The sequence below is a fragment of the Mercenaria mercenaria genome, chromosome 11 (genome assembly GCF_021730395.1).
Source record: "Mercenaria mercenaria strain notata chromosome 11, MADL_Memer_1, whole genome shotgun sequence".
In the NCBI taxonomy this organism is placed as follows: Eukaryota; Metazoa; Mollusca; class Bivalvia; order Venerida; family Veneridae; genus Mercenaria; species Mercenaria mercenaria.
Window position 1 is genome coordinate 71948558 of NC_069371.1, and position 135388 is coordinate 72083945.

Consider the following 135388-nt stretch of genomic DNA (forward strand, 5'->3'; position numbering starts at 1 on the left):
ACCTTAAAACAACTTGATTCGGTGGCCCTTTGTTCAGGCCTCGAAAAAGTACTTGACCTAATTTTAAAAGTAAACAAAATAGCTCTTTAGTTGAGAGGAGAACCTAGCTTTGTTCATGTGAAATTTCAGCTATTTGATATATCTATTTCCAGAGTTATCTTGAAAAATATTACAAAAGTGTCCGGTTGTAGGACGCTAGCCTGTACATTTACATTTACAGTTTTCATGGGAGTTTAAGGTTTAGGCAAAGCCTCTTGTGTCGCATGTCTCATAGTTACATTCCTGTGGTGGTCTAATCTTTTTTTTAAAGTTTCAACTGTCTGAGCACTTACAACCCTTTCGGGCAATCCATTCCATGCATTTACTATTCTGACGGAGAAAAAAAATTTCCGAGGAAGGAGTCCTTAACAGTTAGTTTATAGGGGATGAAAATCCCCGACATGGTAACGTCCGTATATAGTTATTCGTCTTTGTTGTCTGCATATACTGAGGCAATTTTTACGTTGTTTTGCGGTTCCGGTTTATGTACACGCCGCAGACTGGTTGTCTGCATGAACATCCGAGCACCCCAAATCAGTCACAGAAATTCGTAAACCGCGCCGACATACTTCTTTTACTTCCTTTTTCATAATGAAAACTGTACATGCAACTGAAAAACACTTTTAAAACAACAAGGAAGTGTAAAGGTCGTCAAGTTTCTGCGAGGAGTGCAAACAAACAAAAAAATTCCTAAAGCCAGTGCGAGAACGCGGTGAATGACGTCACCGTTTCGGCTTCCCATAAATTTTGCAAAGTATGATATTCTCTGTAAGCACTAAATGTAAACTAAAGAGCGAGGTTTCACTTTCTTTTGAGTGTTAAATATTTCTTTGTAAGTTGATATATAAAAGATCCCCATAGTAGGCGGTGCCTTAATTCATATTAGAGCTCGAGTGAATGTCCCATAGTAGATGAAATATACTGCACACCTGTATTTTTGCGGCAATTAACAATTTTCAGTGATGTTGTAATAAATTCTGAAATCAGTTTCTTTCAGTGAATAGGGAACAAATTTTGCTGTTTCAAAGCTTGCAAAATTTTCGTGAGCAAGTCGAAAGAAAGTCAGAACTCCATAGCAGGCTTCACAATGTAACTTCAATACCGCAAGATTAGTGATACCGCGAGAATAGTGATGTCCAGTAGTCGAACTAATCCGACGTATACAGTTTGTTTTATATTGTGACGGTCAAACTGTAACGTCGCGGTGGCTGCAAAAGTCAGAAATTAAAAAGCAGCCACTCAGCGACAGTAAGCTTGTCTATGATGTCCAGTATATCTGATAACTTGAAAAACTTGTCAGGATAAGAATTACACAGTCATTTCCTTTGTTAAATTTCAAGACAGTTACAATATAATTTATTCAATACAGACACACTACACTAGTTTTTAAAATTGTGTAAGCTGATTAATGTAAATTGTTTTACCAACATTTCATAAAGTTTCTATTTTTCCGTAGTTGCAAATGGTGTATGTAATTATAAGGGACGTTACTCAGGATTGACTGACTAAAACAGTGACTAAAACCCCATTACCGTGATCGGGGACTCCGGGTGTTACGGGATCGTATCCTAGTCATAGCTTATATTCCGTCTAACAGCTGGTATAAAATTTATTCACATGCTGCCGTTGTGACATATTTTTATGTTTTACACTATAATTGATTATCTTTTCCATACAAAGAAATTAGAAAATAGGACATAGAAATTAGAAATTGGGACAAAGAATATTAGAATATTAATTTACCATTGTATCAATGTATTAAAATTTACTTGCAAGAATAAGTCATTTACATGAACGGATTTTTTTACTTAAATGCCCTTCCATACACTTGGACAGGCCCACAAATTGATGTAAATGTGCCATTTGTGACTAGCTAAACATCGTTTCATCTGTTGTCCTGCTTTGCGTGTGCTTGCTTTTTCTTTCTTTAAAGATTTAGCTAGTTTACTGTGTATATTTTATTATATGTACAAGGTGTTTCATAATATCTGTCCTCAAAAGAAGTTGCTGTAGAATCATCAATTTTCTCTGTGTAATAGATATCAGACCATCAGTTTATAGGGCTATTTTCCTCGCCGAGTAAATGTCATTTTTATGCTAGATAGAAGCTTTATTTGTCTTGATCGTACAGAGGACTGACTGGATGATTTTTATGGTGGCTGATTTCTGTCATTTTAATTTGTAAATGTGTCTTTCGTCCGATATTTTGGTAGAACTAAGATAGTTCTTGAAAAACGTGAAATTAGATATACATATTTCGATTTATGGAAGACCGTGCACGCCATGAATGCTATAATGTAAGGCTATGGGAAAACAATTGGTGGTCTCTAACCTATAGTCATAATCATTTAGCGCCATCGCGAAGTTTCAACAATACTGGCTGATACTCGGATCACTCTTCTTTCAGTTCATGAAATCGAGAAAAAATGTATCTTTCGGACACGCTGTTGTCTACTTTATTTAGTCAAAGAAAACACATACATAAAAGCTTAGATTGCTATAGCACTGAACAGCATTCAACGTAAGTCGGTTGCCTTAATCAACGAAATAAAATCATACAAAAACGATGAAACAACATTTTTCATTTGCATGTGTTTGTACATTGTTTTTGGCATGTCACCTCTAAATTTTTATATCATCGAATTCATGCCCGTAAGAAAATATCGTTTTCGCCGAAATCACGAAAATTTTGTGTCCACGAAATCAAATGATTGTATAATATTACAAGTGCTGTCTCATTCTCTTTCGATATCTAGCCTAGCAGATTCAATCCATAATTATCTCGGTCTATGGGTACGGTTTTACTGGTTGCGGGTTTATCCCGCTACCAAAGTTAAGTGTATTTCTGACAATCATGTAGCATCTTTATTTGATTCCAGATCACATCCAAAGGAATTTGTTCATGTGCTACACAAAGTAGTCCCATTCATGAACAATGCGGATGAATTATCAATGATCAAGCAGTTCGTATTCATCCTCTATCCATTCACACCGGCCATTTAGTTTATATAAGATCTGTCAATGATTAGGTATTTCAGCCCATGGTTACATCACTGACTTCCAGCTGTTCATGTAAGGTCAGGCAGAGTTTATCTTAGATATGAGACACATTAGTATCTTTTATTTATTCGCTATTTTGTGATATTCTAAATTCATTTTGTGATATTCTTGATATCGTTAATTTTTGTATTTTAAATTCCTTAAAATGATTTAATTACACAAAAATGTATATCATAAAATGATTAAAGGATATCACTTTATAGAATATTGGATATCTTTAAACACGAATATTAATTCGATTTAATAATATTCCAGATTGTTTAAGGATAGCACATAATACTTTTGACGATATCAATAGATTTTTAAAGGATGCATAAAATATGTTTGATTTTATGACATCCTAAATTCGGTTGATAGATATCAATAATTCATACACAATCGCATTATTGTACGATTTTGACTTAGATCTAGTTAATCTTGAAATCCATTTTGAGATATCCGAAAACAGATTTTATTACAAATGAATTTGTGGTATCCATAAATGAATTATAGATATACATAAATTAAGTTGTAATATCCGTAAATGAATTTAGGATATCACAAGATTGTAATTTTAAAAATAATAAAAATAGTCTTTGACCGTACAGTTGAGGTTTGGAAGCTGATGTTTAATTTCGTCATATTGGTCGCGTGGCGAAAAGACGAAATGGCACTAAACAGCCACCATAGTTTTGCTTTAGTAAAATATAATTACACTAAATGCATAAGAAAAATGGAAAGGGTTTGCGGGGAAAAGTTTTAGACAAGAAATCAAAAGAATGCATACAACAGATCTAGCTAGACTTATGTTAGTCTCAGTTTAATTACCTCATATGCCAGTCAATAGGCCTAGTGAAGATGTTCTCTGAACTACTTTTAATATTTCCTCGCTAGCTCTACTTGTGTTCTATGATATGTCTTTATTGTAAAATAAACGTAGCTCATGGAAAGAGAACTTATAACTTGTCTGTGACTGTTTATAATATATAATAATTTATCATATTGAATATGATAGATCTATCGTATATATATAATATACAATTGACGTCATAAGTCTATATGACGTCACATTCCAAATATAATAATAATGGCTGCGCCCATGGCGAAAAAGTAAACAAAAACTTTTTCAAAAGTTTCGAAGAAAAGCAGAGATGTCTTCTAAGAATTTCAGATTCGTTTTTATCATAATTTCTCTATACTTTCAAAAATGCGCATGTAAAACAATACTGGATGAATACTTTTTACAAGAAGGCAGTTTAGGCCACTGTGGTCAGAACATTGTGAATACGCCAAGTGTTATCTTTCGGTCCCATGTCGGTGCAGGACTTTTTGGTGGTCTAAACAGTTATAAGGCGGATCAGCAGTGTGCTGTGACTTTTCAGACAGAAAATGGTAACGTTACTCATGTTCAAGTAACATTGTTTGTTTGTTTTGTTGGGATTAACTTCGACAGTTATAGATCATATATGCTGATGGTGATATTCCAGCCTTGATGGTAAAAAAAAAACCCAGGCGCCCCTCCGTGCATTATTTCATCCCTAGCGGGCAACTGGGAAGAACCACAGACTTTCCGTAAGCCAGCTAGATGGCTTCTTGACACGAAGAATTCAACGCCCCGAGTGAGGCTCGAACCAACATAAGTGATTCGAAGACACCCACCCCGTCCAGTAAATGAAAACAAATAAAAAATATTATAGATCTATAACTCCTAAATTCTAAATACTATATGATATCGTATACCTGCAGAATAATGTATAATTCTGTATTTACAATTCCATTTTTCTGTTTAGTTTTCTTTTATTTTTACCTGATATAATTTCGGTAAAATATGGTAGGCCTATAAAATTTCTACACATAGCCGGCCTTTGTATTTTATTGAAATAAGATAAAAGTTTCTTCCAGCTTTATTCTGTGTTTTGGTAAAGTATAAGGTAAATTTTGAAGAAAAAAATATACAACGGAGATGTTTAGATATATTCCGTATACAACCATGGCCTTGGCGGAAATTATTTGGAACAAACAACACAAGTTAGTTCACGCCCATTGATGTACGGTGGACATTCTAGACTCTTGCCGCAGACGGCGTCCACAAAATACAGCATGGCCTCGTCGTCGTTTGTCTTGCCTCCCACAATGGTTTCCGGTCTCCTGTCCAAACAGATAAACTCCGAATCGTGACTCTGTCCCACAAAGCCGCTGACTAAATACCCGCTGTATTCCTTGGTCCAGCCACTGTAACAGTCCATTCTGCCCGGTATCATGATACTCGAGCTTCTCCGAGTGTGACACACGGCACACGGAGCATCATCATTGTATACGTCATACCCGAAGAAATTACTTGCCCCATTTCCACGGTGATTCCAGAATTGATACTCTACCCCAGCGATTTTACCAAGGCTTTCTATAGATTCCTCGTAATGGTCCCACTGGGGCTCGCTGGTAAGGCACAGATAATTAGAGCCCGTACCGACTTGAGTGTAGGATGATGAAGTCCCCATATAGCCTGCAAATATATTTTTTTTATTTTGTTTGTGAATGTAAAAAACACACCCATTTGATATATACAGGAAAGTAACTCTATGTTACCAAGCAAAGGAGCTACGTTGTACCATTTTTCATGTCTTTGGTTTGACACAGCTGGGGATGGAACCAACGACCTCTCATTCTTGAAGCGGACACTCTACAACTAGGCTATCGAGGCGGTTAAAAATAGAATTTCTCTTCGTGCTTTTGAGTTTAAAATGCTTTAAAGCAGTTCTTGAACTTATTCCACTCATTTTGAAATATCCAGTCGAACAAATAGTGCAAGGTGCATCTAGCCATTAAGGTAAATATAGGTTTGTATAGGTTTGAGCTATACCTGAATACACCCTTTCGGTCCCGTTTCCTGGACATGTTGTGCGGCCCCATCTTATGTAGGACGATCCAGAATCTGAAATAAATCGTGATAAACATATTTTACATATCAAAATTCTTTGTGAAACAGTCACTTCACACTAATTTAAAGAAGCAATCTGACTTGGTTTGTTGTGCTCAAACATTCTAGTCTACACGGATCTTACCCACTGACTTCTCGTTCATTCTTAGCTTATTGTGCTCATACAGTGTAGTCTTGACTGACATTACCCACTAATTTTTCGTTCAGTCTTTGCCTACCGTGCTCATACTTACAGTAATAATTATTACCGTTTACTTTCTCCACCGTGACTTTGATTGCTGCGCTAAAATATTTTACACTGATCTTACCCGCCGATATTTCGTTTAGTATTGAATTAGTGAGCTCATTATTTACATTGTTCTGATCCTGTCGGTCGTCTTTAAGATTGATCTTATATGCAGATTTCTTATTATTTCCTGATTTGTTTTCTTATGTTATAGAGGAATCTTACCCGCAAAATTATTTACGTTTAACTTTTTTTCACTACCATAATCTTACCTGACGATTTCTCGTTCAGTTGTGCCGTTAAATTCTGTATCTGATCTTTTTGGAGTTGCAATTCCTGTCTCAGCTTGGCGAATTCTTGCGCAATATCTAACTCACTATGAAGAACGAGGCGTTTCTCAGAAGTTTCACTTTTGTCGTCTGCTTGAATGCAGTGATCACAAATAAGTAGATAAAGGAAAATGAAAAACATGGTTACAATTTAATCACAAACTGTTGATTGAGCTAAATATGATATACGTAAATAGATATATATATATGAACAAAGACAATTTGAAACATACTTTATGAAGTGATAAGACTTTTAACATTGTACGCTACGACCCTCTTAGAACATTGATTAGATGACATAGAGAAAAATAATATGGAGGCTTCGAGGGGACAAGTGTGCGTTTTTATTATCTCGACATTGTCATAATTAACTCGTGGCCGCGTTTACTTTCCCGTGTAAAAGAGATAGTAGCTCGTGGCCACGGGATTATTAACTCTTGCTCACGACAAAGTATCTCTTGGCCACGCGATAGTATCTCGTTTCCACAAGTATTTCGTTCCCAAGTAATAATTAACTTGTTCTATTTAATGGTGACGTTATAATTATAGCGCACAATTGTCTTGTCACCTCGGAGCTTCTGTAAAACAGTATTGTGTCTTGTGCTGTCATGGCATAATCGTCATGGCCCTGTCGCACTATTTCACAATTGTGGTATCGTACCTTTACCATCGTGCTGTCGTGACGCCGTGTTGTAAAGCGGAAGTGTTGTCAAAGCTGTAAGAATCACCGTAAAATATATTCACAGCTGAAATAACCATAGCGAGCTGATATATCGTAGCTAAAATGATGATATGGCTGTGAATTTCTTATAATTATTGTTTGCTCTTTGCTTCCTGAAATATCTGTAACATACAATCATAGGACTATCAGAGACACACACACGTCTGTCACAGGCAATCACAGGACTATCGGAGATACGCACATGTCTATCACAGGCATAGCTAAAATGATAATATGGCTGTGAATATCTTTTAAATATTTTTTAGACACTCTCTCACAGGCAATCACAGCACTATCAGAGACACTCACATGTCTATCACAGGCAATCACAGGACTATCGGAAACACTCACATGTCTATCACAGGCAATCACAGGACTATCGGAAACACTCACATGTCTATCACAGGCAATCACAACACTATCAGAGGTACTCACATGTCTATAACAGGCAATCACAGGACTATCAGAGACACTCGCATGTCTGTCACAGGTAATCACAGTATTTTCAGAGACACTTACGGATTTATCATAGGCAATCACAGGACTATCAGAGTGTATTCAGAGACATTCACGGGTCTATCAGAGGCAACCACAGGACTATCAAAGGCAACACAGGTCCATGACAGACAATCACAGGACTATCAGGGACATTCACATGTCTATCAAAGGAAATCACGGGACTATAAAAGACAACCGTAGGTTTATCATAGGCGGTCTATCACAAACAGTCACAGGTCTGTCAAAGAGAAACATTATTTCTATTTGTTTTCTTTTAATAATGTCAAATCTAATATTTTCAGGTCATAAAATTCTCATGCAATTTACATTCTTTGACCTGCAACAACCGGATGGCAGCACGTGTAAGGACAAGATAGTTGTGACGGAGTTAGGCACCGGTATGTATCTATGATTTTATTTTCATTTTCGCTGATGTGATCTCCTTAATTGACGTTCCTGAATAGAACGTAAGACACGGTTTTTAGCAGCTATATATAAATAAATAATATTTAGTAGGAGAAACCTGGCAAAATCTTACGTTTTATTATGCCCTATTTTTTTTTTTTTTTTTTTTTTTTTTGAATGTTCAAACATCACACTGACAATTTCGTCAACAAGGTCAAATGAGCGACGTTCCACCTTTCCGTTATAATGAAAGATCTATGGTGTCCTAAGTTAGGGCATGTTTACAGGTATGAACGAGTACCTGCGTAGAACCCACCGACCTTGCATGTATTAATTATCCAGTTTATGTTACTTTTTAAAATAGTTTTATCTCATGTTTCAGGAAGCACACAAGTCACAGAATTTTGCACTAAACAAGGTAAATATTTTTTCTAACGTCTTAAGTGATTCGCATAGCTCATTGGTATTATTTTGAAGGGCAGTGTCACTACTTGGAGGACAGTAATACAAAACACTTTGCATGTACGTATTTGTAAATAATGAGATTTTACTGAGATGCATTGATAATGATGCTATACCTGTCCAGTGATCAAATGGATGCCGTGTTGGGTCAGAGCTTACGCTGGGGTAAGGGTCCAGCTTTGAATTCAAACTCATAGGCCGTTTTCCGTGTATGATACTTAACTAATTTATGCATTATACATGTGATTCTAAACTTACTTTGCACTAACAATCATTCTAAACCAGTGAATGCCCTTAGGCTAGTTTTCCCAATTTATGTCAAAATGGCAAAACAGCTTCTTAAAGACCACTTGTATAATTCTGCTGGGCCCAAAATAATTTTTTCCTGTAATTCCGTTGCACGTTTGATGTTACATAAAAGCAACAGATATAAAACGTTATTGTCTCTTTTCTTTGGTCAATCAGTTCCGGACAAGATGTTTTACAATTTCTTTTCAGTCTTCACTTCAGTTACAGAAAAAATAGAAGTGAAATTCATCTCAGACGCTCTCGTTGAGAAGAAAGGGTTTGTAGCCACACTCGCCGGTTTTCACGAGGGCACGTGCTCGAGCACAGAATACAAGTGTGATACGACAAGGTAAGGAGAATCTGTTACTTTAATGATAAATTCAACGATATAAAGAAAAAGGTTTTCCTCATATAGTTAAGAGATGCCATGTTGAAAACATCATCAGGTGACACAATGTCTGCTATACTTGTAAATGGTTTTTGTTTTAATGTCCCTTTCTTGTTTAAATATTATTTTATAGTTGTTCGCTATCTTCTTTTTTTTTGTCTACAACAAATTGCTTTCCGCCATTTCAATCAAGTGTGCCCGCGAATCTGCAAAATCCAAAAATACATTAACTCCAGAAAAAATTAACTCATAGAGACAATTAGTTTTAACTTGTGGTCATTTTGTAACACACACAGCCTTTACCCTGCTAATTTTTTTAAAATGGACTGGCCCATCATTCAGTTTAATTTGACACAATTGATTGAAAGTCCATTGTATTTTTTTTTTCAGATGTATTTCTGCTGATCTGAAATGTGAAGGACATGAACATTGCATAGATGGGGCTGATGAAAGCAAAGAACTTGTAAATATATACTTTGATTATTTCTATTCATGTCGTAGGAAGCAGATATATACCTCAACGGTCAGTATTTGTTATATGTTTCAATAAGTCTAAGGATGCTTTTTAGTCGTGCATATTTATAAAACGGGTATATTCTAAACCCCATCGACTGATTTTACGGACAAATGAAGCCAACGCTACATTTAACCTTAATGACTTCTTTGAAATATCATTCTGTCTTATGTCACTACGCAGAAGCGGAAACCTGTGCTGCTAGTTAAATAAAATGTACCTTTGCTGAAAATAAGCAAGCTTTAACGAATAGAAATGTGACATTTGAAGTGTATCAAAGGTCAAGGTCTTCTTCTTCTTCGTTCGCGACATACCGAAGGTCAAGGTCACAGTGGCACTTTATATGGTTTCCGATTAATAGCTGTAGAATGCATGTCCCTACAGTGGTCAAACTACATAGGTAGATTACCTGTGTCTTTTAGATGACCCTAATTATTTTGGGATCATTAGGCTATAGCATATTTGAGACAGAAAATAACACATACAGTAACCTCCGACAGGCAATCATTTGGGACGTATGTGTTTTACAAACGGCTCTTGTTTTATCAGAGTCTGTGTCATTTTCGTAATTGGAAATGTGTTATAAACCAGACAAGTTGGGCATAGCGCAAAACTGGTTTGGTAGGTTAAAGGTCATGATTCGAGTCCAATGGTCAAGTCTGACGTCATATTTCGTATTCGGAACATAATAGGCATTGGCTTCAAAATTGGCATATAGATAGATTGAAATGAGACGATGCGTAGAGAGAATGAATCAGGCTGGTAGATCAAAGGGTAAGGTAACAAACCTAGGTAAGAGGTCAAATCTGTCCGTCATATCTCGTGTCCGAAGCATAACTTGAAAACTTTTCAAGATATTGACTTAAAACCTTGATTATACGCAGGTAGGTGGTTATGAGACGTTGGACGGAGTGTAACAACCCACACATAACTCTCCACATAACCCTCATCTACCCTCACATCACCCCGCCCCTACCCTACGCCCTTCACGCACCATTTTTCATCACTCGTGTTTCCGTTTCTTTAGTATCACGACAACGTCGCAGAACAAAAAAAAAACACACCACCCGATCCCTACCCCAATTCTACACACTGCCATATCATCTCCCGCCTCTACACAGACATACACAAACACACACACACACGCACACGCACACGCACACGCACACGCCCAACATTTGTTTTTCTTTAAATTTTACTTCCTTGTGCATGGTAATAAAGTACACTCAAATTCACTGTGAACATTTATTTGATGAATGATATTTCCCAGTATCAGTTTAACTGATTGATCAAATAAGTTCCAAGCTCATGATCTGACTTAGCTTGGATGAACGGCTACGTCCTCGTGGTGGTGCTCGACCTCACTTGTTCTAAAACGTATATTATTGCCACGCTTTGTGGAGCTCATGTTAAATTATCCAAACTAATAAACACAATTTTGAAAATTGCCAGGGTCAGCCTAACTGCAAGTCAGAACTCGGGACCTTGGCAAGCTTTTGATGATGTTACATGTAAAAGTCTGGCTACTATTTTCAGGCTGGCTGTTCAACTCTTGATGAGATAGTCAATACAGAGACGTCACTTGGGAAGTACACTGTTCTTGCTATAGCAGTTGTCGTCGGCGGCGTCATCCTCACAATATTTGTCACTGTTATCTTTTGGAAATATCTGAAAACGGATGGACAATGCTGCCAGTGTTCCAACGATGACGTGGAGAGCAATATAGATTCACCGTTACCGACAGACAAACGTAAACACAGAGTTGGAGGTCCTGGTAATACCGCGAAAAAGACGCCGGCGAACTTGCCGTCGGGTTCCTCGGGAAGTGGTCATAAGGTAGTTCGTAAGATTAAAGTAAAGGGAAAAGCTAACCCTGATAATGAATGGTGAGACATATTTTGAGGTGTTTATTTCAAGGAGACAGACTTTACTCGCGAAGTTGAAAGACATTTGTAAGATAAATGTGTGCAAATAAGAATACAGAGTATTTTGTTGTGTCTACATGTATTAAAAATGCCAATAAAGATTTGCCCACGTTCATGGTGCATTTTATCTATAGATACAAGTAATGCATACTTTCAGAAACGGATGCATTGCGTATAGGTAATTTCTTTTGTATAAATTGTTTATAGTCATAATAACAGTTTAGAATAAATATGGTAGCGTTTTTGATGGTGTAAGGTACATGCTCGTCCGCACTCCGAGAAATCGAAATTATTTACAGAGTATCGTGTCAATGTTTTGATTTCCTGAAGTAAAACTGAATCATCAAAGTAACAGTTATTAGGAACATGTTATTCACCTGAACGCTGATGTTTATGACCGCTTGGCCCTCCTGTATATACCAACCGCTTGTTTACTGAGAGATAAAAAATTAATGTCCTGAAATGTTATCTGACAAAGAAACACTTTTTAAAGTAGATGCCGTGACTGTCTTAAGCAAGAAGGTGCCCCATGTTTTGCGCATGATAATAACTGTCTCTGGCACATCACAGCTAAAGGGTAACGTTACTAAATGGCAAGACAAGCCAACAAAACTGTACATAGGTGCATCTGTGCTTGTAGTGCTAATAACAAAAATATAGATTTTGATGGAAAGCTGATATGTATTTCATTTTCATTATTTTGAACAGACAACACAAGTTAGTTCGCGACCGTGGATGTAAGGTGGACACTCTAGACTCTTCCCACAGACGGCTTCCACAAAAAATAGTCTGGCCTCATCGTCATCCGTTTTCCCACCAACCACTGTTTCCGGTCTCCGGTCTAGACAAATAAACTCCGAATCGTGACTCTGTCCTACCCATCCACTCACTAGATACCCGTTGTATTCCTTTGTCCAGCCACTATAACAGTCCATTCTTCCCGGTATCATGATACTCGAGCTTCTCCGAGTGTGGCACACGGCGCACGGAGCATTATCATTGTATACATTATACCCAAAGAAATTGCTCGCGCCATTTCCACGGTGATTCACGAACTGATATTCTACCCCAGCGATTTTACCCAGGCTTTCTATAGAGTCCTCGTAATGGTCCCACTGCGGCTTCTCAGAAAGGCAAAGGTAGTTAGAGCCAGTACCAACTTTAAAATCGTTTGAAGCCGTGCCCATGTAACCTACAATATAAACGTACATCTTCAACTGAAACACGTACATTGTCGATAGATCGTTTAGGTTTTGTTTCCATAGATATCATCTCATTTTACTTTAATTTTAAGATACACTTTCCTACAACATTTTTAAACTAACCTCAACACAATAAATTCTTTTAATTATGCCGGATGCTAAGATTTTCGTATACTGGTATCATTAAGGCATACAATTTTAATAGTTGTCTGCACACATGACAGCATGTATTATGTTTAACATTATGGTTATATTGTAGCAAAAATATCTATATAATCACTACATGAAACAATATGTGTCAGTTCGTATATACAATCTACCATTTATACAAACGTTTTCCTTTTCTGTTTTATCTTCATTTCTTTTACCAAAATCATGTAAATGAATCCTTAAAAAAAAAAACGACCTGCAATCTTTTATTCAAGACAAGTAACCTGAATAAACTATGTCAGTTCCATTTCCTGGACAGGTGGTGCGGCCCCATCTTACGTAGGATGACCCAGAACCTAAAATACAAAATAAAATTTGGTGAGTATCTCTTGTCTCCTTTGAAAGTCTTTTCTTATATTAAAAGTGATTTTGTCAGCGGCAAATTCCCGCACAGTCGTTTTATTGGAGTCATGGCCATTGATTTGTCAAACTTGATGATGTTTCGGCCACTTCTAACAGCATTTGGAAGGTTTCCACCAAACTTTAGAGGAGCCAAGCTTGTTATGCAATGATTAGCATGTTTTGCCTCAGTGATGTTCAGCGGAGTTACGGCCCTTGATTTGTCGTATTTTACAGTGGTTACACTACTTGCGGTATACTATATGACTGAATCTCACCAGTGATTAGTGTATGTATCATCGGCATGTCCCGGTTCAATGATTTTCAAATTCTATGATGTTTGTTCTACTTCTATACAACAAGTTGAAATTCAGTCAGATTTTACAGGAGTGATCAATGCAAAGCCTATAGGTGTGTATCATTGAAATGTTATGGTTGTAGTTAATGGACCTTCATTTGTGGCATTTTACTATGTCTGCGTGTTAATTGGAGGGAGACTACGTTTTTCGTAAAAGAAAACATCTTTAGTTTTGTATTTCTGTGTTACCTAAGCTACTTTAGTTTTGTTGCATTTTTAATACAAAATTGAATGCTTTTACCTGAAACTGTTTGGAATTAAGTCTTCTAAACTTATGTCGTGTTACCTTATGTATTTCTCAATCCTTGTTAAATTTTGAACCTGAAGTTGTATAGAAACAAGCTTTCTTGACGTATATTTCGTAACATATTGTATTGCAATAATTACCTGATGCTATTTGAAGTTTAGTGATTTTAACGTGTCTTGTTACTTTTTGTATGGCAGTGCTCCTACCAGAACTTGTATGGTTTTAAGTTATCTACACTAATGTCTTGATAGATCATGTTCTGCTACGCTCTTACCCGAAGTTGTCTTGTCTGTAATTCAGTATCCTTAAAGTGTACATTGTTAGATTTTGCACTGCTATGCTCTTACATGCAGATGCCTGGAATTCAGTGACCTTAAATTAAGCCTTGTTAGATATTGTACTGCTATGCTGTTACCTGCAGATGTCTGGAATTCAGTGACCTAAAATTATGCCTTGTTAGATTGTGTACTGCTATGCTCTCACCTAAAGATGCCTGGAATTAAGGTACCTGAAACCCAGTATGTGTTGTTAGATTCTTAACCACTATACTCTTACCTGAAGCTGCTTCAAGTTTAGCTATCTGTGTATCTTTCTCGTTCAGTCGTGACGTTAGATTCTGGATTTCGTCCTTGTATTGCTTAAGCTCTTGTCTAAGAGTAGCGACTTCATGCGCTAAATCCAGCTCACTATGCAGAACCAGACGTTTGGTGTCAGAATTTAACCCATCATCAGCGTTAACTAAGAAACAACAAACTGACACAAAACTAAATATTGAAAACATTGTACAGCTGCTGTAAAGAACTTTAAGATGGGAAAGTAAACTTATAGTGTTGACTTATGTAATTTTCATTCACTGATAAGACTGGTGCCGCTTAGCAGGATATAAAATGTACTCCGAGAACCTATAGTGATAGACCTATGCCTGTATAACTTTATCGTGCCATTAAACGAAGGTCAGACTGCTTTGTTTCATAAAAAGCCACTAAAGACTATTGCCACATACTAGGAACCAACCAAATCTCTACAATTCTACACTACACACTGGTGTGTGGAGTGTAGATGGTGCATTACAAAGAAAAGCAAATGACAGTTATAACAAAAAAATTAATGAAACAAGCATATATACTAAGGTATAAGATTCTTTGACTAGTTGTAGATGCAAGAGGGAATATCCGGCTTGTGTGTACCTTTTTACGCGGTATGAAGGCTCCATCGAGTTTCTGTGTAAACAGTTGCCCTAAAGCGAGATATTCCCATCTGCAACTACAGCAAATGTTAAAACCTTTGTCTTTCAAATGATAGTAAAAATAAGATAAAAATGACTTATTTTGTAGCGCTGCTTTACTACAAATAGCGTATTTAAACAACGTTCTGGATATTTTTCCATAAACAGGAAATACGTCAAGGCATTACAAAGGGAAGTAAAAGCATAAGACTTCCGGTTTTGTTGTTTTGTCATCTGCGGTGAAACGTTATCACCGAGAAATATGAAATATAAGGAAGAGGAAATATCAAATTATGTTCAATTGTACACAAGCGACATAGAACAATTTACGATCGTACGGTGGACATTCTTAACTTTTCCCGCAAATTGATTCCACGAAGTAGATGATACTGTCATAGCCGTTCATTACCACAGTCTCCATTCGCCCGTCCGAAGAAACGTACTCCGTAGATATTGTCATATATGAATTATGTCAGTAGCCGTAACATTTTACAAATACATCGGTCTTAGGCAGTTCAATCAATTTTCATTTCAGTTATTTGCAGAACCCAAGTAGAGGCTATATAACGTTCACTAGCAGCATCTAGCCGAACCTACTGAAACTTCATGAAAAATTAAAAAAAAAAAAGAACTATATATATATATAATAATTTTATACTTTATTTTAACAGTTTTCTTTTTGCTTTATATTTCATATCTCAGTTGTCAGAATTAAATTGTAAGATAATTACTTAGAACAAACTACGCATGACAGTTCTCTGTTATGAACATACGGTGGACATTCCAAACTTTTCCCGCAAAATGCTTCGACAAAATAAAGCATATTGTCGTTGTCGCTGCTTCCAATGTGTGACACTGTCTCCGGTCGCCTGTCTAAACACACGTACTCCGTCGAATCATCATAAACAGGATGAGAGCCGACAAGATAGCCACTGTACTCCTTTGTCCACCCTGGATAACAGTCCTTCCGGCCGGGAATCATAAGATTAGTACTTCTCTGAGTGCGGCAAACCGAGCAAGGTGCCTCACTTTCTAGGATATTGGATCCGAATATGGCCTGGATGTCATGGTCGTGCGAGGCGCGGAACTCGTACTCAACACCTGTTACACGAATGTCGTTGTTTATTGTTTCGGAAAAGTAGTCCCATGTGGGTTGACCAGCAAGACACAAGTAGTTCGAACCTGATCCAGTACCGTCACGGAGAACGCCGTAACTCCCTGCCATGTAACCTATATTGGGAAAAAAGTAACATATTGTTTATTGGCGGCATACAATGTACGTATAAATATACTGTCTTATTTCAATGATCAGCCAATACAGTTGAGTATGTCTGTAAAAACCACATCTTGAAAATGAAAAACGTGGTAGTTTCTCAACCCAGGTAAATTTACACCCTATCAGCAGGTTATATATTAAAGGTATTTATTCAGAGGTGGTCGTCGGCAAAGGTTTGTATTATGCATTGCCATTCGGTTAAGTTAATCCTACGATATAGCAAAAATTCGAACATGAAAAATATGCACATTTCCATTAAACACGGAAAATTGACGTCACGTCGATATATTATTTGGCGTCATACAGAAGCCGATAAAGAGTGGTTCCACATTTGATATACTACTTTATATCAATAATATACATCAACACATCAATATTTTTTACAGTAAAACAATGTACCAACCAGAATAAACTAGTGTTGTTCCGTTTGTGGGACAAGTTGTTCGTCCCCATCTAGTATAAAGCGAACCTGAAAATATACAAATACAGATAAATCTCCCTGGATTCTGAAGTCAGCAACCGTAATATTTGATGGGCTTGATTCATACAAAAACGTGCTATCGCCGGTATACCGAATGCGCCGTGATATTTCTATCGGGTTATTTGGCATGTCCAGCATTGCACCCGACTGATACGCACACAACTAGCCCTACTGAAACGAGTACAAATCAGGCGAAATCGGAGTACACAATCTACTGAACTTTAAAAGTACGATTATAAAAGTATGAGAACATTTTGATTTATTGGTATTCCTAGCTTAAAGGTTTTGATATCTTTTATCAAGCTGTGTAAAGTTTCATGTTTTCGTCGTTTTGGATCTATCTTACATTAACGAGACAAGTCAAGCTACACGTGTTTATGTTTGGGCATCTGTACATGTTTCTAGTGCACCCTACACTCCTTTGCACCCATCTTGTGTTTCCAATCCTTGCGATTCTTGGAGAATTTGCAAGACACATGACACATAGATAGCATTAATTCCTTGTATTTATATTTTTACCGTCTCTCTCTCTCTCTCTCTCTCTCTCTCTCTCTCTCTCTCTCTCTCTCTCTCTTCGTCTGCGATTCAAATACTGTTCCTGACTTTTATTTAGAGTCCAGTGAAATCACACAGTTTCATTTTGTTTACCTATTTTTGTACCTGTTTGTAAACACGAAAATAAACGTTTTATTTCTTCTATACCAAATATAGAATTGACGTTAATATTTAAGTACGTTATTTTTGTATCTGCTACGATCTTACCTGAAGCTGCTTGGATTTTAGCGATCTGTGTATCTTTCTCGTTCAGTCTTGATGTTAATTTCTGCATTTCCTCCTTGTATTGCGCAAGTTCTTGTCTGAGAGTAGCAAATTCATTTGCTATATCTAATTCACTATGCAGAACCAGACGTTTGTTGTCAGTTTCAGATTGATCAGCATCAATATGCCGCAAGTCGCAACATATTAATGCAAAAATAAATAAAGAAATCATTGCACTAGTCCTATTACTGTACAAAAACAGAAATCAAACAACAGCAAACAGGGAGTGTTGACTTATTTTCATGTGACTCACTGATAAGAATGGTGTCCCTGAAATTGAAAAAAAATGTACTCGGAGACCTATGAAATGGCAAACAAACTTACAAAATAATATGATGTGAACCTTTTATACAAACTGCTATATAAATTACATCGCATCATGAATAAATAACATTATTTCTTTCATTATGATTCAGTAAACGAAAAAAAACTTGTAAATCACTATCCGTCCGAACAGGAGTTCAAACGTTTACTGTGGACAAGACCCCTTTATCAACAAGCAAGTTGTAAAAGACTTTCACTGTTCAATCTGCATGGGCGTAGGAAGGAGTTGGAGCTGGAACCGCGAAGGGTATGGCTCCGGGAGGAGAACGTCCGCCTCTCGTTTCGTTGGAACGTGCAGGGGTTTATTAGGGGATGAATTAGGTTAATAATTACTGCATTTCATTTAACTTCCCAAAAATATTATTCATCTCAGTCTTGTCTATAACATGGCTTTCAATATAATATTATAATGCATTTATCAGTTCTATTTTCATCAGCAAAATACTGTAACAGCAAAACAGTGTCCCTTATCGGGCTGCTAGATAATACTTTAGCTTGTCAAATATATGTGAGTGTGTGCTAGAGATTACATTAGAGATAAGACAATTTTACTTCAATGTAGCAGACGATTCCAAACGCTTGGTTCTACACAGTGACACAGACATCGCACAGAAGATCGGGTCGATGGAAAAGCAAATCGCTGATCTTACTGCTACTGTTGCAATTCAGAAGGCGGACATACAATCTCTGAAATCGTCTGCTGGTAACCTAGCTTTTAATTTTTGTTGGATTAAATGCATTACGTATATCAATCCGGAAGCCAGGTATTTTTGCAAAGTTTCATAATAATTCCGATCTCTCTCCGAATGGAATGCATAATCTCTTGGGGAAACGGTAGATGATCTATCAAGTTATTTATATTCCAAAGGGGGCCGAGACACTACTTTTGTACCTTTTTTGTCTCTTTGTTACATGTACTTGAAGCAATAAGGTACATGTATTTGTATAATAAGCAGATTAACTCTCATTCTCTGTAGCAAAGTCGATCATTTAAAAATACTTAATATATTGCAGTCACAGAATATACATAATTATGTGTATGTTCGCTTATTTATAGCCGCCATCAGTAACCCATATGGGCGACTCCTCCAGAAGACTGTGGAGAACAGCGCAAGATACAGAAGACGCTCCAATTACAGAAGCTTCTCTGGTTCTTTAGCGTGCCGGGTGTAAAGCACCGATAAACAAGACTCCTATCCCAATGTTAGTAATTTTTAGTTTAAGGAGCGGGAGACCGAACTCGTGACCACTGGTTTTGTAGTCAAACAGTGTTACCACTGGACCACTGCGTCCGCTCTTGAATATACATGTACTAAATATTGATATTTTATTCGAAGGTAAAGGATCTACGTACACACGTTGGGGTCGCACAGTTTGTCCCGGAAATGGAACTAGCCTTGTCTACTCTGGTAAAATTTTAACAATTGCTACAAGTTTGTATTCCAAAAAGATGAAATAACTAAGAAAAATGTATCTTATATAATTATACTTTTTTGTCATTAAGCCCTTGATAACAAAATGTTTTTACTTTCAAACTGTTGACTGACTTTTACATAGTGGTACCGATTAAGCCTAATTTGAAACAAACGTTTTCACAATTTTAATTGTACAGTTTCGTAGCTTAAAGTTATGGATTCTGTTTTCTAAATACCCTACAGGTTTTATGGCTGGCACATACCATGATGCTTCTAAAAACGGGTTCGGTTCAGGTGCCAACTATCTTTGCTTAGCCGACCGGCCAACGTGGGACCATTATTCCACTACTGGGAACAACAAAATTCGTATCACTGGCGTAGAATACGAATTTTCGGGATATTCAATTAACGAACTAACCGACTTTTTTGGTACCAATATCCAGAATAACGAAGCCCCATGCGCCGTGTGCCACAGTTCAAGATCATCCAGTCTGATGATACCTGGACGAACTGACTGCTACTCTGGATGGACCGAAGAATACAACGGTTTTCTTGTAGGTGCTTACCCACATTTTAATGACGCTACAGAATTTGTGTGTCTTGACCGAAGGCCAGAATCCATTGTCAACAGCGGATTTAACGATAATGAAAACGTCCTATATTTCGTAGAAGCAAACTGTGCCAAGGGACTTGAATGCTCACCGTATGTCAATGATCGAGAACTAGCATGCGTTGTCTGCTCTGCTTAATATTAATATCATATCTTTAAATTGAAATAAATGGAAGATATTATAGGGTTTTTTATCTAAAAGAATATAGTGTTTTGTGCTGCATCTTTCCTAATTACTAGTAATTCAAGTACTGTATGTGTTTTGGAATGTAAAATAATGATTCATCTGATCTGCGAACTGATTCAAGGTTATTTCTTTGAGATTAAACAATTTACAAATGTGAATGCGGAGTATTTAGTCGTATGGTTGTACAATTTCTTCTAAAGCACCACTGAGTTCTTATGCAATATAACACCAGGCCCCATGTAGTTGCCCGTACAAAGGGATTTGTTGCAAGACAAACTGTTCATGTTTTGCAGTGGTCCGCTTGCTCCAAGATTGTAATCCCATAGAGTATACTTGGGATCTTTTGGGGAGGAACTCCAGAAGAAAAAAAATGTTTTGAACAACCTGCAAGATCATAATATTTGCTTTTGTTAGAATGGAACAACTACTTTATCAAACTCTGGCCTGTATGGGATTGCTTTTTACGAACTTTATAAAATACATGGCAATGATTTATTTTGAGAATACTTCATGGCTGGTGCTCGGCTCTTTTACAGCTAGACTTTGATTGAGTCTGACGGAGCAACTTTCTGCATTGAGTACATATTTAAAGTTTCCATATATAGTTTACACGATCATTTTAGTCTTTACTTACCATGCGTTTTGCTTTCACTACATGTATAAATGATTCACTTTTATTTACACTGTCCTGTTGCTTTGGAAAATGCAGGGGTTTATTAGGGGGTGAATTAGGTAAATAATTACTGCATTTCATTTAACTCCCAAAGGATGTTATTGATCTCAGTCTTCTCTTTAACATAGCCTTCAATATAATATTATAAATGCATTCATCAGTTCTATTTTCATTACTAAAATACGGTAACAGCAAAGCAGTGTCACTTATCGGGCTGCTAGATAATACTTGAGCTTGTCAAACTGATGTGAGTGCGTACTAGAGATTACATTAGAGATAAGACAATTTTACTTTACTGAAGATACATAAACATCCATAATTTCAACGGAGCAAAATGGTTCTTATGAGATTGTTTTTATTCTTGCTGATGTTCATTCTCAACAATGTAGCAGACGATTTCAACGCTTGGTTCTACACAGTGACACAGACATCGCACAGAAGATCGGGTCGATGGAAAAGCAAATCGCTGATCTTACTGCTACTGTTGCAGTTCTGAAGTCGTCCACAGGTAAACTTGCTTTTAAGATTTGTTGGAGTTAATGCATTACGTATATCATTCTGGAAACCAAATGTCATCGCATAGTTTCTTAATAATTGCTATTTTCTCTCCGAATGGAATGCATAAACTCTTGGTAAAACAGCAGCTGATCGTTTCTGCCAGTATTTGTATTCCGAAAGCAGTCGGTAGTCTATGTTTTCGCATGAATGGCTTAACATTCATTACATTCTGTACCTATCATCTCTCTGTCGGATATACTTTACTACGTATTTATATTCTAATTCGAAGGTAAAGGATCTACATACACACGTTGGGGTCGAACAGTTTGTCCCGGGAATGGAACTGGCCTTGTCTATTCTGGTAAAGTTTTAGCTTTTGCAATAAGTTTGTATTCCAAAAAGATAAAATAATTATCTATTAAAATTATAACTTTTATCTTTACACCCTTATCTCAAAAATGCTGACTGACTTTTAAAGACTCGAACCGATTAAGCCTGATTTGTAACAATAGCTTTTATAATACATGTAATATTCCTTTTATTATTATCTTATAGTTTCCTAGCTTAAAATCATGGATTCTCTTTTCTGAACAACCAACAGGCTTTATGGCTGGCACATACCATGACAGTGCTAAGCATGGGTACGGTTCAGGTGCAAACTATCTTTGCTTAGCTGACCGACCAACGTGGGGCCATTATGCCACTGCTGGAAACAACGATATCCGTATTGCCGGTGTGGAATACGAATTTTCAGGATATTCAATAAACGAAGTAGCCGACTTTTTTGGTACCAATATCCGCCATAACGAAGCCCCATGTGCTGTGTGTCACAGTTCAAGAACATCCAATCTGATGATACCTGGGCGTACTGATTGCTATCCTGGATGGACAAAAGAATACAACGGTTTTCTTGTAGGTGCTTACCCAGGTTATAATGACGCTACAGAATTTGTGTGTCTGGACCGAAGGCCTGAATCCGTTGTCAACAGCGGAATTGGCGATGGTGAAAACTTGTTATATTTCGTAGAGGCAAACTGCGGCAAGTCACTTGAATGTCCACCTTATGTTCATGACCGGGAACTAGCGTGTGTTGTGTGCTCTGCTTAATATCAGCTTTAAACCTAAAATAAAAATGAGATACGTGTACGCTTACTTTTCTATGATTTAAATTCTTTACCTTTTACATAACATCATTCTGTCCTATATACCAGTCATTACCATCATTTATAGGCATCGCACGCTTTTACAGGATAATTGAATATAAACACTTCCAAAAGAGACATAAGTATATGGGGAAAAAAGAACTGTTCCTATCCCTATGAAAAGCATTGACTTTCGTCGGTCGCTTATATTTTATATATGCTCCAATATTGGTTTTCTAACAGGCCGCACATTTTCTCAGTATTCCAGAAAGTGTTTTGCGACACACCTCTGACTTATGAACTTTTGCAAAGTATAAAGGGTCTCAACTGATTATACGGTACTGACAAACTACAATCAACACAAACAGGTGGCATTATCTATAATCTGCCAAAACTTATCAAATCAGTCAAATATAAGTGATTAAACAATTGAAATCGAATTTTACTTACTTCTGGTGCATATGAATTTATACAGTTGCAGCCATGAAGGGAGATAACCAAAAATTATGGATTCAACAAAACTTTCTACCGTCGATATTCAAACCTTGCAAATATTGGAGGAAAACAGTTATCAAAAACAGAATTATTAATAAAGGCATTATGAACCGTTAATACATAGTTAATAACATTTAATGCGTATCAATTCAATTTCACCTTCTAATTTTAAGCAAGAATTACGTTACATTAAATAAAACAATGGTAATTATATGTTGTAAATATACTCTCATAATGTACACATACATTGGTCGATTGTGGAGGAATCAAATTCATTACAGGTATTATAACGTCAGATATTCCAGCAGAGCATTTATGGTATTAGCAACTTAAATATTCTGACTGATATTTATTTCTGTTTAGCTTTTTGTCAGACAAAGAATTGTGACCTATCTTCAACGCTGTTTTCTTATCTATACCTGTACGGTAAGTATTTAAATGTAACGTTTGTGCTCTCTAAAGTCATTTATTTTCTATTTATGAGTTTTAATGTTTGAAATGGCACTTAAATGTACAGTGTTTTTGGTATTGTTTTTGTACAATGTGTTGGTGGCTGACTGCAAAAAACGACTCGTACTTGAGGAAATGGACATTGAGCAAGAAATTATCAACTTGAAGACGTCAATGGCTCAGAAAGACGCAGAAATAGCTGCTCTACAAAAACAGAATGCAGATCTGCAGTTACAAATGGGTAAGAGTGTTCTTCAATTGTAGTCTTGATTAACGTTAAATTTAAATGTTATAGACATGCTGTCATTCATGACAGCGACTATTTGCGGACGACTATTTGCAGACGACTCGGATTATTATTGTCCCCAGCACCAAATCCAGCTGTAATAGTTAAGATTGAAAAAGCACATATTAATATAAACATTTAAGCATTTTTGCATAAAACTGCTGTTCGTGTCACTGTTCGCGGTTGTTTTAACGGGAGAGTAAACGTGGTTAACAGAAAGATTCTCGCGCTATCGCGCTGTTCAAATTTCCATTTTGTGGTAAAGAATAAAGGGCCAAAAACATATAATTCAAAAAGGAAATTTACGTCAACGTGATAAAACAAGGCATACATTCCCGTACATTTCACGGAATTTCATTTTACGTCGAGGGATAACCATATTCATTTAGTAGTTTTTACATGTTTTATGCTAAAATAGCGTTTATTTCGGGTTATAACATCTTCAGAATACCGCGGGGTACGTTTGTACACTCGCCCTACCGTGCTCGGGCACCAACCAATCCATTGGGATTCTGCAGAAAAATGCATGCGTTACCCCTACAACGTAACTCGCCGTTGTAATGTTCATCTCGTTGGTCTGCTGTATGGTGTAGCTCACATGTTGTCTCGTTTACCTAAAACTGTTACGTGTTTTAATAAAAGAAAAATCAATTTTTATTTTGAAATCTATTTTATGTTTTAGGTTCACTGTACACGAGATGGGGACGGACATCGTGTCCTGGAAATGGTACAACACTCGCGTATTCTGGTAAATATCGTTTGATATTGTAGTATTTACAGAAGCTGTGTAGTGTTTTAATCTCGTGTCTTCGAGATACTAACTATTTCGATTAAAAAAGTATCTCTTTCCCGGATAATTAATTCATGGCAATGAAATACTATCTCACGATATAAGTATATAGCGCATACTTATCACCCCAGAGCTTCCGTACGTGCTATTTAGCTTTGGAATTGTTGAATTTAGGTTTTATGAATAAATCATTTGTTGCGTGTCTTTTAAACATTTATTCTCATTGCGTTTCTTGTGTAGAAGTTAGGAGGATAAGTATTTTCTCAACCGTTTGCAAACATGTTCAGCATTAATGTGTTAAGCACAAAAACAATACATACGATATGGCTAAGATGTGTAAGAAATTATTCTTTCGGTGTCACTGTAACTTGAAAATGTCGTCTAATACTTCAGGTTACATGGCCGGCACTTACCACGACACGGTTGGCCACGGGCCTGGACCAGGATCTAACTACTTGTGCCTCGCTGATCAACCCACCTGGGACTACTATTCTGATACTGCAAACAACATTATTCATATCACTGGTGTGGAGTACGAGTTCCACGCCACTAATCCGCATGACATACAATCAATTTTTGGATCTGACATCCAGGACAGCGACGCTCCATGTTCTGTGTGCCGCACTCAAAGAAACACCAATGTTATGATTCCAGGCCGTAAGGACTGTTACCCAGGGTGGACAAAGGAGTACAGCGGTTATTTGGTAGGAGGTAGCCCAAACTACGACGATTCTACCGAGTATATCTGTCTGGACAGGCGACCGGAGACAGTTGTACACAGTGGAATCAGTTACAATGATAATATGCTCTATTTCGTGGAAGCATTCTGCGGGAAAAGTTTAGAGTGTCCACCGTATGAGCATAATAGAGAACTCGCTTGTGTTGTTTGTTCCATGTAAACAATCTAGAAATTGAATAAATTATGTGTCAATTGGGAATTTGTTTTTATAACGTGATAGATTTTATATAAGTGGCATTCTTGTTAGCGTAGTAGAAATTTGTTTTCTCTCCAAGTAATGATATCCCCTATGTTTTAAGACAGGCAATAATAAATGCCGAAAAGGTATATGAAGGAAACATCCGACTGGTAACTGTGATTACTTACTGGGTATCATTAGAATTGATTTAGCATCAGACTGTTTCCAATACAGGTATTTATCGTACCTCCTTGGTCAGTTAACGTCCCGTGAAATTCGTGTACATTATGATTTTCATACACTGTAGTATTTCCATATTAAGTATTGACAAAAGTTACTTCCCTTGTTACTTTATGATGTTGGTTGTTCAGAGTTTGAAAAATAACCAATCTACTAGTATATCAGAAACGTAAAAAACTTATTACTTACTGTTTTTTATCAACACAAAAGGAAGTCGTTAAGATGAATTAGTTATACAGTGTGTAGGTTATCTTAATTAAATATGGAATATGTACTACCAGAGAATTCAATGTGGGGATTTCGGTTTGTCCCATATGATATTAACTGGCAGTATATATTCCATATTAAATAAGCGAAACACTGTGTAACTAATAGTTTTTGCCCTAGAAATTTAATATAGTCGGACAATATGATGCCAATATTTGTTGCTATGTGATCTGGACCGAGAAACTCAAACCCTGTATACTGACTAAACGTTAAAATTCTCCGCTGTACATAGTAGAACTGACACTAAATATTTCGAAAATCATAAACCCTATCGTTATAATCCATTTTGTTTTAATTTGATTAAAATATGATGCAGAGACAAAGAAAAAAGTGAACCACTTGATATTGTTTAGAACATCCACGTCCTGGTGTGCCAAATATCGATAAAATTCTTTCTAAAAATACTTGAATGGCTGATTTATTTGAATTATTTTGTTGAGTTTAACGTCGCATAGGCCATATGGCGACTTTCCAACTTTGATGGTGGAGGAAGACCCCAGGTGCTCCTCCTTGCATTATTTCATCGCGAGCGGGCACCTGAGTAGAACAACCCACCTTCCGTAAGCCAGCTGGATAGCTTCCTCACATGAAGAGTTCAACGCCTCGAGCAAGGCTCGAACCCACATCGGTGAGGGGCAAGTGATTCGAAGTCAGCGACCTTAACCACTCGGCCGCGCAGGCCCCTTTAATGACTGAACTTCGTTTCTTGTATTGTTATGATTCTCGAATCCGAAAAAAAAACAATACAAGAAAAAAACAACAACAGGAAAATACATCACAGATAATAAAACTTTAACGACATTTTCAAAAAATAATATTGCGCACGTTCATAAATATAAAATAATAAATCATTATATAAATATTTCCACTTGTACTATATTTCGATACATAACTAGTAACCTATTAGCATTGCGTGCAAAAAAAAATTGAAGGGTAGAAAAGTAAGAAACTGCGAGTGAATCAGTAACATTCCAGAAATAAAAAGATAAAAGAAACCGGCTTTACAGGATGGTTTGAGATATCAGACGAATCCCAGATCTTGAGCATTAAGATTTATTTTGATATGCTCTGAGCAGAGAACAAAAAGTGCAAATGGGTGTACTAAATAAATCGTTACATAATTCAATATAAATACGGTAAAATTATGTTTCTGTACAGATTTACTTCTTATTATCATGTCTTCACATAGAACAAACGACACAAGCCAGTTCTCTGTTGTTAACATATGGCGGGCACTCTAGACTTTTTCCACAGTATGCTTCGACGAAATACAGCATATTGTCATCGTCGCTGTCTCCACTGTGAACAACGGTCTCGGGTCGCCGGTCCAGACATACATATTCTGCGGCGTCGTCATACCCCGAGTAAGCGCCGACCAGATATCCGTTGTACTCCTTGGTCCATCCGGGATAACAGTCTGTGCGGCCGGGGATCATGACGTTAGTGCTTCTTGGGGCCCGACAAACTGCACAGGGAGCTTCGCTGTCGTGGACATCAGATCCAAAGAATTCTTGGAGGTCATGAGCGTGCTGTGTATGCATCCAGAACTCGTATTGGACGCCAGTGATTCGAATCACGTTATTTACAGTTTCTGAATAATGGTCCCATGTTGGCTGGTCAGAGAGACACAGGTAGTTTGCTCCCGAACCTTTATGCTGGCTGTCATCATGGTAGGTCCCCGCCATAAACCCTACAAAAATGATACAGTTATTCCATTAACTGAAGGCACAAACAACATGTGAAAGAAATCAACATAATCATATGTCTAGTTCAAGAGAACATTAAATTTTTTATACAAAAAAAACAAAGGTATAAAGTTAAAGAATGTGTGCTGTCGGGGGCACAACTAATCCATCGATTGTTTGATCTATCGCATTGATATATTCACGATCTATCGATAATTTGACCAATCGCGTTGATATATTCACGATCCATCGATAGTTTGACCTACAAGTTTTAGCTCCTCTGATTTTTTTAAAAAGAAATATGATAAGTTATTGTCATCGCTTGATCGGCGTCGGCGTTGCCTGATTAAGTTTTATGTTTAGGTCAGCTTTTCTCCTAAAATATCAAAGCTATTGCTTTCAAACTTGCAACACTTGTTCACCATCATTAGCTAGCTCTGTACAGCAAGAAACATAACTCCATCCTGCTTTTTGCAAGAATTATGGCCCCTTTTGGACTTAGAAAATATCAGATTTCTTGCTTACGTTTTATGTTTAGGTCAACACTCCTCCTAAACTGCTCAAGCTATTGCTTTGAAACTTGCAACACTTGTTCATCATCGAAAGCTGACTCTAAACAGCAAGATACATAACTCAATCATGCTTTTTGCAAGAATTATGGCCCCTTTTAAGAAAATATCAGATTTCTTGGTTGTTTTGCGTTTAGGTCAACTTTTCTCCTTTACGGTCAAAGCTATTTGTTTAAAACTTGGAGTATTTAGTCGCCATTACAAGCTGACACTGCACAGCAAGTCCCATAACAGTTACTCTACATTGCTTTTTGCAAGCATTATTGCCCCTTTTGGACTTAGAAAATCATGGCTAGGTCAATATTTCTATTATACAGAGACAAAAAAAATCAGATGAGCGTCTGCACCCGCACGGTGGGGCTCTGTTACATATTCAACAGTCCATCGAAAGTTTTCGATACCGGTAGTTTTATCTATCGTTTTTCATGATACATTCAATAATCCAAAGGTATTTTGATCTATCGTTTATATATACGAATATTCTACAATCCGGCGATATTTTAAACTATCATTTTGATATATTTGTCACTGGGTGAAAAAAAATGTGCAACCAGACCAGGGCTTGAACCTTGGGCCTCGGAATACCGTTCCGATGCTCTACCGACCGAAATACCCGACCGCCTATGCATTTTCTCCCTGATTTAATATTCAAGTCATATACTGTGACATATTCTACAATCAAGCGACAGTTTAATCTATCGTTTTGATATATTCAACAAGATATGTACCTGAATACACCAGTACTGTTCCGTTGCCTGGACATGTTGTGCGACCCCATCTTGTGTATGTCGAACCTTGAAACAAAAATGTAATACTAAACAAATGTATTTCATTGCAGTAACTATTTCACAAAGGCGTTAAACTGACACTATTCATTATTTTAATAGGTTTTTGTCCTTGCAAAATTTTGTACTTCACAAATCCACTTTATTTCATTACTTTCAGTACACGCTGCTTTGAAAATTAAATACAAAGATAATAGTTACACTTTTTAGCTTTATGTTTTTGTTTCTGTTACTTTGTTAGTATTATGATAATTATTATTATATACCCGACTTTTAATAGTAATAAAACTGTATAGGCAAAAATCTTGTAACCGAGGCCAAAAACTGTTACGTGGTCTACAGCACTAGTATATCTATATGCACTTGGGCTACGGGTTAAGTCGTGCTAATAACCGATTTAGACCAACCATTGCCGTTTGATAAGTGTAAAATTTACATATATCTCACAAAACTTGAACTAGTGGAATCTACTAAATTGCAAAACGGTGCCTTTAAAAAGGTTGTTTTTAACAAAACCAGTCTGAAAAAAATAACTTACCTATCTGCTTTTGTAAAGCGGATATTTGTGCGTCTTTCTGTGCCATTGATTGTTTCAGATTGATTATTTCTTGTTCTATATCCATCTCCTCAAGAACGAGGCGTTTTTCAGAATTGGCATGCAATACATTGCACAGAAGTATAAGCACAAATACATAGCCCATCGTAACAGCCATTTCTGGCAATTTAAAGGCAATTTCAAACCACAGTTTTTCTAACTTGTAGAGATATTATTATTTAGTTTAGAAGAAAATGGTTAAAAGCGTATCGTCTTCAGGAAGATAAGGAATGATTAATATGCGTACTTGATCTTATCATATAAAATTTTAGGCTTTCTTTAAAGCTATTATTTACACATTTATTCTTATAGATGTCATATGTGTATTTTCAACTAACATATATGATACCTACGCAGTTTATTGCGAAAGTGCCTCTAGATAGAGAAACGAATTCTGTGGTCGTAATAATAGCAAAATCTATCGTTATACAAGTAAGACTAGTTTGAGCGCACAGCTGATACTGAAGTTACCAGATTCAGAAAAGACATTTATACACTGAGTAGAAGCTACAGATTTATGCTTAGAATTAGAGCAAGGTGTAGAGAAATTACCTGTGACGTATGCTAGTCGGAAACTGCTATGGTAAATAACCAAGACAGTACAATATTAAGCGGCACAAAAAGAGCGTTTGGCTTTAGTTTCGGAAGTATCCATCTGCTTTATGTATTTGTTTGAAAATTATATGACATTGTAAACAATTAATGCGTTTCCCAATATAAACAAACTACCATGTAATAAAAACCGTGAAAACACCTGTTCAGTAGAATACTCTGATTAAATTCGGAATCGAAAATATATGAACATATGTGGCTTCATTCATTCATGAAATGGCACTAACATTATATTAAGCCCACAAAAGCCTAGCCCCTGTAAGCATGTGGCCTATCCCTTTAAAAATCAGTGAATATGGGTATTTTTGTAGTACGCTTAGTACGAAAACTTTCGTCCGTTTTCGTGCATTCTTCTCATCTTGCGCAGAAATGAAATCAATGATTACAGGTGTTGTTGGTTTTTTTTCGGAAATTTTTCTACGCACCCTTTTATTCTCATAAAAGTCAGTAACTTTATTTTACATAGTCATTTATTTGTAAATCACACATTCCTAGATTACAGAGAACACACAACACATGCCAATTCTCTGTTTCCGACGTACGGTGGACATTCCAGGCTCATTCCGCAGAATGTTTCTACGAAATATAACTTATTATCGTTGTAATCACTTCCGCTGTTTGCAACAGTTTCCGGTCGCCGGTCTAGGCACACGTACTCCGTTGAATCATCATAGAGCTGGTAACCGCCGACTAAATATCCACTGTACTCTTTGGTCCATCCTGGGTAGCAGTCTTTCCGGCCGGGAACCATAACACTGGTACTTCTCTTGGACCGACAGACCGAGCAGGGGGCATCGCTGTTTCGTCATGTCGTCATATAGTTCATCTAAAATGAATCCCTTGAAGTTTTAGTCAAAACTGTCTTACATAATTATTTTTCAGTGAATGTACCTGCATACTGATATAATGAATAAGTAATGAATGTAGATGTACATAGTACAAAAAATGTAGTATACATTTGTAAAATGTCTTGACGGTCAATAGCCAGAATTATATTCCCGAGGCCCATCTATTTACCGGCAAGCCCTTCGAGGTATGTTTATCTGTTGGCATCAGACGTCATTTCTTAAAAGGTTTGTTCTTAAGTCTTACCATAGCCCTGCAAAACTGCTGAATGTGCCGTGTTCGGGGTTTGGGGAGGGGTAAAATGGACTGTAAAAATGTTTTATGTCTTAAATTCTGCTTCAAAATGCATGTAAATAGATAGGAAAAAAATCTTGTTAAGAAAATGAGATTCTTATCAATATGTTTATAAAAATATATGTTTCAAAAATATACAGTCATTTTTGTATAGCAATCTCGCATTTGTCTCTTTCCAATGAACTACCGTTTACTTGTCTTTCCATGTACTGGCCCCATTCCAAAACGTAAAAAAAATCCGGAAATTTTTCAGCTCCGACCATATATTGTCTTTATCTTCTGCTTAGTAACCCAAAGGAAATGTCCGCAGGAAACTTTGAGAAGATAGGCAGACGACCAAACATATAGACCGAGCATAAAGCTCAAACTATTGACTGCGGAGTATATTAGTAATTCTGCTTACATAAATCTCTACGTACCTAACTGATTTCGAATGTCTGCAATTTCTGCATCTTTCTGATTGAGCAGAGATTTAAGACCACTAACTTCGTTCTTCAGGTTTATTATCTCCTGTTCAATATCTATCTCTTCTACGAAGCGAGCGTTGCGAGTAGCTTCTAAATGTTTGGCACATCCAAATGTCACAGTCAATAGCACTAATTGTTAATAAATTGTTAATTGCGTTATATCACGATAAGAAAATCACGTGACCTAGTTCAAAAGTGTGTTATCTAATTTTGTTTAAGAAATAATAAATATGTTCCCATATTTTATCAGTTAATAAAATATGGGGAGGAGTTTGGATGCGTAATAATTAAATCACGAGTGCGTAGCACGAGTGATTTAATCATTCGCATCCAAACGACTGCCCATGTTTTATTAATTGATAAAATTATTGGAACATATTTATTATTTCGATTCTAACAACGCAAATAATTCGCATTTTACAGTACTACATTTTCAGCGTAGTATGTCATTCGGGTCATATGCTGTTACAATTTACCCCCTATGGTTAGAACGAGTTGCATAGCCAATGGAACGTATAGATATTTGTTTCTTTTTATCAGAATTTTGAGAAGTACATGTATTTATAATTTAGTAATCTAACAGCTCGCAAACTAATTATGAAGAGAATCATCAAATTAGGCGAGTTGACCCTGTGTTACAAGTTACGAGCTTAACTTTAAATGACGTCACATCATTATGACGTCATACTTTATGTCATACATTTATGACGTCACCGCTGAATCTTAATTAAGCTAATTTAATTCGCTCGTAGAGATCGAAACGTGTTTTACGGTCCTACACATAAGTCAGTATGACTTTTTATCATATTTATGTTTTTGAAATGCTGTTTTCAACCGTTTGGTCCTGAAATAATTTGTATGTAATGGAACTGAAGTAGAATCTCTTATGCCACAATCATAGGGGGTGAAATGTAATAGCCAACCATATTTTATCGTAGATTCATGTATAGGCGATGTATAGGCTATATGTTTATATAACAATTGCTGCAGATCGTGTTAGAATATAGCCTTGAAAAATGTCGCAAAAATGGTACCAACCCTTTTTCCATATATTTGTCAAAAGAATATAAAACAAGATACCATAATATATAATAACACTGCGATTTTGTTGGACTGAGTTTCTCTAGTGTTGCTAAACCGGTTATTTTTCATTCTAACACGATCCGCAGCACTTGCTATATAAACATATAGCGAAATCGCCTATACATGAATCTACGATAAAATATGGTTGGCTGTTACATTTCACCTCCCTATGATTGTAACATAAGAGCTTCTACTTTAGTTCCATTACATACGAATTATTTCAGGGCCAAACGGTTGAAAACAGCATTTCAAAAACATAAATATAATAAAAACTCATACTGACCTATGTGTAGGTCCGTAAAACACGCTCTGATCTCTACGAGCGAATTCAATTAGCTTAATTATGATTCAGCGGTGACGTCATAAATGTATGACATAAAGTATGACGTCATAATGATGTGACGTCATATAAAAGTTAATCTCGTCACTCGTAATACAGGGTCAACTCGCTTATTTTGATGATTCTGTTCATAATTAGTTTGTGAGCTTTTAGATTACTAAATTATATATACTTCTCAAAATTATGAACAGAATCATCAAAATAAGCGAGTTGACCCTGTATTACGAGTGACGAGATTAACTTTTATATGACGTCACATCATTATGACGTCATACTTTATGTCATACATTTATGACGTCACCGCTGAATCATAATTAAGCTAATTGAATTCGCTCGTAGAGACCAGAGCGTGTTTTACGGACCTACACATAGGTCAGTATGAGTTTTTATTATATTTATGTTTTTGAAATGCTGTTTTCAACCGTTTGGCCCTGAAATAATTCGTATGTAATGGAACTAAAGTAGAAGCTCTTATGTTACAATCATAGGGGGGTGAAATGTAACAGCCAACCATATTTCATCGTAGATTCATGTATAGGCGACTTCGCTATATGTTTATACAGCAATTGCTGCGGATCGTGTTAGAATACTAAATAATATATACTTCTCAAAATTCTGATAAAAAATAAACAAACATATATATATTTCATTGGCTATGCAACACTTTCTAACTATAGGAGGTAAATTGTAACAGCATATGACCCGAATGACGTATTACGCTGAAAATGTAGTACTGTAAAATGCGAATTATTTGCGTTGTTAGAATCGAAATAATAAATATGTTCCAATAATTTTATCAATTAATAAAACATGGGCAGTCGTTTGGATGTGAATAATTAAATCACTCGTGCTGCGCACTCGTGATTTAATTATAACGCATCCAAACTCCTCCCCATATTTTATTAACTGATAAAATATAGGAACAGATTTATTATTTCTTAAATAAAATTTTGAGACACCGGTTATGTTTCTTAAAGCCCTGTTCCGCGGCTATTCAAATTCTATCGTGTGTATGTAACCCATGATTATAATAGGTAACAGTTAACGGCCACGCGCACACTTTAGCACGCAAAACCACAGGTATTTTATATAGAATTTTATATAAAATAGATTCTATTTTGACAGGCGTCACTGTTCCTAGTCAGGATTTTCATGCCTTTTCAGTGACAATTTAAGGTTAAAAGGTAGGACTGGAGCAGGTCTTTAAAATTGTTGGAAACTGACACAAGATGTCGGCAGTAGTAAAAGGTCACATTTGTTAATTGCTTCAGTGTTACACCTCAAAACATTTAAGTTTATTAATCAGCACCATCAGTTCCACCTTCATCACCAACGTGTTATTCAATGTCGTCCAAATATGGGTAGTATGGGTTCCAATAAAATTCAGTATTATCAACACTAAACTAATCGCTTTATTTCACACCATAATTAAAAAATCTAGAGCTGTCGCAGGAGTGACGAATTATACCCCCACAATAAGGCCTTGTCACAGAAGTAAGGCAATGTTTAAGTCGAACTTCAGTCGAAATCAATAGCGGTCTTCTGCTGGTCATGATCAACATCCCTATTAAGTTTCGTGATCCTAGGCCCAAGCGTTCTGAAGTTATTGTCCGCAAGCCATTTAACTGTTTCGGGTCACTGTGACCTTGACCTTTGACTTACTGACCTCAAAATCCTTAGGGTCATTTGCTTGTCATGATCAACCTCCTCAGTAAGATTCTTGATCCTAGGCCCAAGCGTTCTCAAGTTATCGTCCGGAAACTGTGTAACTGTTTCGGGTCACTGTAACCTTGAACTTTGACTTACTAACCTCAAAATCTGTAGGGGTCATTTGCTGGTCATGACCAACCTCCTAAAAACTTTCATTATTCTAGGTCCAAGCGTTCTCAAATATTCATTCGGAAACCCTTTAACTGTTCCGGGTCTCTGTGAACTTGACCTTTACCTACTAATCCCAAAGTCGAACATGACCTTATACAGCTACACCTGTGTACCAAAGATTGTTTAAATCGGTCACGCCTTTCGTGAGTTATTGTCCGGAAACCATAAAAACCAACGGACCGACAAACCGATAGACCGATCGACCGACTTTTGTTTGTGGGGGTATAACGACAGAAAGACAAATATTTAAATATATTAAAATGATGACTGGAAACATTTCTAAACATTAGAAGTTCATATCCTTGTATATTATTGTACCAGGATAAAAAAAAATAGTCCCAGAACGATCATCAAACCCTAATCATTGTATATCGTTTCGTTCCCTCATTTATTTAATTAACGCTATTCAAGGGAAGTAATAACGAACGACTGAAATAACTTGTGTAATAATACAGCATTGGGTGATGAGTGTCATTATATTTTTGATTGTCCTTTTTTTAATCTGGATAGAAAGAAATACATTCCAATTCATCACCAGATTTCAAATGATAATAATTTTCAATGTTGTTTCAAAGTTGTGATGAAACCCTTCTCCTGAAGTTGGCATTATTTACAGAAAAAGTTATGTATGTTACTCAGTGAATCTGTTAATCTGGTGCTAGTCAGAAATTATTGATTTACGTCAGATATGCATATATCTTCCGTTAAATACCTACAGTAAGATACAGTATTTTTTACATGTATACGTTTTGTTTTATGTACATGTATTTGCAAGTAAATGTTGCCTTTACAAGGCTGATGCCCATATGGGCCTAGTTCTTGAATAAAAATCTGAAATCTGGAGAAGAGTTGTCCCGTCCAATGTATTTTCTGCGACTGAAATTATTTGCAGATGATACAACTTTAACAAGTTCGAGATGTTCTGTGAAGGAAGTTCATGCAAATCTCCAAACTGACCTTGACAATGTTAACACATGATGCACACAGAAGGCAATGGTATTAAATGTTGCAAGAACTACAGCAATGTTTGTTTCATTAAAAAACGAAATAACGTAACCTAGTGCTAAAAAGCAGGAAATGGGATATTCTGAAAATGAAGCATTGCTATTTTTATTATTATTTTTTTTGCCTGCATTTTGCCATATTTAGACTATTGCTGCACAATTTGGGCAACAACAGCAATGACTTGATCACAGAATTGAAAAAAAAGCTACCAGAACCATTTTAGATAAAAGCTATGATAGTCCATCTGTTGCTTTGGATGAAATGGTGAACGAATGAAATACCAAAAAGCAATACTCGTGTTTAAGTATATAACTGAACAGTCTTTTCCAGCTTACATAAAGGAAAAAAACCAAAGTACAAATCAAAGACATCTGTTAGTTATTCTGACCTAGTTTTTTTCCAAAAACCAGTGAGATACTTATGGAATTTCAAGCTTCATTTGTCAAGCAACAATTCTCCTCAATATCCTAACTCTGTGTAACCAGGTATGTTGGTGCATATATTCAGTTAGAACATGTACAAATAAGTGATTTGAGCCGCACCATGAGAAAACTAACATCGTGCATTTGCGACCAGCATGGATACATACTGTTCGCTTTCAAAGCCTATTGCAATTAGAGAAACCGTTAGCGAACAGCATGGATTGCAAATGCATTATGTTGGTTTTTGTTACTATACGAGTTCATAGTGTTTATTGTTTAAACATTAAATTGCATGTGTTCGGAATAATTAAGTATTCATTAAATGTAAACCTTGTTTATCATTGTTTCGTTTAATGTTTTATCGCCTGTATATTATGTATGTATTCTGAGGCCCACATGGAGGATCGGAAAACCAAATGTGCAGCCTCATTGCATAATACTTTACTTATTTATTTACTTACAATGCATTAACAGTGTTAAGGAGGTAGGTTACCTTTATATTTGTATGTGCGCATGTCCAACCGGAAGCTAACGTGACGATTTACGACGACGTTTACGACAAACTAAATGTGTTTGAATATTCATTCTTCTGAAAACAAATCATAGACCTGTCTTCGATCTGACGCTTTGTGGTTTAATAATGCAGAAATAATGAATAAATTGCCGCAGAAACGCTTCAAAACAATGTTGCCTTAAAATGACGTCATTGACGTCATGACGTTACGTGTCAGTTACCGCGCAAAATTAATAGCTTTTATCTTGAAAGTACGTAATTCTGTGCATTTTCTTCTTTCAAACTATTTTCAAATAACCATTATTTGCTGAAATGTTTTTTATGAGTCTTTTGCTCTGAATAATAATCAATATTTTGCTTCTTTTATGTAGTTATATTGAAATGTTATGCGGAATGTAAGAAAATGGATGATGGTAACCAATGTTATTTGGAATATAGTTGGGTGAGAGGTTACTTGTTACGGCCATTTTCAAATAAAAAATCTAGCAGTTTGATTTGTAATACCTATTTTTCAGGTTCCGTTGATAATTTGTTACTTATATACTAAAACTAAGATCTAAAATTGTTCAAATTTCACTAGAAAATTGTTGTTTCTTTAATTAAATTGATGTTACCATGGAAACGAAGCCCGTGACCTATGTATCTAAATGTAAAATTCAAAAGCGTTGACACTAGTCTATTTAAGAAACACAGCTTCGGCTTTTTATTTTCTTTTCAACAGTATCCATGAGAATAATAGTAGCATGCTGAACGATTTTTCCATGAAAAATGCCAGACGGGGGATACTGCTGTAAATATTCTAAGCTTAGAAATTTGTTTGAATAAATGCAGATAACACGAAAATATAACTTATGTTAGAAATAATATGTTTTAAAGGTACATCAACTAGAAAGATAATCTTATTCAATATTATTTTATAAGAAATTACGACAAAAAGCAAGATATAAGCCATTTTAAACATCTCTGTTGCCATAGTTACTTTAAACTTTAAGAAAAATAGGGTACCATGTATAGTGCTTGGTATTTTGCTAATAATATTTTCCAAATATTCCATATTGGTCATTAACAGAATGGCACTGAAGCCGTCGAAAACCCCTACTTTCATACATAGTTGTTTAAAAATGAGAGAAAATGCGTTACCATGGAAACACGAGCCCCGCGACATATACATTTTAAGCTTATATTAGAAAGCTAACGTGCATACTAGTAAAATTATAGATTATGCTGACTTCTACGGATATCAATGAAACTAAAATACACTGAAAAGTGTTAAATATCCGTATTTTCCTTCTTCTTTCAATATGAAATACCTTTGGAGGGCCATGTTCTTCAAACCTGGATAAAAATTGAAATTGAAGGGACAGAGACAAACGAAACTGAGATTTAAGCAGTTAAAACTTCATATTACACGAAATACAAAAAGATGCTGCGGTTCAACTAATTTGAATTTAGCCTTGTAACAAGGTAACCTACCTCCTTAATTCGAAAAGTACGAACCAGGAGAACCTCTGCTGCTATAAGTAAGGTGAAGTGGACAAAATATGCAAACTTTTAAACTGAGGATGGGTCGGGGATATCAAAAAGAATTAACATAAAATTTATGTTTATTTCCTACGAGAGACAATACGACATAGGAGGTTTTTACACGTGCAACATACTAGACTCTCCTGAGCATCATCATAGAAGTTTTAAGAGTCGATGATTTTACCCCAAAATATCCGTGATATCGCCAACATTCTGTATCCGAGTCACATATAGGTGCATTTAGGTCAACGCCTCTGCAGTCTTGGTATCACCAACCGCTGCCATAGTGTTCAGCACAATTTAATGTTGAATGTATGTCTTGTTCATGGTCATAGGTACTGAATGGGGAAAAATAGTAGCCTAAACCGTTCCCTGAAATAATAATCGGCTTTAGAGAATCAACAATACACAACTGAAAATCGGTATCTCGAATTCCAAAAGATCGAGCGGTTTAGTTTGAGATAATCGAAGTTCGCTTTAAGGTAGTTCTGCACGTTTGGATCGAATTTTTTTCTACAATGTAGAATTTGATTAAACTCTGATTTTTCAAAACTTCAGAATATACCTAGAAAATTCAGCAAATAAAAAGGATAGGGTCGTGTGCTTGATTTTTTGCTAGAGTGATTTGAACAATTTGGACCTCACGCATTTTTTTATACTGGAAGTCTATGGGAAAATAGCAACATTCATAACATTTTCGCGAAAATAAAATTTTCCACAATGTAGATTTTAATGATACTTCTCACAATCGTAAATAAACATATGGCCTATAATATAGTGAAATAAAATGTATAGGTCCGCGTGCTTATTTCTGAGATATTTGGCCATGATTAAAGTGAACCGCCTATTTGAAGCTAATTTTAAGACATTATTTTGAATTATTTTACGTGTCAGATGTTTTAATATCATATTTTTACTTTAGAAAGATAGTAACTGTTACAATTTAATAAATTTATTCAAAGGTTGCCATTAATTCATAAACTGATTTTCATTTCCGTACGCCGAATCCAGGCTTTATTCTACGTTTTCCGGATAAATGACGTTACGCTATCACTTCCGGTTTATCAAACGTGCAGAACTACCTTAAAGCAGCATGCCCCCAGAAGTATATATTTTGTTTTTAGATATCTTGAAATAAAAACTATATTTCTTAAGAAGGCTTTAAAACTTAATTACTAATAAACTTTATGTTACGGAAACACATGAACATTTGCTGCTTTTTCTACTTTTTTACGATGAAAATCGAAAAGCGTTTGTCAGGTTTCTTCTCTAGGTAACTGACTGTCTCGATTATAGATATCTATATTTCGAAGTCATTATTCACTACTTCAGCTATAGTACGACGACGAGCTATAGTACGACGACAAGAAAACGTCTTTATTGTCGCGGCGGTCCGAGGTTAGATTCCCGACGCGATCATCCTTTTTTTTTTTTTTTTTTTTTTTTTTTTTTTGATATGAATTTTTTTTTAAATATTTTAGAAACAAAAATTCATCTTCTGATGTTCATAACATGACCAAACTTCAATTTGAAAGAAAGATTATTTTAGCCAAATCTGGAGGCCAGTGTCTTTAAATTGTTTTTTTTTTTTTTTTTTTTTTTGTGCACCTGTTTTCGGGACGGGATTTGAAAATACTAGTATCGTCGAGATAGCCGGAATTTTGAGATAAGAGAGCTCGAAATATCGAGTTTCAACTGTATTTACAACTTTTAGTCATTAGTCGTATACGGTGAATACAAATCGAGGGGTGTGAGCGAGACTGTAACAAGTGTTCCTTTATATAATATGCTCATACAACGCTATCGCTGTGACCTCTCAAATTGCAGACAGTTGATCAAAATAAAGTAAATTTGGGTACCTCAACGTCGTTTGTTCGTGCGTCCGAGTGTGCACAAAACAAAAACTTACTGATAAATATAGATATTACGTAACATATTCAAAACAGGTTAATTTAATTCCATTATTCTGGAACGTAGTATTCACTGACAAGATGATGTACATGTACAAGCTTTGTAGTTTTTTTTGTTTTTTTTTTCACAGAGATATGACGAGTTTATTGTAACTCTGGATGAAAAAAAACTATGTAAAATGTGCTTTTTATGGTTATCTTATGTTAAACAATACTGACCAGCTGTTCGCTTGTATCTGAAAATACGTAGCCATAATCTGCATGTCAGATGTTCGGTTTGCCAGTTCATAGATGTTTTCTAAACCTAAATGAAGAATACAACTGGTCTTGTATATGATTCATAAATTGCTAAATCCATTTAGCAAGTTTAATCAAGACATAAAAGGCGTATGCAATGTACTACGAATGGATGACAATGAGAGAAATGGTAACAGATCAAGAAGGATAATTACGAACTGGTAATTTGTAAATTATAAACATAGTTGTCTCCCATTCATTTACCGGGTATCATATTTGAAATGATGAAAAATTACAGCACATAGTAATAGTTCATCAACAAAGTTATGTGTATAAACTGTACTATATGCATTTATTCAAAATAGTACATGTGTATTGAAACATAGTATAGATATGTATTTCCATTTAAATATGAATTTTTACAGGTGACTTTTACAACGAGCCGTTTAAATAATTATTTGTAGCTCTACATAATTTTTGTTACTTAGTCGATTTAAAAACATTTCATGAGAAATTTCTCCTTCTAAAGTAGAAATCTTAAGATAAAAATATTCTATCGACAAATGGGCATTAGATACGATTTGTTTTGTTTTGCGCATTTAAATCATATTCTCTGTAATGTTCTAATTATATACATGTATAAACATTCGGACCCTTAAAGGGATTTGTATGTTAGATGACTGTCTAAGACAGGCTTGCTTTATACTACAGAAAATGGGGCCGGTAGGGTGGGGGCATTTTTGAGAGTGTATGGTGGCAGCATATGGTTTGTACCCCCCCCCCCCACCCCCCCACCCCCTCGAAAAAATGGCAGAAAAATTGTTATTTCTCAGAAAAGATATAGATAAGGAAAGAAGTCAATTTGGGAGAACGTATAGATGCACTGATATGGATCTGATGTGACGTCTGTTTTTCTTTTTTTTTGTTTGTTTTTTTTTCATTTTGTTTTGTCTGAAAATCTGGGTAGGTTTAGCAGGCCGCCCCCACTCCCACCCCACTCCCACCCCCACCCCCGCCACGTCCGCCCCTTTTTCCAACCTCCTCCTAACTTTGAGTTCGCCCCTACGCCACTATTTACAGTATGATACAGGCATGTATACATTCTTAAATCAGGCACGCTATACGCTAGTGCGATACAGGAAACAGGAGTCACTTTTCACGAATACAGATAAGTGATCATTACCAGCACACAAATACATACAATGTTGGACAGGAAGCAGCAAGTAAAACGTTGTAGTCATGTTTCAGTACTTACCTAACCAGTATTCTCCCGAGGCATTCCCAAACCCTTTCGTGTAACTGTCAAAGCTCTGGTTAAAATTTTCTGATCCGTCGAATCTATGTTGAAAGACCTGTAAACAGTCTTAACTTCAGCATTTAGTTACAAAGGGGGATGAGGGTGGAGGGAGAGGGGAGCAAAACGTAGAAACTTGCCACTGCTTTCAGACACTGGTCTTCCAACTTAGTTCTATCATCTTTAAAAAAAAAACTATAATCATCTGATACAGAACTATAGATGTTTTGAAAAAAAAACTATTGTTTCTTTAGTGTTAATACGCTAGGTTTCGAAGTAAGGATACATATCAAGCAATCATATGATAATCAAATCAGTTTCATATGTGGCGATATTGCCAGTATAAGATACTTTGCTAAACCTAATATTATATGTTACTTTATCCATGGCTAAGCAGACACCTGCATTTAGCAACAATTTACCTTAGAAAAATGGACATTTGAGCCGCGCCATGAGAAAACTAACATAGTGGCTTTGCGGCCAGCATGGATCCAGACCAGCCTGCGCATCCGCGCAGTCATGTCAGGATCCATGCTGTTCGCTTTCAAAGCCTATTGCAGTTAGAGAAACCGTTAGCGAACAACATGGATCCTGACCAGACATCGCGGATGCGCAGGCTGGTCTGGATCCATGCTGGTCGCAAAGTCACTATGTTGGTTTTCTCGTGACGGGGCTCATTTTATTCTAATTGTAATTTATCTTAAGCAACCACATGTCTCAATCTCCCTGATTAGTTGCTTGATTTATACAGGTTTGACTGTATCATACTTACTGTCCAACCACCGCCGTCAATATCCATCTCACAAAACACTTCCAAATACTGATGTGTTCTCCATAGATGTATTCCATACACACCGGATGTGTTTCCAAGGTTCATGTTCAGGATATCGTAACAGTCAGTGGGAAAAACTACAGATTCGTATAAAAAAAAATAAAGACATTTTTGTCGGAAATGCTTTAAAATGCATTAGTTTCTCAACATTATAATAACACGTGCATTCTTGCGTTTTCAAATTTATAAAACAAGTAAAAATCTCTGTTACATACGCATAGCTGTTACATTTTCTACGTTCGAGTAATCATAAATATATGTTATCATCAAGGAAACGTCAATAAACTTATTGTATCTGACACTGAAGACGACGATAGAAAAGTATAAAAGACCGCAAATCATTTTAATCACAAAAAAGTTGATGTGACGCTTTATTACCGGCCGCAGGTATATTGGAATGCAACAAGTAGTAAAGCACATGGAGACTGGGCGATTTCACTTGATATTTTACCGATTTGCGATTGGCTTATCGCATTTATGGAACGCCCTTATTGCAATAAAGCTGACACTCTGTATGATATATATAGAGAATGTCTTGTGACCTGAATTCCTTATTTATTATTTCATATAACTTATTAAAACTTTCAGTGGTGATCAATATTGATACCTAGTTGTGCATAAGGGATTTTTAAGATTCCTCTTTGTTTAATTTCATTGATTATGGTCTTGAGTTTGTTTTTTGTTTTTGTTTTTTTTTGTTTGTTTTTTTGCTCTATATGTCAATTAAGTCCAAGTGAAGGCATGAATCACATTTGTAATAGTTCTAGTAAAGTATTTCAATAGTCAAGAAATGTGGCCTGTTGAGCTAAAAGTTATGCCATACATGGAAGGGAAATATATTGTTATTTTTGCTCAGAACAATAACTTTCGGAATTAAGAAATATATATTTCATAGGTCTACTTGTACAACATGTAGAATGGAGTTATTTTTCCTATGTAAAGCGTAATGGTATGATAAAAAAAACAAGTACGATATTCACTCATAAGTTACTTTTTAGCCTGGTATAACTTCTGGCCGCAGGAAATCTTTCGACTTGTTTACATTTTGTTTTTGAATTAACAAGAAGTCGTCGAATTCGATTGAACGAACGGCTGTTATTGACAATTCGAATAAATTACAATATAGTATATAGAGGTTATTACTGTTTGATATAACAAATAGTTATACATCTTATAAATTTGCTTCCGTAACCTGATACAGCTCTAATTACATATGTTTCCACCATTAATATCACTTGAGCCGCGCCATGGGAAAACCAACATGTGGCTTTGCGACCAACATGGATCCAGACCAGCCTGCGCATCCGCGCAGTCTGATCAGAATCCATGCTGTTCGGAGTGTTCGCTAACGGTTTCTCTAATTGTTGTAGGCTTTGAAACAGAACAGCATGGATCCTGACCAGACTGCGCGGATGCGCAGACTTGTCTGGATCCATGCTGGTCGCAAAGCCACTATGTTGGTTTTCTCATGGCACGGCTCATTTTTTCTTTGCTTAGATACTTGACTGCTGATAGCACTTACACATGTTGCAATTTTTCCCTTCATATCCCGAATCACATACACATACATAACCATTATTTTGGTTAAAGCATGTCCCATGTTCACAAGGTTGTGCGTCACAAGGTGATGCTAAAGAAAAGATGTCAGTCTATATACATTCGCATTCATTATTTTAGTCAAAACATGTCCCGTATTCACAACGTTGTGCGTCGCAGTGCGATGCTGCTAGAAAAGATGACGGAGCATATACATTCGTATTCATTATTTTAGTTAAAGCATACTCCATGTTCACAAAGTTGTGCGTTAAAAAGTGTTGTTGCTAGAAAAGATGAACGTATATGTGTATGATATTCAAAGTTCATTAAGCTGGTGATGCATTTATGCATTATGCCAATTGTCAGAAATGATAAACCACACATATTTTTTTAAATGCAGCAACATTTCGAGGGAAATAATTACTTCACAAGTAAAGTAGATTTGTTATTCCAGCCCTTTTCGACGGGTAGGTATTACAATATGAGTTTTGTTTAAAAGAAAACAACGAAATATACCTAAGCTTTCGAATCCCAAGGAAGATTTTCTACCTGGCAATTGCAAATGCATTGGAAAGCTGAGAACCAGCTACTAGTATTGCAACATATTAACCCAAAGATACTCTTCTAAATCAAGGTTGTTTTCTTTTTGCGTAACTGCTTGACGGTATTCCAGGATTTGACTTCGCAGATATTTCAATCTTAGTTATGTTGACCATAAGCATGATAAACGGTCTGCTGAAAGATTACATTGCTGATATTTATTTGAACGTTGAAGGTAATTAATGAATCAAAACATGAACAAAGTTCCAATAGACACAACCACGTTAAACGAATGCAGACCCTTACTATGAAATCTTAAAGTATCGTGACAATATACACAACATATATAGACAAAGTAAACAATACGTTTGTAGACAACACGAAAAACAACAATAAATGTCAGAACACATTTGGGTACCGCCTAAGAACGGCCAGCGGCAAAAACAACACTCGTGAGTTTGAAGTTGGCATACAATATTTTCCGGTCAGTATAATCGTGTTATAGGTTCATGTGATCTTACGTGCGATAGTATGTGTCCCATTGCAGCCCTTGTTACAAAGATCCCCGTCACAACATCCTCCGCAGACGACATCTTTAATTGTACGGACATAAATACTAGGTTGATCACGAGCATCTTTCAAATCGCGACCCACTATTGACGCACTGCTAACACCAGTAGATGTACAAGTCTGAAATATAAGCACACCGGTTCATTTTCCGGTTAAATACATTTGCATAGTTTACATAAATAACGCCAAAATGATAAAATGTATTTTGGATCTTTCAGGGCAGTGTATCTGCAATGAAAACACATGCAGTACTTACTTAAAAATTGGTATCAGTCGACATCATGTTTGAGCATCAATTCCTCATCCTTATTTTTCATTCGATATTATATTGTCAGTTTGTAATAAAAAGACCTACTAATATCAAAAGATGTTTGTTTAGTTTGTTCAAAAGATGGTTGTTATGCTAAGCATGAAACTGACTGATCGATGTATGTTGCTATCTATCTATTCTCTAATTTTACCAACAATATAAAAAAAATGTTGTTACTACATATATTAATACGTATGATATATAACTTACTGTGACGTGGCCATTTCAAGTAAATACAAAAAGCATAGACATCTACCTGCGCGTGTATATATAATAAATTCTTACGTGTCTGTTGGAGCATCTGCCTGAATAAACAAAGTCCCCGAACTCCTTCCGAACGGTATCAACAATTTCTGTATTTATATTTAAGTGTTCCGGTTGCACATGCGCACATTAAAATTTTGTGGTATACTACATCCTTACTAACCAGATTAGCCCGATTGATACTTTATAAATGGTATCAGTAATAGGAAGACCAAGATGAAGCAAAGCACATGCCCTGTAATGTTTTTACTGCACTGAACAAAACAGTTAACCTGACACTTGTTATTTTGCCAATATCTTAAAACATGACCGGAAGTACTTTTTTGAAAATTAGGGTGCGCTTAGAAAAATTAGTCGCGTGTAACATCTCAAAGTTTCAACAAAGCATATAATTTATTCAGTCAAAAGTACACTAACATGGCTGGAATTTAAAACTAGCGATAAATGTTATCATTAAAAACAAAACAAGTTGTCGCTTTCTTAAAATTCAACTTTCCCGTTATTTTTGTGACTTTTAAAAATGGGATTGGTAGTAAAATGAATAGAATATATCTTTGCGTGATAGAATGTTTTTGAAAATTTGAACTTTTATTTACAAGATCTTGACCAAAATATATGTATAATTTAGAAAAAAAGTACAATCAGTATTTTGTTTTAATATTGGCAAAAGATTAAATGACTAGTAGGTTGTTTTGTTCAGTTTATTTCATAATTTGGGGCAAATGTGATTAATAACTCCACTTACTTCTCCCTGTTCGCAGAATTCTACCGTGCCGCACGAGTTAACGTCTACTTGAACTGGACAGTGGTAGCCTACTGGACCCCGAAGTGGTGGATAACCTATAACAATATATAATTACTCACTGAATGCATACCCAAATGTTGGTTTTATTTATCAAATAGTCAAAGCTTCTGAGTGTTTTGTTTTTCGCCTGATTTATCACGGTTTAGAGTTCAGAAGCGCTGTAATTGAACCACGAGGACGTGGTTACGAGTGGTTAAATATTCAAGCATTTGAACGATGAAAGTGAGAATAGAAATATCTGGCCCGAGGTAGCTGTTATGGCGTTAACAAGGCTCTGCTAAGCCAGTTATTTCCATCCGCATCATCAACTAGTGATATATTCTTTTTTCTTGCAGGCCGTATTCTTTAATTAATAGAACTGAAGTAAAAGAATGCTTTTCTTTTGAACATTAATTATAATTTAACCTATTTCTCCGCATCCAGCGGCGTTACACAGATTTGAATCACAACACTCGTGACAACTTCCAGTGTTTGAACCCCGGCTAGTCGCATTCAGGCATTTCTGAAACGAAAATCAAGATAGATAATACAGATCCGAAAACATATACATTTGTACTAGCAAACAAAATTAATTAGAAATTGACCCAGTTATTACAAGAACAAAGAAATATTTGAAAGTTTGTATTGATCAAGCAACCATGGCCTTTGCGTGGTTTATCGTCTGATTGACCACGGTTCAGAGTTTGGATTCGTAGGAAGTAGCTACCTGTACGCAGAAACGCAGTTGCGTACTAATCGTTTGAAATGATGAAAAATAGAAGGTCCAAAAATGGAATAAAAATGATTGAGGGGGGGGGGGGTAGCTAGTAGATGTAAATTACTTCTCTTTTTTAATCCAAACATAATGTCAATGTCTCGAAATGGCAAAGGAACAAATGGAAAGACGTAATTAGTTGAAACCATTATGTGAAACGCGATGGGCTGCACGTTCTGAAGCATTATACACGTTCAAATCGGCATTTTCTATAGCCTACTCAACTTCCGGACAGTTGGTCGCAGAACATGGGGATTCAAAGGTTAGAACGTATCAATGCACCATTGAGAAGTTTGACTTAATTGCGATATTAGTTACAACTGAACATGTTCTATCAGGCCTTGTCGGTCTATGTAATCTTGTATCTGGCAGAGACTAGTCGATGAAAAACACGCTGGGTTGGAAATAATAAGGCCTCGTCCAACATCACCCAAACTCAACGTTTATACAATTCTGAACGTGTTTGCTTCCATGCCAGTGTCAACTGCTACAGCTGAGCGATCATTTAGAACCATGTGTCGGGTGAGACCTACCTAAGGAGCGCTATGATAACTAAGAGGCTTTCTGGTTTAGGGCTCCTGAACATGTTTTCGTTGTTGTTGGATTTAACGTTGCACCGATACATGGCAGGTCATATGGCGGCTTTCCAGCTTTTTAATGGTGGCCGGAGGAAGACCCCAGGTGCCCCTCTGTGCATTATTTCATCTCAAGCGGCACCTGGGTAGAACTGCCGACCTTCCGTAAGCTAGCTGGATGACTTCCTCCTGAACATTTACAGAGAAAAATAACTATGTTCAAAGACAGTACTTGACATATTTTCCCAGAAAAAAGATAGGAAACGGAATTTCATAATCAATGAAAATATGTAGAGTATTTACTTTGAATATGGTTTTACCATTTACGCCTTTTTCAAAACTAAACCTTAATGTCAGTACTGTACACTATATATAAATAAAAATGCAAATTGATTTTAGTTAAACTTGAAAATTAATTAAGATGTATGACTCAATATTACATAAATCCGACTCATGATAAACGGTTTAAAATCAATTTTAAACGCGCCATTGGCCTTCCTCATTTTAAAATTTTTCCAGGGGGGCATGCCCCCGGACCCCCCTAGAACGTTCACACCTTCGGTGCTCAAACCGCTTTGCGTACACGTTATTTTACCCTAGCTACGCCACTGGGAACTGAAGCACGGGGGCGTAAGCACGACTGGTTTTAAATCCAAGCATCTGAACGAAAAACTGTGGTAAATCAAAAAGGACTTAATTATTTTCATTCTTTCAAGCTCATTGAAATATAATGATATAAAATAATTATGCTGAAATATATTCATCCGAGTAGTAATAAACTTGACGTCATACGGCAATTTTACGTCATAACTGACGCCATAATGTCCTCGCAACGGCTCGCGCGTCAACCATTGTTTGAAGCAGGATATCAGAGCTTGATTTCCTTCTTTGTTTGACTGATAAAACAAATCTAATCCTGTAAGAATGTACATTTTACCTCCATCCCTTCAATTCACGCATGCATACACGCATGGCACGCACACATGCACGTACGCACGCAGCTTCTAGCATCAGCATGAGCGGAATAGTTGAACAGTAACATTTAGTGGATCCGTTCCTATGATCCAAGAGGACCATAAATAACAAAACACTAAATCCAGCTACTCGGTGACTTTGTATGCACGGTCGACACTTGATTCTTAAAGACTGCTGTTGTGGAAGTTTTTCAGATCTTATGAAGCATAGAACACGACCCAGCAGAATTTATTATATTATATTTATATTTTACTTAGACAATTTTCTAGTAGAGAGAAACTTACACTCGTGTGCACTCAGCCAACATTGTACGCAGACTGGCCAAACACATTGGTCACCCTTTCCACTGCACATACCTAAAACAAAAAACTTGTACGTTATGTAATAAATGCTTTTATTTGGTAACGATTAAAATATAAAGCCGTGTGAGGTTAGTCGTAGTCTTATCTTTCTACCTACTCTTTATTGACGCGCTAAAATTTGAAAGTCCTTTTCGGTACTGCCCTTCATAGTATTTTTCTCTTGTTAAAAAACGACTGATCCGGTGAAGAAAGTAGTTTTATACAAGAATACAAATCTAGTCCCAGTTTGGAACGGTAACGCTTTTGTTAGTCTTACAAGAACAGACCAGTATCAGGGAATCTAAATTATAGAGAAGTATTCAATAAAAAAAACTTTCATTAAGGTAGTGGACATGTTATGACAGTCGGCACTTTCCGTTCGATTCCGTACTCTACGTATACGAATGAGGCATGTTCCGCTTGCTATGAAAAAACGCCAATGTCCTGTTATAGCTGAATAATTTCGAAAAAGCATACGAAGAAATACGTTATCGCACGGAAACTGTCGAGTTTCATTACGGGTGAATTACTTTAACTGATCGCTTATGCAATTTCACTGCATGTTTGTTAATATAGTCAAACTTAAATACCTCATTATCAAAACAATCAGCAACATATCTACAATGTCTTGGATGCGAAACCCCGTCACATTGCAAACAAGAAAGGGCATTACCTGGAAATAAATATGACATATTGTAAACATTTTACATCATGGTATAAAAATTGCATATAGCGTGTGTCAACAACTTCGTCATATTATTTTTAATTAAGGTAGTGGGCCCGTAATGACAATCGACAATTTCCGTTTGTTTACGTAATCTCCGTATGCGATTTCGGCATTCTCCGGTTGTTTTGAAAAGTAATTTCTGCTACGGCCGAAGGATGCCGAAATCGCGTGATGAGGATACGTAACGACACGGAAATAGCCGAGCGTCATTCCGAGTCCATTTGCTCATTACCTTAAGAGACACCTTCATGCATGTCAGCAGTTTGCAAACAAAAAATACATATATATGACGAGAAGAAAAACGGAAGTACTCCTCAACAAAATAAATGTTAAATGTGCAGACATGCGTAATTTATAAGTTGATACAATAGCTATGAAATGTTACTTGCCTGAGAGGAACAGCAAAAAGATGATGGCAAAACCAAAAATCATTTTCTGAAAATAAAAGAAAATAAAATAAATTTTAAAGATAGCATATCATTTGCTTATGTTGTATTAAATGTATGCCTGATATAGAATCAGAATCAGTCACCTACTATTAGATTACTGGTTTAATTATGTCGTACATTCCCTCATTAAAGTGGAATTATACGCATATTTCAAGTAAACATCTAGCTGAAATAGATGTCTGTGTAAAAAGGCTGGAGGAAGTTATAGCTTTTAACCAAATATACCAAACTTTTCCTGTTACCAGTACGAAATAGTAACTTTCCAAATATGACTTTTCTTATTTTGACAGGGGCAGTCTTTGTAAGAAAAGTCAAATTGCATGCAGGAGTTGCTTCCCTTCAACTTCAGAAATCTCTACCTGTAGGTAAGGGAAATCACTGCCTAGAAGATTGAAGAAAATAACTATTATTCTATTAATCCGATTCCTTTATTTCTAAAGCACCATCTTCAGATACTTATGCAGCATTATCGTTAATTTAACACATTTAAATGCACAGCAACCGAAAATTGCTTTTATAAAACATTCACCAAAACACACTATGTGCAGTAGATGCGCATAATGCCACTTTAACGCCACGGGAGCTTTACATTTTTCAAATGGCGGGCATTTATTAAGGCCCTCAAAGAACTAACAAAAAACTATAAATCCAATCTCCAATGAATGAATGTTTAACAACTAGAGATGTTTTTGAGAAAAGCGCATGTCTCCCAAAACTGCCTAATAATCTAAATAGTAAGTCAGTCTATATTTTATTTTATTGACAAATTGTACAAGTTTGGTGAAGATCGGATGAGAAATGTTCGACTTAGAGCGCGGACAAGCTTTGTGACAGACACACACACACACACACAGACAGACACACACATAGACATTAGAAAATCAATATGTGTCCCACGCCACTGTGCGGTGGGAGACATAATTATAGCAGTACCATAATTTTGGTAATCAATGATACCCTAAAATAACCTTTTTTTTCATTTTAGGGGATGCGTTATTTGGTGGGAGAGTGTTTATTAGGGAAAACCATTTCACCGTGAAACGATGCACTTTGCCATCCATATAGGCTATAGGTCTAAAATTTTATACTTTAAACATTTGTGAATACGAGCCAATACTGGTCTTATCTTACTTTTAAAAGTATTGAACTGAAATCGTAATTACGCATGTAAATAGATCCCTGTTAATCTTGGCCACAGTTTCCAGCAAATTGTTAGATTTATGTTAAACCTACATCTTCAAAAATCTTAAATAACTTACCTCAGGCGCCCCTTAAATAATGATACCAATTTGAATTTATTAATGTATATGTATTTGGTAGAATTGGACCTTATCTTTAAAATTATCCCGTTCATAGCAATACCAAATTAATAACACTAGCAGTACTTCACGGCTACTAAACCCTAGCGCCACCACCGAGAAGTAGTGGTAAGGAATAAAACAGATAACGCAAACCATACGCTCAGCGCCACCACTACTGAATTGCGCCGCCATTTTTAAAAAATACTGGCATATTTCTTCTAACTTAAAGGGAGATTTCATTAATTCTAATGTTTGTCAGTTTAAGTGTTATTCGCATATAGACTATTTGTACGCGCGATAATGTTCTTATAGTGTCTCTATGCATCGAAATCTAGTTGGAATACATACAGATATCAACATGTAAACGCGTGAATCAGGAGAAAAGCTCTTGACACCACAATTTACATAATATTTGAACGAATTTACGGTCGACATGTCGTAAACGTGTTCTTACAAGGCACTTCATGTTCCGATTTTTGAAATATGTTCTACAAATGAAAATACAGAATAAAATGTTAATTTTACTCACCTGTTTACACTCTGGACCGGTGATAGCTGCACCACAGAAGTGTCGACAGTTAATTTCTTTATCACCACTTGGTGGTGGCGCTAGGGTTTACTAGCCGTGTATTGTAAAAGGCTCAAAAATGAACACATTTTTAATCATGTGATCTGAGCGGGAATGTCAGCGTTGTTTGATCACGTTGGCGAGCAATGCCCGTCGTCTGTTCACATTTAGCTTGTGTATGCAATTCAAGCTGCATTTTTACGTGATCTTTTTGAATTTTGATCAGAATGATTGCCTTGATAAAATCTAGCTCGCTAGGTCAAATCAAAGAAAAACCTTGTGTAAGCAATAGGAGCTGCATTTTACACTGGATCTTCATGACATTTATTCAAAATGTTTGTCTTGGTAAAATCTAGGTCAAGTTTTAATATGGGTTATCTGGGATTAAAAACCAGGTCAACTGTTCGAATAAAAGAAAAAAAAACATTTTGTATGCAAAAGGGGCTGCATTTTTCAATTAACTTCGTGTAATTCGATCAAAATGTTTATCATGATAAAATGTAGGTGAAGTTCGAATATGGGTCATCTATGGTAAAAGACTAGGTCACGCGGTCAAATCAAGGAAAATCTATGTGTGTGCATATGCAATAGGGGTTGCATTTTTCACTTGATGTTCCTGAAATCTTATCAGAATGATTGTTTTGATGAATTTTAGGTCAGGTCTGATTAGTATTTATCTTGGGTTAAAAATAAGTCAATTAAAAAAAAGCTTTGTGTATGCAATAGGAGCTGCAGTTTTTCATTAGATACTCATGAAACTTGAACAAAATGTTTTTCTTGCTTATGGGTTATCTTGGGTTAAAATCTAGGTCACTGAGTTTAATAAAAAAAAACCTGGTTTATGCAATAGGTGGTACACTTTTCGTTAAATTTTCGTGGAGTTTAATCAGAATGTTTTTCTTGATAAAATTTAGGTCAAGTTTGACTATTGGTTATCTGTGGTCAAAAACTAGGTCACCCAGTTAAATCAAAGACAAACTCTATGTGTGCAATAGGGGCTGTATTCTTCACTTGGTAATCGTGAAATGTGATCAAAATGATCAGCTTGATCAAATCTAGGTCAAATTTGAATATAGGTCATCTGGGATCAAAAACTAGGCCACTCAGTCAAGTCAAAGAAAAACAAGGTGTGTACAAAAGGGGCTGCCTTTTTCACTGGATTTTCATGAAATTTAATCAGGACAATTGCCACGATGAAGTCAGGGTGAAGTCTGATTATGGGTCAACTGAGGTCAAAAACTAGGTCACTCAGTCAAATCAAAGAAAAACATGGTGTATGCAATAGGGCTGTATTTCACAAAAGACATTTATGAAATTTGATCAGATTGTTTGTCTTAATGTAATCTAGGTCAAGCTTGAATATAGGTCATCTGGGTTGAAAAACTAGGATATCCGGTCAAATCAAAGAAATATTTTGGCGTATGCAATATGGGATGCATTTTTTTTCAATGGAAATTCATGAAATTTGATAAGAATGATTTGGATGATTGTCATATGAATATATTAGCCCTAATGTTTTTCAGGTTCCTATGTCAAGGTCACTCAGGTCTTAACATTGAAAACAGTTTCTGTAGTATTTGTTGTGAAGCCTGTAACTTACACCCTTCAAACTTGGCGGGGTGATTAGCCAATTGGAGTAGACGACCCCTATTGCTTTTACGATCAATAGGTTAAAGGTTAAGGATGCGGCAGCCGGAATGATTCCTCTCTGTTTCTTTCTTTAAAAAATACAGAAAAAATAGAGAACAGTTTCTTCAGTCACACTTTTAGCAAGATCATTCCAGGTGTTCCTCAGGTAAGCGGCATAGTACCATTTGGTTCTCTTCTTCCGTTTTGGGGACCTTATATGTTTATGATTTGCCATGGAACGCGGATATGTTAAAAGGTGAGCTGTTAGAACACCCCCTTTCAGACCTTACACCGCCCAAATGTGGCGCAATTATTAAAAACAACACAAAACAATTATATAATAACGTCATATTTTCATTTAAAGAATTCGGTTTTCTTAACACATGTAGTTTTGTACATAATGATAGTGATTGTCTTGGCCTATAAGTTATAACGCAAAGAAAAGAAAAGAGAGGTAATATCGTGCAAGTTTAATATTTTGTAAAGATCCGCAGAAAAAAAGACGTAAGGAGCAAGTAGTTTGAAGTAAGAGATCTTGACCACTTGGCCACGGAGGACACAAAGGCCCCTGTTTCATACACTAGAAGTTTTATTTTACATTTGTAGCATTATGTACTGAAGTTGGTGTTTAACTAAATTTCAAATTTTGTGGTTTCTTTTGTGGCCGATAACGTCCATTTTAAGGCCGTGAGACATTTTACCGTCAGTTGATAATATGTCGCGGGCAACTTTCAAATCCGCGTGAATTTATGTCGAAATGAAATTGTATAAAATATCGCGGCCAAGAGAAACTCTCGAGGTTTTCTGTCACGCATCTGCCGTAGAACGTAGCAAATTACAGACGAAACCGCGACTTTTTGGGTCTACACAGTAGAATGAGCTATGCTTGCGTACCTTATAAAAAGTTGAGTTTAAACATTTAAGCCTCGAGTTTTTATGCCTAGAAACGTCTTTCATAAAAAAACATTTATTTATTTATTTATTCAATATGACCCATCTGTAGTTTATCTGCATCCGCTAAAGTAAAAACTTTAAAAATAAAATAATAAAAAAAAGAGAAATCTTTCTGATGTCATGTAATAATTTATGTATTCGGACCTCGGACACATTGGTTTGATTATAACTGACTAGTAAGCCGTTCAGTAGGTGTGCACTACTATTCATAAATGTAATTATATGCCATAGAATACATATCACAAAACAATTAAATTACAAATGACAGAAGTGAAGAAATGAAAAGAATATGTTTCGTATCAAAAGTCCAAGAGATTTGCAGCAGACGTATGACGCTTCACTTAAAAAAATAAAAAGATGGTGCCTTTTGTGGCCGAAAGTATAATTTTGAAAGCTGGTCATCCAAGCCTCTTTTGTTATCAGTTATGAAAGAACTGGGTAAGACAATGAATGACCGCTTCTGGATGTTTCTTTCTTGCCTTTTGATGTCCATTTAGGACATTCTCGATTGGACATTCGCAATCTGCACTACACTCTCTATGAAGTAGACAAAGGTTAGTTCAATGTAGTATCTTGTCCCTATGAAAGGTTATCTGGTTTGGTCTGATAAGGTCAAAAGCCACCCGGCCATTTTGTCTTTGCGGTTATTGTCAGCCACTCGAGTGACCGCTTTAAATGCTGTGTTTATATGGCTATTATAGCCAACTGAGTAGTAACGAAACTCGAAAACACTCAACAGGTTAGCATGCAACAGTTCGTTAAGGTATGATAACGTTTCGATGTCTGGTGACCCCATGCTTTTTTTTTTTTTGGTATCAACTGAAAGGGTAATGTTCGCTGAACAAGAATTAGTTAATAAGATGATCATAATAATAAATATAATGATAAATCCTACACTGTATGCAGTATCATTGAATACTATCAAGTAAAAAATCTATAATATATTTTTGTCATGTAATTATATTTTTCTATTCAGTAGACAATACACTTTCAAATGAAACCAAAATTATATGAGCATACCAGGCATCAATATTTGATATTTTCATAGCACTATTATATAGAACTCGCTTATTTGTGGACCGGATACCTTCAATTCTGGAAGCAGTCCATTTTATGCAGGGAATATTTAGGGGAATCTTTACAGGATGGTCAACCACGAAAACACGTGCGTGGCCGATAATGGCACACGCGAGTTTGTTAACCATTTTAAACGTGTGCAGTAAAATGATTTTGCAAGTTCCTGCAAAAGACAAGAAACTGAAAATTAACAGAGAAGAGACCCATATATGTAAATATTTGCGGAATTTCGACTTGTTCTCTGCAAACTTAGGCTGGACATATTTGACTGCAAAACACTTTAAGAAAATAACAGTTTTGACACCAAAAGGTGTCTTTTTTACTTACGTTAGATTTTGATAAGGGAAGCAGTTTGCCCAACGTGCATTGCGGTTAGCTGAGCATACCTTTTTCCTGTGTATTTCACTTGATACTATCTAACAAAAATAGCTTTAATATGCACTCTAAATTGAACTTTTACGACAACGTTGGGTTTAATTGGTAAAGAGTAAGAATATTTGTGTGTTATATTTTAGCAGTTGGGAATGTCTCTAGAAATGGTGTTCTGTATTTTGACAATGTCTTTTGTGTTGGGTTTAATGCCGTTTTTCAACAGTATTTCAGTCATGTAACGGTGGGCAGTTAACCTAACCAGTGTTCCTGGGTTCTGTACCAGTACACACCTGTTCTCCGCAAATAACTGCCAACTTCCCCACATGAATCAGAGGTGGAGCACGAATGATTTCAGATACAATGTCGTTTATCAAATCGTAACGGAGAACATACGGGGCGCCCGACGATCGAACTCCCGACCCCGTGATCCGTAGAGAGTAAATAACACAAGTATAAGATTTCGAGGGACATGATTTGTACTCCTGCGATCGCAAAAAAAAAAAATAAAATAAAAAAAAAAAAAAAAACAGATTTTGATCATTTGTATTCGTTTCAACTTATATATTTTGATAAAATGGAAACCGTTTGGGTTCTAACTTTTTGTATATTTTTCTAAATGAAAATAAACGCGACTTCTCATAGATTGTATTCAAAAGGAGTTTGACTCATCAAAGTCAATATATTTGATTTTTCGTCAAATTTTGGGAAAAAAAGATTCAATTTAGCATACACGTAATTATTAAAATAAACATGTTCTAAACATTAATAAAGTTATATCAAAGTCCCATATCTAAAAGCCATACAGCGTTATTGCGCGTGTATCAAAATGTCCCTGTGACATGTGCACGGGCGGTCCAATTAACTCCTGATCTCTGTAAACTTTAAAGAATAAGCGCTGTTGTCAAATACCATTTCTTTTTGTTGGATGAAAGTCAAATAACTTCACATTACATTCCGATAAATAAATATTTGCTCCCTTCATTTTAAATGTAACAAAAGTTGAAGTAACATTTGCATAAAAACTGTATACTTAATCCCTTTATAAGAACACAATAATTAAGGGCTGTTTAATATGAATGCTATAAAGATTACAATGCAAACAATGTAAACAGACCCACGGGGAGGCTGACTTGTGTAAATATAATAAAGTGATTCGGCAACAATAAACAAAAAGTGTTTCAAGCTTAGACTGTGCCTGACTAAACCGGAAGTCACGTGATGTGAAAAAGCGTGCGCTGCGTCTGGTGTAAATAAATAAAACAAATTAAAATCGGACTGAAGTTACATTAACTTATTTTATAGACAGGTCGGAAACTGTAATGTATAGATATGTTAATCTTTTGGGAAGTGTGAAACTATTATACGTGGGGTTTTTTTTGTTTTTTTTTTTTTTGTTTTTTTTTATCTTGATGAACTTTTTATTAGATATGCAAATTTCATTTCGCATTTCTACAGTTCTACAAAACAATCGGATTAAAACCATCTCATTAAAACGCAGCGTATATTAAGACCATGTGCTTCTGTCCGATATTCTCCAAGCTTTTGAAAGCCAGTCATCAGCCTTGTTTCTTTATTTTCCGTCCACAATGACCTTGCTATGGAGGGTGGGGAAGGTGGGATGCGCTGAAATCTTTCTCACAGATACTGACATCAAGTACTGTATAATTATCTTAATCTGTATTAAGGACTGAGAGACCTTTGTCTTATCATGCTATCACTGACCTCTTGTAATCCCAGTCTGTCACGTGACATGTCATATTTGAATTTTCTTTTTAAGGCCAGATAAAAGTCTTGAATGTATGTTACATCATAGGAATTCCTTCACTTAAAACAGAAATAATAGGCGTATTGCACATTTCAACACCTCTGAAGACTTAAACAAACCGAGTCTGCTCAAATTTAGTAGTAATTTGATTGCGATCTGTGCCGCCAAAGGAACTTCTTCTGTTTTTTACTATTTAGCCGTCCTTAAAGAATTTCTTGTAGGCTCTATTGCCATAGTGAGAACATAGAATATTTTCTCTCTGTTATAACAACAAATCTTGACTTAGGAAGATAGGACCGCCTGTTTGACTTGAAGGTATTTTTAATTGATACTGGTATATTCTTTCTTTTTATGAAATATCAAAAATACGAGTACTTTTTAGTTTTGAAAAGGAAGCGTGGCATGCATGTGTGCGTTTTAAAATGAAAATAAACTTTATGAATTTTGTGTAATAACTGATAAACTTGCATAACGTTTTCAGACATGTCTCGGTGCGAACGGACTAGCCACTAGACTGATAATAAAGAAATTATGAATTCATAATTTTAACATGTCCAAAACATTGCGGAATGATACTAATTTCTCTTGGGTAATGATTACATTTTACTCGGAACAGATTAGCCACTAGACTGATAATAAAGAAATTATGAATTCATAATTCTAACATGTCCAAAACATTGCGGAATGATACTGATTTCTCTTGGGTAATGATTACATTTTACTCGGACTTTATCTTAGACTCACTGTGTAAAATCTCAAACTTTAAACTAAAATAAAGGTTTTAAATCAATATAATATTTCAATGAAACTTCAAAGTTTTGTTGTTTGTAGCATCATCTGGGGCATATGCAGTGAAAAATCTTAAAATGGTTTCTAAAATGTGATATTTACTTCTAAAGTCACTATATGTTTATTGTAAATATACTTCGTTATACCCAAGTGGAAACTGGCAGGTACTCGAAAATGCAGCTCTCTGGTTAATCAGTTAGTGCCCCTAATGTACAGTGATGTCATGATAAAATTATGAATTTGTCCCAAAATTTCAACTTTTGTAATTTTTCTCTTATTTTATGTGATAGTGACAAATGCAAATCTATTTTAGAGATTTTCGAAGAGAACTGGTTGTAGGATATAGACTGGCTAAAACTAAAAATTAAAAAAAAAAAAAATAACATGTCATAGTCCAAGAACTAGCCGGTCTACGTTGCGAATTATTAACATGTTAAATTTGATTTTATTTGATTTTTTAACTTGGCTGAATATGGATTGAATAAGCAGAGTTTAATGACTGGATGAAGTAAGAATGAATGCATGGTATAAGAAAACAAAACAAAATTATGCAGTTTTAATTAATTGAATTTCTTAAAAAAACATGTATTAATATTTAACAACCCCATTAGGAAAATATTACAAGAACCGATGGCATCTTTTATCGCCTTAAAAATAAGATAACATTGGAACCGTGGATTTTTACATCTGAAATGGATCAAAATATTTCTCTGGGAATTAATACACCTGGCTATTCCAAAGCCTGTACTAGTGTCACCGTTCTCGTAGATAATAATACACAGTTAACGGGATTCTACTTCAACTTTAAACAGCTTTTAGAGATAACACTATCACGCTATAATAACATTTGATGAAATTATAGTTTATTTTTATTTGTTCGGGCTGTAAAATACTTAAAACTATCTTCGTAAGAAAATAATCTCGAGACTCAACGCGCGACCAGCACGCGACATCGAGAACCGCTTCCTGATTGGCTAAATCGATTATTGGAGGTGGGACAAAGTGACTATTGGATTTTAATTGGCAATTATTCTATTGATACAACTGGATGCTGAATCATTTGACTATTAACACTTAACTTGAACTAATTTGACAATATTTGATTCAATTAAATTGAGTGTGATCACACGGGTACAAAGAAATTCTATTTTATTAAACTGCAAAACGAAAAATTGCCTTAAAACCGACAAAGACGGAAATATTTTTGTCTGTTTCTTTCATCTGGTTTAAGTTTGTTATAAATGCATCTCGAAAATTGTTACAAAGCACTGTCAAATAAAATAGGTGCGAAATCTATACATTAAGTAAAAGCGAACTGTGCAGGGCCAAAAGAATTGTTAAAAGGAACTATGGAAAGTTTTATGTATACATTAGATGACGATGTATTTGACATTGATTACTATGAAAGTTCAGTGGATTACAGCGATGAAATCGCGTCAACAGGATCGAACGAAAGTGACATTGAAAACGTTCCGTTAAATTCCTGCAGCTTCGGGAAAAAATCTGGAAAATTCATCGGAAAGAAAGTTCAGCAAAGAAAAGCGGCGAACATGCGCGAACGTCGCCGAATGAAATCCATAAACGATGCGTTCGATTGCCTAAGAAAATGTATTCCAGTGGCGGAATCTGTGGACAGAAAATTATCAAAAGTGGACACGCTAAAACTGGCCATGAGTTATATCAAATACTTGGCAGACGTTATAAAAACGACTAATGACTTTACCACAAGTGGGCGTATTCATAACCTTGACAGAAAACAAGACAAAGTGATTCTACGATGTCAGTATTCAGGTAGGATTAAAAATAGATGTTTCTTCAAAAGTTTTTTTTTTTTAAATTGCATACAAAATTTATGTACTCAATCAGAAATTTATATATAAAATCAATTTCAGTCAAAAAGTCAGAAAAAAATGGGTTGATAAATCACCTCGTCCCCAATCCTTTCGTTTTCAAGGATTCGTCTAAATCGCCAACACTGAAGAGATTTCAAAACCCATATATAATAAAACACTAAAATGAAAGTGATTTAAAAATGATGGGTTTAGTGTTTGTTTGGGATGAAATAAGGATTTAAACCGTGAAATTTATAACTTAATTTAGTTTTTTACAACAGTCGCCGGATCCGTATGTGTGTCTTTGAAACTACAGTTGTTAATATTATGTTTAGTCATCATTTGTAAAAAAAAAAAACCCCTCTTATTGACATAAATATAGTTATTTTAAGATTTCAGAATTTAATCATAACTTCATCTGGTTTCCATTTTTATTTGAAAGAGAATATAATAAGTATATGTTATATGCTGACTGTCAATTTTAAAGTTAGCGATTACTTCTGAGAAATATGACGTTGTACGTGATGATTCTTTCTAAAACAAGGGGTGTTTTACTATTAGTTTTTATCAAAGGGTCTAAAACATTTGAACTAAAACCTGTTATATTCAAACAGACTGAATAGCATACACAACAGAATCCCGATATTGTCAAACGCTTTCTAATGTATATGTGGAAAAAGAGCATTTTAGCTTATTAAAAACTATTCATGATAACCACCCCCCCCCCCTCGCTTATATATATTTTTACTAGATTATTCTGTTATTGTTGTTGTTTTATTATATTCCAGTTATTTATTCATGGTTTTTATCTATTTATCTGTTATGAAAATTAATTATCTTAATGCCATCATATTTGACCTTTTCTCGACTGATTTGCTTCATTTTATATTTTTTTATATATTTTCAGGGAATGACCTTGACCACTGTGAAAGCCCGTTGCTAGGACACTCTCTTGCATGGTTCGATGAGAAGCAGACGACACCAAAAGACAATAAACTTTCCGCCAAAATCTGGTTCCCTCATTATGCAAATGACGCTGACCTTATCAATATTGCAAATTACACGAACGATTTTACCAAACATTTTACGTGATGCACGAGACAGTTGAAAGGAAATGAATTGTCATATTTATTTTATTTATGACTTAGCAAAGTATAATGATATAGACAGAGAATATTACGTTACTGTCCTTCTGAATTAGAGTTTATTTGGCATGTCGGAGAAAAGTTTATCCACCTGAAGTGTTGCTATTGTTCATGGATAATATAGAATAATGCTTAAGCCGTTGCAGGGGTGGGTGGGGTGTTGTACATTTCGTGACCTGAATACCTCCAATGAGTAGCCTCAAGAAAATCGTGTTTGCTTGATAGCGTTCTATGCTTCCAAAAGACCTTCTTATAGATTTTATCAAATTCAGAATGACAATAACCATTATATTATATTTATCCTGTTTTTCATTAAAATGAAAACCTACTTGCATTTATTGCTTACTCTCTAGATATGCTCCTGCACTGACCTAATTTCGTTGTTATTATTACTGCAAATTAATCATGTGCTTTTAAAAGAAAATCTGTCACGTCGTGTATAATTCAAAAATCAATTTTCGTCATTTCATTTTTTTTTTTCGAAATCTCCAGCTACTTTCCACATCTGTGACTTATGGACCTATGGTTTAATTTTCTATAAAAGAATATGTATATGTAAATTCATGAAAACGGTGAAGTAATGCCTTAAAACGTATAAGATATATACAATGTCCACTAAATAATAATGATATTTCTCAACTAATCGACTACTAGTTTGACGGCACTTTCTGAAAATTACAGAAACTTAACCATGTCGTCATTTCAATTTCATGGTAGTAACTATTAAATTTTTTAAAATTTTCATTTTTTTTTTATGTTTTTCCTTTTGCAAAGGCGTGCCAGGTGTAAACCAGTATACATGACTCTTATACCAAAGTTAATAATTAGTCGGAGGATCGGGGACGGTGTTCGAGTTCAAGACCCCTGCGAAAAACGAACCATTGCCTCTGCTCTAATAAACGTGCTTTATTACCTTAAAAGAAATGGAGATGCCGGGGATCGAACCCGGGGCCTTTCACATGCAAAGCGAACGCTCTACCACTGAGCCACATCCCCACGTTAGAAACGTTATCAAGAGAATTCTATAATACATTTGTATACAGATATAAGAAGGCGCTGGTTAGTAATACTATAACAGTTTTGTTTATTGTGGTTAAGACAATGTTGTTATGTTATTTTCTTTTCCCTTTGTACAAATACATGGTGCATTCGTGTTAATACTTGGAGATATATTTATTCTTGTAAAATATTTTATTGAAGGAATAAACATGAATTAATTTTTATTCGATTTGAACAGTTCATTCATTTAGTACTTCTTAACACAAACATATCTGCAAATATTCTCTTAAACTCGTTAAATATTTACATACGCCACGTGCCCGCTATTCAACTTGAAGGGTAAACAACTTCCGGCGAATCAACATAGAAAGCGTGCACGTAAATAAATAGTCCATTGAAAACTTTGGCAAATACAACTGTTATGCAGACATAGGTGGGCGCTTTTATTTCAAGACCTTGTAATATGGAAATTCGATTTTCATTTGTGGTGCCAGTGATAATTAGCGCGTGTATTCAAGGAGAAGAAAAAAAGTAAATAAAACTGAAAAATGTAATTAGTTCCTCGAGTTTTTGGTCAATAATGATTATTTCCTTACATCTTTAATAGATTAGAATTTAAAACAACTGATCAATTAAAACCCGTCTCAATCTTGTTCTCAGGTCAACTGATCTGTCCCGTCATTTGAGGAAGAGATATATTCACCGTTTGCCCTTTCGTTTTTAATAGGATGCCCCGAATGGTTCGCGATGTATTTCGCCACCAGTCCACATACTATTTCAGTTGATGCTTGTGACTTTGAATTCGGCGAACTAAACTGACAAACCTTAAAAATGCCTTCATAATTTTAATAAATGAATCCGCATCAATGACACGTCTTGCTTCTTCAAATATTACAGAATATGGGGTCTTGAACATTTGCCCAAAAGCTCATCATCTGTAGGTCCTACGCAGACGACAATAAGACACGGGATTTCTGAGGATTAGTCGTCTTGACGTGAAAATCATGCGATAATTGCACTACTGTACAGGGTCCACAGAAGATTTAATTTGGACGACTTGTCGTCTGCGAACCTCTTGACCTACCGTCTGCATGTGTAATGGCTCGTTTTTAATAAAACAATGTTTACAAACGAGAAATTGTCAGCGCCCAAAATTTTCGCACATTTTTCAGTTAAATAAGGTCCGGCAAAAAATAATTGCTTTTGATTTTATTTGTCAAGAAATATGTAGCCGGCTATTATTTTCTGCCCAATGGTGAAGACATTTTTTTATGATGGTCAAGTTTGTAAAAGCTTTGAAATTGATACCCTTGAAAGGAATAAGCGATACAAATTCATTAATTCAGCGTGCAGTTTAAATTAAGGCAGATTAGTGTACATGTTTATAGATGTACATGTTTCAACAAGAAATACTAGCTAACACTAATCATGACATCTATTTTCGCGAATGTTTTATCTGTTGTTGTAAGAGGCTTTTTTGCATGTCATTCATTTATCGTTTTCACGTAAAACAGGAATTTTTTAATATAATACAATAATTGAGCCGTGCCATAAGAAAACCAACATAGTGGGGTTGCGACCAGCATGGATCCAGACCAGCCTGCGCATCCACGCAGTAATGTCAGGATTCATGCTGTTCGTTTTGAAAGTCTAATGAAATTAGAGAAACCTTAGCGAACAGCATGAATGCTGACCAGACTGCGCGGATGCGCAGGCTGGTCTGGATCCATGCTGGTCGCAAACCCACTATGTTGGTTTTCTCATGGTACGGCTCAATTCAATTATAAGGTTGTACACGATCAATACGACTGCAACTGTCATCTAGTAGACACTTTATCAAAAACACGAAATTCTTTTGCGAGTGACATGCAGTGCAGTGCAACAAATACAAGCTCGAAATTTAACAACACTTTCACATTTTTATACAATAGATTAATAACAGTATATGTACAACAACTAAAGTTGACAATTTCATCTCAGTTTTGTCTTGTCATTAAGAAGAAAATCTGACCAGCACATGCCGAGTGTCCGAGTTCCAGTTCAGCTCGATTTCTTTCTTATCTTTTGACAATATTTAAAACTCCACTTAAAAGGTTATACATGTATAGTAATAATTCGGTCAAAAATGTGCTTCAGTAGTTATCGAAAAACAGCTCCTATTTTTTTTTCCATTTGTAAAATACGTAAATCGGGAGCCAAATGGGCATTATTTCAACCATGAAATGTATTTTACATAAATAAGACACTTCCCATGCTTATATTCGCACGTTATTTGAAAACGAAAGTAGGGTGTTAATTCTACGTATCGTTTTCCGAAATGCGGCAATATGCGGGTACCTGACTTCAGTTGACTTACATTTCACTGTATACTATTCAACACCCCTTCTAGAAGCAAATGCATAGATAATTTCTGAAAAAATCTTCGACGGTGTGAAAATCTAGAAACTGTATCAAAATTGATCTGAATGCAGATGTAGATCTAGCTGAATTTTATATGAAACCAAGAACAATTTCTTTTATTGGTATATAGCCTAAAATGCGATATCTGATGACATAATAATAATTACATGCGGTATTTATGTAAATACATTCAACTATATATATTATAACGAGTTAAGTTGTGTTGTGCCCTAATACGTGTACCCTCGTCGTGATAATGTCGTCGTTGGTATGGACTAGCTTGGGAAGCCGTTGATAATATTTGTGCATTGTCAGAAGCAATCATACCTAATACTTATGCATAAAGATCCCACTTAATTTGCGCTAATTAGTGTTAACTGGCATTCATCGAGTTTCTGATATTGTCAATTTGCAGGTAGAAAAAAAAAGTTAGAAATTTTCAGACTGGATTCCCAGGCTAGTATGGACGCTTTGTTACGACGCTCGTGTTTGTTTATTTCGGCATTCGCGTTGACCTTTACACGTAACCTCTGTTAAACCTGTACACCCATAGTATCAAATTTTCCTAAAACATTTTTCCGTACAGTGGGGCATTCAACCGACGGCAATTAAAAAATTCTAAGATTTAAAGAAAAAAGCGCTATGAATGTCTTCAAATTTGATTTAAATGAGAAAATGACAAAATCATGAGCGCTTGTTTGCATATATGATGTGTAACAATAAATTATGCGCACACAAAAACCGTTATTCCTTAGTAGCATGAATTGTTGTCGGGGCTAAAAGTTTAGAGGGAAATATGCAATAAAATGTGAATTGTAGATCAGTTTGGTCTTCTTCACGTGTGCTTCATATAAAATTTATAACTTAAATGTGCAATAAAATAGATCATTAAGAACTTAACAATTATGGCACGTGTGAAATTATTTTGACACGCGCAAGAACAAAATAAACGCAACAATTTAAGTTATAGCATTTTTATTACTGCGCCGTTAAGAGTATTTGTGTTCATTTGAAAACCTTTAATGGTTGTTAAATTTCCGTTTTATATTCAACAAGGGTTTTTGAATGATGCTTCACTGGTCTTAACAATCGGTAAGATGTCACGCAGTTCATACATAATTTATGTAGTGTCAAAGTATTTTACAGTTTAACAATCACTATTTATTCGACTTTGTCATGTTAAAAAGTAAATGTTCGCAGTTTTGGTGCGGATTTTTTCCTATAAAGTCTCTTTAATCCAAAAATGAGTTTCTTGAAAAAATATAGCGATCACTTAATGTAGAAAAAAAAGTTAACTGACTGGGATGGGAATGAACCATGTGAGAATGATAGCAGGTTGTGTTAAATGGACCATTTAAAATGTCCTTTACAAATCTTTTTACCATTTACACAGCTATGTAATTTTGCATTATTTTGAATTAAAGTTTAAAAAAAAAACACATTAATACTTCAAATATTTTTCACGGCTAAAAATATTAAGTGAATCATTTTTAATTTAAACTAAAAGGGTTATTTAATATTGTATTGTACAATACGAGATATAGCGGCTCGTCCAATATGCTTTTTCTCAGCTGGGTATTCGTCCAAATATATCTCCGTATTGTACAGAACAATTTTAAATAACCTAATGTTCATCGCCCGAAAATTTCATCGTCGTTGGGTATGAATGACATTACACCTTATGATATATTTATCAGTGAATTATTAAAATGTTATATCGTGCAAAATGCATGTCGTAACTTCATGGAACTGAGAAGAATGGCTACATTTTCAAAAGGACACCAGTTTTTTACTACACCATTCATGAGATTCACTTTGTGAACGTAAAAAGATTTCCGCTACGTAATATTCCTTATCTTCCATGTGATCTGCCAAATCCGTAACAGGTGTCGTCTCGTAAATTCTTCAAGATATAAGTGATACAGTCTATTTCAAAAAGTTTAGGAGATGACTTTAATCATGGAATAAATTTTAATTTCATAGTCATAAACGTAATTTTGGAATAGAAATCCTTGTAAATTGTTACCCTTAAAATCATTTTGAAAAACATAGTCTGTCTTTTTATTTTTTACAAAAATATACGTATGTCTGTTGTGTTTTGATAATGTATAATTGAACTTTCAATTGTAAATAGAAGAAACTAAAATCACAACTGCATTTTGTCGAAATGTTACGGCAAAAATGACATCAAAGTACAAATAAAAAGAGTACATGTATATATTTAGAAAATACCCTATCACAAGTATAATAATTTTGAAAATTCACCGAGATAATTCAAAAAATTAAAAAGTTAATATTTACACCCGTACAATTCTTGAGAGGGTCGAAACTATCTATGATGTTGTCATACACTGAAAGAGAAGTGAAAAACTTTGTTACAGAAAATATGGATCGGACAGCACTTTAGTTATGGGTTTGAAATGTATATATACATTAGCAAAAACAAATCTGTACATGTTTCTTTTTCTTTTCTTCTTTATTAGTTTTAATCATAAGCGTAAATTTTACCCTGTAAGCTTCCACCTCCATATGGCCTACATTATGCAGAATTTATGATGAATAAAGATGTATAGTGGACGCAACTTGACCCCGATGGTTGACCTTTGCATTATAATACATAATGAGGCACAACCTATTATTGAAAAGGAGTGTACGTAAAAACGAGCTGCACGAGAAAAAGGAAATATAAATTTGTGTTAATATAAATTAGTGTATTTGAAGGTTTTAACTGATCAAATGTAAGTATATATACTTTGATACTGCACTGTATACAAACTAATTCCATATAAATACACACGGCTAACCTAAGCACCCTTGATTTCTATAATGAAATAATCGATATGAATAATCGGCCTAAGGTCAACCATCGCGGTCAAGTTGCGTCCACTATATATCTTATCGATGTAACCCTGCTATTCAACGATCCCGGTTATGTCTTAATGTCTTATCGATATAACCCAGTCTTGTAATTCTGATGCTGTATCGATATAACCCGCTCATGTCATCATGTTATATCGATATAACAAATCCATATTATGGTGTTGTATCGATATAATCCGGTCATGTCATGATGTTTTATCGATACAATCCAGCCATTCGACGATGCTATATCGATGTAATCCGGTCAAATCGTGGTGTAGTATCGATATAACCCAATCAGATCATGGTATTGTATCGATACAATTCGGTCTTGTCATGATGTTGTATCGATTTATGCCGGCTATATCACTATGCTGTATCGATATAATGCAATCATGTAGTGGTGTTGTATCGATATAACCCGGTCGTGCCATGACGTTATATCAATTTATTCCGGCCATATCATGGTGCTGTATCTATATAATGCAGTTATGCCATGGTGTTGCATCCATATAATGTTGTATCGGTATAAACGGCAAGACACATCGTGATGGTGTATCGATATAACCTAAAAATCATTCACTGATATGTAACATCGATAGTGAACTAACCTTTAGTCTGCTGGCGGCAAGTGATTTTGCCTTTGCGACCAGTGCAGACCGAGATCAGCCTGCACGTCTGATTTTGGTCTGCACTGATCGCTATTCAGTCAGTAAATTTTTGTGAACATCCCTGCGGATAACAAAAGTAAAGGTACTGTTTAAACGGAATGATAGACCAGTCCATTTTAGAAATTTAGCAGGCTAAAGGTGAAACTAATGTATTCATGGATAAATTGATCCTAAACGACATAAATATATCGTTTGAACAGGCAGTGGCACTATGAAAAGAATTTAATTATAGGCAACGTATGTACAAGTGGTTAAAACAACAATCATTTTTATTTGAGAGGATTTTACTATAAAGAAAGTTTTATCATATTTTCGAGTAGTTTCCTCGCTTGTAGATGCAGGTACAACCTTCCTGAAAAAGGAAAAAGTGAGTAATGCAAACAAGTTAACAGAGCATTTAAAAACGAAAATACAATTTTTAACCTTTAGCCTGCTGGCGGCAAGTGATTCTGCCTTTGCGACCAGTACAAGCGCATCTATGCAGGCTTATCATGGTCTGCACTGTTCGCTATGCAGTCAGTGAATTTTCTGTGAACACCCCTTCGAATGATAAATGGCACTGCCCAAACTGAATGCTCGGGTCCATTTTGGAAAGTTTGCAGGCTAAGGGGTAATTAAATACAGTTCAAATATGGTACGCAGGAAAAATTATCTAGACATCGCTCGTGTATTAAAGAAATTTAAAAAATGTTCTAATTAAGTGATGTTCATTCTTGTAGCACTGGTCCATGGTTGTTCATTTTTATCCGTTCTACAAGGTCTTGTAACAATGTATAAACTTAGGTAAAAAGATTCTTCAACCATTTTTGCCGGTTTTATATACCTTTTAAAATGTTTGGTAAATTTTGCTTCATACACAAACTGAGATATAACCAGTCTTGGTTTAAGCAACTGAATTCTTTGAGGTATGAATGCATAAGCTGTCGTAAAGATATTAGCAAAAATCGATTTAAGTTTTGTTTTTTAATATCGGCGCCGTAAATTATTTTGCACTCCTGTGAGAATGTGTCACCTATGGTTAATTCATTTACCTTTATCAGTGAAGGAAGAGCAAACCAGAAACTTGTATTGGGAATTAATTCTTTTCCAGATTCCTTGTAAAGGCTGAACACCACTAAATCCAGCTGTTCTTTATTTCATATAAAATCCACTCACTTCATAACGGTGTTTCGACATTTTCTAGCATATCAGATTTTCAGAGACTTATATTCCCATAAAGAACTAGATCGCTACTTCAGAAAAACAAAAAGAAAAGGGGGTGTTAACTTTTATATAAGAAAACTACAGTTCGTTAAATACAACCCGCTGAATTTACTACTTTTCGCTTCTTTCAATTTCTCTTTTCGTGACATTAAATTCTTACGCCGCCATTTTTATCTAGCATGCGATAGGAACATGCCGATTTCATTAGAATGCAAAGTGATACATACTGAAACGCGGTAGGGTAAAAGTAAGCACGTTGCTGCCGAGAAAATGCACTAGGAAAGGAAAAAAGATTAGTACTATTTATATTTGGACTACTTGTGACTAGACCTGCGGAGGCTTACATTCTATTTGGTAGTGATCAGCCTAAAGGAATTTCTTGGTGATAACGCCTACTATGAGATAAGCGCCAAGAATTGAAAATGCTCTAGAATAAAAAAGAAATATACGTATAAAGAATTGAAAATGCTACGAAACATATTTACAGCATAAGATAAAGTGTCCACCAAGAATTTAAAATGGTCTAATTTAAAAACAATTTTGACGCATAACAAAACTTACAAGATAAGCACAGGTCAAATCATCATTAATCTTATTATTGAGATAAGATGTCGCACCGTTCTCTGAGGGATTACCTCCCCTGGCGATGTAAGGTAAGAAATTTGATTAGTTTGCCCTGTAAAAACGTTTGTATTCTCTCTCTAAATGTCTTCGTTTTTTTTAAAAACCAAATATATATACAAGCTACAAATCATATCCTAAACATATTCCATGGTTATAGGAAATGGGTTTCCTGATTATTGCCAGAAAGCGTTTCTGTAACGTGATGGCGTGCGTAAAGTAGATTTATCAAGGATAGAAAATTATTATATTTTTATGTTTTAAGGCTATACATGAAATGAGGATTACTCTTACAGAATGTAAAATAACTTTCTGCCCAACTCGTAAAATGAAATAAGTTCATGGTTAGAGTTATCTTTTTCAAAATTATATGTAAAAATGTTTGAATGGAAGTATTACTTAAATGCTAGCTAATGTATCACTTCAAATTGTAATAAAACTCAACCAATAAATTGAACAAAACATTATGATATTTTTAAAGAAACTGACGTGCAACGCCGCTAAAGTTCACATTACCGCGAAAAGTGATGATAATAAAAAAGTAAGATATTTTGAAAAGGTCTTATTAATAAAGACATAATATACCCCAAACAGTGATTTGTCGTTGAATTTAAACCATTGTTTAGAGCCCAGATGCGAAGGAATTATATCACGAGGGCGCAGCCCGAGTGTTAAAATAATACGCATTTAAACGATCGAAAAAGAATAATTTTATTTCAAGAACAAACCACTGTTTGATACATATTATTTCGATTCAAACACGTTATCACAGATTATAATGTACACCCTTTGACGATATCCACCAATTTTTGCCTGTTTTGTGTGTCTTTTTCAGCTCGCCGCTATGACATTGTTACGTGATAATTATGAACTGTGGCATAATAAATTTCCAGTCTTCTGTTTTATGGGGAAAATAATCGGGTCGTGTTAGAAATAACTTATGCTTGTTGTATAATATTAGCATTTTATCAACATTGCCGAAAACCCTCGTTAGAGATGGATGAAACATAGATTAAAATAAGTTTAATAAAATAGCGCTAATGTCCTGCAAACAGCTATACCTACACAATAAGAAGTACAGAGCCACCGCTCAAACCTGATCCGACTGCGCTCCGAAAACAACATTCTGGAGAAATAAGTAGAAGTCTCTGAAATAGAAACATGTATTCACCCTAGAAAATTGCTATTGATTGTTTTCAGCTGTGTGAAACTAAGGTGACATATTCTGTTTCAGATAACTTGTTATTATTAGTGAACAGATTATCTGGGTTTTTTTTCCAATCGCAATTATCTTAACACCATAAATTAAACATAAGAGTGCAAAAAAAAAATGCCAATAGTTAAAGCAAGGTTATTCCTATTTCGATTGTCTAATAACTGGTAACAATAATCTTACTTTGATAAGATCTATGTAGGCAGATATTTGACAATGAACGTATCCGCGTTTTAGATAACTAACGACATAATTCTTTCTCTAGTTAAAATGTAGGGCTGTTATTTGTCTTATGATACCTGTCTCATTGAAAATCATTTTCACATTTACTAGATAACCAGATAATTTTCTTGAAATATGCCACCATATGAAACATAAAACAGTTTAAATTCAATTGTTACGATACTATATGTTGTGAGCAGCGAATTACTATAGTCTAAATTAAATGCATTGAAGTCAGTTTGAACTTCTGTGATCCGTCAATATCTATAACGACATAGTTACCGTTCTTTCCAGTGTTTGTAGTGATTGAATAACGTTGACGTAGCCTAAGGGAAATAAGTTTCACAATAGCAAAACACTGTGTAATAAGCAACACAAATGCGAAACTTTCATAACTTACTATTGTGGGCGGGGTATTTGGTATTTCTCCAAGAGCATCGAATGACGTGGTGGAATCCAGATCATTGCATAAAAGAATAACCTCAGTTTGTCTGCATAGTAACAGTTTTAGAGTGGGTAATTTTAATTTATATTTAATTTGAAATTTTACTGACAACGTTGATAAGAATTTTTTGCTCCTCACTCGGTTGCGAAAATACACAATATACATTTATTTTCTCTACGTTCTTAACACTTTACTACTTATAGTTGCATGTTTTTAAAGACCTCTTCATTTCGCCATTCTGCTCCAGCCATTATTCGAGGTTAGATTTTGATTATGAAAATAAAAAAGGACGCGCATACATTTTTATTTATATCAACCGAATTTCCACATCCTTCAGTCCCCCGTACGTTTGAAACCACACATGCATCCATTTTAATACCTATCAATATATCTAAGAGTCATGGTGTATAAACTAATATAAAAAAGCAGGAAAAATCATTGTTTACCTTGCAGCATCACCTGACGTATATTTTGCAATTACAACGTCATTGTCCAACTGCAGTCCTACATTGTTAGCATTTTCTGTGTAGAACGTCACTGAATCTTGCGTCCCTGCATCATAAAACTGTACCACACCTGATTGGCCTATAATCTGACATGCCTATCAAAAGAACAAAACTAAACTACTGAACCTTAGAACATTCGAATCAATGATGAGATATCAGAAACTCGTCTTAAACATAAAACGCACTGAAATGTAGTTCTTACACGAGATCGAAGAAGGGCACTCGGTTAGCTAAGTAGGTAAAAGCCATTACCTGTTCAAAAGTTGTACTTTGTACGCTTTATTTGAATTATCGGATAACGTAGGTACCTGCACGCCACTCTTTATACTTCTTAACATAATTTCTAACTCAGCTATAGATACCTTCATCTTTGCATTTTGTTAAAACAATGATGGAGACTGCATTCAGATCAACTGCATGCCAATATAATTTAACTTGAAAGGGTTATTGTTTGTTGTATCAAAATGTAAAATAGTCCGTAAAAACCGTGACGGCGTTGAACCAAAAACAAACCGATGTAACACATTGCAGACTTGAAGCGGTCTTCTGCGCATGCCCGAAAGTGATTATCAATTGTAGCGCACGGCAAAAATATACATATTTTAGCATGTCCGCATGCATTTAGTGTACAATATGCATGAAATACTGATTAAAGGTAAGGGTTAATATCACCATGGTTACAAAATAATTATATACATTTAAAATATTTTCGTTCAAATTTAGTTTATCCGGTATGTACCGGAGGCTGTAATTTATACCGGCGCTCCAAGTCTGCATTGAGTCACAGTCAAAACAAACTACAACATTTATCCGTAATGGGATCAAACTCTCGGCCTCCAGAGTGGCAAAGAATAGTAAATATATAGTAATATAATAGTAAATTGTAAATATAAATACCGCAACCATGTTGCAAAATTCTGCAACGGCTCCGGGATACGTCTGCGAGAAAGGGTCACAGGGATTATATGAATAAAACAGGCGGTCTAAACCAGTTACGTCTTTATATCTAAAAAAAGAGAGACAAATGTGCAAAATGATATGATAAAACATGATTAATGTACCATTTTTATTCACTTCTTGAATATATATACTTTTTTTTAAAGTTCGTATATTTCCTTCGAGCAACTCACGGTATGAAACTACTTTATAATAACCAAGGTGTTCATTTTCATCCAGAAAATAGCTACTTTTGATGATTCTAACGAAATGTAAAAGAAACTAATTCAGAGGAAAATTGATTTATTTGTTAAATACAGTATTAATCTATTTACCAACCTTGGTCCATCTGTGGTTCCGAGCGCCTTTAAATTGACGATTCCTTGAGAGCATTCACATGAGCATGATGACTTCCGTTTACATGACTCAGCGTTCACGATTCCGAATATAATATATGCATTTAAAAATCCGGCAAATAAATATTTCATGGTCAATCTTGTATTTTAAATATATGTATATGTTGACATATCGTTCATAATTTCGTATGTTTGTACTACATATTAAATAGATAACATTGTTAATTGTTACAGCTGATCAAACTGATATGAAACTGGGCTTACTATCTTCATTTGAACTGTATTAATTAGGTAACTATATACATGTGTACTATTTGGGAAATATCTATACATGACAAAACTATTGAAATCACAAAAACACAAATGCTGCAGTTCACACATGATGAGCTAGCTGGAGATAAGGTTTGAGGCTACACTTCATGGTCACTTGAAAATGTGTAAATTAACACAAATAATTTAAAGGGGTTATTTTCAAATAAAAACAGAATCAGTATATAATATTCAGTCTAGCACAGTGTCCTGTGGATGTTTTAATAACGTAGTATAAACTAAACTAGATAGTGATTGAGGAGGCTCTTTACATGCTTCAAATACCACAGTCCCGTTGAGTTTATCAGTAGAGGATAGGAACGGAAAAAAACCTGTCTTGTACCAAAGTCCCACTGAGGGAAGTGAACTTGCTTTTCATTGTACGTGACTGCCCTAGGTTTAAGTTAAAACAGTCCGCAAACGACGTCTTCTCTTTTTTCATTTAATTGGCGATGTACAAACATCAGTAATAAAATTCTGGTCTGTTCTGTTCTGTTTTGTATTTGCAAAATGATCTGACTAGAAAAGGGCGCTTAGATCGATAGGAAGAACGCAGATGTACGGATTGCGTGGTCGTGATTTCAAACTCTGGGTGGGGCGTATCTTTTCCTTGACGATTTGATAAAAGAAACTGTCTGAAATCATGCCATACATTCTCCAACGCTGATTCATGTGGGCAAGTAGGCAATTATTCGCGTAGAACAGGTTTATGTTGATACAGAATCCAGAAACACTGGTTAGGTAAGCTGCCCGCCATTGAAAAACTGAAATGCAGTTGAAAACTAACGCTAACCCAACCGTATCCCGATCCCTTCCCCCTTCTAAAAAAGGAATGTGGCCAATATTAAAAGGGAACCACAAAATGGATACAGCAGGTGCTCGCAACAGACGTTTATTTACCCTTATCGGTACGTTTATTGACCATTCTGGCATAAATCCATAAATGTTTGCCTTATTTGTCACAGGAACGAAGTTCTTACATAGAAAATTTTCGGCTTATATGGAAAGTGAAATTGGAAAAAAACGTGTAATGGAAAATATGAATCAGACAGAAATTGTGTCTTATTCTGTTTATTTATTTATTTTTTTATTATTTTTTTTGGACGAGTATACATGAACGTAAAAAATGTTCACACTGCTTTTGTTTGTTTTCAATCTGTTAACCATCTGGCAATCATACCCAGCATACCAGTATGATAGACATACATTACAGAAATTTTATAATGACGAAAGCTGCATAAATGAGGTATGGACTGATGTGATATTGACAAAGCGTTCAAATAGAATGTGATACTGGCCATGCAACGATATCGTATCGATATAACCTGGCCGTAGCATGAGTTTATATCGATAAAAACGAGCATATGGTGAAGTTGAATTAATCTAGGCCATATCATTCGTGTTGTATCGATACAGTCTGACCAGGTTGTGTTGTTATATCGATATAACACAGTCATATCCTAATATTATATAGCTATAAGCTAAACTTCAATCTTAGAGGATGACATGAAAATCATGAACTAAACAGAAAAAACATATCTTGGTGCCGTATCAATATAATATAAAATTCAATCCCAGATAATAAAATGAAAAACATGAATTAAGATAACATATTTGTGAATACATTAATCTAAGTGGCATGAAAACATCGTTTAATCAACATAAACAGTTCTAAGAAAAGTATGTAATATTTAGGCAACGTATGTACAAGTGGTTAAAATATAGACGAATGTGTAATGTCTAACCCACCGCCAACGTCACGCGCCTTAAAATATCAGATATACATGTATGTAAACCTATAAACTCGTATGTGATAACATAACTATTGTGCTACTGTGAACAAAAATTACAAAAGATTTCTGTCATATTTTGGAGTAGTCACCTTTCTTGTAGATACAAACACATCCGTCCTGAAAATGAAATAAAAAGAACAAAATGAGTATTACAAAATTATTTTGTAATTGTACGGCCCCATACAAGACTATTATAGACAATGCATAAATTATATTATACAAAACATGTCAAATCTTTTGTGAGGGATGCATGTCCAAAGTTGTCTATGTGCCCTGATCATAGATCAAAAAGGTCTTGCAATAATAACTAACCTTATTAAATGTTTAAAAAATGTTACGTCACCAGTATTTCCTTTCTTGTTAAAACATTTGGTAGGATCTGCTTTCGGTTTAAGAACAAACTTTATGGAGAAACTGACGCATAAGCTGTCAAAAAGATGCGACAATTCGTCTTTTGAGATATATCCCATAAGAAATCCCATAATTTAAAAACAAAATATCTTACAGTAAATTCACTTACTTTTATCAATGAAGGTAGTGCAAACCAGAAAGCTGTGTTAGGGATTAATTCTTTCCCAGATTCCTTGTAAACAAACTTCTTCACGATAAGGCCTACTATGAGATATGCACCAAGAATTGAAAATGCTCTGAAATAAGAAAGATTACGTATAATGATTTGATAATACTATTAGGTTATTTAACATTGTTCTGTACAATACGGAGATATATTTGGACGAGTACCCAGCTGAGAAAACCATATTGGACGAGCCGCTAGGCGAGTTCAATATGGTTTTCTCAGCTGGGTACGAGTCCAAATATATCTCGTATTGTACAGTGCAATGTTAAATAACCTTTTTATTCTATATCTATTTTATCTTACTATAATAATAGTTTAAATTAAAAATGTTTCACTGAATATTGTATTCCTGCCTTTTCTAGTTTCTCCCAGCTTGGTACGAGTGCAAATATATATTATACAGAACAATGTTAGATCTTAAATAACCCTTTTATTCTATATTTATTTCACTTCATACGTAATTCATTGAATGTTGTTTTTTCTGCGTATCATCATTAAAAAAAGTATATGGTGCAACCTCCCTACAACAGCCATTTGGCGATTTGGGTGATAATAATACTTGGCCGAGATATTATGCCCACAAATACTGTCTGCAAGTTTGGTGAAGATCTGATGAAAACTGTTCGAATTAAAAGCGCGGACAAGGCTAAATTCCCCGTTTTTCGAGTAATTAAAGGACTATAATCAAAGAGTGTCTGGTACAATTTGGGTGGTTATCGAAACTGGCCGAGATGTAATGCCCACAAACTTTGTCAGCAAGTTTGTTGAAGATCCCAGGAAAACTGAATTATAGAGCAGACATGTTTTGGATGCTGACCGCCCGTCCGTTGCCATTCATAATCTTCTCCATTTTGTTTCTTAACCGTTAAATAAAAACTGCTGAGGTAGCTATTCAGACAGTCAGGACTGATACCAATTTCTAGGTTTCGTCCGGAACGTCTTCTTTAAGCGACTTTTCAAATATTCCAACATCTGATGATCCTTTTTACTGTATTTTTAAGTTTTTGATTATTAACGAACGTTTTAATATCTACATCAGATAGCATTGTTATCCCTTGAATCGTTCTTGTGTGTTGTAAACAAAAAAACTCAAATTAAATCAAGATTTCAAGACGCATAATCAAACTCTGTACATAGAGCGCCTACTTCATCCGATTTACATTCGGAACATTTTCACGCGTTTCGGGCTTTATCGTATGTTTAACATGGGACTGCTGAACCGTCCAAATACAGAAAATACAGGATTTTTTGTACGCGCGTGCGTCCAAATACAGAAAATATAGGATTTTTGTACGCACGTGCATCCAAATACCGTAATATATTGTACGGTCACGTGTTGCAAATGAACGTTCGCGATTGGTTAGATAAAATAGGTATAGAATAATATGAAATATAATAATTTTGTGTTGCATCAGAAAATCTGTATATAAAGAACTGAAAATGTTATGTAATGTGTCTGTCTAAACAGAAAAGCTAACAGCCAAGAATTGAAAATGCTGTGTCGCATAAGCTAGACAAAAGTAGGACCACGCGTCGAAGAAACCACTAAAGGTTTCATCATATTTACAATTTCCTTCGTTCCAATCATTACGATGTTGAACGTCCGTAGCCGAGTGGTTAATGCCACTGACTTAGAAAAAAACCTCTTGAGCCTTACTGATGTGGGTTCGAAACATAATTCAACCATATGAGGAAACCATCAGCTGTCTTAAGGAAAGGCACATGCTTTACTCATCGGGTACCCACTTTTGTCTAAAACAATGCTAGAATTAGGACCTGGGCCCGGTTGTTCGAAACTTTAATCGGCTGTTAATCTAACCGCCAATTAAATTTTGATTCAAAATACTAGACTTGATGGGACACACTAGTACGATGTTTTGATTCATTGTAAAGATTTTTCAGTGTTCATAATTCATACCTCATACATTTGTTTTTCTAAGTGTTCCGAAATGTCGAAAAATAACCCAAAAGTTAACCAACCGTTAGCTTAATCGCCTGTTAAAGTTTCGAACAACTGGGCCCTGGGGGTCTTCCCCTACCGTTAAAACCCAGAAAAGTTGCCATTATGACTTAAGGATAACATGGTGTAATAGCCATATTTCATATCTTGTAACTGGATGGTAATATTTAAATGAAATTTGGTCACTTTAAAGACATTCAAAATTAAAAACTTTTCACCGAGAGACTTTTCGAATTTATCATTTTTAGGGAAGATAATCGGTATTGAAGTTAACATTGATGCCTATGGGAAATATATAATTTCTTTGATTATGAGAGTCTGAACTTGATTTTCGAGAAAAGCTGCATTATATGATTCTGATACAAATATCAAAAGAAATATAAAATTCCCCGTGGGGAAAAAGAGAAAATCATTTCGTTTCTAGTTTTCATGGGAGATAACTCATGAAAAACTAAAATTATCAGGGGAGGTAATTTAAAGGAAATTTTTGAGAACTTCTGTTTATGCACCTTATTTCTGTCGTTTGACATTTTTAAAGCTTAAATCATCAAGTTGTAGGTACGCTTTTGGTGAAATTGAGGCCTATTACACCATGTTATCTTTAATACCGGTATGACTGTAGGGTATACCGTAGTAAAACAAAAGTACTATATAATATGTTCTATATAAAATTAGCAATCTTCTGTAGTTTGCTGTTTTCCAAATTGTATATTTATCAATTGAGCATGGCTAAACACTATCTAAGGTAACGGTATCATTGTAACATGAGAAGAAACAAACACACAAAATTTCGAGTCCTTCCAAGCTAAAAATAACCATGGAAAATGTGCCATCAAAATATATTTGTGATGGTGAAACTAAAAATAATCCAAATATTTTGAATATTAAAAAAACACCTGTTATCACTCTTTTCTTTCATTTGAATTTGATTATTTATCAAGTATTTGAAGAGAAATTGACGAAAACACTTTTTTAAGGCTGGATGACTCTTGTATCATTAAGTAGAAACAGACAGAGCCAATGTTTTGCAAACAACTAAACCTACATGATAAGCAGTATAGAACCGCCGCTCAGACCTGATCCGCTTGAACCATTTCCAAAACAACACTCTGGAGACACGAGTACAAATCTCTGAAGTAGAAAAATAAATCAGTTTAGCGACACTGCTCGACAAGTCCGATTGGACTAACGTTTTGTACGAAAATAAACATTTAAAATATATTTTAACGTGACTACAATCATTCTACACAAAGTTAGGCAAATTATTTTGGCCTAACCATAAACCATTCCAGCAATATTGTCTGTGATTTTCAATATCTATAACCAAATTTAATGACAGCAACAATTTGATGCCCTCTCAGATTTTGCAGTTTACAAAGGCAATATTCTAACTTGACAATGTCAAACACCATTTGCCTGCAAATGTCCAAATCTGTCATTACTTACATAAGTGGGTGGGGTATTTGTTATTTCACCAAGTGAATCGAATGCCGTATTCGAATCTTGATCGTTGCACACAAGAATAACCTCTGTTTGTCTGCAAAGTAATACTGTAAGTACAACTGTAGAAAACACATGAATCTGTCATATAAGGCGTAAAAAAAATTGTTTGTTTCCGGTATCCCGACCTACCCTAAATTTTTGGCCCGACCCTAAATGTTTTAATGGCCTTGGAGAATTTTTTTTCCAACTTTTTAACAAAAAATTGCAAATCTACACTTTTTATGCTTTAAATATGCTCAGTGATGTTAAAAATCAACTTATTGATGCTCTAAAGGCATAACCCCCTCGTTTGTATTCATTTTTCGACACAAATATATTTTCTGAAAAGTCTCCATTAATAAAAAAAATCCAAAAAAAAAAAAATCCCGATCTACCTACCCTAATTTTTTTAGCATGTTACCGGAAACAAAGATTTTTTTAGGCCTAATTAATCCAGATTATCGTTCATTTTTGTATCTTTCTATAACTCTTAGTTATGGTGTTTAAACTAATACATAGAGAAAGGCAGAAACAAATGTGTATCTTGCAGCTTCAATATTAGGGAATTTTCCCATCCTTTAATTTCATTATTTATTAGACAAATAGTTACTGTAATATTCACGTTTTCCAGAATTTTCGTTCATGGACTGCCGTTTTTTTTTGTATATGTACTGTTAAATATTCACTAGTGTCTAGAATTCGAGTGTCTCATTGTTCGTATAAATAAAACCAACGCGAACATTATACAGTCAAATGTGAAGAATAAGCTTCGAAAGGTGGATTCTTTCCAAAATCAACAAGAGTGCAAGAATGTCACAATATACGCCCGTCACAGCAAATTTCTTTACTCTAGCACCTGTATTTGCAAATGGAATTTTAACTTTGTGGTTGCTTAGTAGTAACTAAGTGTTTTGTTTTTCTAAGTCCACAAAAAAACTCCATACCAGGTAGAGATACCTTCAAATACACCTAAAATTGGAAAGTAACATCTATGTTGTACCACAGAAAAGTGGTCTTGGTTTTTCCCTACGGTCAATTATAAAAAAAGTTACAATATAAGTTATTTATAGTAACAACTAAGGGAAGTTAATCTTAAAAAAAAAAAAAAAAAAAAAAAAAAAAAAAAAAAAATCAAAAAAAAAATTGTAAGTCCTCACAAAAATCTTTACCAGGTAGAGACTGGTCAAAATACACCTCAAAATTGGATGTAGCATGCATATTGTACTACAGAAAAGTGGTCTCGATTTTTCCCTATGACTAGTAATGAAAAAGTTACAATATAAGCTATTTATAGTAACAACAAAGGGAAGTAATTCGAAAGAAGGGAACTGCGCATGACACTTCGTCTCATGATGGTGTATAATTGTGTCAAGTTACATCAAAATCCCTCCATGCATGAAGAAGAAATGCTTCGGACAAAGTCATTCTTGTATCTGACCTTTGGCCTCTAAGTGTGACCTTGACCTTAGACCTAGGGACCTGGTTCTTGTGCATGACACTACGTCTCGTGGTGGTGAACATTTGTGCCAAGTTATATCAAAATCCCTCTATGCATGAAGAAGACATGCTCTGGACAAGGTTTTCATTCTTGTATCCTTTGACCTCTAAGTGTGACCTTGACCTTAGACCTAGAGACCTGGTTCTTGCGCATGACACTCCGCCTCATGGTGGTGAACATTTGTGCCAAGTTATATCAAAATCCCTCTATGCATGAAGAAGACATGCTCTGGACAAGGTTTTCATTCTTGTATCCTTTGACCTCTAAGTGTGACCTTGACCTTAGACCTAGAGACCTGGTTCTTGCGCATGACACTCCGCCTCATGGTGGTGAACATTTGTGCCAAGTTATATCAAAATCCCTCTATGCATGAAGAAGAAATGCTCCGGACAAAGTTTTCATTCTTGTATCCTTTGACCTCTAAGTGTGACCTTGACCTTAGACCTAGGGACCTGGTTCTTGCGCATGACACTCCTTCTCATGATGATGAACAATTGTGCCAACTTTCATCAAAATCCCTCTATGCATGAAGAAGATATGCTCCGGACAAAGTCAATCTTGAATTTGACCTTTGACCTCTAAGTGTGACCTTGACCTTAGACCTAGGGACCTGGTTCTTGCGCATGACACTCCGTCTCATGATGGTGAACAACTGTGCCAAGTTTCATCAAAATCCCTTCATGCATGTAGAAGATATGCTCCGGACAAGGTCTGTGGACGCCGCCCGCCCGCCCGCCCGCCCGCCCGCCAGGGGCGTTCCCATAATACGTCCCGTTTTTCAAACGGGCGTATAAAAATGACTAACATTGCCCATGTTCACAAAACAATTGAATTAACGTGATTTCACTATATAACTTCAAGATTAAGTCCCAGGCGCAACTTGCCTTCAATTCTGAATAGCCACTTTAAAATAGATCTTGTTTTTGTTCTTGACAATTTTAAACATACACTCATATAAATATAATTGACAAATAAAATGACAAATATAAGGTTTCATTCTAAAATCAGTTGATATACACTGAAACGAAACTTGGTGTAGTTACGGCAACAGGGGGCAAATGGGTATATTTTCTCTTTTTAGTTGACCATTTACAGTGCTTCTTTGCCTGATTCTGAAACCACGTATAAAATCTAAAACAATATAGACAGTAATAAGTACTAGTAAGTCTAAGAAATTCTTAATGCGTGTAATGTCACTTATTTCAGCTTACACTTAAACACTGCCGGAAAAAATCCACAGAAACCAAAAGTACGTTAAATGAAATTGTCTCATCTTTTATTTATTCGTTTATAAAATAAAACTGAATTTCCAGCCAAACAAATCAAAGCAAATCGATAATCGATAGTAGTCAGGTACACATTCAAACAGCCTGCTGTACCGATGACGGGAAGTAACACTGTTGGAGTTGACACACATTGCAGATATGTTTACCTCTCTTACGAGTACAGAAAACATAACCCTATCCTTATGAACTTGTCGGGCAGTATCATTAACTGTTAACAGGGGTGTTTACAAAAAGATATTGACTGAATGGCGAACAACGTTGATCTTGATCAGACTGCAGGGATGTGAAGGCTGATCTTGATCTTCAATCGTCGCAAAGACAGGATCAACCGAGTCCAGCATGATAAGGGATGAGCATAAGGCGTAAAAAATTGTTTGTTTCCAGTATCCCGACCTATCCTTAATTTTTGGCCCGGCCCTTAATGTTTTTATGGCATTGGAGATTTTTTTTCAACTTTATAACACAAAGTTGTAAAACTGTAACTTTTATGCTTTAAACATGGTCAGTGATGTAGAAATCAACTTTCTGATGCTCTAACGGCATAACACCCTTTCTGACACAAAATAATTTCCGAAAAGTCTCACTTCATAAAAAAAATTCACGCCCCATCAAAAAAAATTCCGACCTAGATCTGTCTATCCTATTTTAGCATGTTACCGGAAACAAAGATTTTTTTGGCCTTATGTCTTTGAAACAAATGTTCTATAAACTCATAATTAGGTTATACCATATATGCAACTGCTACATGAATAGTATATGAGGAATGATTACCTTACAGCATCACCTGACGTATATTTTGCAATAACAACATCCGTGTCCAACTGCAGTCCTACATTGTTGGCATTTTCTGTGTAAAACGTCACTGAATCTTGTGTCCCTGTATCATAGAACTGGAACGTGCCTACATCGCCGATAATCTGGCACGCCTAACGAAACAAAGTTGAGGTTGAAACATTATTACTGAACTTGAAGACATTCAAGCCAGTTTAAAACACTTTATTGACAAAGTACATGTAGTCCGTGCAAGCACTTCTTGATAATTTATATGGAAATGACCCGTCTGGTTCAATCAAGAGACGAAGTCAAATGCTCTCAGTGTGGATTGGACCAAACTTTGTGACATTTCATTTCTTAAGCATTTTCTCTTCAAAATAAGCTGAGCAATTGTCAGCTTAGCACTAAGTACTGGTACAAATATTTTGATAAATGATTCGGTTGCCAGAAGCGTCTTATATAGATCTAATATAGATAATGTACACATTCGCACATGGCACAAGAAGGAAATAAAGTGTGGTAAATCAGACGATAAACCACGCGAGGACCGGGTTTACTTTCGAACTGAGACGTCTGCCCGCAGTAGGATTAAACTCACGACCACATCATGCCTGAAATATGTTCAATTTATAAATACATACGGCGACATCGTAGCAAAAGTCTGCAAAGGCTCCGGGATCAGTCTCCGTAAAAGGGTCACAGGGGTTATAGGAGTATTTCATCTGGTCCAAGGCAAGAACATCTTTATATCTTAAATATAGACAAAAATGTATAAAATTTGTATACATGATAAAATGCGATATTGAAAACTATTGGTACTAATTATGTCTATATATTTGAAAGTACTCGAGTTTCTGTTGAATACTGAAATAAAAATAAAAAAAATATTTTGAAGCAAGTTATTTTGAAATAAACAGTTTTATAAGCCTTGCTGTAAATGATGTAATTGTTCGTTTGTTTTCAAAATATACATTCTGTGGAGATATTGTCTGGCAATGAAGAAAAAATATTTCAGTCACATATAAAATTTAATATTATGTGTACCAACCTTGGTCCATTGGTAGTTCCAAGCGCCTTTAGATCAACGATTCCTTGAGAGCATTCACACGAGCATGATGACTTCCGTTTACATGACTCAGCGTTCACGGTTCCGAATAAAATATATGCATTTAAAAATCCGACAAATAAATATTTCATGATCAATTTGTCCATAAATTGGTAAGTATTATATGTATGTATATGTTGATACACTACCCATTATTTCATATGATTATACTATATAAACACAGATAACATGGTTATTACAAGTGATTCAAACTGATACGAATTAAACTGGACTAGATTATCTAGATTTAAAATGCACCCTAGGTATATATCGCTATGTACAAGTGTTATACTTGGGGAAAAAATTATATAAAAGTGGTGGATTTCTTCATTTTGGTGGAAATTAAGTGGAATTTGCCAAAACAGCTAGAAGAGCAGTGTCATTTAAGCTGCATGCAAATAGATTTGTCATTAAAATTTTGTTGAAAATTAGAAAAGGAATTCTTTAGTTAGTAGGCCTATTTGCAATAGACAGAAATTTTAAAGTAATTTCGAGCGTTTTATGAGTTTTTGTACACATTTTTGCGCAATAACACATTAACAAATAAAAGATGAAGAAACTTTCAAAAACCGTTACTCAAACTATTGAAATTTAAACAACATATAAGGAATGCAGCTGCCTTTTGTATAAAATGTATCAATCTAATCAATACTGATTTATCATTAAATCAGTTACTCTCTGTTTTCTTCCTTCAAATTTTGAAATCCATCTAGAGACAAGTTTAATCCCCGACGAAACAGAAATGTCGCTGTTCTCAAAGTAGAACTTGTGGAATAAACGACAAAAGTTGCAGCGTGTACATGAAGTGATTATTTATGTGCTTGAGTTTGCAAAGGAAGACATTAACTAAAATGTGGTTGTCTTGGCTTATTTCATTTCTAGTAATATCACGTGACGTTTTGACACAGACTCCACATGTATGTGTGGGGATAAACGAATGTAAGTGTAAATTCCAGGATGATGACACTGTTATAGATATCACTAGTCTTGGAAACACAGACGGTTCTCCCAGGTACCTGCTTAATCCTGTTTGCGTTTTTTTTCTATTGCGGTAACATAAGATTTCTAAAGCCGACATAACACCCAAAATTTTACATATGTGAGAATTCTACAGTTTTTGGCTTCATATCGTTGACATACACGTCCAGTGATAAATAATTTAAAAGGAAGAGTCGCATACTTTGATAAAATTAATAGTATTTATATTGACGAAGTGAATATGGCTGTCTAAAAATTTTTGACCCGATGAATATCTAAATAGAATATACAGACGATAAATCGGATGTTGCAACAAAAAGATATATTTTACCAAAACTTCATATTGATTTTAGATTTAAAGATGTTTTGTCTAAAGATGGATACGAGTATTCGTACAATCCATGTGGACCTTTCACCGAATTCAGCTGTGGTAACGCAGCAGTAAGTACAATCCATGTGGACCTTTCACCGAATGCAGCTGCGGTATCGCAGCAGTAAGTACACTCCATGTGGACCTTTCGCCGAACTCAGCTGTGGTATCGCAGCAGTAAGTACACTCCATGTGGACCTTTCGCCGAACTCAGCTGTGGTATCGCAGCAGTAAGTACAGTCCATGTAGACCTTTCGCCGAACTCAGCTGTGGTAACGCAGTAGTAAGTACACTCCATGTGGACCTTTCGCCGAACTCATCTGTGGTATCGCAGCAGTAAGTACACTCCATGTGGACCTTTCACCGAACTCATCTGTGGTAACGCAGCAGTAAGTACACTCCATGTGGACCTTTCACCGAATTCAGCTGTGGTAACGCAGCAGTAAGTACAATCCATGTGGACCTTTCACCGAATTCACCTGTGGTAACGCAGCAGTAAGTACAATCCATGTGGACCTTTCACCGAATTCAGCTGTGGTAACGCAGCAGTAAGTACAATCCATGTGGACCTTTCACCGAATGCAGCTGTGGTAACGCAGCAGTAAGTACACTCGCAGCAGTAAGTACACTCCATGTGGACCTTTCACCGAATTCAGCTGTGGTATCGCAGCAGTAAGTACACTCCATGTGGACCGTTCACCGAATTCAGCTGTGGTATCGCAGCAGTAAGTACACTCCATGTGGACTTTTCGCCGAATTCACCTGTGGTAACGCAGCAGTAAGTACAGTCCATGTGGACCTTTCGCCGAATTCAGCTGTGGTATCGCAGCAGTAAGTACAGTCCATGTGGACCTTTCGCCGAACTCAGCTGTGGTATCGCAGCAGTAAGTACAGTCCATGTGGACCTTTCGCCGAACTCAGCTGTGGTAACGCAGTAGTAAGTACACTCCATGTGGACCTTTCGCCGAACTCAGCTGTGGTATCGCAGCAGTAAGTACACTCCATGTGGACCTTTCACCGAACTCAGCTGTAGTATCGCAGCAGTAAGTACACTCCATGTGGACCTTTCACCGAACTCAGCTGTGGTATCGCAGCAGTAAGTACACTCCATGTGGACCTTTCACCGAACTCAGCTGTGGTATCGCAGTAGTAAGTACACTCCATGTGGACCTTTCACCGAATTCAGCTGTGGTAACGCAGCAGTAAGCACAATACATGTAGACCTTCCGGCGGATTTAGCTGTGGTAACGCAGCAGTAAGTATAGTACATATGAAACTTTCACCGGATTCAGCTGTGGTAACGCAGCAGTAAGTACTAGCATGTGAACTTATCAAAAAATTAATTTGTAGCAAGTACGAATTAAGAATAATCCACTTGGAACATTTGCAGAAATCAGCTGCTTGTAGTAACACCGCAGTTAAGAACAATGTATAGGTACATTTCCTAAAATTCCGCTTTTAAGTTCAAACCATGTGGAGCTTTTACAGAATTCAGCTGTTTACAGTAAGGCCTAGAAAGTACAATTATTGTGAACCTTTCAAAGAATTCAACTTATTAAAGTCGCCATAAGTAAAGCTCACACACACAAAAATCAGTTGCTTGAAGCCAATCCGAAGTCAGTGAAACCCATCTATATCTTTCACAGAAGTCAGCAGTAGTATTTGTGAGTCCAGGTAAAATTAGCGTAAATACTTTACATATATACTATATCAACAATTTATGGTAACTTTTCCTAGAATTTAATCTCACTATCGCATCAATAGGTACTACCCCTAAAGTGACATGTTACACACATTTTTCCAGTTAAGTAATGTGAGACTTTTTTTTATTTCGTTTAAACGAAATGATTTCGTTTAAACGAATTGATTTCGTTTAATGATTTCGTTTAAACGAATTGATTTCGTTTAAACGAAATCATTTCGTTTAAACGAAATAAAAAAAAAAGTCTCACATTACCTAATTGGAAAAAAAAGTGTGTAACATGTCACTTTAGGGGCACCGTAAATAAGTATATCTATTTCAACTTTTCATCGAATTTTAAATGTAAGTAGTGGTAAGAAAAAAAAATCACGGAATACATTTGCACAGCGGTAACGTAAATACAGTTTACTGAAGCCTATGCTTTTGACTGAATTACTGTATTTAACATATCTTTCGATTGGCAAAGAATGTGTAAATTAACTTGACCTAGAAAATGATAAAGTGAGTGAAAATAATGTGTTAGGATATTGGTAAAATGATAAGAACTATGTCGATATTTTTCATACGTTGCAATGGATTTCTCCCTTCCGCAAAATGCAAAAATGTTATGGCGCTCGAGTCGCGTTAAAACATCTTGTTCATGTGATGAAGCCACGGTATTAAGGTTCATTTTTACAACAGGTATGTCGCAGAGATCGTGCAACGGGCAAGACTGAGATGACCGGCTCGGCGGAAATGCCCCAGTTCACGTATGACGAACAAACCGGAGATACCGTTATAGGGTATACTGCAGGAGCACTTGGAAATGTGTAAGTTACACGAATATGACCGTAATATTCAAATGATCACGCCGTATTTGTAAAGAAGATACAACCTGTAGTACTCTCTGCAAGTAACAGCATTCTTTTTGAAATTTTAAGGTTCATGTAAAGTGTTTGAGACTGCCCCGCTAGTGAATTTTTTTTCCATGTTTTGAGACCTCATAGGCCTTTGTTTTTCATACATTGTATACCAAACTGTTCAGAAAGAGTAGACGTGTCATTCAAGAGAGGTTGTTTTGTTCAGTATAATAATATTTCTCTTATATGACATGTACTTTGCTTGTCCACATTCTGTTTTGTAAAAAATATCAAACTTCTTTTTCAAAGATATTTTGACATTAGGTCTATACTTATTGTGTGCCTAACATATTTCTCCAGGTACTCCCAGTGCTAAAATTGCTACAATACATCTACATTTCAAACAGTTGCCAAAATTGCAAAACGAAAGTGAAAGTAGAGCTGTCAAAATGACAAAATACTCCTATATTTCAGAAAATATGTAAGTTAACTGTATTTCAATACTAGGAGTACCTAAATAAATATGTTACAGATACAAACAAAACAAATTTAAAGAAAAAAATACTTTTGAAAAATAAGTTTGATATTTTCTACAGAATAGAAACGTGATGGTCGAAGGACATGTAATTTTAGACAAAATACTTATTCTCAAAGAGGCTTACCTTTGTATAATGTATTCCCTACTTCCTCTGAACAATTCAGTGTATTTATAATAAACAGAAACGGTCTTTGAAGAATAAATTTCCAAAATCAAAATTCACCTGTGGGGTGGTCTCCAAACACTTTACATGAACCTTAAGATAGTCTGATAAACACAGGAACAGGGAGTGTCATTTTTCTATCGCTGAAAGTTGTAAAATTAAGATACTATTTTATCAATATGTTGCAATCATATATTTGTGTATCATTGTGTAGTCATACATTTGTGTATTTGATGTGTGATGACAGTCCACATCCGGGGCCTCCACAGTTCTATCCAAATGGAACCATGAGCGAAAACTTATACGTAAGATCTTGAAAGCTATATTGTCTCGATGTTTTTCACTGACAACAAATCATTTCGATCAGAGTATGCTTTTTACAATGCTGACGTTTTCTTCAAATAAAATAGGGTTATTGTAATAGTAGCTTGATCTTGCGCGCCTCGTGCGATCCGGCCAGACGAAATACAGTCGAGCCGAATGCAACATCCCAGATCTAGCTGCAGTTATAATGACACTTCTATTACATTACCTCTGCCTTTTTGGTTGTTTTGTTTTTGACCAGTAAGCATCAACAAAACCTTCAAGGTTTTTTTTTCAATGTTAAAATGGAACTAGATGGGGTTTTGTGTGCTGAACCGTGTCAAGTCATGAATATTAATTAGCGATAGTCCAGCAACATGCACAATACAGGATTTAAAGCGCAATTCGGAATGTTCGTATTTACTTTTGAAAAACAAGCCGTATGTTTTACAGAATTTATACAGATATATAATAATAATAAGCGTACATATTTCAACATATAAAATCTGTATAGATTTCTGCTGTACAGCTTAGAGGTGACGTGACCTATTTTAACAACTGCAATACTACTGATATTGTGGAAAGTAGCGTGTATATTGTGCATCCACAACGACCTGGTGCTAATCACAGTAGTACTGTGCATCAAACGGATCGGGGATTCTGTTGCAATGCTTACATAAATATGGATTTATTTATTTATTTTCACGAGACTGTATTTCTTGAAATGTTTTCAGATTTTAACAGTGTATACGGCATGCGCATGCGGGAACAGATGCGATGCCAATGGTATAATTGGGCAAGAGGGTTCCACTTCCAGTCTTGGCATCGGATACATCATACTAATTGGGTACACAACTTGTTTTTAGATAAATGCAATATTTAATAAATGAGAGAACTCATAATCATTTCGTTTGGGGTAAATCAGTATTTACAGAGAAAAAAATTTATTTGGTTATCTAGATAAAATGCACATTTTGTAGGAGAGTAGGCCTATCGTCCTTTTCTCTTATGGTATTGTCACTGGAGCCTTTTCATTCTAGGTTTTCTTAGGACAGTCCTACAGACACACTACTTTTAAGGTATTTTATAGTACAAATGGTATTTTCATGGCGTAAGAGCGAAACCATAGTGTGTGTGTGTGGAGGGGGGTGGGGGGGGGGTGGAAGGGGACTTAAATTAGCCTTTTCACTTTATCTATTTTTTCTGGGAATAATTAGTTTTTCGGTCAAAAACTCGGGGGTGGGGGACCATATACAGGCCCCCTTCTCTCAAGAATGGTAGGGGGAGGGCTTGGCTCTCCTGCCCCTAAGCCAATAATTTAGAAAGGAAATAAGACGGCAATAAATAATTTGATCCAATCATTAAAACACATTACTATTGATTTTACTTTGTTCCATAATTTACCAGATTTAGTGAAGCAATATCAGTTTATTTCACCCCCAAATCAGAGCGAATTATTCTGTAGCATATTTGTAAAACGTGTGATGTATTTTAGAGTTGTTTGTGTGGCTTTGCTGTATTTTGTTGTTGGTGCGGCGATAATGAAATTCTGTAAAAAGGCGACAGGAAAAGAAGTTATTCCCAACAGTTCCTTCTGGTGTGGTCTCCCTGGCAACGTAAAGGTATATCTCTGCCAAGTTTTACAATTGTGTACTGTTCTAAGTTTTTCTTAATTCTTGTTATCTAACCTCTTACTTGTAGAAGATAACATTTCTGCTAGAAAGTTGCTGCTAAAAATATATTGTCAAAATGTCATTAAATTGTTTATAATCTTTAAAAATTTATATATGTATACATTATACAACGTAGACATTTCGTTGATCGAAGTGACGCGAGCTAAAGGGGTAAGTTCACTTACCGTACACTATTTTGCCCTGCAATTTCAAATACATTTAATTTAAATACTTAGACAATATCGATCATTTGTAAACGTCTTATTGCAGTTTACATTTCTACTATGTATTTAAAAGATATTTAGCAAAATTATGGTGTCACACTTTAAGCAAAAGTTTATGTTTCATGTTTCAGAGAGGATGTACAGTAGTCTGCTGTAGAAGAAATTATGAAAAAATGTGACATCAGTTACATGTGTGATACAGAAAATTTGCCTCCAACTGAATCCTGGAATATATATAATGTAATCTAACATGACCTGGTTGGGGAGTTGAATATTAGGAATTTCACAATCGACATACCTTTAAGTGCAAAATCATCATTTGAAACATTTAGTTATGCACCTGTCAATATTTTGCCCGCCCGGGGGAGCGGCGGGCATACACGGGACTTTAGACAGAAGACCATTCCCGACAGGCGGGAATTTGACAAACATTTGATGTACCAACCAGGCTCTAGGGTAGGATTTAGACAAAAAAGGTTGTCCCTAGGGTGGGGATTTAGACAACAAATTTTTTGAAATGTCAAATTCCCCCGGGTCGGCCCGCCGCCCCCCTGGGCGGGCAAAATATTGACAGGTGCATTACACTCATTTATAACAGCGGTGCCAACACTGGAAACAAAACAAACTTGTTCTCGGCAAAAAGGTTTAAATGAATGACTATAATGTACTTGTATTTCTACTGAACCGCCAGGAGAGAGCAAAATATTTAGACGACTGTAAATGTTTTCAGACCATTCCCTGTCTCCATGACCGAGTGTTGCAACCATTTTGAAGTCTTTAATTATATTTTTTGCTTTCTATACAATATTTTAAACTGCTTCTCTATTTCTCAATGTTAAATTGTAATGTATACTGTGTGTATTTGATTTACTCCATACGTCATCAAGCAGCATTACGTCACCAAAACTGAAATGAGCATGATGAGCATTAATTGCGAAATAATACATCATAAACAATGTTTTGTTGTCGACTGAATAATTGTTTGGAGTTTAGATTCGAAGAAACTATCTCACGAGGGTGCAGCTTGAGTGATATAATAAAACACATCTAAACAAAAAAACAATGATTTTTATTCTAGAACAAATCACTGTTGATATATATTTTTTCAATTCTTAACAGCATTCAAGATTATCATTTATCGCATAGTGCGGCAATTTTCCTTTGATCTTTGCAGCATGTTATACACAGTAACACACATTATTACTACAGAACTGTGCTGATATCTTACAAAACTGTTGCGATATATATCAACACGGAAATCTCTATGGAGCTTCGTAAGAAAAAAAGTGTTCCGATATATATCAGCACAGTAAAACTGTTCCGATATATATCGGAACACTTTCTCTATTGAGGTCCTATCAAGGGAGTATAATTTTTTCATTTCAAAGAAAAGATGATTTTAGCTCCAATTTACAGTTCACAGAGAAAGAATTGTCACAAAAACCTACATTTATAAAATAAAAGAATAAATAAACTAGAATATTTCAAAAACTTGATAGTTATTGCCAAATTCAGAAATACATGAAATATATGAAATTCTGAGATTTCTCAAATGTTTCTTTTTCTTTGATTTTTTTTACAAACAAAACAAGTTTTACAATATGTCTGGCCAATGAAATGCAAAGATTTAAAACCAATGCAGAAATTTGTTGGGTACTTTTATCTGAGGAACACATTTTCTAAAACAGAAGTTTTAGTGTTTCAGTCAGCGAGGCGCAGAAAGGGAATCAAAATAGTAAAAATAATAATAAACAAATTTAAATGAAAATAATATATAAATTTTAATGATAAACTATGCGATAAAACAGTTATAGTATGTAATGCTCGTGTGTTACCAGGATATATCAGAGCTAGGGGTACATCTCGTTATTTTTCTCTTCACATATCTGTCTCGGCCTACCGGCCTCGACGATATGTGCAGAGAAAAATACCCTCGATGTACCCCTAGCTCTGATATATCCTGGTAACACACTCTCACACATACTATAACTATTACGTACAATCTATGACGACATCCATCAAATATTTGCCAGTTTTGCGTGGGTTTCCATACCAGCGCTATATTATGACAATGGACAATTGGGAAACATTGCTGTGGAAGAAGTTGGACTAATTGTCAAAATATTTTTTGTGGTCCTTCAATTCACTGAAGACATTCCAGTATGTTCCACCAGGGAAAGCAATGCCAATTTTCATAAAAGAGGGTCATGATGACCCTGAATCGCTCACCTAATAAAAGGAATATTTCAAGTTCAATAAAAGTAATTCTAGGACAAGCAAATTTGATGAATTGTTATCCCCCGCCGAATGGGTTTGTGTTGAGATATGGCAATGAAATATATCCTGTAAAAAATTTAGGATGTTACTAATAAGCAAATAAACGGGGGCAGGGGTTTTACAACTTCATGGAATGTTTGAAAAAATTAAGTAAGACTTATTTTTGTTTTTTGGTGGGGTGCGGGGTTAAAGTGACAGGGTGAGGGTACAAAACTTCACATGTTGATAATAAATATTGATGAAAACAAAATTGTTGTGGGGTGCATGATTTGGGTGGAAGGGGTGACTGGGCGGAGGAGCAAGTTGGGGGTGAGAGCAGAACTTTGCATGCTGATACTAAATATTCATGGATGTTTGATTTAAAAGAAATGAAAAAAAAATGGGGAGGGGAAGAGGGAGGGGGTGTGACCAGGCAGGGTCGTGGGGGTGACCGGGTGTCGGAAGTTATAAAGCAGAAATTGTCATATTTATTATATCCTACATAGTTAACACTAGAAACTTATGAGCTATAACTCTGGTTTACTTGGGCAATCTAACAGGCCGCATTTCCCTATCGTGGTGAACATGTATATGAAATTTTATTTAAATATTCCAAACCACTTCCTAGATACGGCTCCAGACGGATGGAAAACACCAAATCTATATCCCTCCACCTTCGGCGAGGGATAATAAAGGTTCTGGTGGGAAACAGTAATATACAATTTATTACAGTCCAAACATGGTATCTTGCATTCCAAGGGAACAGGCGATATACTTCAATATAACCAAACTTTGCCTCATCATGATATTTTGTTCACGTGTTCAGGACGGGACATGAAAAAATGTTTTTAAGATAACCTGAACTGTGAGATAAAGTTGTCCGGGATATCGAGTTTCAGCTGTATTTTTTTTCCACATATCATAATCTTGAAAACTTCCTTTATTGTTAAAGTGTACAATTAAAGGCTTAAGTGAAGTAAACCTTGTCCTGTGTGTTATATAATTTGAGTAAGTATTATGTGGACATGTACCTGTGTCTTGGCCATTTTTCCTCCTAAGAAATGTTAGATGGCAAAATACAATGCAATTAGCTATCTTCTCATTACAATTGAAACAGACTGAAACAAGAGGGTCATGATAAACGTAGATCGCTCACCTGAGTAATATGAGCTACATGTTTCAAATGTTAAACTGATTCTAAATCAGTAGGTCGCATTCATGGTCAATGAAATTCAGTTTTATGATTGGTGTGTAAAAATGTGTATGTCATCCAAATTTTAAGGCTGTATCTTAAAAACCAAGAAAGTAGATCAGCAGGTCAAGGTCACAGTCAAGTGACATCATATTACTTGGGATCATCAGGTAATTATAACCAAACAGTCTTGGAATTAGGATTAGATAATTATTGAAGTATTTTTTCCCATATAATAACTAAATGACCGCGGGGCGGGGTGGGGCCTCTATTAATCACAGGGGCATAATTTGAACAATTTTGGTAGAGGACTACTAGGCAATGCATGATATCAAATACCAAAAGCTTAGGTCGTGTGGTTTAGACAAGAAGATTTTTAAAGGTTTTTTTTCCAATTTAAGTCTATATAATACTTGGGACCCCCAGTGCAGGGCCTCTTTTCACCCTAGGGGTACATTTTGAACAACTTTGGTTGAGGACCATAAAACAATGCTACAAACCAAATATCAGAGCCTTATTAATAAGTCTTGTGGTTTCAGACAAGAAGATTTTTAACATTTTTTTCAAATATGTCTATGTAAAATTTGGGATCCCTGGGGCAGGGCCAAATTTGACCCTAGGGGGATAATTTGAAAAGTCTTGGTAGAGGACCACTGGATGATGCTACACACCAAATATCAAAGTCCTAGGCCATGTGGTTTTGTACAGGAAGATTTTCAAAATTTTCCCTATATAAGACTATATAAACCATGTGACCCCAGGGCAGGGCCATACTTGACCCCGAGGGATAATTTGAACAATCTTTGTAGAGGACCACTAGATGATGCTACACACCAGATATCAAAGCCCTAGGCCCTGTGGTTTTAGACAGGAAGATTTTTAAAGTTTTTCCTTTTGGTTGCCATGGCAACCAGAGTTCTGCATAGAATTCAATTCTTTAAAAAATTTTGAAAGGGGGTCACCCAAGAATCATTCCTGTGAAGTTTTGTGTAATTCTGCACAGTGGTTTTCAAGAAGATTTTTTTAGAAAATGTTGACTGACACACAACAGACCATGAGCTTTTGGCTCAGGTGAGCTAAAAGCAATAGTTAAAGTGGCCAACATATCTGGTGTAGACAAAACAATTTGAGTTCAAAGGTCAAAGCATATTTTATTTCAGCTTTTTGTTATAACAATGCACAAATAAGTTGACTTAAATTACTTATCAAAGCTAAAACATAACAAAATGTCCATACTCTCTCATCAGCTTTGATGTGAAATTAAGAAAACAAGTCACATCAGAATGCCTTCCCTTCCTTAAAACAAAAACAGTTCAGCATTTTTTCTTCGATCACTCAATACAAATACATCAATTCTAATCTGTAATCTACAATTCTATTCAATGTTGTGTCTCAAGACAAAGTCATTTTCAATTTCTAATAATTATGTTTCAAATAAATATTTCATAAAATCTTTGACAAAATAAATTTCTAAAGCAGCCTTATTGAACTGATCTTTTTAGCTAGCTCATTTAGACACAATATATATCTAAACATCAGTTTCTGACACAGTACCTTTTCCTGTGACACAATTCAAATTAAGACAGCCTAAAATAGAGAAGAATTAAGCTGAGATCTGTTTTGCCCCTACTCCCTGGTTACATTCTGGAACGTCTCGAGCTAAAGACAACGGACCATGCTCGCCTAATTCTGGTCTTGGTGTGAAGTTGCCAGCCTTATCATACCAGTATTGATCAGCGTACCTAAGCTGCGGGATCTGGAAACAAAACAGAAACATAGCTGTAATCACAAACTTATTAAAGATATCCAAAGCCCATCTTTCAACCAACTTCTGTCTGTATTTTTCTGTTTGTTTTTTTGTTGGGCTTAATGTCATACTGGTACAATTATAGGTCATATGGCGACTTCCCAGCTTTGATGTTGGAGGTGCCCCTCTGTGCATTATTTCATCACTAGTGAGCACCTTGGTAGAACCAATGGCCTTCCGTTAGCCAGCTGGATGGTCTGGATCCATGCTGGTCGCAAAGCCACTATGTTGGTTTTCACATGGCCAGGCTCATTTTTTTATCTTAAGATATTGATTTTAAGCATAGGAAATCCTTATCAAATTCATGGCTCCTAAATTAAGGCCACAGTCTTCAAATTCCGTTTTTTCTATTGCCCTTGGTTCAATCTTTTTAAAAGTTTAAATTTAAAAAAAGATTTTAACATATTACGACACTTAAAAATATGTTTCTTATAGTCTTTCACCAAGTGAACACAAGATGAAATATTTGCATCACTGCTGAAAATGTAGAATGTGATGTTAGAGGAGTAAAGATATTTTGATCTAAAGAGAAAAACAAACAAATATTTTTTCTTGTTTCATGTCTCAGGGTTCTAGATTTTAAGCTTGCATGCATGCAAAATACCAGTACATTTTCAAAAATGCAAGTGACTTTTGTTCTAGCTCACATAATTTGACATCTGCATAAATTAAAATGGAAATGACAACAGTTTCCTTTTCTTAAACTTTCGTTTTTGATCTGTTGTAAACTGGCATTAATTGATGTTGTTTTACAAAGTGACACATAACTTATGACGTTCTTACAGTGGATAAATGATAACTGTAGATACATAATCCAATTTATTGTGGCTCGGTGAAAAAAGAAGATGGGTATTTATGTCTGCAAAACTTCTATCAAAGCATCACACAGAACATACACCCAAGAATCAAATGAGCCATGCCATCACCTCTTCAATTATAACCCTTACCCTGCTGGCGGCAAGTGACTCTGCCTTTGCAACCTGTGCAGACCAAGATCAGCCTGCATATCCGTGCAGTCTGACATAGTCTGCACTGTTTGCAAATTCAGTCAGTATCTTATTTTGGGAAGCACTCCTTTTAACAATTAATGGTACTATCCCAAAAAGGTCATATATCGCCAATGTCTAAATTGAAAGATGGACAAGTTCATTATAGAAATTTAGCAGGGCAAGGGATAAGAAATACAACATGCTACCTTTTCTTCTATTTCCTGCAATTGTGCAAGCTCTTCGCCACTCATTGATAGTTCCGGTACGTTCCACGGTCCTCTCCAATTCAGGTTATTTTCAACTGTTGTTGGATCACTCACACTGTCAACATAAAAATAGTACACAGAATATATACATTACAAGACTTCTTATAATAATCAACAGTCAATAGTTGTTGCTATTGACCTGCCTTCAGTTTATCAATAGGTTTTGCTTGGATAAAATCAAACTTTTGGACCTTGTGCAATAGTTCTCACTACTGACCGGAAAGTCATTAAATACATGATATAAAGCACTGCATTTTTGTTTGTTTGTTTTGGGTTTAACGCCGTTTTTCAACAGTATTTCATTCTTGTAACGGCGGGCAGTTAACCTAACCAGTGTTCCTGGATTCTGTACCAGTACAAACCTGTTCTCTGCAAGCAACTGCCAATTTCCCCACATAAATCAGAGGTGGAGGACTAATGATTTCAGACATAATGTTGTTTATCAAATAATCACAGAGAACATAGGCCCCGCCCGAGGATCGAACTCGCGACCCCTCGATCTGTAGACCAACGCTCTACCTACTGAGCTAAGCGGGCGGGTACTGCATTTTTGTATCTCTATACAAGACTTAGCCTTGAGCCTGTTGGTGGCAACTGATTCTGCCTTTGCAACCAGTGCAGACCAATATCAGCCTGCACAACCTTCCTTAGAGACACTATAATATAACTTGAAAGAGAGTTCATATCTAGTTGTGTCAAACAACCTATTATCAGGGGAATTTTCTTCTAAGAAAGGGGAAAAAACATATTATTTTATGAGGGGAATTGGGCCTATATTAGGCCCCCAAAATGACCAAAAGAGTGCCCTGTTTTATAAGCATTTCTTTTTTACTAATATAGGGATCAGACAGATCATCAAAACAACAAAAGAAGAAACTGTCAAAACAGACAAAAGACAAGATTGTCAAACCACAAAAATATTGGATTTAGTGAGTGAAATATTCAATAAACAAAAGTCTATAGGCCTACTGTTTAAACGACAAAAGACTGCCACAACTCACTATCAACACAAACAAATAGAAAAAATATTAACTGAATATCTAAAATCATAGACAAACATTGACAATGTTATGACTATAATTATTACAACAATGTTATTTGTTTTTTTTACATAAACCTAACAAATTTGGCACAATCTATTCTTTTACATATGGTATGATCAGTCATTTTGTATCACTATGTTTAATCAATTTCACTTTTTTCTTCAGTCTAACATTTTACATACTTTTTTGCAAAGACTTTTTGTCTTAAAGGGGTAAAAAAATCATTCCTATGTTAGGCAAGTACAGATGTTGACTCATTTACAACTTCACACAGTAAAAGTAAGACAACAGGTGCAGAATTACGTATGCAGTACCGAATGAATGGAGAATGCTACATGTATTAAAGGAACCTCTATAATGAGCACTTGCCAGTACTAACAGACCTAACCCTATGTAAGCTGAACTTCCATCCTGTATAATTATAGGTTATCAGCTTTGTATCAGGAAATATGCACAAGTTCTTCAGCGCAATATTCTTCCGCTGAAGAACGAGTGCATATTTCCCGATGATAAGATAACCTTTTTATTACATACGCATATACACGTATAAATATTATGTGAATATCAAAAATATGTTCAAAAACCTGAAAAGGATTGACAATAATGTCCCTGGGCAAGGAATATGTTCTCCATGAACATTTGATAAAGACACTGTGTATTACTGAACTAAATAGAAAACAAGGAGCTGCGTTCAATAAACGCTTGATGCCCCCGGTGGCATCCTTGCCGATACAAAGCAACCTAAGTCCAAAATAAGGTCAAGGTCAAACTGAGGTCAGGTGATGTTTGAAGATGAGGAATGGTCACAGGTTACATCTGTATTAGTATCAATTCATTTTTGTAAGCGGTGTTAATGCTAGACAAAACGGTACCATTTGGTTAACCAAGAGATGGCCCATATAAAGCAACCAAAGTCCAAAATGAGGTCAAGGTCAAACTGAGGTCAGGTGATGTTTGAAGATGAGGAATGGTCACAGGTTACATCTGTATTAGTACCAATTCATTCTTGTAAGTGGTTCTGATGCTAGATGAAACGGTCCTATTTGGTTAACCAAGAGATGTCCAATATAAAGCAACCTAAGTCCAAAATGAGGTCACGGTCAAGGTCAAACTGAGGTCAGGTGACGTCTGAAGATGAAGAATGCTCACAGGTTACATCTGTATTAGTACCAATTCATTCTTGTAAGTGGTTCTGATGCTAGACGAAACAGTCCCATTTGGTTAACCAAGAGATGGCCCATATAAAGTCCAAAATGAGGTCAAGGTCAAACTGAGGTCAGGTGATGTCTAAAGATGAGGAATTGTCACAGATTACATCTGCATTAGTATCAAGTCATTCTAGTAACGGGTATTGATGCTAGACGAAACGGTCCCATTTGGTTAACCTCGTACGGACGGACAAACAAACAGATGGACAGGACGATCACTATATGCCTCCCGCATCAGTAGATGCCGGGGGCATAAAAATAGTGACACAACACACACTGAATTACGTCACGCACCCGATATAAAATTCAGGCATCAGTGTATGGAAAAATATTGACGTTTCCAGTACCAGTGTAACTTAACGGGGAATAGAAAAAAGTTCGTAATGAAGAGAACTTACTTTACTCTATACATGCTCCACTGCTCTTCTTTATCTTTTCTCCAGTTTGCAAACTTGAAGCTCTCACCAAATCTAGCTGATATGAGGTCCATTCCCTCCAAATCCATAGCAAGCTATAGGTCAAAAGTACAAAATAACATCAGTCCTATATCTACCATGCACAGAAACTTACAAATAAAGTACACAAATCTTGACCTTAAGTCATTTCTTACAAGTTTAAACTGTTAAATTTCTATAATGGACTGGTCCATCATTGTATTTTGGCAATACTATTAATTATTCGAAGGGGTATTCACTGAAAATTGAAAGCATGACAGAACTGAGCTTTGTTCACAAGAACTCAAATAATTTTGTGCACCACCCTTCATTCAACCTCATCATCAGGTCCTGTCAAAATACATACTGGTATATAATGTATATTGCTTGATGGCTCGGACAGCTGGTAACACGAACAAATTTTACCATCCCCGTCAAGTTTATAATATTTAAGTAAGTAAGTAAGTAAGTTTTATTTGGCACAAGTGTACATGACATGGCAATATAGCGATAAAACAAATGACAAATCAATGCATAATAAATATTACATAGTGACAAACCAACAAATCATTAGACAGTTATATCATATTACTAAGCAAAGCCATGTAATGCTCACCAATACCAGGGATAACACAAAAAAGATGAAATGATTCTTCTTATTTCCATTGCAGTCCATTCTTACTTTCTAATCAATCAAAATGATTACGCATTCAAATAATTTCTTATGGTGCCCTTATTTTATCTAGTACATCAAGTATTTAGACTGTTAGATTTACTGTATTATTTACTGATTTATTTTGTACACCAACACAATTTTGATCATATTGCAACTTTTACAGCTTTTGATATTGAGGAAGGCTAACGGTACCTATCCAGACAGTGTTTCAGGTATAGGTTAGCACTATGGGAAACCCATTGACCTTCTGTTACATACTTGGATGACTTCCTCACATGAAGAGTTTTACGTTTCAAACAAGGTTTCAAACCAATATAGGTAAGAGACATACAAATTGTTCAAAGTCAGACACCATAACCCTTACACTGCTGAATTTCTATATTGAATCGTCTATCTTTCAGTATGGAAAGTACCATTTAGTGTTCAAAGGGGTACTTACCAAAAAAGATACTGACTGAATGACGACTAGTGCAGATCTTGATCAGACTGCACAGATATCAGACTTCATCGTAACTGGGTTGCCCGAAGCCCAGGACAAGTAGATCCGGTTCTGGGCAGATCTTGATCAAACTGCATGTATCTGATGTACAGGCTGATCAAGATCTACACTGGTTGCAAAGACAGAATCATTCATGTCAGGCATGATAATGGTTAAGCCAGATGTTTTAGCCTTCTTAATTTTACATAAATTTCTGCGTAAACTTTTTTAAAACATCACAATTGACAAGCATGCAAAAAGATACTCACCAGGTCAAAATCTTCCATATTTGTTACATCATAGTACAGCGTGTCACAGTGCTTCCTGAAAATACGGAAAAATAAACAGGTTATCAGTAACATTCAATTATCATTAAACTTGTCAATCCAGAAGATTCCCTGTCTGAAAAATGGAATTTCTGAAATGCTGTCCAAATATTAACACTTAAATAGCTAAAGTTATTATCTCATGATATGATGACCAAACTTCAATTTTAAAGACAGATCATTTTTATCCCAAATCTGGAGGTCAGTGCCTTTAAGATATGAAATCAGAACTTTTATACCTTTAGAATCACAGAGATACAGCCAAAACAAGTTTTCAGTCCTCTCTTAAAATCATACCGGGGTAAGACAGTTGTTCAAATTCTTTCCACACACTGTATTTCCCAAAACCAGAATGGTACTACAGGGCCTCCCCTGGGCCCAAGAAAGTTGTAGCCACTTTTTGAGAGAAATTGTCAAATTGAAGCTGAATTACTGAAATTTGGTCACATTTTAACAAAATTCTTCAGGACTTTTAGCCACTTTCAAAAACCTGTAGCCAGTTCTTTGAATTTGTAGCATTTGGCTACATTGGTAAATGGCAGAGGAGGCCCTGGTACTAGCATGAATAAAATGAAAACTGTAAACAAGGAGCATGAAGCTGCGTATACATTATACTCACTCCATATAAGGTATATAAAACTTTTGAAACTTTTCCCTCAAGCCGTCAAAGTAAGATTCCCTTAATACTGGGCTGTGTTCGTACTGTGGCTGAAAAAACAGTAATTTGTGAATATCATAAACGGTTAAACCATTCACATATTTTTTTTTCTATATTCAATGTTGACATCATCCAATCTGTGGACTTTGTGTGTATTTCCAGGAACTTTATATATCTAGGTATGTATGTTTTTCATATTGCAATTTTACTTTTTGAAGTATGTATACATGTAAGAAAATCTGTATCCTGCTATAGCTAAATCTGTACAAATGTATATCTATATTTCGCAGGAGAAAAGAGAATGAATCATGCTATATCCCAAAGTATAAACTGTTTGTTTGTTTGTTTTGGGTTTAACGCCATTTTTCAACAGTATTTCAGTCATGTAACGGCGGGCAGTTAACCTAACCAGTGTTCCTGGATTCTGTACCAGTACAAACCTGTTCTCCGCAAGTAACTGCCAACTTCCCCACATGAATTATCAGAGGTGGAGGACTAATGATTTCAGACACAATGTCGTTTATCAAATAGTCACGGAGAACATGCGCCCCGCCCGAGGATCGAACTCGCGACCCCACGATCTGTAGACCAACGCTCTTACCTACTGAGCTAAGCGGGCGGGCCCAAAGTATAAACTATAAACTGCCACCAATTGTTCCGGTTACCGATACAAAAAATGCAAAACATCTTCATTATTAAGTTCATACGTATTTAGCACAAAAATTCCATTCATAGTTGTTGTTCAAACAGCACTGGTCGCAAATGCAGAACCACTTGTCGCCAACAGGCTAAGGGTTAATCTTTTCTTTCTTTCTTAAGTCTGAACACAAAACCTGGAAGAAAGCTTACATGTTTTTCTTTCATGTTCTTCACAGTCAGCGAGGATGGAGCATCAAGGTGTATAACGAGATGCGGTTTCCAGAGAAAGTTCAGTACATTCTTCCTGTAGTCCATGAACCAACGTATACCTGAATTTATAGATATATCATACAGTTAAAATGCGCAATAGTGAGTTCAAAGGGACTCAGCATTTAATTTCATGATATTTGAATTTTAACTTACAAATAATACCTTGAGCACATGTTTTAGGGGAAAGACTTCAAGAATAAGTTTTCTTAGATTGCCAAAACTTAATGATAAGCAAGTTTCAGCTGTATATAATACTTTATATGAGCCGTGCCATGAAAAAAGCAACATAGTGGGTTTGCGACCAGCATGGATCCAGACCAGCCTGCGCATCCATGCTGTTCGCTTTTAAAGCCTATTGGAAATGGAGAAACTGTTAGTGAACAGCATGGATCCTGACCAGACTGCGTGGATGCGCAGGCTGGTCTGGATCCATGCTGGTCGCAAAGCCACTATGTTGGTTTTCTCATGGCACGGCTCAATTATATTATAACAAGAGTTGTTGGTAAGACAGAACGCTCAACTTTTCTCAGTGCTTGACTCAGAATTAGAGCTTTATAAAACTTTAACCAAAAAAATTCTAAGTTAAAAACACTAACTCTGTCAAAATTCTAATCAGCCTGCACATCCTGATCAAGATCCACTCTATTATTTGACATAGTGACCTAGTTTTGGAGCTCATGTGACCCAGTTTTGAACTTGACCTAGATATTATCAAGATAAAAATTCTGACCAATTTTCAAGAAAATCCATTGAAAAATATGGTCTCTAGAGAGGTCACAAGGTTTTTCTATTATTTGACCTATTGACCTAGTTTTGGAAGGTCGTGACCCTGTTTTGAATTTTACCTAGATATCATCAAGGTGAACATTCTCACTAATTTTCATGACGATCTCATGAAAAATATGGCCTCTATAGAGGTAACAAGGTTTTCTATTTTTATACCTACTGGCCTAGTTTTTGACCGCACGTGACCCAGTTTCGAAACTGACCTAGATGTCATCAAGGTGAACATTCAGATCAATTTTCATGAAGATCCATTGAAAAATATGGCCTCTAGAGAGGTCAAAAGATTTTAATAATTTTAGACCTACTGACCTAGTTTTTGACCGCAGCTGACCCAGTTTCAAACTTGACCTAGATATCATCAAGATGAACACTGAGACCAACTTTCATACAGATCCCATGAAAAGTATGGCCTCTAGAGAGGTCACAAGGTCTTTTTATTATTTAACCTACTGACCTAGTTTTTTAAGGCACGTGACCCAGTTTCAAACTTGACCTAGATATCATCAAGGTGAACATTCTGACCAATTTTTATAGAGATCCATTCACAAGTATGGCCTCTAGGGAGGTCACAAGGTTTTTCTATTTTTAGACCTACTGACCTAGTTTTTGAACGCACATGACCCTGTTTCGAACTTGACCTAGATATCATCAAGATGAACATTCAGACCAACTTTCATACAGATCCCATGAAAAATATGGCCTAAAGAGAGGTCACAAGGTTTTTCTATTATTTGACCTACTGACCTAGTTTTTGACGGCAGGTAACCCACTTTCGAAACTGACCTAGATATCATCAAGATGAACATTCAGACCAATTTTCATCAGATCCCATGAAAAATATGGCCTCTAGAGAGGTCACAAGGTTTTTCTATTATTTGACCTACTGACCTAGTTTTTGATGGCACGTGACCCACTTTCGAACTTGACCTAGATATCATCAAGGTGAACATTCTGACCATTTTTCATGAAGATCTCATAAAATATATGGCCTCTACAGAGGTCACAAGGTTTTTCTATTTTTAGACCTACTGACCTAGTTTTTGACCGCACGTGACCCAGGTCCGAACTTGACCTAGATATCATCAAGATGAACATTCAGACCAACTTTCATACAGATCCCATGAAAAATGTGGCCTTTAGAGAGGTCACAAGGTTTTTCTATTATTTGACCTACTGACCTAGTTTTTGATGGCACGTGACCCAGTTTCGAACTTGACCTAGATATCATCAAGATGAACGTTCTGACCAATTTTCATGAAGATCTTGAGAAATATATGGCCTCTAGAGAGGTCACAAGGTTTTTCTAGTTTTAGACCTACTGACCTAGTTTTTGAAGGCACGTGACCCAGTTTCGAACTTGACCTAGATATCATCAAGATGAACATTCTGACCAATTTTCATGAAGATCTTGTGAAATATATGGCCTCTAGAGAGGTCACAAGGTTTTCCTATTTTTAGACCTACTGACCTAGTTTTTGAAGGCACGTGACCCAGTTTCGAACTTGATCTAGATATCATCAAGATGAACATTCTGACCAACTTTCATAAAGATCCCATGAAAAATGTGACCTCTAGAGTGGTCACAAGCAAAAGTTTACGGACGGACGCACGCACGGACGAGGGACACTGCGCGATCACAAAAGCTCACCTTGTCACTTTGTGACAGGTGAGCTAAAAATGTTACAATATAAGTTATTTATAGTAACAACTAAGGGAAGTTAATCTTAAAAAAAAAAACAAGAGGACCATGATGGTCCTGAATCGCTCACCTCTTCCCACATGACCCAGTTTTGAGTATGACGTCGTTTTTTCTATTATTTGACATAGTGACCTAGTTTTTGAGCTCATGTGACCCAGTTTTGAACTTGACTTAGATATTATCAAGATAAAAATTCTGACCAATTTTCATGAAGATCCATTGAAAAATATGGTCTCTAGAGAGGTCACAAGGTTTTTCTATTATTTGACCTATTGACCTAGTTTTCGAAGATATGTGATCCTGCTTTGAACTTTACCTAGATATCATCAAGGTGAACATTCTCACTAAATTTCATGAAGATCTCATGAAAAATATGGCCTCTAGAGAGGTCACAAGGTTTTTCTATTTTTATACCTACTGGCCTAGTTTTTGAACGCACGTGACCCAGTTTCGAAAATGACCTAGATATCATCAAGGTGAACATTCAGATCAATTTTCATGAAGATCCATTGAAAAATATGGCCTTTAGAGAGGTAACAAGGTTTTTCTATAATTTTAGACCTACTGACCTAGTTTGTGACCGCAGTTGACCCAGTTTCAAACTTGACCTAGATATCATCAAGATGAACATTCAGACCAATTTTCATACAGATCCCATGAAAAGTATGGCCTCTAGAGATGTCACAAGGTTTTTTTTATTATTTGACCTACTGACCTAGTTTTTAAAGGCACATACCCATTTCAAACTTGACCTAGATATCATCAAGGTGAACATTCTGACCAATTTTTATGGAGATCCATTCACAAGTATGGCCTCTAGAGAGGTCACAAGGTTTTTCTATTTGAGACCTACTGACCTAGTTTTGACCGCACATGACCCTGTTTCGAACCTGACCTAGATATCATCAAGATGAACATTCAGACCAATTTTCATACAGATCCCATGAAAAATATGGCCTTTAGAGAGGCCACAAGGTTTTTCTATTATTTGACCTACTGACCTAGTTTTCGTCGGCACGTGACCCACTTTCGAACTTGACCTAGATATCATCAAGATGAACTTTCAGACCAACTTTCATACAGATCCCATGAAAAATATGGCCTCTAGAGAGGTCACAAGGTTTTTCTATTATTTGACCTATTGACCTAGTTTTTGATGGCACGTGACCCACTTTCGAACTTGACCTAGATATCATCAAGGTGAACATTCTGACCAATTTTTATGAAGATCTCATGAAATATATGGCCTCTAGAGTGGTCACAAGGTTTTTCTATTTTTAGACCTACTGACCTAGTTTTTGATGACACGTGACCCAGTTTCGAACTTGACCTAGATATCATAAAGATGAACATTTAGACCAACTGTCATACAGATCCCATGAAAAATATGGCCTATAGATAGGTCACAAGGTTTTTCTATTATTTGACCTACTGACCTAGTTTTTGATGGCACGTGACCCAGTTTCAAACTTGACCTAGATATCATCAAGATGAACATTCAGACTAACTTTCATACAGATCCCATGAAAAATATGGCCTTTAAAGAGGTCACAAGGTTTTTCTATTATTTGACCTACTGACCTAGTTTTTGATGGCACGTGACCCAGTTTCGAACTTGACCTAGATATGATCAAGGTGAACGTTCTGACCAATTTTCATGAAGAACTTGTAAAATATATAGCCTCTAGAGAGGTCACAAGGTTTTTCTATTTTTAGACCTACTGACCTAGTTTTTGAAGGCACGTGACCCAGTTTCAAACTTGACCTATATATCATCAAGCTGAACATTCTGACCAATTTTCATGAAGATCTTGTGAAATATATGGCCTCTAGAGAGGTCACAAGGTTTTTCTATTTTTAGACCTACTGACCTAGTTTTTGAGGGCACGTAACCCAGTTTCGAACTTGACCTAGATATCATCAAGATAAACATTCTGACCAATTTTCATAAAGATCCCACAAAAAATGTGACCTCTAGAGTGGTCACAAGCAAAAGTTTACGGACGGACGGACTAACGCACGGACGGACGGACGACAGACGCTGCGTGATCACAAAAGCTCACCTTGTCACTATGTGACAGGTGAGCTAAAAAAAATGTAAGTCCACACAAAAATCTTTACCAGGTAGAGATTGGTCAAAATACACCTCAAAATTGGATGTAGCATGCATGTTGTACTACAGAAAAGTGGTCTCGATTTTTCCCTACGATTAGTAATAAAAAAGTTACAATAAAAGCTATTTAAAGTTACAACAAAGGGAAGTAATTCTAAAGAAGGGAACTGCGCATGACACTTTGTCTCATGATGGTGTATAATTGTGCCAAGTAACATCAAAATCCCTCCATGTATGAAGAAGAAATGCTTCGGACAAAGTCATTCTTGTATCTGACCTTTGGCCTCTAAGTGTGACCTTGACCTTAAACCTAGGGACCTGGATCTTGCACATGACACTCCGTCTCGTGTTGGTGAACATTTGTGCCAAGTTATATCAAAATCCCTCTACGCATGAAGAAGATATGCTCCGGACAAGGTTTTCATTCTTGTATCTTTTGACCTCTAAGTGTGACCTTGACCTTAGACCTAGGGACCTGGTTCTTGCGCATGACACTCTGCCTCGTGGTGGTGAACATTTGTGCCAAGATATTATATCAAAATCCCTCCATGCATGAAGAAGATATGCTCCGGACAAATTTATTTAAGAAAATAGGATAAAGGGGAATAACTCAAAAAATAGGCAAGGTAGAGTTATTGTTCTTGCACACTGCACTTTCTCCCAATGTGTTCTATCAGTGTATGAAGTTTGAAGAAAATCCCTCCAGTACTTTTGGAGTTATGCTCCGGACAAAGATTGTTGCGGACACACGGACGGACGGAGAGCATTTCTAATATCCCCTTAGCCTTTGGCGGGGGGATAAAAAAAGGCTAGGGCTAATCATTTCAGCACGATTATGGATGGGGGTTGGGGAGGTAAGGGGGGAGAGAAGCCCTAAAATTTAATAACCTCCCCAGACCTGTGGATGTGCGCAATAGCTTTATATATAGTTAATTCTTTTCTGCAAATAGGCAAGTAGAATTTCATTTGTACAACACTTTACAAACCTTGTTTTGAAAAGTACCCATGGTCTGCCATATTAAGGGCATAACAGGCATCACTCCACACACTGTTTTCTAAAACTACACCTTGACCTGCAATATAAAAGTTTCTCTTGAAGAAAACATATACATTCCCCCTTTATAAATGCGATCCCAAACATCACCCCTGCTTCAAAAAATATCATAAGGTAGCAGTTAATAAAAATTATCTATTAGAAATTTAATTTACAAGATTCAATCACTTACAATAAATTGAATAATGCATGCAGATAAAAAATACACTTTTTTTCATTTTAACCTGTCCCCTTCAATGCTTTGGTGCATTTATTTGAAAGTACACAGTATCTTATACAGTAATCATCTTCCTCTTTCAATACTGGCCAGGAGTATTCTTCAGACTTGGACTCTAAACGTTGACAACCAGCGAAATGATATAGATTTCATCTCCAGGTCAAAACATTCCTACATTTGTATATACAGTAAAAATTATTTAAATGGCGCTGATGGAACTACGCATGACAGACAAAGGTGCCACCCAGAGAAGATCATCTTGGGCTTCTGAGAAGCCTTTCTTCAGTCTTCACACTGATGTCAATAACATACATAGAGAGTTGATTCCACTCCCTTATGCTTGGATAAAAAGGACTGGTCAGTGCATTGGGTAGACCTGAGGAGGCTGAGGTAATGGGTTTTGACCCCTGAAAATTGAGAAAAATTTGTACTTTACCAGCACAATAATTGCCCTGTGTGTAGGCTTCATCCGCAAATTTTTTCTTTGATGTCTCAAGTTCTAAAGTTCTACCCTTTTGTCAATCAAAATCCCGCTGAATTTCAATATTGTTTGTTACCACAACAGGAAGTATGGGCTGGCAGAGGGTGAAGTGTCTTATATTAATTAGCTACTGACAGATCGTCACCTTAGCGCATAAAGTGAATAACTCCTTCTTTAAGTCAATGCAGTTATCCACATGCACTGACTGACACACGTGGTCAACTTGCTGTTTTGTACTTAGTACAATAATATCCGTCATTATCAAAGGTGCTTTTTGATCAGTGTAAAAATTAATTGATAAACAATGCACAGAAGGGCAGCCTTTTATCGTGTTTGTACCAACTGTTAACTAACAGTATAGTATACAGCAGGGGTACAATGAAATGTAGGTGACAATAATGTAAGGTTTGTTGGTTCGATAATTAGGAGCAATCAGCTGGACAACACCTCTGATCTTTGCATTTTTTTGTTCAGATTTCAATACATTTACTCATATTCGATTGTTATTTTAAGCACATTTTCATACCATTATTATCCAGACACAAAAATTATGTTCACTTCTATTTAGTCCTCCAAATTTCAGACTTGATTTATGTTTTGAAAAAGTGGTACATTTAGTGCTTTTATGAACTTTTCGAGAGTATTTTGTGACATTATGGCTCAAAGAAAACTATTTGATCTACATGAAGGTCAGAAATGTTCTAGAGACAGTGTTTGACTAAATGTTCTTGCAGACTTTCATGGAGACTAATGAACTTGTTTCAGATATTTAGTCTGTGCAAATAAAATAGAAAAAGTGGAAACTCCACAGATTGTTCAACACGACAAAGTTGCATTTACGCTTGACGGCTGACCCCTGAAAATTTAGACTGAAGTCAATGACTCTTTAGTTTCAGAACCTACAGAACGCACTGACTGGTGGTAGACTGCAAAATGTTAACATATCATAATATACATATCATAATTTATCCATTGGGCAAAGTTTGCAAAGCAGTATACACCCTGGCTTTGACCTCTGGCCCCCACTGAGCTCATTAAATTTACTTGTAGATCTCATTTTTATAATTGCGTCTTGTGTACGCAATGGCCTTCAAAAATTTGCGTACAAACCAAATTCAATGCGTATTTAGATACTTTTACGCCGTAAACGGGAACACTGCGGCAGCGATGACAATTTCATCGGAAATTTCCTCCACTATTTTGATCTTTGTCCAGAGTGACGCATATGGAGAAGTTGTCCGTAAGAAAAATAACTCGGCATTTTTTAGGATCGCATCAAATTGGATTATAAATCAGCAAGTGAATTAATGCTCTAAATGTCCAATATCAAAACAGCTCGCTTAAACAAAATTAAATACCTGTATGTAGTAGGTGTTTCAGCGCATCAACATACTGGTAGTAACGGGCTTTGAAAAAGTCAACCTGCGTTGCACCAAAGTACATCATATTCTTTGGATCTGGTTCGGCATAGAACATGTCAAGATCATAGCACCTCATTTTTTCTGTTGGCATCATGTTATTCAACTCTCGGCGATCAAACCCATTTCGAATAAATAGATCTTCTTCAGTGATTGCTGGCATATACTTCAGCTGGAAGGCATCAGCCACTTTCTTCGCAAACTCTGTTTTCCCTACACAAGGTGGACCTTCAATCATCAAAATCCTACTATTTTCATTGATTCTTGCAACTGTATAATCTAAAAGAGCATTGAAAAAACCAAAACGCCGCCGTTCATAAGGATAAGGTTTTTTGTATTGAGGGTGAGTGGTCAAATGTCTATGCCCTTCAACTGTAGTCGATACTACAAAGTTCGGTTGGCGTGCAAAAAGCGCACTACCTCTACCTACAAAAAGGCATAGTCTTGCCTGACTAACTGACATGATTAATGTCTATTATTAAGTACACTCTTCTTAAAAGTATATCATTTCTTTGGCTGTCCTTCGCCGACAGCGGAAGAGCAAGGCTAATCAAATACCGAGAGCAACTACTAACAAATATCTTTGTCGTCTCACTGGATCGATGATTTCTGATTACTACATACCTATTATGTAGCATATAAAATTTTGATAAATAATCACCACTTTCCATACTGTATATGTTTCAGAAAAAAATGCAAGGTATATTAGTATCTATATTCATTACAGAATACGGTATCATCTTAGAACTTTGATTTTCACTCACTATAATATCATTTAAAATAGTGTAGCTCTATGCCGAACATTATAAATGAATCCAGCATTTAAGTGTTTTGCTACTGGTACTGATGATAAACCCGGACAGATGATAAAGTCGACCACCTTGGAAATATCCGATTGCAATCGGTTACTTATAAAATTGAACACACCATCTAATAGTTTCCACTTACAACACCAACTGGTGTAAATAAAAACAAAATTGATAAATATTCTGTATAAATAAATAACTTACATTTCACATTTCATAGGCGTAGGAGCGAGTTTAACTTTGGGGGGGGGGGGGCAAACCTTTTTCGACCGGCGATTTGTGCGGGGGGGGGGGGGGGGGTGTTATAGCAGCAAGGTATCCTCAGTGCATTATTCGTGACAAAGCCTTGTACAGGGATTAACTGGGCCATAGGCCCCTCAAACCTTTATGTTTTAGCAATCATTGAGTTATTCTGATGATACACATACGACTAGGCACTGAACTGTCATAATCAGTCATATTATGTATTGTTCTAATTAAGTGTGCCATTTTTTTTCCTTCTTCTGTTGAAGCCCTGTACATACAATCAATTTAGCACTGCATTTGTCTAATTGTGGTACATGTATAAAGTTGTGGAAATATCATTTCCCTCGAATGGACAATGAAAAACAAAAAAAAAAAATACATAACGTTTACATGCGTAAACAGGCTTAATAGTTAGGCCTACAATGATTTTGCAGACGCTCAAACCGCAACTGTAGTGATTGCGCTCAATGATATATTATTTTTATATTAAAATGTAAACGATTCTTGGCGTGGCGCGTACAGATTTCAGTACTCACACTACGGAAGAAGACATTTTAGTCAGAATACAAGGGAAGGCCAAATGCAAATCAGAAATCAGGTTGAAAAGAATTATATGATGCTAAGTAAATGTTATATTAGACTGCAATTTATATCTCTTTTCCAAAATATTCGGGGGGCCAAACTATACTTTGGCCCCCCCCTCCTAGCTTTGGGGGGGCCTGGCCCCCCCGGCCCCCCCCCCCCCCCCCTGCTCCTACGCCTATGCATTTATCTGTATAAAAAATATTTATACAAAATTACTGGGGAAGAGGGTGTTTTTTCGCGCATGCTCACTGTCGCCACATGAAGGCCTGACATTTTGTTACTTTTCATTACTTGATCAGAAATGACTATTGCAGCTTTTTTGGGAAAGTTTCAATATAATACTACAAAGGAAATTTTGTAAATGACAATGTGGTTGAATTTATCATCAGTCGACCTTCATACTGTCCCCATTTTACAAACCCCTTTCAGGGCCTCACTTCGTTTGAGTTTGCTAACTAAATATAAATTTGAATTATGTAAAGTTTTCAGAAAATGTTAAGCCTTATTTTTTGATACTGACCATTGATTACAAATTGCAGAAATAAAAAAGTTACAGGTAAAAACTCTTTTGATGTTCGAGTTTATCATCAGTACCGGTATAGTTTTACTTTATTGTTTTGAAGTCACGCTCACAGAAACACTTGACACACATTTTGTTCTATTTCAGTCACTATCGACTATCGAGAATCTCCGCAGTAAAGCGAGATTTTCGTGCAAAAATACTATCGTAGTAGATTTGTTCCCACGACAACTGACGTATATTTTCATGGTTTATTAAATTCTCTCTTCGCATGTGTATTTAATATTGCTAAGAATTTAAGAAACACACTTTATTTACTTTATTCATTCATACTGTTACATTATGTGACGTGACTTAAATAAAAGTAATTGTTGTTGTAGTTATTCAAAGCCTATAAAACATAACCTATTTAATTTAGTAATTTATTAAGGCCTAAATCAACAACATGAAAGAAGTTAGATAAATGTCGCACAAAATTATTTCATACATTAATTCCACATTCCATAGCTATGCTGGCAGTTCGTCGAATGACCATTTTGCTAATTTAAAGAAACCTAGCTGCTGCTGTTTCGTGTATGAGAGATGGGGCAAAGAAAAATAGAATTTGTTCAAACTTTTTTACAGATTCATTTTTTTTTGTATATGAATATATTTTCGTGTTAGAAAAAGAAAAATGCAAAAAAAAAAAAAAAAAATAATAATCGTAGGTCACCGTGCTTGTTCAGAATTACATTAAAACTGGATTTTCCTGCAAATTTGCCTGTCCGAGTGTAGATAACGTCTTGAACAAGCATGGTGACCTTCGATTTTTTCTCACAATTCTGTTTTTAGCTCGACTTTTCGAAGAAAAAGTAGAGCTATTGTACTCACCCCGGTGTCGACGTCGGCGTAGACTGGTCCCCTGCGTACTTCCAATAATTGGAAGCCATTTTGAATGGGAACCAATATTGGACAGGGAACCAGATTAACGTCGGCGTCGCCGTTGGTTAAAGGTTTTGATAAAAAACTTAAAATAGTTATTTACTATCAAAGTCTACATCCGGAGAAAGAATCTCCATAACTCTGATTTGAATTTTGACAAAATTATGCCTCATTTTAACGTATCATTTTTTGTTAAAATGTTTGATAAAGTAAAAAATATCTCTGTTACTATCAAAACTTTTGACTTGAAACTTAAAATACTTATTTACAATCAGTCTTCACCAGGAGAAACAATCCCCATAACTCTGATTTGAATTTTGACATAATTATGCCCTTTTTTAACTTAGAATTTTTTTGTTGAAATTTTTGATAAAGTCAAATATCTGTTACTATTAAAGCTTTTAACTTGGTACTCAAAATGGTTATTTACTATCAAAATCTACACCAGCAGACATAATTTCCATAACTCTGAATTTTGACAAAGTTATGATGTCCCTTTTTAACTTTTTTTTACTGGCAAAGCTTTAATTCAGAGTCAAGCGCTGAGAAAAGTCGAGCGCGCTGTCTTACAGACAGCTCTTATTGATATTACACTGTGTTCATATACAAAGTTTGAACAAATTCTATCATTGGGAATCTGTTTTTACCCAAAACTGCCACATGCGTCCTTAATAAAAAGTTAATATCAATAACTAGAACGCTTTGGTCTCCCATCAGTCTTAAAAACAGTAGCGGTCATGTCGACAGTAGATGGCCAAAATGGTCTTGGTTTCAATATGCTTATATGGGATATTTCTACAGAAAAAGGAGGACTAATTTTGCCAAAACAGAGCTATGGTACCTGGTCTTATGAGCCCACCTCGAAGTTTCAAATGATGTATGAATGGTGGTCAACAGATACTAAAGGAAAACAAGTACGGACGGGACTGGGACGGATTGAAACTTGACTATAAAGTGACTATAAAGGCCCCTTCAGAAACGAGGTTTTGAATGGGGTATAATATAGCAGCCTGGAGGCAATTGAGTTTATGAAGTGTGAAGTGTGAAAACGCCTTACATGCTCTACCTATTACTGGTTCAAGCGAAATGTTTGAAACCCCATCCATTTAAAACGTTAGTTTTACTTGCAATCCATCACTTTAATCCTGATACAAAACTTCACTGTTTGCTTTAAAAAAAACTTCCTTTCTCATCTTTTACTTGTATCTCCTCTTTTCTTTGTTCTTAGTGGCTTCATTTTTGGTCGCCGGCCATCCCTGGGCATTTTTCCTACGTGCTTGCTTTGCGTGTGTCTTGGAAAGTGCCCCAATGTGTTATATTTTCTTGTTTGTTTGTTTGTTCTGTGTGTATGTCAGTGTCTGTTGTGTGTGTGTTGGAGGGGGGGGGTCAGATAAATTGTCTTGTGTATGTGCGTCTTTGCGCTGCTGTGGTTTACAGTGTAGGAACACTGCATTTAAGGAACGTGGATATTCATCCTTGCTTTTTTACTTTCCCTTAACACCCAACCCTTCAAGCGGTTCATGGAAAGAAGTCGTTAATTGGTGTTATTATTTTACTATTTATACTTCTAGTGCCCCCCCCCCCCCCCCCCCTGGAAAGAAGTCGTTAAATGGTGTAATTTTTTTACTATTTATACTTCTAGTGCCCCCCGCCCCCCCCCCCCCCCCCCCCCATATAATACAAATAATACAAATTGAATAAAATTGGGACAGTACCTTTGTCTTAATGCTTAATGCTACAAATCTAGTTTAATGAAGATCCATCATGCAGTTAATGAAAAGAAGTACTTTATCGGTATTTCTATTTTTAGCTCTAGAGGCCCATAAATAGGAGCCGTTAGCTCCCGCTTGAACAGATCTTGGGGAGAACCTTATGATAATGCTACAGACCAATGTGGATGAATACCCATCCATCCATCAGTTCACGAGAAGTAATCGTTTAAATGTTTTTCCATTTCAGTTTATCTCTAGCGGCCCGTAAAAGGGGCCGAGGTAAGTTACTAGTATTTGAACAAATTTGATAGAAGCCTCTGACCAAATCTGATGTAAATCTGACCAATAGTTTCAGAGGAGAACATGTTGACGCAGGACGTTCAAGAACGATGAACGCCATACTGTCCACCTATAAGAAGTACGTGTACCTTTCTTTTTTTCGAATAATTTGTGACAAGTAGAATATTTAAGAAACTTCAAAAAGAAAAAGAAGCAAAATATATTATTATATTTATTCGCCAACAAGGTATACTTAACGTTGCATCTGATCAAAGACCTTATGTAAAAGCCAAACACTTAAGTTATTATACAGAAAGAGCTGCGGCAAATATTTATAAAAGATACGGGATAAACAAGAATCCTGCACACTGGGAAAGAAGTTACAAATTTGAGGTACACCGTCGACTAGCATACATGTAAAAAATAAGCATTTGAGCTACTCCCAATAAGTTCACGTAATAGTTCTAATTTAGTAGTTACTAATAAAGTTAGAGTAAATCTATTTCCGAGATAGAGCGTATAAGAATATTCCAAAAGCTGTACAACTCAGAAATGTTCTAACACCGTGCTGTTTGTTCCATCGTATGATGTGATTCTTTACCCAGGTTTCACCTGTAATGAAATAAAAATGTAATAAAGCATAGCTAACAAAGTCTCCAAATGTATTTTCTTTTGAGAAGATCTGTACGAATATCCTTTGGAAGCATATAACGAACCCATGCAAATCAAAGATAATAGCAGACTCGATAAGTCTGTTCGTGAGAGGCAATGAAACCTGCAACATTCCTCAATTCACTCAACACCGGCTTATGGGGGATTCTATTATTCGCAAACGTTTGAATGAACGCCGTGGTTCCACCAATGAGTTATAAATACAAAGTACGTACCGCAGTACATCACTTAAATGTTGACGTGATATTTGTTAAAATCTAAAAGAAGCATATAACACAAATGAGCAAATATAATCTTCATTCAGCAGTCTAAGTATGAGTCTTTTTGAGAAGGAATAAAATGCATGTGCTAGACGTACATCTTAATATTCGATTGCCATAACGTAATGTTTTCACAACAAGCATTTCAAATATTTTGACTGGAAAAAATGATAAAGTATAATGCCTCCGGCCGCGTAAACGCCTACAAAAAGAAACCGTATTATACGCCCTAGTGCAGTGCAGACCTGTTTTAGTTCTTACTAACTGCTCTATCAATAACTTAAAGACATTTACGCGACAATATGAATAATTCCTGAGTCCGCTCCCTGAGAAAACTGGTTTTTGGTGTATCATAATAAAGAACAGCCATAACTCTAGCGCATGCCTCCTCATTAGGACACCGGTACCGTTTATTCCAAGGAAACGAACCTGAACGCCAACCCACCTGCCGTTTCAATGACGTCATCCTGAAGATTCTTCTTGATGTCAGGTAACATAACAATCAGGGTCCAGGGCCATACACAAATAAAAATACTTGAACCAATCAGCCATAGCGACCTCGTGTCCGAATCCTTATCTAAATAGTATGCACCAGCACCTGCAAGAGCTCCTAGTCCGGCCATAGGCCCCTGTATTATAAAAACAGAAAATCTGGAAATGGGTGTTCATTAAAAGTTAAAACCCATCTATATATTTTAGTTTCAAATGTGATGGAAATCATTTCTTAAGTAGACTATGTTTATTGTATACATATCAAATAGGAGGTAAGCGTAAATACTGCAGTGAACAGGTGGCAAAATGCTATATTAGAAAGGTACTGAATACACAACGAAGTAAGGGACATAATTGAATCTTTAAATATACAGAATACTTTCTTCAATGTAGAAAAATGCTAGTTCTGTATTTATTTTTTAATTGAAAGATACACGATACAAATCTTTAAGTATTCAGACTATAACATTTTCTGCAATGTAGAATCTGGATTTTAACCTTTAACCCTGATTTTTTAACAAACTAAGTCAAATTTATTTATAGAAGTTATGCATCTAGTGCCGGTTCCGTGTGCCGGACTCAGGTTTTTATTCTTGGTAATCCGGAAAAATAACGTTCAGCAATGTACATGTATAATGAAAATAAAAATAACAGATAGAATCTACAACACAAAATTGTATATTGACACATATCAAACTGGTATAACACATTGGAAAATACATACTTTGTAAACAACAATAGAAGATTTCTACTGATCAACCACGTGTATCTATATAAACAAGAAAGAGCGAAGAAATTATCTTACCTGTAAATTTTTTGCTCTAAGGAAATTTTCTTTCCAATCTTTTCGACAGTTTGGCAAATCAAGTGTTTGACCCGCCGGGTGACCGGCTGCGTTAATGTATAGCGCACATCCGGCAAACAAACCGGATAGTCCAGTGGCTCCAATCTTCAAACAATCTTTAAGGTTTAAATCCATGTTTTGCTAAGTATTAGATGATCTATACCATAAGAGATACTACGTGAAAAGTGCACGAACGTGTAAAGAACTCTCGTTTGACCTTGGTATATCAAAAGAGTAACTAAACTTCAAAGGGCATTTAATAGGACATCATATTTCGTCAGATTAGTTTCTAAAAATAGTGCAGGACTGGTGTATGAAACGCCGCGACTGTCTCTTGAAGCGTTATATCCATCATTCTGTTTACCTGTACACGTATTATAGCAATCACGCTGTTTAATTTTAACAAATTAGTGGTTATTTGCTTGCTCTCTTGTTGATTTTGTAAAATTTGTGTCCTTTTCTGTAGGGCGGTATTGTCAGCAAGATTTTGGAGATTATTATTTAAACAAAATGTATCTATAATGTTTAACTTAAGCTCTTCAGTAGGATAATTTCATCACATAGGATAATACGTTTTGTTCTTATAAAAATTAGTCTCGATTTACATTCGAATCAATAAATATAATATTGAAATTAAAATATTTTTTACGCATGAAATGTTTTGTGTTTGTATTGGTATGTTACAGAAATTATTGTCGAGCAGCCAACTGCACCAGTTGGACTGCTACAGCGTAACTACAGAAACACAAGACTGTTTTCAAAGTTTGACCAACACAAAAATTTATTTTTTTACATATAATCAATAAAGATTGTGATACTGTCATGCTAAATTAATAAGATTTGTAACATAAACTAGAATAATCAAACTAATTTTTAAATTGCAATAAAGGTAAATTTACCTCAAGTCGTTCCACTGTTATACTGAAATGGAAACATCCTTCAAAATATCTGTACTTTACCAACCCTTTTTGCGTCATTTTATGCTGTATTTAATACAGCAGTGCACATATGTAAAGTAGACTGATAATTCTTATAGTGATATTAGTTAACATTCTCGGTCAAAATTCATTTAAATGACGGAAATTTATATTTTTCAATATTTAATAATGTTTGTCTAGCTATTACAAACTTTAAACAAACGACGTATATCGACTAATGCACTGATGTAACACAAATACCGGCGCACATCAGGAGTTAAATGCAAGTTTTATGTAAATTTTAATAAATAAACAACAGTAACAGAAAAATAAAGAAATGAAAAAAAGTTATATACAAGAACTATTACATCATTTTGATAATCATGATTACCTCTTACATTATAAGTTAACGTTGGCTTCGAGTTATAAAAGAATATAACCTCGCAAGTTCGCTAGTAAATTTTATTGAACGAACATTTACCTGTTACAAAACATATCTAAATACATTAACAAAAGGTAAATTGCAAACATAATTGGCTTATAAAATCATAGATACACTCTTACGATACCATAAGCATATACATTTGTTAGAGCAATTTGAATATATTATGCTTCCTGCTTGTAAGTTAAGATACACTACAAAAGTAACGTAAGTATCATTAGATTGAATGACATGGGTATGACAGAAAAATACATTCAAGTTAGGTGTATTATGTGGCAAATATGATTGTTATTTACCAACATTATGTGTCTGATAACACGAATTTAAGTTAATTTAATAAAGCTTTTCTTGGAAACATTTATGAAAATCTACCATAACGCGTATTAAACTTGTCAAATCATAAAACATACAACTTTACCAGAATACTTCTTGACAACAAATGTTTCTGTTGTGGTTATACTTTTGTAATGAAACCGTTGACATATAATCAGCATAATCTTATGCACAATATGACAATAAAGTCTTGGTTTACCATCTGATCAGAAATATGCTAATGGTAACGTATGTATCCCAACGAATCAATTAATTTGCGGGCACCAAATATCGTGTTAAATATTGCCATCAAATTAAAGCCGACCATTGCAAATCAAAAGAACAAATATTTATTAATTATTTCTTACGAGTGTCAAATTAATGATTCGTATTTTCAAAGCCGGCTTTGATAATCTCGTCCTCTTGTATATTTGTAAGGTGACAGCCCTTATAAGTGCTTTTGTCGCTGTATCCATGAATCACACAACATCAAGCTGTATATAATGATATGCACGCCAAACAATGCTTATTCAAATATTCAAAAAATAAATGCAATCACAAGTCACCGTGTCCGAAATATTTCCAAAAAATGAAGAACAGATGATTTTATTTAAGTTGAGCACAACTGCATTCATGCACCAAGCATCACCACAATCCAACAGTTCTACATATAAAATTTCTTTCAGAATGAACAGTTTTATTAAGTCTGTATTTACTGTAAAGACTTTTTCAAAATCTATTTACATTCTTGAAAAAAATGATTTAAAGGTGTATCGTTCTTGGAACATAAGTTTATGCCCTTTTACTGGAATTTTTTTACCTTAACAGTAATTAAAGGTAGCTGTTTTATTTTTACGGCAGAGATTCGTTTTGAGGTATCAATTTTAACAGAAAACGAAAAAAAAAACTAATCAGAAGTAAGTTAATAATTAAGAGTGGCGTACGTTCTAAGTCAGCACTACAGACATTATCATTTCGGTTAAAGGCCCGTGCTGGAACAACCAAAGCCTTTTCATCAAACTAAGAAACAGAATCTCCAGACTACGAAAGAAACCTGGTACATTTTCACAAGGAATGTATAATGTCATATTATGACATTATACATTCCTTGTAAAAAGGAATGGGTTTCTTTCGGAATCTGGACAGTCTGTTTATTTGTTTGTTTTTTCTTATTTTCTCTCCTCCCTTCATTGTTTTTCCAAGATTTTAGCAGGGAGGTAATATTTTCACTGTCTGATACTCTCCTTTTCAAGGAGCGCACTGCCTTTAGCTTTCTCACGTTCACGATACTTCTTTTGAACTTCAGCCCATATTTACCTGATGTGCAACCCACCACAAGTCAACAATGAGTAATTATTACTGATATACGAGTAATTATTACTGATATACGCACACATACACCAATAACGAATGTATTGATACATACGTTACCGATCACTGTCCTATATTGTGCCACGGGTATGCTGTTTCCATTCATTTTGTTTTTAATAAAATGTCAAATATGTATCTTTATAATAAAGATTCAATGACATACGACCAATTTTGTAAACGAAACCTTATAATAAGAAATAAATATCAACGCATGTTTTATTATATTTTAAAAATAGAATTTGCATGACATGTTTTGAACAAAAATAGTGTTAAAAACAAAACTGTTCAGCAAATTTAAACACCCAAGTGTTTTATCTTGGAACCTTAACTTAAAAAAAAATAAACGAAGCCTTATGTTGTATAAAATGGAGAGTCAATAAAATATCGAGTATCTAAGATACTTACGTTACCATACGTAACGTATGTATCAATAGTTTGTACAGTGTTTATGGCGTACTCAGTATGTATAACAACACAAATTAAATTCAAACAAACAATATGATTGTCATGTAATCACAAACAGGTTTTACTTTAAGATATATCAAATTTACTTACTATTTATACCGTACATTATCAGGTGAGCCCGTTGGACATTTTCAGAAAAAGACAACACGTCTTCAAGGACAAATGTGCGACTTTACATGTGTGAAATCTGCATCTTATGACGTAGACGATACAAAGTGATGACATTATCAATTAAAACTGAGTGACACTTTCCTGTTTATGTTATTTTAAATTAGGCTGGTCACGTTTGTATCGATCACGTTTGTATCATTTTGCCATTTCTAATGCCACTTGAATTTAGAAGGACCTCTGCTTTATAATAGATTTATTGAAAATGCATGCACTGTTTTGGCATGAAAAAACTACACTTAGTTCAACATGAATTGCTGTGATTTTTAATGTCTTAGAATAAAGGTAACGTTTGTATCATGGAAAGTGGAATCTTAACATAAGGAAAATTTAAGTGAAAAATATATCACTATTAAGTATATCTTGTATCAAATATTATAGCCTGTAGTTGTAATGAGACTAGAAATAACCTTAAAAAGCACATAAAACGCTACTTTTTCATACGTCAAGCTTATATATTCATAGTAGAACAGATGCATAACGTAAGTATCCCAACATCGGCGTCATATCTGTTTTATTGTTTAGGAATAGTAATAACACAAACATACACATTATGAAGCAGTTATTAGTAATAAGAGAATATGTATTTTTTGCATTTACTAAAAAATCTGTCATTATCTCTAAAAGAGATCGAGCGTTGTTAATTTTTGTGTAAAACTTGCACATGGCGTCAGTAACGTATGTATCATTTTAAACTGTCGTTAGTGATTTTTTTTGGATTATGGATCAGATAAATCCAATTGATATTAGGTAATAAGTATGAACATGTATTTATTGAAATTCTAGTATGTTTAGTTTGCCCCTGATGCCTATGTTTAAACGACCACGGTAAGGAACACTCAATTGTTCGTCATTAACGACTTTGGGCGCATAGTGGGTTTGCGACCAGCATGAATCCGCGCAGTCTGGTCAGGATCCATGCTGTTCGCTAACAGTTTCTCTAATTGCAATAGGTTTTAAAAGCGAACATCATGGACCGTTTTACTTATCTAAAGACACTTGCTGTACATATAGAGTTTCTTGTATGAGAAATGGGACAAAAATAGAATTTGTTCAAAATTTTTACAGATTCTATTTGTATATGAACACAGTTTCATGTCAGAAACAGAAAAATGCAATCGCAATCATAGGTCACCGTGCTTGTTCAGGGATATCTGCCTTAAAAAACTGGATTTTTCTTCAAATTTGCATATTCAAGGGTAGATAACTCCTGAACAAGCATGCTGACCTTCGATTTTTTCCCCATAATTCTATTTCTAGCATGACACTGTGTTCATATACAAAGTTTGAACAAATTCTATTATTGGGATTATTTTTAGCCAAAACTGCCACATGCGTCCTTAATAAAAAGTTAATATCAATACCTAGAACGCTTTGGTCTCCTATCAATCATAAAAACAGTAGCGGTCATGTCGACAGTAGATGGTCTGGGATTCAGTATGTTTATATGGGACATTTCTACAGAGGAAGGAGGACTAATTTTGCCAAAACAGAGCCATGGTACCTGGTCTTATGAGCCATAAACCCATCTCGAAGTTTCAAATGATGTCACAGTACGTGAAAAATGTGCAGTCAGACCGGGACTCGAACCCGGGGCCTCGGAATACCGTTCCGATGCTCAACCGACTGAGCTACCCGGCCGCTTACACATTTTCTAATCGTCTTAATATTTAAGTTCTATACCGTCACATATTTTCCCACCACTTTGAAATTCGTCCGCATATTTTAGCGGGTATTTTTGTACATAGGCAATTACAGGCGTCGGAGACCAACCAGTGAAATTCCGTCACGTCCCCATGTTGGGCGCCAAATGTCACAGGGTGAGAAAAATGTGAGCCAACCCGGAGCCTCGGAATACCGTTCCGATGCTCTACCGAATGAGCTACCCGGCTAGATGCACATTTTCTCCTCGTTTTAATATTCAAGTTCTATACTGTGACATATTTCCCAACCATTTGAAATTCGTCCGCGAATTTCAGCGGGTACTTAATATATAGGCAATTACAGGCGTCGGAGACTAACCAGTGAAATGCCGTCACGGTCCCACGGCGCCAAATGTCACAGGGTGAGAAAAATCTGCAGCCAGACCGGGACTCGAACCCGGGGCCTCGGAATACCGTTCCGATGCTCTACCGGGCCGCATACACATTTTCTGCTCGTTTTAATATTCAAATTCTATACCGTGACATGAATTGGGGTCAACAGATATTAAAGGAAACAAGTAGGGACGGGACTGGGACGGATTGAAGAAAGTGATTACTATAAAGGCCCCTTCAGAAACGAGGTTTTGAATGGGGTATACTATAGCAGCCTGGGTGCAGTTGAATTTATGAAGTGTGAAAACACCTCACATGCTCTACCTAGTTCTGGTTCAAGCGGAATGTTTGCAGGTAGGATAGGACGTGTAAAGTACCCATCGGTGGTTTAAGCGAGAAAATGTGTTTTTCGGTGCAAAATGGCGGAAACGCGTTTACATGTGTCTCGGAAATTTTAAATTTCTTCAAAGTAAGTGTGTTTTTAGCTCACCTGTCACGAAGTGACAAGGTGAGCTATTGTGACCGCTTGATGTCCGTCGTGCTCGTCCGTCGTCCGTCGTGCGTCGTCCGTCAACAATTTGTAAAAAAATCTTCTTCTTGAAAACCACTGGGCAGAATTACACCAAACTTCACAGGAATGATCCTTGGGTGGCTCCCTTTCAAAATTGTTCAAAGAATTGAATTCCATGCAGAACTCTGGTTGCCGAAAGGAAAACTTTAAAAATCTTCTTCTCAAAAACCAGAAGACCTAGAGCTTAGATATTTGGTGTGAAGCATTGCCTAGAGGACCTCTACCAAGTTTGTTCAAATCATGATCCCGGGGTCAAAACTGACCCCGCCCCAGGGGTCACTTGATTTTACATAAGAAAATCTTAAAAAATCTTCTTCTCAAAAATCAGAAGCCCTAGAGCTTAGATATTTGACATGTAACATTGCCTAGTGGACCTCTACTAAAATTGTTCAAATCATGACCCGGGGTTAAAACTGACCCCGCCCCAGGAGTCACTTGATTTTACATAGGAAAATATTAAAAAATCTTCTTCTCAAAAACCAGAAGCCCTAGATCTTAGATATTTGACATGTAGCATTGCCTAGTGGACCTCTACTAAAGTTGTTCAAATCATGACCCGGGGATCAAAATTAACCCCGCCCTAGGGGTCACTTGATTTTACATAGGAAAATCTTCAAAAATTTTCTTAAAATAAACCAGAAGGGATAGAGCTTAGATATTTCACATGTAGCATTGCCTTGTAGACTCTACAGCATTTGTTCAAATCATGACCCCCTGGGTCAAAATTGACCCCGCCCCAGGGGTAACTTGATTTTACATAGGAAAATCTTCAAAAAATTTCTTAAAATAAACCAGAAGGCCTAGATCTTAGATATTTGACATGTAGCATTGCCTAGTAGACTTCTACAAAATTTGTTCAAATCATGACCCCCGGAGTCAAATTGACCCCACCCCATGGGGTTACTTGATTGTACATAGAAAAATCTTCAAATTTTTCTAAAAATAAACCGGAAGGCCTAGACCTTAGATATTTGACATGTAGCATTGCCTAGTGGACCTCTACAAAATTTGTTCAAATCTTGCCCCCCCCCCCCCCCCCAGGGTTAAATTGACCCAGCTCCAGGGGTTACTTGATTGTACATAGAGAAATCTTCATAAATTTGCTAAAAATAGATCTTAGATATTTGATATGTAACATTGTCTAGTAGACTTTTACAAACTTTGTTCAAATCATGACCCCCGGGGTAAAATTGGCCCCGCCCCAGGGGTTACTTGATTGTACATAGGAAAATCTTCCAAACATTTTCTAAAAATCATCAGTTTGACATTTGAAACATGTAGCTCATATTACTCAGGTGAGCGATCCAGAGTCATCATGACCCTCTTGTTATTGATTTATATCCATAATGAGTACATCCATTTTGTGGCAAGATTACTTGTCTATCGTCGACTATCAACCCGGGGTCAATGATTTTCGATGTAAAAAAGTTATCGAAGGGACAGTGGTGAGACAAGACGTAAACCTTTCCATACTCACTTTATGATTGCTTTTATTACACAAATCTTGAAGTGTTAGCCTCAGTTACGTTGTTGATCGTTGCATTATTATTTGTGCTCCATTTGTTATACTAAAGCGGGTGCTAGAGCCCCTCACGCCAGATGTTTTTTTTTTAGTATAAGCCAGTTTTGGTATCTTTCGGGTTGGTTTAAGACAATTTTGTATCCACTCGGGATTGTCCTTACAATCCTGAATAGAATGAACAGATATGACTTTTAAATATAGTCTCTTATAATTCTGATGTTTTCGTGAATTTTATATGGTGTGTATAAATTGTAAATTTGATAAACTGTAAATCCACCTAGCACTAGGAAGCTTCCATATTAATGCCAATCTGACTAAAGCATTTGATCTTCTACACGAAGATCTGAGAATGACACATTCACATTCGTCCTCTGTAAATTTTGGATTTCCAATATTGCTATGTTTATTTTCCCAAATCTGTTTTTATTTGAACCAATCAGATGACTTGTTTAAACAAGCATTTGGCTGAACCATCAAAATAGCGTCGAATGTCAAAGGGTGAGAAAAATGTGCGGTCAGTCCGGGGCTCGAACCTGGGACCCCTCGCTAACAGAGCGAGCTAGTGCCCTACCGACTGAGCTAACCGGCTGTCTGACACCTAACGTGACCAAGTCCGTACCATGACATATGATTTTATCTCTAAACACGAGGGCGTAGTCGCGATCTGGTCGTCATAAGAATTGTAAATGTGAAAAACCCAGGCTAAATATAGATTTTCTAAACTTCTACTTTAACATACAAAATGTTGTAAGTAAGGCTCTGATTGGCTGGCGGAAGGGTCGTCAGAACGAGGCTATCAATAGCACGTCTTCAGATCCAATGTGCCTAGCATTCAGTGGAGATGTACTTTAGTCAGACTGATATTATATAGCGATAATAGACGGTTTGCGATAGAAAAAATGTATAACTGGCAGAAGTGGTAAACTTTTACTTCAGGAGCTTAAACGTTTGACGTGTATGAAAGACGCGTTTGAAAATACATCGGCGGCATTGATGTTTTATTTCAATGGCTAAGCTACCGCAAAGAAAAATCAAAGACGCCGACGGCGCGCAGGAAGCGACGTTCTTTTAACCAAAACGAGCACCGAAGTGAAAACGTTTCAGGTTCAAATTAGCACTTTGGTCTACAAGCACAATGGGTGGTCTGAATAAAATAAAGGCGTATATATAAATAAAGTAGGTGATACTATTGAGTCTGGCGGTTTGTTAAAGCACAGTAAGAGGATGTTGGACGATTCAGACTCGGACAAGGCATTGCAAGCATACACAATAAGCCGCATTGTGGTCACTTGGACATACGCAAAACGTAAGTGCGATCATAATGGTCTTGTAATGGTGCTCTGCATAATTTGTCGCAATGACACTCTGATTTTTTGCAGTAAATGCACAAATATGAAAGAAAGACATGACAGAAATCACCCATGTATAAAGTAAAGTAAATATAAAATATGTTTTGGTTATTTGTTGTTTTTTTTTCAGAAGACGTGGTCCAGTTATCTTCAAGGTGTCTGGTGATGTGTCCTTTTCAATGTGATTTAAGAGTCTTAAATTGTGAATGGTTTGACTTAATCAGTCAATAAAATATTGGGTATCGTATCAGTTAGTGTTTTACGTTCCGTCAGGTAAAGGTGGTGAAACGTTACATTAAGACCCTGGTCAGTAACTAGGTCACTACTGCGACTCGAACCAACGGCCCTAAATCGATGAGAGATTTTTAATTTTATCTTGAAATATGACTTTAGTTGATCAGTTTTCAGACATCACGTCCATACATTACATATAAAGTCACCAATTTTACCTATAGACGTTAATAAGCATCTAAAGATGTATAACTGGGTGTTAATTTCTATATCTGCAGGGGCGTACCTGGGCATACGACTATACGCCTGTGAGTAAAATTCGAATTCAGCACCACCGTGAAAAGTCTTAAGATGCTAAAAATGCAACAAAATGTAAAGCCTTAGGAGTTTAGGTGGTTATTCAAAGGTCTTCATTTGAACAATATCATCTAAATTGTTTATCAAATTCGTTTTTGAAATATTAGACTGATTTGTGTTTTTTAATAATCATGAATATAGAAAAAATGTAAAAAGGTAAGTGTAAATTTCATGGAATCATAGAGCACAGCAAACACATGGACCAGAGACATAGATCGCCAAATAGGCATGCCACAATTAGAAAAACTTACGCACAAACGCACCCGTGAGTACACAAACAGACAACGAGGACAAAACGAACGGATATGTATATACCGGGCATCCCTCATCTTACAAACATTTGTCCGCAACGGAGTGCGCACATTCCCTAAACCTCAGAATACGGCACCTTCGCCTAAGCCAGCCATGCCAGTAACCTACACAATACGATGCATCCACATCCTCACTAAAAGATGTTCAACTCCACATATACAGGAGACCTAAACATGGCAGACATTTCAACGGGTTTTGAAATCCGCATACTTTACACTATTAAGTGGCTATCGATCGTTGAGAACCTTTGTCTCAATTACTTGTTTCATTTTCTTCCTGTAATAGCCACAGACGACCGCCGAACAAAAGATATATTTGGCAACCTTTTTTTAAATAATCCCTTGAAGGAAAGTGATTCATCTGGACTTCAGATGAATTACTTGCCTTCAAGGGATACGCACATTCCATCACCTTGAGAATACGGCACCTTCGCCTAAGCCAGCCATGCCGGTAACCTACACAATACGATGCATCCACATCCTCAATAAAAGATGCTTCAACTCCGCTTATACAGGAAACCTGAACATGGCTGGCATTTCAACGGGTTCGAAATTCGCATACTCTACACTGCTATCAATGTTGAGAACCTTTGTCTCAATTACTTGTTTCATTTTCTTCCTGTAACAGCAATAGACGACTGCCGAACAGAAGGTATTTTGAAACTTTTTTTCTAAATAATCCCTTGAAGGGAAGTAATTCATCTGAAGTCCAGAAGACGGCCGTAACACAGCACACTTGGAGGACGTCATCATATGATGACGTAAAATTCATGCTGAACTAATAATTCCCACATTCATATGTGGTACTTCAAATCCCACGCTCGTTTGTGCTACAATCCCGGACGAGCCCCAATCTTACGAACATTTGTCCGCAACGGAGTGCAGTGTATGCACATTCCATAACCCTCAGAATACGGCACCTTCGCCTATGCCAGTAACCTACACAATACGATGCATCCACATCCTCACTAAAAGCCGCATATATAGGAGACCTGAACATGGCTGCTGACATTTCAACGGGTTCGAAATCCTCTGTCTCAATTTTGTTTCATCTTCCGCCTGTAATAGCCACAGACGACCGCCAAACAGAAGGTATTTTGCAACCTTTTTCTAAATAATCCCTTAAAGGGAGGTAATTCATCTAATGTCCAAAAGAAGGCCGTAACACTTGGTAAAAGTATTACGCACAGTAATGTCTCAACTTAGGTAGAAACATTCGAACAATGCAAGTGAAGCAAGTGTTTTAATGCCATGTAAAATATGCAGGTAAACCCTAAAATGTTTAGAAATATTATATCAAATGATCAATTAAAGTAAATTTGCAATATTTTAAAAAAAGTTCGTGTTTGTGTCTCAAAAGAACTATCCAGCTTTTAACAGTATTTTATGTTGGAAGGAAGACCCCGGGTGCCTCCTTCGGACATAACTTTATGGACTGGTACTTGGATATAGCCATGAATTATTTACAAAGCCAGCTTGATGGCTTACTCGTATTTAAAAAAGACACCTTGCGCGGGGTTTGAACATGCAAAGATACGAGCGGTTACAAGCTACATACCTTGTCTCAAAGGTGCACTATAGATCCGAAATATGAATAATTACTACGTTTACATTTAGTTTACGTAAACATACAATCAATCATTAACAGTACTATGTAACATGTTTAAAATAAGACGAAATGCATGTTTAGCTAAACGAAATATAAATATTTCTATTAGTACAAAAATTCTAGCCAATGATTAATATCTAATATACATGTACCTGTATACTAATTGAATATTTTGCAATTTTGCGATATTCAGTCAAAAAAAGAGATTCTATTGTGTATATCATGCGAGGAAGCCATACAGGTCGGTGGTTCTACCTAGTTGGCCGCCCGTGATGAAATAATGCACGGAGGGGCACCTAGCTGGGGTCTCCTACACTATCAAAGCTAGAAAGTTCCCATATGACCTAAATTTCTGTCCGTGCGTCGATATACCCAACAAATCTACTGTGCATGCAAGTTTCTACAGCAACTACCGAGCGCTCGTTTACTACAAACACACTAACATAATACTACCTATGTCCATTAAACCTCGATGTATTCAATTTCGGCATATAGGAAAATTTGTTAGCACAAAACAGGACACCCGTCTAACTCTAGTTTATTCGTTACCCAATGGAGCAGCAGCAGAACAAAAATCATCAGCCGATGTCTCGAGAAAGAAAAAAGTTATGCTAAACATAACACTCTTCGCGTGCTATCGAAGATGTGTTCATGGTTGCAAGTAAATTTATCAATCTATATCCAAATCTAGATACCTAAATACCATTTAGCAATTTACGCAGTTTGAATTTTCGTTTGCAAATATTAGATGTTATTTACAATAATTAGAAAAAAAATTACGTTTCGCGTGAGAAAACCTAATTGCAATGTGGTGGTAGATACATTTATCAAAAACCTGTCAAAATTCGGATGCAGAAGTTATGCATTAAATTAAATATTGACGATTTCTTAAAAGATAACAAAAAAAACTAGTACATCCTTAATGTGTGTGTTAACGTTCAATAAGTATGCAATCTTGTATTACTTAATAAATCATGATAATAACAGCTTTGCACACGGTTCGAATATGCGATTTGTTCTGTTTAGATGCAGTTACCCGAATTATAACAGACACATTGTAAGTCCATTTGGCGATACACAATATGCCTGCGCGGGTCTTGGCAGTTGCACAATAAAATATATCCTAGAACGACACAGTGTTTCAGTGAGGCAAGTATTTTGAAACATAACTATATATTATCTACTGTTACTGTTGATTTAAAGATTTTGGCCCTGGAGTGTATTGTATAGAGCAATTCACATAACTCATTAAGTCTGGCATAATTCATTTGTATCGAAGTAATTAAAGGAAAAATATGTGAATCAAATATTAAACATTTTAAAATCTTAGATAGAATTATAAATGAATACTAGTAAGGGGAATACTAGTAGGGGCCAAGTATCGTGCCAGAGCGATCGAGCACACACTTTTCAGGGTAAAGTTAAATAGGACTCTATATGAAAAAAATGTTTAAGGTATTAGGCCCATAATAGAGTACCTCCTTTTTGAAGAGTATTCAATTCCTACCATAAAGGTTATAACACACTAAATAGTTGTTGTTCTTTATTCTATATAAAATTGACCTATTTCCAATGACCGCAGCACACATCAGGACCCATTTTAAATTTCTGTAACTTACATTTTCTTGAAGAATATTGTCAGTGCTAACTTAAAATCAAAAGAAAAGTGGGGGTGATGTTTGATGCAAGAAAAATAATTTCAGTCAAACACACAAACTGCAAAATCAGCTAAAAAATTAGACCCCAAATTATACTGGTGGTGTATGATCTAAGTTTCCATGAAAAATTTTGTCATGGTGTTATTTCATGATCAAAATGCTATCTTCATGTCAAGCATAGATCTGTCATGTGATTTTACCAAAAAAAAAAAAAATGCAAAGAAAATAAGGAAAATAGCTCTACACAGCGAAAAAACTGAGGACTATTTGTATCCGCCATTATGCGACTACCATTTTTTTTCGCGCCTTTTTTCTATTTAGTGTCTGTATGCCTATACCTAGTTTTACTGCAATTTTCAGGGGGGGGGGGGGGGGGGGGGTGGGGGGGAGTAGCGGCGTAGGTTCAAACCCCACTGGGACCAAATTTATTTTTTCCTGATTTTCCTTTTTTTCTAGTAAAGTTTTTACTTCTATCAATATTTGTTATTGATTTATTGTACAAAAATGGATTAAAACTGATTTGAAAAGACATTTCTTGCTGTTCAAAGTGATTTTACCTCTGAAACAGAAGGGGTAGAGATAGACATCTTTAAAATACTGAGTTACCTATGGTAAAAGTTCTCAATTTTGCATTCATTCTTTAGATTACATATTGTGGAAGAAATTTAGGTAGGTTTTACTTCTGCCCCAAGGTTATTTTTGAAGGAAGTGAGCAAAATTCAAAAACGACCCGCAGGATTCAACCTTAATTTTTCAATGTTGGAGTTAGAATTCTGTCTCTTTAAATCCGTTTACTCGAGGCTCCCTAGAAAAAATGATATTGACAGTTTTATTTCAAGTTCTATAATTGTTTACCAATAGTTTGATGTTTCTTTCATAAAAAATAATGGTATAATGAATTCTCTGCAAATGTTTTGGATAAAGCCAACACTTTGAAATTTGTCTCTACTTGAGCTTGAGGAAATACCATTAATTACAAAAAAAAACTATAAAAAGCGGCACGGTAAAAGTTTTTAAAAAATTGCAACTAAGTGCGAAGCACGGTCAACTGTAAGAATATACCCAGCAAATGCCATTTTTTAAACATTACTGTTATGGGCATAATACCTTAAATATCTCCAAGTATCCGGGGCTGCTCCAGTTGCAATTTTAGACACTGTCACGATCCCTGCCAGTAAGCATGCGCGGTATGATAAACTATGAATTTAAATGATTATCTTGTTAATATGTAGCACAAACGTGACAAACAAAATATATTAACGTTGGAATATAGCAAGAGGACGCATCTCTTGCCGAACATTTTTCAACATTTTCAAGGGGAGGCCCTGAAAACCCAATCCGCCGGGAGATGGAGACCCTATCCCTCACCTAACCCACATTCGCAGCATTTCTACTTGGTTCGTAGCTATGCTGCTCATATCTGTTCAAATTGTCTTGTGTATGTGCATCTTTACGCTGCTGTGGTTTACAGTGTAGAAATGTGGCTTTACCTGTTGAATATTTATCCTTGCTTTTTTACTTTCCCTTAACACCCCACCCATTCATATACCCCTCAAGCTGTTCATGCGAAGAAGTCGTTAAATGGCATTTCTATTTATAATTCTAGTGGCCCCTTTTCTAGTGCCCCCCCTCCCAGTTCAAATAAATTGATGAGAGGACCTTATAATACAATTGAATAAAATCGGGAGAGTACCTTTAAATAATGCTAGAAATCAACTTTATTGAAGATCCATCATGCAGTTCATGAGAAGAAATAGTTTACCGGTATTTCTATGATTTGCTCTAGAGGCCCATAAAAAGGGGCCATTAGCCCCTGCTTGGACAGACCTTGGGACCTTGGAGAGAACCTTATTATGATGCTACAGACCAAGGCTGATGAATACCCATTGATCAGTTCAGGAGAACAAGTTGTTTAAAGTTCTTTTTCTATTTTTAGCTCTAGCGGCCGCTGAAAAGGGGCCGAGGTAAGCTATTTGATAGAAGTCCATGCTAGAATGCTACTGACCAAGTCTAATGTACATCTGACCAATAGTTTCAGAAGAGAACATGTTTAGGTAAAAATGTTGATGCCGAGCAAAGGACGATGGACGAAGAACGGTGGACGCCACACTATCCACCAAAAACAGGTGTACATTTTTTCGAATAATTTGCGACAAGTTGAATATTTAAGAAACTTCAAAAATAAAAAGAAGCAAAATACATTATTATATTTATTCGCCAACAAGGTATACTTAACGTTGCTTCTTATCAAAGACCTTATGTAAAAGCCAAACACTACTTATTACATAGAAAGGGCAAAGCTTGAGCAGATATTTATAAAA

General features: G+C 35.9%; 13 protein-coding genes and 1 non-coding gene across 16 annotated transcripts; 6 read left to right on the forward strand and 8 right to left on the reverse strand.

The window, feature by feature from the left end:
- Window positions 1–4144: 4144 nt before the first annotated feature.
- On the forward strand, window positions 4145–11885 carry LOC123532795 (uncharacterized). Its single transcript, XM_045314382.2, has 6 exons — window positions 4145–4470; window positions 8093–8188; window positions 8578–8613; window positions 9156–9294; window positions 9724–9796; window positions 11384–11885. Exons 1-6 carry the CDS (start codon window positions 4230–4232, stop codon window positions 11735–11737), a joined length of 939 nt encoding a protein of 312 aa, XP_045170317.2. The 5' UTR covers window positions 4145–4229; the 3' UTR covers window positions 11738–11885.
- On the reverse strand, window positions 4977–6783 carry LOC123532796 (uncharacterized). Its single transcript, XM_045314383.2, has 3 exons — window positions 6515–6783; window positions 5939–6010; window positions 4977–5581 (listed from the first exon to the last, which is right to left on the reverse strand). Exons 1-3 carry the CDS (start codon window positions 6711–6713, stop codon window positions 5085–5087), a joined length of 768 nt encoding a protein of 255 aa, XP_045170318.2. The 5' UTR covers window positions 6714–6783; the 3' UTR covers window positions 4977–5084.
- Window positions 11886–12035: 150 nt separating the features above from the next.
- LOC123532676 (uncharacterized) lies at window positions 12036–18157 on the reverse strand. Of its 2 annotated transcripts, XR_008366134.1 has the most exons (5): window positions 17873–18157; window positions 17033–17098; window positions 14684–16583; window positions 13409–13480; window positions 12036–12964 (listed from the first exon to the last, which is right to left on the reverse strand). XR_008366134.1 is itself a non-coding variant. In XM_045314206.2 (3 exons), exons 1-3 carry the CDS (start codon window positions 14907–14909, stop codon window positions 12468–12470), a joined length of 795 nt encoding a protein of 264 aa, XP_045170141.2. In that variant the 5' UTR covers window positions 14910–15027; the 3' UTR covers window positions 12036–12467. The 2 variants fall into 2 exon arrangements, 1 of the variants encoding a protein (XP_045170141.2); XM_045314206.2 differs by lacking the exons at window positions 17033–17098; window positions 17873–18157 and having other exon boundaries at window positions 14684–15027.
- A 656-nt stretch (window positions 18158–18813) lies between these two features.
- LOC128546924 (uncharacterized) lies at window positions 18814–20675 on the forward strand. The gene is made up of 3 exons (XM_053518333.1): window positions 18814–18956; window positions 19591–19662; window positions 19912–20675. Exons 1-3 carry the CDS (start codon window positions 18878–18880, stop codon window positions 20415–20417), a joined length of 657 nt encoding a protein of 218 aa, XP_053374308.1. The 5' UTR covers window positions 18814–18877; the 3' UTR covers window positions 20418–20675.
- A 747-nt stretch (window positions 20676–21422) lies between these two features.
- On the forward strand, window positions 21423–25737 carry LOC123532414 (uncharacterized). Its single transcript, XM_053518335.1, has 5 exons — window positions 21423–21646; window positions 21926–21997; window positions 22238–23964; window positions 24692–24757; window positions 25193–25737. The coding sequence occupies exons 3-5, from the start codon at window positions 23763–23765 to the stop codon at window positions 25696–25698; spliced, it is 774 nt and encodes a 257-aa protein (XP_053374310.1). The 5' UTR covers window positions 21423–21646; window positions 21926–21997; window positions 22238–23762; the 3' UTR covers window positions 25699–25737.
- LOC123532677 (uncharacterized) lies at window positions 22243–22743 on the forward strand. Its single transcript, XM_053518189.1, has one exon. The coding sequence runs from the start codon at window positions 22243–22245 to the stop codon at window positions 22741–22743; it is 501 nt and encodes a 166-aa protein (XP_053374164.1).
- Window positions 25738–27326: 1589 nt separating the features above from the next.
- On the reverse strand, window positions 27327–30090 carry LOC123532573 (short-chain collagen C4-like). The gene is made up of 3 exons (XM_045314031.2): window positions 29801–30090; window positions 29206–29271; window positions 27327–27913 (listed from the first exon to the last, which is right to left on the reverse strand). Exons 1-3 carry the CDS (start codon window positions 29973–29975, stop codon window positions 27405–27407), a joined length of 750 nt encoding a protein of 249 aa, XP_045169966.2. The 5' UTR covers window positions 29976–30090; the 3' UTR covers window positions 27327–27404.
- Window positions 30091–42183: 12093 nt separating this feature from the next.
- On the reverse strand, window positions 42184–52457 carry LOC123531099 (neurogenic locus notch homolog protein 3-like). The gene is made up of 9 exons (XM_053518190.1): window positions 52350–52457; window positions 50905–50950; window positions 50379–50461; window positions 47549–47645; window positions 47084–47178; window positions 45716–45884; window positions 44641–44748; window positions 43059–43195; window positions 42184–42344 (listed from the first exon to the last, which is right to left on the reverse strand). The coding sequence occupies exons 1-9, from the start codon at window positions 52455–52457 to the stop codon at window positions 42237–42239; spliced, it is 951 nt and encodes a 316-aa protein (XP_053374165.1). The 3' UTR covers window positions 42184–42236.
- A 7705-nt stretch (window positions 52458–60162) lies between these two features.
- Window positions 60163–62724, forward strand: LOC123531967 (pancreas transcription factor 1 subunit alpha-like). The gene is made up of 2 exons (XM_045313288.2): window positions 60163–61210; window positions 62159–62724. The coding sequence occupies exons 1-2, from the start codon at window positions 60769–60771 to the stop codon at window positions 62341–62343; spliced, it is 627 nt and encodes a 208-aa protein (XP_045169223.2). The 5' UTR covers window positions 60163–60768; the 3' UTR covers window positions 62344–62724.
- A 596-nt stretch (window positions 62725–63320) lies between these two features.
- On the reverse strand, window positions 63321–63392 carry Trnaa-ugc (transfer RNA alanine (anticodon UGC)). The gene has a single exon. It is a non-coding gene; the product is annotated as a tRNA-Ala (tRNA).
- An 8782-nt stretch (window positions 63393–72174) lies between these two features.
- Window positions 72175–85785, reverse strand: LOC123531100 (uncharacterized). Its single transcript, XM_053518191.1, has 13 exons — window positions 85555–85785; window positions 85148–85256; window positions 84504–84658; window positions 80913–81003; window positions 80512–80597; window positions 77450–77576; window positions 77019–77046; window positions 75935–75957; window positions 74811–74959; window positions 74433–74541; window positions 73476–73630; window positions 72985–73075; window positions 72175–72297 (listed from the first exon to the last, which is right to left on the reverse strand). The coding sequence occupies exons 1-13, from the start codon at window positions 85716–85718 to the stop codon at window positions 72211–72213; spliced, it is 1374 nt and encodes a 457-aa protein (XP_053374166.1). The 5' UTR covers window positions 85719–85785; the 3' UTR covers window positions 72175–72210.
- A 143-nt stretch (window positions 85786–85928) lies between these two features.
- On the forward strand, window positions 85929–93547 carry LOC123532334 (uncharacterized). Of its 2 annotated transcripts, XM_045313744.2 has the most exons (8): window positions 86006–86058; window positions 86325–86623; window positions 86943–87030; window positions 89343–89470; window positions 90416–90506; window positions 91239–91351; window positions 92000–92126; window positions 92533–93547. In XM_045313744.2, the coding sequence occupies exons 2-8, from the start codon at window positions 86427–86429 to the stop codon at window positions 92578–92580; spliced, it is 792 nt and encodes a 263-aa protein (XP_045169679.2). In that variant the 5' UTR covers window positions 86006–86058; window positions 86325–86426; the 3' UTR covers window positions 92581–93547. The 2 variants fall into 2 exon arrangements, with proteins under 2 accessions (XP_053374311.1, XP_045169679.2); XM_053518336.1 differs by having other exon boundaries at window positions 85929–86623.
- A 3433-nt stretch (window positions 93548–96980) lies between these two features.
- On the reverse strand, window positions 96981–112960 carry LOC123531556 (NADH dehydrogenase [ubiquinone] 1 alpha subcomplex subunit 10, mitochondrial-like). The gene is made up of 8 exons (XM_045312621.2): window positions 112352–112960; window positions 110228–110314; window positions 104584–104702; window positions 103696–103784; window positions 103020–103074; window positions 101561–101673; window positions 98852–98966; window positions 96981–97605 (listed from the first exon to the last, which is right to left on the reverse strand). The coding sequence occupies exons 1-8, from the start codon at window positions 112872–112874 to the stop codon at window positions 97453–97455; spliced, it is 1254 nt and encodes a 417-aa protein (XP_045168556.1). The 5' UTR covers window positions 112875–112960; the 3' UTR covers window positions 96981–97452.
- Window positions 112961–117699: 4739 nt separating this feature from the next.
- On the reverse strand, window positions 117700–120019 carry LOC123531602 (uncharacterized). The gene is made up of 3 exons (XM_045312711.2): window positions 119710–120019; window positions 118858–119041; window positions 117700–118092 (listed from the first exon to the last, which is right to left on the reverse strand). The coding sequence occupies exons 1-3, from the start codon at window positions 119881–119883 to the stop codon at window positions 117980–117982; spliced, it is 471 nt and encodes a 156-aa protein (XP_045168646.2). The 5' UTR covers window positions 119884–120019; the 3' UTR covers window positions 117700–117979.
- Window positions 120020–135388: the final 15369 nt, after the last annotated feature.

Coding starts and splice junctions, on each gene's coding strand:
- LOC123532795 (XM_045314382.2), top strand. CDS start 4,230: ATGTCTTCTAAGAATTTCAGATTCGTTTTTATCATAATTTCTCTATAC. Junction 4,471..8,092: donor GACTTTTCAGACAGAAAATG/GTAACGTTACTC, acceptor TAATATTTTCAG/GTCATAAAATTCTCATGCAA. Junction 9,295..9,723: donor TACAAGTGTGATACGACAAG/GTAAGGAGAATC, acceptor TTTTTTTTTCAG/ATGTATTTCTGCTGATCTGA.
- LOC123532796 (XM_045314383.2), bottom strand. CDS start 6,713: ATGTTTTTCATTTTCCTTTATCTACTTATTTGTGATCACTGCATTCAA. Junction 6,011..6,514: donor ACTGAACGAGAAATCGTCAG/GTAAGATTATGG, acceptor GATTTATTTCAG/ATTCTGGATCGTCCTACATA. Junction 5,582..5,938: donor GACCGAAAGGGTGTATTCAG/GTATAGCTCAAA, acceptor ATATATTTGCAG/GCTATATGGGGACTTCATCA.
- LOC123532676 (XM_045314206.2), bottom strand. CDS start 14,909: ATGTTTTCAATATTTAGTTTTGTGTCAGTTTGTTGTTTCTTAGTTAAC. Junction 13,481..14,683: donor TAAACTTGAAGCAGCTTCAG/GTAAGAGTATAG, acceptor TTTGTATTTTAG/GTTCTGGGTCATCCTACGTA. Junction 12,965..13,408: donor AACTGACATAGTTTATTCAG/GTTACTTGTCTT, acceptor TTTATATTGTAG/GTTACATGGGCACGGCTTCA.
- LOC128546924 (XM_053518333.1), top strand. CDS start 18,878: ATGGAAAAGCAAATCGCTGATCTTACTGCTACTGTTGCAATTCAGAAG. Junction 18,957..19,590: donor ATCTCTGAAATCGTCTGCTG/GTAACCTAGCTT, acceptor TTTTATTCGAAG/GTAAAGGATCTACGTACACA. Junction 19,663..19,911: donor AACTAGCCTTGTCTACTCTG/GTAAAATTTTAA, acceptor AATACCCTACAG/GTTTTATGGCTGGCACATAC.
- LOC123532677 (XM_053518189.1), top strand. CDS start 22,243: ATGGCTGGCACATACCATGACAGTGCTAAGCATGGGTACGGTTCAGGT.
- LOC123532414 (XM_053518335.1), top strand. CDS start 23,763: ATGTTTGAAATGGCACTTAAATGTACAGTGTTTTTGGTATTGTTTTTG. Junction 23,965..24,691: donor AGATCTGCAGTTACAAATGG/GTAAGAGTGTTC, acceptor TTTATGTTTTAG/GTTCACTGTACACGAGATGG. Junction 24,758..25,192: donor TACAACACTCGCGTATTCTG/GTAAATATCGTT, acceptor CTAATACTTCAG/GTTACATGGCCGGCACTTAC.
- LOC123532573 (XM_045314031.2), bottom strand. CDS start 29,975: ATGGCTGTTACGATGGGCTATGTATTTGTGCTTATACTTCTGTGCAAT. Junction 29,272..29,800: donor CGCTTTACAAAAGCAGATAG/GTAAGTTATTTT, acceptor TTTTGTTTCAAG/GTTCGACATACACAAGATGG. Junction 27,914..29,205: donor AACAGTACTGGTGTATTCAG/GTACATATCTTG, acceptor TCATTTTTGTAG/GGTTTATGGCGGGGACCTAC.
- LOC123531099 (XM_053518190.1), bottom strand. CDS start 52,457: ATGGCGGCGCAATTCAGTAGTGGTGGCGCTGAGCGTATGGTTTGCGTT. Junction 50,462..50,904: donor CTTTTTGCTGTTCCTCTCAG/GCAAGTAACATT, acceptor ATTTATTTCCAG/GTAATGCCCTTTCTTGTTTG. Junction 47,179..47,548: donor CGCTGGATGCGGAGAAATAG/GTTAAATTATAA, acceptor ATATTGTTATAG/GTTATCCACCACTTCGGGGT.
- LOC123531967 (XM_045313288.2), top strand. CDS start 60,769: ATGGAAAGTTTTATGTATACATTAGATGACGATGTATTTGACATTGAT. Junction 61,211..62,158: donor TCTACGATGTCAGTATTCAG/GTAGGATTAAAA, acceptor ATATATTTTCAG/GGAATGACCTTGACCACTGT.
- LOC123531100 (XM_053518191.1), bottom strand. CDS start 85,718: ATGGACAAATTGATCATGAAATATTTATTTGTCGGATTTTTAAATGCA. Junction 81,004..84,503: donor ACGTCAGGTGATGCTGTAAG/GTAATCATTCCT, acceptor ATTACTTTGCAG/ACAAACAGAGGTTATTCTTG. Junction 77,047..77,449: donor CACTACCTTCATTGATAAAA/GTAAGTGAATTT, acceptor TTTCATTTTCAG/GACGGATGTGTTTGTATCTA.
- LOC123532334 (XM_053518336.1), top strand. CDS start 86,427: ATGTGCTTGAGTTTGCAAAGGAAGACATTAACTAAAATGTGGTTGTCT. Junction 86,624..86,942: donor AACACAGACGGTTCTCCCAG/GTACCTGCTTAA, acceptor TATTGATTTTAG/ATTTAAAGATGTTTTGTCTA. Junction 90,507..91,238: donor CCATGAGCGAAAACTTATAC/GTAAGATCTTGA, acceptor AAATGTTTTCAG/ATTTTAACAGTGTATACGGC.
- LOC123531556 (XM_045312621.2), bottom strand. CDS start 112,874: ATGTCAGTTAGTCAGGCAAGACTATGCCTTTTTGTAGGTAGAGGTAGT. Junction 110,315..112,351: donor GAAACACCTACTACATACAG/GTATTTAATTTT, acceptor TTTATATTGCAG/GTCAAGGTGTAGTTTTAGAA. Junction 103,075..103,695: donor TTTTATATACCTTATATGGA/GTGAGTATAATG, acceptor CCGTATTTTCAG/GAAGCACTGTGACACGCTGT.
- LOC123531602 (XM_045312711.2), bottom strand. CDS start 119,883: ATGGATTTAAACCTTAAAGATTGTTTGAAGATTGGAGCCACTGGACTA. Junction 119,042..119,709: donor TTAGAGCAAAAAATTTACAG/GTAAGATAATTT, acceptor TTTATAATACAG/GGGCCTATGGCCGGACTAGG. Junction 118,093..118,857: donor TGACGTCATTGAAACGGCAG/GTGGGTTGGCGT, acceptor ATTTCATTACAG/GTGAAACCTGGGTAAAGAAT.